Source organism: Gossypium raimondii, chromosome 11, assembly GCF_025698545.1.
Source record: "Gossypium raimondii isolate GPD5lz chromosome 11, ASM2569854v1, whole genome shotgun sequence".
Lineage (NCBI taxonomy): Eukaryota > Viridiplantae > Streptophyta > Magnoliopsida > Malvales > Malvaceae > Gossypium > Gossypium raimondii.
The window spans coordinates 51271058-51415236 of NC_068575.1; the positions used below are offsets into that span (position 1 = coordinate 51271058).

At 33.3% G+C, this 144179-nt stretch overlaps 11 protein-coding genes and 1 pseudogene across 15 annotated transcripts; 6 read left to right on the top strand and 6 right to left on the bottom strand.

The window, feature by feature from the left end:
- The first annotated feature begins 10686 nt into the window (after positions 1 to 10686).
- LOC105803168 (40S ribosomal protein S15-4) lies at positions 10687 to 12480 on the top strand. The gene is made up of 4 exons (XM_012635206.2): positions 10687 to 10854; positions 10997 to 11145; positions 11282 to 11338; positions 12331 to 12480. Exons 1-4 carry the CDS (start codon positions 10852 to 10854, stop codon positions 12389 to 12391), a joined length of 270 nt encoding a protein of 89 aa, XP_012490660.2. The 5' UTR covers positions 10687 to 10851; the 3' UTR covers positions 12392 to 12480.
- Positions 12481 to 26775: 14295 nt separating this feature from the next.
- On the bottom strand, positions 26776 to 28737 carry LOC105803167 (probable WRKY transcription factor 21). 2 transcript variants are annotated; one of them, XM_012635205.2, is made up of 4 exons: positions 28473 to 28737; positions 27422 to 28185; positions 27207 to 27332; positions 26776 to 27118 (listed from the first exon to the last, which is right to left on the bottom strand). In XM_012635205.2, the coding sequence occupies exons 2-4, from the start codon at positions 28162 to 28164 to the stop codon at positions 26977 to 26979; spliced, it is 1011 nt and encodes a 336-aa protein (XP_012490659.1). In that variant the 5' UTR covers positions 28165 to 28185; positions 28473 to 28737; the 3' UTR covers positions 26776 to 26976. The 2 variants fall into 2 exon arrangements, with proteins under 2 accessions (XP_012490659.1, XP_012490658.1); XM_012635204.2 differs by having other exon boundaries at positions 27422 to 28234.
- Positions 28738 to 33576: 4839 nt separating this feature from the next.
- LOC105803166 (signal recognition particle 9 kDa protein) lies at positions 33577 to 36707 on the bottom strand. Its single transcript, XM_012635202.2, has 4 exons — positions 36486 to 36707; positions 36236 to 36304; positions 34266 to 34359; positions 33577 to 33804 (listed from the first exon to the last, which is right to left on the bottom strand). The coding sequence occupies exons 1-4, from the start codon at positions 36555 to 36557 to the stop codon at positions 33731 to 33733; spliced, it is 309 nt and encodes a 102-aa protein (XP_012490656.1). The 5' UTR covers positions 36558 to 36707; the 3' UTR covers positions 33577 to 33730.
- A 1965-nt stretch (positions 36708 to 38672) lies between these two features.
- LOC105803165 (PRA1 family protein E-like) lies at positions 38673 to 39459 on the top strand (annotated as a pseudogene).
- A 327-nt stretch (positions 39460 to 39786) lies between these two features.
- On the bottom strand, positions 39787 to 45761 carry LOC105803164 (E3 ubiquitin protein ligase DRIP2). Of its 2 annotated transcripts, XM_012635199.2 has the most exons (7): positions 45162 to 45760; positions 44325 to 44424; positions 43192 to 43525; positions 42585 to 43027; positions 42431 to 42481; positions 40769 to 40841; positions 39787 to 40294 (listed from the first exon to the last, which is right to left on the bottom strand). In XM_012635199.2, exons 1-7 carry the CDS (start codon positions 45274 to 45276, stop codon positions 40118 to 40120), a joined length of 1293 nt encoding a protein of 430 aa, XP_012490653.1. In that variant the 5' UTR covers positions 45277 to 45760; the 3' UTR covers positions 39787 to 40117. The 2 variants fall into 2 exon arrangements, with proteins under 2 accessions (XP_012490653.1, XP_052480316.1); XM_052624356.1 differs by lacking the exon at positions 44325 to 44424 and having other exon boundaries at positions 45162 to 45761.
- Positions 45762 to 61394: 15633 nt separating this feature from the next.
- On the top strand, positions 61395 to 66254 carry LOC105803158 (probable galacturonosyltransferase 6). Its single transcript, XM_012635191.2, has 9 exons — positions 61395 to 61953; positions 62302 to 62336; positions 62420 to 62461; positions 62560 to 62707; positions 62804 to 62874; positions 63052 to 63281; positions 63451 to 63808; positions 64260 to 64781; positions 65527 to 66254. Exons 1-9 carry the CDS (start codon positions 61842 to 61844, stop codon positions 65800 to 65802), a joined length of 1794 nt encoding a protein of 597 aa, XP_012490645.2. The 5' UTR covers positions 61395 to 61841; the 3' UTR covers positions 65803 to 66254.
- Positions 66255 to 66461: 207 nt separating this feature from the next.
- On the top strand, positions 66462 to 67141 carry LOC105803163 (photosystem II reaction center W protein, chloroplastic). The gene is made up of 2 exons (XM_012635198.2): positions 66462 to 66629; positions 66703 to 67141. Exons 1-2 carry the CDS (start codon positions 66542 to 66544, stop codon positions 67023 to 67025), a joined length of 411 nt encoding a protein of 136 aa, XP_012490652.1. The 5' UTR covers positions 66462 to 66541; the 3' UTR covers positions 67026 to 67141.
- A 1458-nt stretch (positions 67142 to 68599) lies between these two features.
- Positions 68600 to 74146, top strand: LOC105803157 (glutathione reductase, chloroplastic). Its single transcript, XM_012635190.2, has 11 exons — positions 68600 to 69080; positions 69452 to 69677; positions 69786 to 70064; positions 70184 to 70360; positions 70731 to 70784; positions 70891 to 71039; positions 71941 to 72004; positions 72075 to 72245; positions 72325 to 72462; positions 72824 to 72910; positions 73786 to 74146. The coding sequence occupies exons 1-10, from the start codon at positions 68698 to 68700 to the stop codon at positions 72863 to 72865; spliced, it is 1683 nt and encodes a 560-aa protein (XP_012490644.1). The 5' UTR covers positions 68600 to 68697; the 3' UTR covers positions 72866 to 72910; positions 73786 to 74146.
- Positions 74147 to 74189: 43 nt separating this feature from the next.
- On the bottom strand, positions 74190 to 76895 carry LOC105803159 (phospholipase A1-Igamma1, chloroplastic). The gene is made up of 2 exons (XM_012635194.2): positions 75314 to 76895; positions 74190 to 74604 (listed from the first exon to the last, which is right to left on the bottom strand). Exons 1-2 carry the CDS (start codon positions 76570 to 76572, stop codon positions 74361 to 74363), a joined length of 1503 nt encoding a protein of 500 aa, XP_012490648.1. The 5' UTR covers positions 76573 to 76895; the 3' UTR covers positions 74190 to 74360.
- Positions 76896 to 81227: 4332 nt separating this feature from the next.
- Positions 81228 to 86085, top strand: LOC105803160 (putative uridine kinase C227.14). Of its 2 annotated transcripts, none has more exons than XM_012635195.2 (12): positions 81228 to 81548; positions 81692 to 81825; positions 81936 to 81979; positions 82786 to 82863; positions 83405 to 83597; positions 83687 to 83717; positions 83797 to 83855; positions 84068 to 84141; positions 84791 to 84877; positions 85514 to 85575; positions 85691 to 85728; positions 85822 to 86085. In XM_012635195.2, the coding sequence occupies exons 1-12, from the start codon at positions 81494 to 81496 to the stop codon at positions 85915 to 85917; spliced, it is 951 nt and encodes a 316-aa protein (XP_012490649.1). In that variant the 5' UTR covers positions 81228 to 81493; the 3' UTR covers positions 85918 to 86085. The 2 variants fall into 2 exon arrangements, with proteins under 2 accessions (XP_012490649.1, XP_012490650.1); XM_012635196.2 differs by having other exon boundaries at positions 81230 to 81548; positions 85691 to 85719.
- A 900-nt stretch (positions 86086 to 86985) lies between these two features.
- Positions 86986 to 89464, bottom strand: LOC105803161 (auxin-induced protein AUX28). The gene is made up of 5 exons (XM_012635197.2): positions 88909 to 89464; positions 87999 to 88216; positions 87773 to 87911; positions 87515 to 87576; positions 86986 to 87358 (listed from the first exon to the last, which is right to left on the bottom strand). The coding sequence occupies exons 1-5, from the start codon at positions 89157 to 89159 to the stop codon at positions 87321 to 87323; spliced, it is 708 nt and encodes a 235-aa protein (XP_012490651.1). The 5' UTR covers positions 89160 to 89464; the 3' UTR covers positions 86986 to 87320.
- Positions 89465 to 112635: 23171 nt separating this feature from the next.
- Positions 112636 to 117274, bottom strand: LOC105803156 (transcription factor UNE12). Of its 2 annotated transcripts, none has more exons than XM_012635186.2 (7): positions 116641 to 117274; positions 115333 to 115452; positions 114713 to 114778; positions 114038 to 114103; positions 113503 to 113580; positions 113131 to 113398; positions 112636 to 112925 (listed from the first exon to the last, which is right to left on the bottom strand). In XM_012635186.2, exons 1-6 carry the CDS (start codon positions 116989 to 116991, stop codon positions 113165 to 113167), a joined length of 915 nt encoding a protein of 304 aa, XP_012490640.1. In that variant the 5' UTR covers positions 116992 to 117274; the 3' UTR covers positions 112636 to 112925; positions 113131 to 113164. The 2 variants fall into 2 exon arrangements, with proteins under 2 accessions (XP_012490640.1, XP_012490641.1); XM_012635187.2 differs by having other exon boundaries at positions 113131 to 113395; positions 116641 to 117271.
- Between the last annotated feature and the right edge of the window lie 26905 nt (positions 117275 to 144179).

The following is a 144179-nucleotide window of genomic DNA, read 5'->3' on the forward strand; positions in this document are numbered from 1 at the left end:
AAAACACAAAACAGATTTGTTAGAAGTGGTTTTAAAGACAAAAGCTGATACGAGCCAGCTTAGCAAAGACATACAAGCTAGTGAGGATGCCGATTTGATGATTCCCTTGGGTCCAATTACTCGTTCACGGGCAAAGAAACTCAAGGAAGCCCTTTCGGGCCTGGTGAATCAGCATGGAACGAATGCTTGAATGTTACCCAAAATTCAGGCCCAATTCATCTTTTGGTCCAAGAACCTTGAGGGAGTTTAATATGATACCATTATTTATTTATTTATGTTTTTTCCACAGCTCAATTTGGTGTTATTCATTTCTCTTAGTCCATATTTTAATTCTGGATGTTCTTCGATTAGTTATTGGTTATATTAACTACTTTCTTGCATGATAATTATGTCTTAAAACTAGTCATTGAATATGTCTATTTTACTACAGCATTATTGGTATGTTTAATGTGTCCTAATAAGTCGTTTAATGTTTCCTAATAGGTGTCTTAAAGAAGCTGATTAAATACTTCCAGAATATTCAAGAGACAAGCCATGAATGAGATGCATGTAAACAACCTTTGAAGCTGACAAGGGGGCATGAAGGTGTCCATTCGTGAAGGATTAAATACCAAAGGATACATGCACGTTTTTGGGGCAATGGAGAGGATAAATCTTGCATTCATGGAGCCTTAAAGATTCATGCACACCAAGGGGGCTTAATGTGACCGTTCATAAGATGCATGTTTGTCCAAAATGCATGTACGTCCAAGAGGGGGAGTTTAGTGATAAATTTGGCACAAAGAATCTGCCAATGCAATGAACCAAGAGTTTTCTTCAAGGCTAAGTGTTCATGTACTCATCAAAGGACATTTTCGGCCATGCATGAATCCATCACATTCAGGCACCTAATTTAATGTTGTGTGTGAACAGATTTATGTCTAGTGTGACCAATTAGATTCCAAAACTGAATGGTCATTTTGTGTGCCTATATAAGGCTTTGTAATAGGACATTTTGAGGTTAATGAATTTTTATCTAAGTGAGATTATTAAAGAGTTTTCACTCTTCTTTCTTTTACAAATTCGAGTTGACTTATCAACACTGTTTGTGGCGTCAATCCGATTGTTAACTATCCCTTGATATTGCCGGTTCCTAACTCTTTGTTGGTTAGTGGGTCGCAATCCCGAATCGAACTGTCCTCAGCCAATTTCGAATCTAACTCTGCCCAACTTAGTCCAGGTTTCTCATTTCCCTTAGCAACGATCAATTACTTATCGAACACCTTGTCCAGCCAACGGCCTTGTTCGTATCAAAAGCAAATTGTTTTGTGCAAGAATGTTTGAAACAGCAAGAAAAGATTAAAACTCCTAATTTTGATGTGTCTCTTGATGGAACAAGATAAGAGAACATCTCTTTTGAAGCAATTCTAACCTAGATCGAAAATCAATAAAAATCAGCAAGCCAAAACAATAAGAACTAAATTAAAATAAACAAGAAAAGATAAATTAAGGCTAGAAAAAAGAAGATGATGTCCTAAGAAGCCTTGGAAACATTAAGAATCCGCAACTCCTTTCAATGGCTCTAATTCCCCCTCCAAGAAAGAGATTTTGGCAAGAAAAAGATTGAAGATGATTCCCACAACATAAAAGATTGATAAAACATCTTCTAAAAGAAACTCGAGAGCAATTCTTGAAAAAAAAAACTCAAAGAGAATTATTATTAACTTAAAAAAAATCAATTGTGTATGTATAACGGTGGACGACCATGCTACTTATAGACCCCCAAAATAAGTTTTCCTAACTCTGATGGGATAACTAACATGACAACTCATCAAATAAAAAAAACAAAATAATTCTAAATGTGGACTTTTAATGGGGATTCGGCCAAAGGAATTAAATGGGCTCATTGAGCTGAATTCTTACATGATGGTCCACTTATTAAAATAAATTGGACCTAAAGTTTAAATATTTTACAATTTGGGCCTCTTTGATAATTTGACCTAATATTCAATTAAATTACTTTCTAAACTTCAAGATGGGCTTGTAAAAATCTTAATGGGTCATATTTTCAAGAATTTGGTCTTGTGATTTGTTTGTTCTCGAGATTGGCTCTTTCAAGCTTGTACGTGAAATCTAATGTGCATTGGTTGCAAGATTCAGTTTCTTGGACCAAGATTTCTAAGATTCGAAATCTTAATTTTCCTGATTCTTGAAATTGTCTAAAACAGCAAAATTGGACCAAGATTTAGTTCCTTGATTTTCTTGAAAACAAGAAAGTGAATCTTGATTTTTTTTTGGTCGTGTGCGCATCTAGGGCCTTGGTAACGAAGTCTTGGATGGTCCCGTTCAATCTTGCTCGGATTTGCTTGGCCTTCAACCTCGTTATTAGGCCTTGAAGAAATTTGAGCCATCACTTTCATGAGCCTGATTTCGGGCCTTGAGACTCACATCATATGGTAGTGGGGGCAATGATGATGGTTCATAACGTAGATAGCGTAGTTTTTCTAAGTTGGGAGAGTATTTAAGCAAGGTGTAGGCTATGTAGATGATCTTTTTTTTTTTTTGGAAAATAAGGTATTTTTGGCAAAAGAGGGTCAATAGTTGGTCTTCTTTTGCATAATTGCCTTATGGGTAGAGTCCAATATAATCCCATATAAAGGTATGGTTTTTATGTCATCATTTTTTAGGTTGGTGACATTAGAGAGTTAGAAACATTAATGAGAATAGATATCATTTGATAATTTATTCTTAGTGGCGTCGCAATGATGTTTTTTTCACGAGGTATAAAATATTCATGTCTAGGAGGTGTAAAAGGTACTTAAGCTATAGATATAACAATAACATGACATAAAATAATGCTTTATAAATTTTAGGTTTTAATCACAATTTAGCCCTTGAATTATACTTGTTTTCCCACTTTGATACCTAAATATTTTTGTCTTATTTTGATACAAGAACTTTGCACCATTACTCGTTTTGGTACCTAAAGGATAAAAGCTAATGACATTAAAAAAAGTTGGCCAATCAAAATGCACCACATCATCAATGACGTGGTAGGTCGATCGATGATGTGGCAAGTTGACCAAGGTAATTGTTGTTGACTCACTTTGACCATCTGTTGACTGATTAAAAAATTATTAAAATTATTTTAAAATGAAAAAAATTATAAAAATTAGTTAAAATTTTTTAAATTTATTTAAAGAATATAAAAGTTTTAAAAAGTTTTAAAATATTTTAAAATATTTAAGTTTTGTAAAAAAAAAGGTAAGTTTTAAAAAATGTAAAAAATAATGAAAATAATTATTTTTTAAAATGATTAAAATTGCAAAGATTATTTAAAATTTGTGAAAATCATAAGAATTTTAAAAATGTAAAAATTATAGTAGTTTTTCAATTTTCCTTAAAACTATCTTCTAATATACGAATTCAATGCTTGATTTTTAATTCAACATTTAGCTCATTTGTCAAAATTTTCCAAGCATTTTATTAATTCTTACAAATTTTTTATTTAATTTTTACCGATCAATTATTGGTTAACTATCAATGCTGATCAACAACTAATCAACGTGTACTCAATTTGATCAACGTACTATATCATTTAGTTAATATATTATGTTACAATTTTTTAATCTTAAAAGAGAAAAAAAAATGTTTACCTGTCAAAACGAGAAAACATGCATGACTTAAGAGCTAAATTGTGATCCTTAAAAGAGATGAAATGTTGTTTTCATTTCTAGAGTCTATATGCGTAATATGATCACAAGTTTTATCTTTAAACTGACACTCGATTTGCTCCATAATGTTTGTTTCGGGTACCTAAGACCGGCCTATTATCCTAACGTCTTCACACAACACCTAACGTCCTCCCTGGACTCAACGGCAACAAGAAGACAGATAAACAGATATAGGTTTTGAAACAAACAACTGTGAAACAAATAGAAATGTAAATCAAAGATAAAAACTTACAATGAATATTACGATATTATTTCTCCAGAAACTCGTTACACCGGCACCTTTGATACCAAGCGGGGGGAGGGGAGGAAGGGTAGTATAGAGTATGAGCGGAAGGGAATATAGACTCTTTGATTACAAAAGGAAAGTTTACAAAAGAGAAAACTAAAAAGTAAAGTAGTTGGTAATTTACAAGATCCTATACAATTGAGCTTTCCTCCCTATTTATAGAGGAATTCTAAAAATTCTATACAATTGTATTTTGAATCCTGTACAATGTTTCTGATAAGGACTCGGCTTCTTTGTAGATGTGGTTGCTTCCACGTCTTCATCTTTTTGCATGGCTATGGTTGCTTCCATGTGTCATGCTTGCATTTATGACCGCTGTTGTCACTGCTTGTGTCACAGCTGCTTTATGTCATCTCTTACATCATCATTGTTTTAATGATGATTAATACTTGATTAAGACTTTTTGTCTTATTTATTTATCCTTCAAAATGATGGATAGTAGATATGTCTTGATGACAATTTTCCCATGTACTTCTGATTTGTTGCAGAATGTTGGATGGAAAATCTTCAATGTCCATGGCTGCTATCTTTTTTAGCAGATTGATACCATCATCATTTTCTTTAATGAGATATGAATGATATGCTAATATTCTTCTTCCATCAGTTTTGAATTGATAATTTCTTTCTTGAAGAAGATATTTAGCTTTAGCCATTAAATCAAGACCGGCTTGGATTTGATAATAGCTTAAATTATCTTGACACTTGTCAATTGTTTTTGCCAAGTAATCTTTGTCTTCATCTACAGCAGATAGTCGGGGGCTTCCGAGCATTCTGTGGATTTTCCATATTTGATATGGCTGAATTTTTTTTTTCAGAAATACCAATAAGAGTACTTATTTGAATATAGAAATAATAGAAAAGTCATCGTTTTTTACGATGGTTTGTAATAAAGATTTTACTACAGCTGGAAAATCTTTTAAAAGATGAAAAGAAAAATTTTGTACTACTATTTCTCTAACAAAACCCCATTCGATACTTGTTATATCAAATGGTTCATGATCCAGTCTAAATTTTATAGCTGGATATTCTTTGCTTATAAAATTTGTAAAAACATAAGATTGTAGAAAATGTTAGAAAATGATTTTGAAATTGAATTATCTGTTGGTTCTGAGATAGTTTTATTAATTTTGTTGAATATTTCTCTTGGTAAAATTTGTCTAGATTTATTATATAAACAAATTCTAAATATTTTATTTATAATAGGAGTATTTTTCCTTTATAAATAAGATATTGAAAATATCAAGAAGATTGTTTATCTCTTTTTTTCCATAAATTCCATTTGGAATTCATCCCATTCTCTATATAAAATAGATTTTAATAATAAATCTTGACTTCATTTTCTTTAGTTGTTTTTTCAACTAAGAAAGATGAAAATATGATAAGAGCTCTTCGGAAATTAGCTCTTTGATTTGAAATATGGGTTTTCCATATCTCATTTATAAAATCATAAAATTCTGGTGATAAACCAGGATTATAAAAATCTTTAATTTTTGAAAGATCTTTTAAATCTTGAATTTGTTGTTGATTCAACAAATTTTCAGCTCCCTTAATGACTTCAGCATAACTTGTTTGTGATACTGAATTCGGATTTTGGGACCAATTTAATTGACTCACCGTGTTTGGGGTCAATGAAAAAGTATTTCCCATTGGTTGATTTACCATAGGGTAATTTAAAATATTTGTTCCAAGTGGTTGGTTTACCATTGGATAAGACACATAATATCCTTGGTTAGGATAAAATAGTTTTTGTGCAGGTAAAAATCCTTTTTTGGAGTGTGATTCTGCTTTCCCTTTATTGGGTTTTTTGTGAACGGTTGTCCATTCACCAACTATTAGAGGTTGTTTACCTCTATCCATAAGGCCTGCTCAAAAAATCAGCAAATATTAGTAATAAATCACAAATATTAATTTTTTAGTAGTGTAAAATTTTTATTACACACTACTTTATTATCTTTTTCTAGTGGAATTTCCATAAAATCTTCTTTTACTGATAGCCAAATAGAATTTTTGTCTATAGTAAAAGGTAAATATTACATATAAAATATCGATATTGTTATTATTAAAAATCAGCAAACTTGATCTAATATGTGTCCATAGTATTACTATTAGAAAATATAAATTATAAAGCTAAAATATACCAATTTACATAAACAATGTTAAATTTGTAATACCTAAAATATTATGTTTTCCTAATATGCAAGGAGACATAGTATTAGGAAATAATTTTATATGTAAATATTTACCTTTTACTATAGACAAAAATTTATTTGGCTATCAAGAAATAAGATTTTATGGAAATTCCACTAGAAAAGATAATAAAGTAGCGTAATAAAAATTTACACTACTAAAAATTAATATTTGTGATTTATTACTAATATTTGCCGATTTTTGAGCAGACTTATGGATAGAGGTAAACAACTCTAATAGTTGGTGAATGGACAACCGCTCACAAAAACCCAACAAAGGGAAAGCAGTAATCAAACTCCAAAAAGGATTTGTACTCATAAAACCATTTTATCCTAAACAAGGATATTATGTGTCTTATCCAATGGTAAACCAACCACTTGGAACAAATATTTTAAATTACCCTATGGTAAATCAACCAATGGGAAATACTTTTTCATTGACCCCAAACACGGTGAGTCAATTAAATTGGTCCCAAAATCTAAATTCAGTATCACAAACAAGTTATGCTGAAGTCATTAAGGGAGCTGAAAATTTGTTGAATCAACAACAAATTCAAGATTTAAAAGATCTTTCAAAATTAAAGATTTTTATAATCCCGTTTATCACCGTAATTCTATGATTTTATAAATGAGATATGGAAACCCATATTTCAAACCAAAGAACTAATTTCAAGAGTTTTACCAGATTTTCATCTTTCTTAGTTGAAAACAACTAAAGAAAATGAAGTCAAGATTTATTATTAAAATCTATTTTATATAGAGAATGAGATGAATTCCATTAGAATTCATTGATATTAAGGAGATAAACAATCTTCTTGATATTATTCAATATTTTATTCATAAAGGAAAAACAATTCTATTATGAATAAAGTATTTAGAATATGTAATGTATAATAAAGCTAGGAAATTATTACCAGTGAAATATTCACAAAATAAATAAAGAAATTTACAAACAAAGAAATTCAATTTCAAAAGCTTTTTCGAATATTTTCTACAAGCATATGTGTTTCTTGATTATTTAGATAATGAATTTCCTACTTTAAAATACGACTTGATCATGAACCATTTGATATAACCAATATTGAATGGGGTTTTACTAAAGAAATAGTTGTACAAAATCTCTCTTTTCATCTCTTAAAAGATTTTCCAGCCATTGTAAAGTCTATCTTACAAAACATCATAAACAATGATGATTTTATTACTACTTTCATATTGAAATTAGTAGTCTAATTGGTATAGCTGAACAAGAAAAATTTTATCAGCCATATCAAATTTGGATAATTAAAAAGATGGTTGGAACACCCCAATTATCTGCTGTAAATGAAGATAAAAAACATTTGTCAAAAACAATTGATAAATGTTATACTAAATTTGAAGATTATCAAGTCCAAACAGGATTAGATTTATTATCACAAGCCCATTATCTTCTCCATGATGAAATCTACAAACTATGGACGGATGGTAGAAGAATATTGGCATTTCCAAATGGAAACATCCAGGAGGAAAGAAACGAAGAATCTGTGAAGCTGTTAAAAAAGATTACTGAAATGGAGATAGAAGAATTTCCATCTCACATCACAGAAAAAGTCAAATATACATGGGAGACGTGGAACTCACCACCAAGACTCTCATCAGATTCTTTACATTTAGATGAAATTGAAGAAATGAATCTTAATAATATGCAAGAAGGTTGATGTCAACAAAGATAGCAACATGGATTGATGATGCAAGCAAGATGGAAGCAGCCATTAATGCTTGATGAAGACATCTAGATTAAGACAAAAAGTCTTAATCAAGTCTTAATCATCATTAAAACAATGATGATGTAAGAGATGACATAAAACAGCTGTGACACAAGTAGTGACAACAGCGGTCATAAATGCAAGCATGACACATGGAAGCAACCATAGCCATGCAAAATGATGGAGACGTGGAAGCAACCACATCCACAAAGAAGCCGAGAAACACTGTACGGGATTCAAAATACAATTGTATAGAATTTTTAGAATTCCTCTATAAATAGGGAGGAAAGCTCAATTGTATAGCATCTTGTAAATTGATGATTATTTAAGGCGTAATAATCCTATTACGCCTGTATGTAAATTAGACTGAATACCTCCAATAAGTGCTTTTATTGGATTCTCAAATCTTTTGTCTAATAGGACAGCTATTATAGGAATATCATGACCTCTTCTAAATAAAGCTCTTATAGTAATCATGAAAATACCTAAATGAATATATCTAACCTGAGGATATTTCTTTCTAATCCTCTTAATTTTTTCTTTAGTGAAGAGAGGAATTTCTGTTAATCCTCCTCTTGTATCTTTAGCGACGGTGTTACCACTAATTTTTTCTATATGTCTCTGAGTCCATATTTTGAACTTAGAGATCTTATATATTTCTTCTTTAGAAATATGATTTTTATTTATTTTTCTATCATTTCATCGAAAAGTCTTTTCTTCTCCGATTAAATTGCCTAATTTAATATCCTGTTTTTCAAGATTGAATTTCTTCTAATTGATTATTAGAAGCGCTTCCTATATTAAACATAAATATATATTCATCGTTACTATCGAATCATTTACGATATTAACTCATATAAAATTTCTTGAGATTTGTTTCCTTTTGATAACATACTTCTAAATCTTGTTCTTCAAGACTTTTTATCATTTTTCTAGCATTTTTCCCTTTTTAGGACAACTACTAGCTATATGACCTTCTTCATCACAAATAAAACATTTACAAATTTGTTTCTTTGGTTTGGAATTCTTTTCCTAACCACTTTTGATTTTACCATAGAATTTTTATTACACGGTTTCCATTTTCTTAATTTATATTTTTTACATTTTTTATAAGTATTGGGATATATTTGTTTACACCTAAATTCCCATTCATTTTCTAAAATTTTAGAACAATATTTATGACTTAACTTATTTTTGACTTGTTTAGCCGCTTTACTTTGCAAATAATGTAAAGTTATTCTTTCTTTTGCAAAGTTAATTCTATTACCTATAGTATCTATATTTTCTTTTGAAAGCCCTGAGTTTCTACAGTGCTTATCTAAGTAAGATACGTATTTGTTTATACATATCTCATCCCAAGGTGGGGGTAACTTATGGAAGTATTGGTTTTCCAAAACTCTATATTTTCATTTTTAATTTTGATATTCATAAAGGAATTTTTAGAAAATTCTTCTAAATACCTAATATCACATAATTTTATTTTTGAGAGTATGTAACTAGCTACACTATCTTGATCTTTTTATCACAATAACCACAAAATTCTGTTTTTAGAATTGAGGTTAATCCTTTTAAAAGGTCTTTAGGAGATCCTATTTGGTTTAATAAAAGCTCCTTTTGTTCTTTTCCTTTCTCAGACTCTTCTCATCGTCTAAGAAATTGAAGAACAACACCTTGAAAAGTTCCAACAAAATAGTTTAAAAACTTTTCTTTTGACCAATTGTTGTTGTTTACAACAATAGTCATTGATTGTGCCCAATCATCTATAACTTTTTCATAGTCTGATATAGGAGTATTAGTTAAATCTAAATATATTCCTCCTTGGGCAACATTTCTCTTATTTAAATCATCTATTCTTGGTTGAACAGGTTGATTTGACGTTTCACCTGGGTATTCAGGTTTTACATCATTAGTAGCTATGTTTTCAGTTTTATTACCAAAAACCCTAAATTTTTCATTATCAAATTCAAAATCTTTATTAGAAAATCTAAGATAATCATCTGTTTGACTATCTGACTCTATTTTTCTTTTTCTATATGGATCTGGTGGTTCAGTATCCATGGGTTCTGGAACATCTATATTTTCATCTTCAGATGAAGTGGTTTCTTCATCGGAATTATAAGTTGAGACTTTTATATCTTCATCCTGATCTGTTGAAGTTTTTTCTTCATCAGATTGTTTCTTATATAATTCTGTTTTTTCAGAATTACTTGAACTACTACCATCATCATATTTTAACATATAATGATAATTGAACATACTGAAAAGATCTTTATGTTTTTCATAAAGTTCTTCTATTAATTTTAAATATTCAACTCTTTCAAGTTGATCATTACTATTAGTAAATTTTTCTTTCCAATGTTCTATAAGTGTTTTATAGGATTGGAAATCATATTCTTTTTGTTTTTCATCTTTTTTACGTTTTTTATATTTTTTTATAATTTTTTAACATAGATGACGACTCATCAGATGAAGTGTTTTCTTCATCAGATAAAACAAAAATATGATCTTGACCATTACCATAATATAAAGGACCTAAATTTACATCAGACTCGATATTGTTATTATTAAAAACTTGATCTAATTTATTATTAAAATATCTTCTTTTAAGAATCATTGGAGCCGAACAAAGATTGAGCCGTGGGTATTAAAGCCAAACACGATTTTTATTTTCCTAGATTTCATTTGTTGAGCTTCATATGTTTTGTTTGTCGTATGCTCCCAAAAAGTGGTAAAGAGATGATTTCGGTTTGTCGAACCAAATCAACTCGGATCCAAGCCGAGTCACTCGAAAAAAGCCCGTCTCCATTTCGGGTGCCATTATTAATTGTCACAGTAATTTTCAAACCCTAGAAACCGCACACACTCTCTCGCCTGCTCCCCGGCCTTGGGACTTTTTGGTGCTGTTTACTGATTCATATCTTGCCATGGTCTCGCCGTTTTTTTACTCTTACCTTGCTTTACTTTGAATTTTGCTCCGTCCTCCAGATCGTTTCCTTAAAATTTCTCGTGATCCAAACACTTCACTGACGATGTTGTATTTCTGGATTTTTTTGGTTCATCTTTGTTTAGGCGGATGTGGAAGGCGATGTTGCTGCTCCAGGGGTGCCTAAGAAGAGAACGTTTAAGAAGTTCAGTTTCAGAGGTGTCGATCTCGATGCTTTATTAGATATGTCCACTGACGAACTCGTCAAGCTCTTTCCCGCTCGTGCTCGCCGAAGGTTATCTCTCGTTATTATACTATCATGTCTAGTTAATTCTTTTGCTTCTTTAAGCTCGTTTTTATTGCTTTTTCTTATAGAACGTTTTTATAGTTTTTAATTTGTAAATTAAGATAGTTTGTTTATTCTATTTTAGGTTCCAGAGAGGTTTGAAGAGGAAGCCAATGGCTTTGATTAAAAATTGCGCAAGGCTGTGAGTGTTTCATTGCCCATCTTTTTGCCTTTTTGTAGAAATATCTGATTACAGAGAAGGTTTTTTTTTTGTAATTATTTTTACCTTGAGAGTAGAAACGAAAAATATCTAGGATTTTGATGAATTTTTCATAATTTTTTTTCTTTAATATAATGTTGTAGCTGGTTGAGTATGTATGTGCTGTTCATATGCTTCAATAGATATAGGTAAAGGTACTGATGATCATCTACAGTTTTAGAATGCATCTACTGAACTTAGGAAGTTCTGAATTTTGATATCGACTTTGTTGAAATAGCTCAAGTGGGAAACTGGTATTTCTGTATTTAACTCCATATAGGGACACATTACCATAAAAAAAAAAAAAAAACAATGTATTTGCTTTCTCCCTCTAGGATGGCTTTATGGATTTATTTGAATGATAGGGTTCTCTGTCGTACGAGCAATATGGGAAACTGATGATCTCATATTTTAAGTATAATATATGCGCATGTTCACTTGTTTACTGCAGTCATGTATAAATGGTTGATGATAATTCTAATAGACTGTTTAGTCAGTTTGTTTTACTCCTTTTTTTTTATGTTGTTTTTGACCAAAAAGGTTGGTAAACAGTTCGACATTTTTTGCTTGTCTCTGAAAAGTTTGATGGTGGTATGCATTGCGTAAATTAATCAGCTTTTGTGACAGGAGTTGCACTGATCCGGTTTTGTAACATAATTTCTCTTCTCCTTTATGTCAGACCGAACCTACATGAACTGTGTAGAGTTTGACTCCTCTGCCCTTCTTTAGTTATCATCTATAGAATCTTTGTTATTTGAGATCTATGATATGCTGCCTTTGAAGTATATATAGCACTAACTACATTGGGATATTTAACTGATATCTTCTATTTATTACAAATTTCCTTTTAACTATTTTATTCCTTGATGATGATGACCAAAGTAAATGTAGATAAGTCTTTATACTGATAGTGTTATTCTGCTATGTTGAAACAGAAGCGGGAAGCACCACCCGGAGAGAAGCCGGAGCCTGTTAGGACACATCTCCGCAACATGATTATAGTTCCTGAAATGATTGGTAGTATCATTGGTGTTTACAATGGAAAGACCTTCAATCAAGTGGAAATCAAGCCTGAAATGATCAGCCATTACTTGGCTGAATTCTCAATCTCCTATAAGCCTGTCAAGCACAGAAGGCCTGGTATTGGTGCCACCCATTCATCCAGGTTTATTCCTCTCAAGTAAAGGTTTAATGTTTCTTCTCTGTTGGCCTGGTTGAAATGTGATGTTTTTTTGGTTGAATTTTGATCAGTTTATTTAGTGCTGCTTTTTTTCTGAGGAAGAGGGCACACGTTAGGACAAGGCTTAAGAGGGAAAAGTTTTTGATCGTGAAATAGAAATATTTTATTTTATTCCTCCAATAAACATGAATAAGATAAGTATTCGTCACTCTTCAATTTTCAAATGTCAGTTAAAAGTAGGGTTTTCAAAATCAGATTAATGGTTTTTTATTCATTGATTTGTTTGGTTTAATAGAATAAATTATTAGAAAATTCAAAATGAAAATATTTTAAAAATAAAGAGACAGGGTTCGATTGGTGGTTCCATCAATCTCTATTCGGCTCCTTCAATTGATTTGCAAGTCAATTCATCTTTCTTTTTATTTTGGATCTATGTTTTGATTGATTCAATTTGGTTGCGAAAATAATGGTGAGAATTCTTAGCTATGTGCAAAAGTGCAGTGGTGATGGATTTGAGGTGGCAAAGTAAAAATATATTTTAGGAAAATAATTAAATTATACTTTTCTAAAAGGTTAAAATATAAATTTTATTATATTAATTTAACATTACAATTTTAGAAGAGTTAAATTACTTTTCGGGAATTTGTGAGATTTTTCAAATCAATCCCTGAAATCAGAAGAGAAATGTTTCAACACTAAAAAGAAAAGATTGTTCCAGTAAAAGATAATGAATTCAATAATCGGTTTATTAGATTTCAGGTGACTAGTACAATTTCTTCTTCAATAAGTTATAGATTACTGACACAATTTTATAATTTTGACGTGATTTGATCAAATGGTTATAATCTTTTATTTTTCTTTTAACCAAAACGAAGGTTACAGAATTTTATTATAATAAAATTTCACTTTAACATTGTATTAATTTTTAAATTAAAAAAAAATCTATCCTAAATTTACCATTTTTGAAGGCGAAAGGTAAATTTAAAAGTTTATTTTAAAACCAAAAATGGTAGGGAGTATAAAATTCGAGAGGGAAGAGAACAAGTTCCGGGCTTAAAATTTTTGGGCCTAGTCCTCTGCCAAATGGGCCTAAATGACACTGATTTTGATTTCACTTGTTGTTTATAGATGTCAGCCCCAATCACGCATTAACTTTTGGATTTAATATTTAGAATATTGATAATATATATTTTTATTCTATAAGTAATCTTAAAAAATTGATATGTGTCTCTACTTATAGAGTTTAATAACCCCGAAAAGTATTTAATGACACATAAATTATAAAAATTAAGTGGCTCCTTAGTTCAATAATATATGTATGATCTAAATCCAATGAAGGGTATGAAACAAGTGAGGAGTGAAATGAAAACCACCTTAGATTCTATCATATTCATTCACAATGTATTATTAGTAGTAGAAAATTTGGGATTTTCAGGTAGCCTAACAAACAGTAATCAATTACAGTTTGAAAATGAAAAATGTTTGTTTTGTTTTATACCAAAATAAGAGTAGGAAAGTCTACTTGTCAAAGTGCCAATTACCAAACTTTTTTTGTTCTTTTTCGTTATTGTTATGTTGATCATGTAATGTAAAGCTTAACATAGATGCAGCCTTTGTGATTGGATTGGAGATCCCAGTCGAAACCTAACATTTAACTTTTTAACCCATCTTTTACTTATTGCCTAAGCGAAGTTATAGCAATTTTCAGAATTCAACACTAAGTTTGAGAACAAGACTAACTACAAGGATGATAAGATTTCTTGAATCCATCATCATTGCTTGGGAAATAAATTATGTGGAGAACTCCAAAGCACCTGCCGCTGTTACTATTTCAAGGGATTTACTTCATAAATTATAACACCTCTTACTCCAGCGAACTCGAGTAACGAATGTTACATTTAATATTAAATATATATTTACAATTTCAAATACTTTTAATAATAATTTCAAGATTTTATTACACTTTTAGGAACATAACTAGACTATTGATAAAGATTAATTGCACGAGTCTTATTTAATTCGAATAAAAATTTTCAGTTGTAGGTCCATGTCTCGAGGCATTACCATAGCACTGTAGAAATTTAGCTTCGATCTTGTCCTATCTCCAGACAAGTGAGTGCATGTCTCGAGACAAAAGGGCTAATGTATAAAGGCATGGGTTAGTTACCGTAGGTTTTTAGCTTTGAAGTTTGTATGTCTCGAGACACACTTCACATATCTCGAGACTTGAGACAGGAGACCTAAAAGTTCTGTTTTCAAAGACTTCCAAACTATACCATAATCATTCATAATCATTCCAACCATAAAACATAACTCATATACCAAATAATTCCTTATATTTACTCATCAAAACACATCAAACACAAGTGTGGGGAATCAATTAGTTCCTTGTTTAATTACATAAACATTCACCTAGGTACATGACATATAACAGAATAGTGGAGATAACATACTCTTCTCCAAGCTCTTGGGATGTGATGAGACGTGAAGAAATTGATCCTCCACAAAACCTCACTTCACGCCTTTACCTACGCATTAAAAATAATGCAGTAAGCTTGTGAAAGCTTAGTAAGTACAACGAGAATTAAACTTACATTTTCATTAATTAAAGGTAAAAAAATACAAAAATGTTGCAATAAATAAGTTTAGAACTTATTAGCAATAGAATTTCTATACTATATTTAATTTATTATACTTGGATTCACTATCATTCTACTTAATCTCGTCACAATATTCGTAACTTTATTTTATCTTTTACAATTTATTGGATGCTCCATGTAGACTTAAAAGAACATGCAAGATATGCGGAAGTAATATAGAGATGCACCAAAGTGCAGTAATAGAACAGAATAGCACCGAAGTGCAATGTCAGAATAGAATAACACTAAAGTGTTTAATTAGAACAGAGTGGCACCGAAGTGCAATAGCAGAATAAGGAGTGCACTGAATGCTTCCTAAAGGCATGCCATCTATCCTACTAGTTCATATCTTGTCTACATGGGCAAATATAACAGAATCATATTCACCTTTACATTTCAAAATTAAACTTACATACTTTACAACTTAGCCCCTATTGTTTTAAAGCTCAACAATCATTGTCATAGCATTTCAATATCTTTCCATACATCATTAAAAAATGTGTATATATATATGCATATATGCATATCACTTCATTTATACATTCAATCATAATATTTATCTTTTCTATCAACTTTTATATTTTTACAATTTAGCCTTTTCCTCACTATTCTTCATTTCATTATAACAAATCACTTAGTAAATGGAATTAAATAATTAATTCCATCATTCTTAATCAACTTCTTATTTATGTATAGCATAATAGTTAATAATAAAAATCATGTAAACATTTAAACATCTAATTAAACTTACTAATTAAAATTATTTAAGCTAAGAAAAATTCTAGTTATACTTACAACCAAAGACTTGGAATCAAGCTTTCTTCTTCTTCTTCTACTCTTTGGCTATCTCTTTGCCTTTGTCCCCAACTTCTTGTTCATTTCTCTTTTTCTTCATTTCCATATAAAAATATACATGTTTTACTTATCAATATTATAATCAAGTAGCATATCTATGTTCTTTAAATAAAACTAACATGAAATCCATGGAAAAACATATCATACTTACCTTCATTTCTTCTGGTCAAATCCTAATTTTTATTTTCTCTCTCCTCCAAGATAACAATGGATACACTTCTCATGAAACTAAGATAGCTACTAGGCTTCTCTATTGATTTCACTAATTATTCATGAAAAAAATTGGGGCAAGTAAACTTGGAAAGCTTGGAAACTGTGAAAAGGACCTATTTATAAATAATATAAAAATTTTAAAGATGGAGAAAAGAGAGAGGGGCTTGAGAATGGGGGAAAGATGAATGAATATCATCATTTTTCTAAACAATTCTAAAATAAAAATCTAGTAATTTTAATAATTAAAATAATAAATATTGACCAATCATACTTTTATACCAATTTAGTCCTTAATCATTAACATGCATAATTATCTAAATTACATATTACCCACTTAGTCCCTCAACTTCTTCAACAATACCATTCTGAGCCATATTTTCTTTTGGTAAAATTCCACCTCTAGCCCCTCCTATTTTTTCTTTCAACTCAATCTACTCATTCCAACTCTTAATTTCCTTACTCTTGCCCCAATACTTTTCATTCTCTTACAATTTAGTCAATATCCCGAATTTATTTCTCACAATAAACAAGCCTTTTTATTACCATTAGTATCTACCTTCACGTTTAACTAATAATGATAATTTCTATTTTATAACCTTATCAAATTCTAACACATTTCCTCTCGATTTAACATGGTTATTGACTCAGGGGTATTAGGGATGTTACATGAATTATTCCTCCAATTTATTGCACTTTAAAAGTAAGTAGATAGTAGGCTAAATGCTTATATTTGGGAATTTTTTAGGGATCGCTTACATAAGGGTCAAAATTTTCAAAATTGTTATATAAGGGCCTAACCATTACAAAAGTGCTTAAATAAGAGCTTTTCACACATTTCAACCTAGTTTGTAGTAAAAATATGGTGAGCATTAACATATTTAGAAAAAAAACACATAACAGCCGAATCATATATTGCTTGAAAAGAAAATAAAGTAATATTAACATAATTTGAAAAGAAAAAAAAACCCTAACCGTCGCCCTCTCATCCCAAAATTCTTAAAATTTTTCCAACAATCTTAATTTTTTCTTCTATTTGAAAAACAAAATCTGGAATGGCGAATAAAGTAGTCAGCTCTATCTCTGAGACATCTTCTCCTTCCAACTAAAATCAAGTCTAACCCAATTCTGGAAATTCTAGAACATCTGAGAATCTGTTTCTTCTTATCACAAGTCATAAACTCAATGGACAAAACTATCTCTAATGGTTCCAATCTGTCTAAAAGTTCATGTGTGGTAGAGGAAAAGAAGATTACTTGATTCGAGAAGTTCCAATTCCTGAGAAAACTGATTTGAACTGCAAGAATTGAAAGGCCGATAATCATCAAATCATGTCATGTCTCATAAACTCTATGAACGTGGATATTGGTGAAAACTTTCTCCTATATGAAATGACTCAATAAATATGGGAGGCAGTGAAGGAAACTTACTCTAATTTTAGAAATATTTCAAAAATCTTCGCGGTGGAGACAGTTCTTCATGATCACCGTTAAGGAGAATTAATGGTAACTCGATATTTTAATGTTCTAATTCATCATTGGCAACAATTAGATTTGTTTGAGTTTTATAGGAGGAAGTGTCCAGAGGACAATGCTTTATATCGTAAGATAGTGGAGCAAAAAAGAACTTTTAAATTTTTGCTTGGTTTGAATAAAGGTTTAGATGATGTTAAAGGTAGAATAATGGGAACAAAAGCTCTTCCCAGTCTTCGAGAGACATTTTCAAAAGTTGGCCAAAAATAAAGTAGGAAGAAGGTAATGTTAGGCAATCAACCGCCACCTCCAAACCCAAATGGGTCTGTATTTGTTGCTTGTAGCTCAAGGTCTCCAACACTAAAGGATAACTGCTAGCTGAGAAAGGGGCAGCCTTGGTGTGACCATTACTCTAAACCTATTCATATAAGGGAGGCATGTTGAAAGCTACACGAAAAACCATAGATTGGAGGTCAAATAGATCAGCCCAAGATAGTTGTGCAAACGCAACCAATGTCAAGTTGGAACAACAGTGCACAACTGAATCCAGCCTCTTCACCAAGGAACAACTAGATATGTTAAAATTGTTGTTGAGCAACACTTTAACACAACACTCTACCGCTGCACCAGGCATAAGCTTACATACTAAGTCAAGTAAATTACAATTAAATTAAACCGTTGAAATCTTTATATGGGTTGAAGTAATCTCCACAAGCATGGTTTGGTCGATTCTCAAAGTCAGTAAAAGGACATGACTTTATCCAATGCCAAGTTGATCACGCATTATTTGTGAAACATTCCTCAATAGATAAGTTGGTTGTTCATATTGTCTACGTGGATGATATTATTCTAATTGGAAATTATATGGAAGAGATAGCAAGGATCAAATAGGCATTAGCTAAATAATTTAAAGTCAAATATTTTGGTCTTCTTCGATACTTTCTAGGAATGAAAGTGGCTCAATCAAGAAAAGGTATATTTGTTTCACAATTCAAATACAACTTAGAATTACTAAAGGAAATTGGTATGCTTGGTTATAGACCAGCAAACACTCCAATGGACTTAAAAAAAAAACCTCAGGCGTGAAAAAGAAGGAGTTCTAGTGGATAAAGGGAGATACCAATGTCTGGTAGGGAAACTTATCTTTCTCATACTCAGCCATACATTGGTTTTGCAGTGAGCACAGTTAGTCAGTTCATGAACAATACGATGGAGGAACACATGGATGCAGTATACCAGATTCTTAAGTATCAATGTTGTACTTTGATGTAGACTGGGCAGGGAATCATATAGATAGCAAATCAACTACAGATTATTACTCCTTTGTATGGGGAAATCTTGTGACTTGGAGAAGTAAAAAATAGTTTTTTGTTTCCAAGAGCAGTGCTAAATCAGAGTTAAGAGCACTTGTAATTATGATTTGGGAAGGGGTATGGATTAGGCGGGTAATGGCAAAATTGGGTATGGAATTTGGAAAAACTGTGAAGCTCAAATGTGATAACCAAGAAACCATCAATATTGCAAAGGATCCAGTTCATCATGATTGAACTAAGCATGTTACGATTGATAGACACTTCATTGTAGAGAAGATAGAGAATTTTGAAGTAAAAGTAATATATAGAGAATTTTGAAGTAAAGGTAATATACATTCCATCTCGGGAGTAGTGTGTAGATATTTTAACGAAGGCTCTTCAAGGTCTTAACCTTGAAAGATTGTATAACAAGCTGGGCATGTACAACATGTACAACCCAACTTGAGGGGGAGTGTTGCATATTTAGTTCTCAAAGTTAGGAGTTAGTTTCCTATTTTGTAGGTATTAGGAAATCAAGAAACTAATTAGTTTTTATTCTGTTTTAGTATTACTATTTTATAGGAGGTAGTTTCCTTTTTTATTTATGCAGAAATGTATATATATCATGTACCTATTTTGATTTAATATAGAAGATTAATTCATTCAAAATCTTCAGCTCGTAGTAAAAAAACATAGCTTTTTTTGGAAAGTATCTATGTTATGAAAAATACTAACTTGTGCCATAAGTTATGTATTGAGTGTCTGTATATAAAACTCAATAATATCATTTTCACTATTTTGTTTTGTTGTTTCAAGACTTGTTGTATCCTAGAGGCAATATTAAAAGCCTTAAGGATAGTGAATCATGCTTCAAGTTTATTTTTTCCCTTAATTTTTTTCTTGCTCCACAAGTTTATAACATAAATAGGTTGTGTTTAATATGGCATAACTTAAGGCTCTAAGAATAGATGGCTTTCATGCGAAGTTCTATTAATCGTAGTGGGGCATTGTGGGTCATAGTGTTTGTGGCAACGTGTCTCCTCAGGTGAATAGATGGACCCTTACCTTAATAAACCATAGTTGGCTCTACTTGTAAAAGTGACTGGGGTCGAATTTCTATCTTAGTTCTGTCTAATAATTTATGTATTGTTTTCTACAAGATCATCACTAAAACTATGGTTAATCAGTTGGGTTGATTATGTGGAAAATAATTCATCAGTATCAAAGCGAATTTTGTTGCGGGTGTAATATTTTAGATAATATAGTTATTACCAAAGAAATAGCCTACACAATACGAATCATGAAAAGTAAGAATTGTTGGATGGTGATCAAAGTTGACATTGAGAAAGCGTATGATAGGATCTATTCGGACATTTTAGAATACTCTTTATCCAACGTTTGATTTCCAATATTCATCTTTAAAGCAATCATGCATTGTGTGCCCTCTTCGTCTATGTAGGTTCTATGGAATGGGGATGTAATAGACACATTATTTTCATCAAGGGGTTACGACAAGGGGACCTTCTATCCCCCATACCTTTTTTGTTTTGGAGATGGTGTGTTTGGGGCATTTGATTGGTTTGATTGTCAAAAGGTAAGAACGGGCGCCATTAATGTTGTTTAGGAAGGTTGTTTTGTCCCATATTGTCTTTTGTACGATGAATAAATAAATAAAGTTAATTTCACATTTCACTGTTATGTCTTTTGTATTTCTATCTTTTATATTTTGCATGACTAGTGAAATTGTGACAAACAAATATTAACTAATTGATTGCCTAAGTTCAAACTGATGATAAATGACACTATAAGAATGTTTACATTGCGAGAAAGACAACTTACTTCAGTAGATAATTTAAACTAGTTTGTAATCCCGTAAAAGAATCAAAGTGAGCATTTGATTCAAATATTGAGAAGGATTATTATGTCGTTTACAATTCCAATGAAGAGATAGTTAGTCTTGGCTATCGGAGCAGTTGACTCAACGGGTAGAGATATAAATGTATTTATTGAAAGAATGATACATTGGACTGGACCCAGATAAATAATTCTAAATCTGTTTGTGAATTAATGCACTTGTGACGTTCATGGTGTGATTTATCTAAATCCTAAGTTAGTCACTAACCATGCGTATGTAACTCATGTGCTTTAATATAAGTGAAGGCTTATGCTCTAAAGATGATCGAGCTAATAGCCGGTATGTTGTGTACATGAGTTTTGCATGGCATGACTTTCTAGCAGTAGCGGAATTCATAGTTTAATTAAAGAGTTAGCTATATCCTCTCATTGACACTGTATAGATTGATAAATATGGAACGTGACCATGGGTTGCTTGTTCCCGAACGAGCAATTTATCACATTCATTTATTGACTGTGATCATATTAATCATTAAAAAGACACAATGGTGACAATGAGATAAAATAAGATTTTATTGAGTGAATGGATTTAACCCAAAGGAATCAAAGATATCATATGAGGATAACACACACATAACGAGGTCATTGGACAAAATAGTTGGATAAATTACTTTCGTAAAGAGTATACAATAAAGAGTTTTCAATTATGGTACTTCTTGTGGACTCATCATGATTAAGTAATTGTAAATTATCGAAACGATACTTTTGGACATAATTGTAATTACTAAAGCCTAACTGTATATATCCGATTGGTCCATCCGCTAGCTCAACAAAAGCTCGATCAAACTGTATTTGAATCAAAAGAAAATTCTATGACTTTGGAAATAATTTAATTGAGTCGATTTATTCGATGTCGAAGTAAATTGGACGGTTGTAAAAATTATTCAACTAGAGAATTAGATTAAAGAATTTTCTTAAAAATTAATTTGGAAAATCTAAGTGATTTTTAGGAAAATTAATTTTGATCAAGAAAAATTAAATTAATCAAATTAATTAAAATTAATATGAAATTTTTAGAAATTAATTTTCAAGTCAGATAATTGACCCAATAAGTAATTGAACTTGAAAATTAGACCTAAGATCATAAATTGGAACCTAGACTCAAAAATTGGTCGAACTAGGTTTGGTATGTGAAATCGGATTGACGATCCAATTGGTGGCTGGACCAAATCGGTCGGGCCGTCACTGGCCCAAATCAAATCGACAGTAATCAAACCAGCTTTGGGTGCTGACGGCAGCATTTCGGTGGTCGAAAAATTGTCGAGGATGGTGGGTCTTCGGTGGTTGAGCAATGGAAGAATTACACTCCTACTGGGGCTCTGCTAGAGAATTTGATTTCAGATTAACTATTCCAAAAATAATATTATTTTAATAGATTTAATATTAAATTAAATTTAATATTTATATTGTAGATAAATATTCTATTAATTTAATATTAAAGTGATTAAGTTTAATTATAGTTGAACTCTCTAAACTTTCCCTATATGAAAAGAGCCTTAAGTCATTATTTACACGCAGTTGAATTTAAGAGAAAGTTGTAGAGAGAAAATTCTTTGAAGAAATTATTTAAGAAATTTTGTAGAGATATTTTTCTTATTTATAACTTGGCCCAAAAGTTTAGAGAAATTGTAAAATTACCCCACTGGTAATTTTTGTAAAAAAATTTCTGATTCAAAGTGAGCCCACACTTGGTAGACGTAAGCTGAAGGATAGCGAAGAAGACTACTCGGTCAAAGCGTTCATCCTAGACGAATCAAAATGGTACAATTTTGATTAAGTGTTTATTACTTTAGATATCACAACCAAGTTTTTGTTTTGGATTTAAAAAAAAAACTCTTGTTTTTCCTTAAACTTATTTTTCGCTGCGTTTTTCAAATATGCTTTTCCAACATGCCGATGACTTAATTTTGTTCTGCAAGGATGAGTTGAGGTGTGTGCATTAGACTCAAGTGCTCTTTTATAGCAATACACCAGAAGGACTAGCCTTTGAATTGAGTAGGGTGTTAGGTTTCTCTCGAGTAGACGATTTGGGAAAATATCTCTAAATGCCTATTTTTCTTGAGTGAGTGACTAGTCGAACTTTCTAGTTTGTGGTTGATAAGGTGTGCGCCAAGCTAAATGGTTGGGATGCACATTACCTTTTATTAGCAAGCCATATAACGAACCGATGCTTCTTGCCTTTTTGAACTACTTTATGTGTACGAGTCAAGTGTTGGTTATGGTTTGTAAGGAGATTGAAAAGTGCTAGGAACTTTATATGGCATTCTAGTCACTCCTAGAAGAAGTCAGCCTTGGTTAGCTGGCAAAATTACTACCAAACGATAAAGCATGGTGGTTTGGGCTTGTGAAACGCCAAAGATCAAAATACAATTTTCCTTCTTAAGTTGAGCTACAATATTGTTTCCAACACTACGCTTTAAAGGTTTGATTACGTCGTAGTAAATATAAAGTGCATTATGTCCTACTTGAGTCGAGTGAACGTAGTAATTGTTCCTACATATGGAAATCCTTAGTAAGGGTATAACCTACTATTCTTAAAGGTCTTTATTGGGCGATAGACAATGGCCGATTAGTGAATTTTTTGAATCATAGGGGATAATGAGCTTAGGTCCCCTTTAAGAGTATAATGTGGGCTTGATTCCTTTGAAGGATCGTGTCTAATGTGTGACGTGCTTAATGCATGAAGAAAATGGGATTGTGAGTGTTTGAAGTGGTTGTTTCCCTAAGAAATTTTGCAATGTATTGTATTTATTTTGTCGCTTAAGCCAGTGTCTGGTAATGATCAAATAACTTGGAAAAGGACAGAGTGCGAGCAGTTTTTGACAACAAAAACTTTTAAAGGCATGTACAACTCCAATACCTCAAGTACCGGGATGACTAGTTACAAGTCTGACAGATTAAGGCCTCTCAACGAGTCCATACATTCTCCTGGTTGGTGTAGCATAACTGGCTCCTCACAAATGTAGAGTAAGTTCATAGGGGAATGGCTTTTAAAGGTCATCATGCTTATTATGTTGAGCCCACAAAGATTGTTTTGCATGTGTTACGAGGGTGCCACTTTACAGAACTAGTGTGGCACAACATTGTTCCCTAGAGGTTTCTAGGTAGGTTCTTTTGTGGTTCTGTGGACAAGTGGTCTAGGTGGAACCTATAAAGTACAGTTGTCTCGTATGTGCACAATGGTAAATGGGAATTAGATAGCCAACACTGTCTCATATCTCGACAATAGTGATTTGAGAATTTGTTGGTAGCCATCACTTGCGAATTAGGTAAAGGTTAATGTTGATGGTTCATTGTCAGCTCGAATGAACATTGCTCTATTGGTGGTGTGATTCAAAATATAAGTGGAGGCTGAGTTATAGGATTCTCAATGCATGTTGGGGTGTCCACGATTTTTCATATGGAAACAAGAGCTTTGTACGAGGGATTGAAACTAATTTGGGATAGTGGCTTCTGCATTGTTGAAGTAGAAAGTGATAATGTTGTTCTTGTTGAACTAGTTTAAAGCAGTGGTGTTGCCATAAATCTCTTGTTTGTGTTGCGACTGATTTATGAGTTGTGCTGTCGTAGTTGGCATGTTTATTTGAGGTACATTAGGCGAGAGCATAATAAGGTGGTGAATCTTTTGTCTAAGGGCAATTTGTTAGAGCTTAATAGGCTTCATACATTTGATAGACCTCCATCCTCTGTTGTGTCTTTGTTGGTTGTTGATATTAACTGTTATCTCAATTCCATTTGTACGAAGCAGGAGTGCTGAATGTAGCCTTATTTCGGGGATTCCTTTTTTATCGAAAAATATTAATATATACAATATTTTAGATATATATGATAGAGATATTGGATCAGTTTAAAATTTTACATGCATGACAACTACAATTATATAGATAAATTTAATGGTTGGATCACTAAAATATTAATAGTACAAAAATATATAAAATAGTGTAAAGCATAATTTTACACTGGTGTAAGTGAATCTATCAAAATTATATTCATAAATAAATTATGAATATATATTCTTAAGGTAAACTACAAAAATAGTCACTTTTGTTTGCCTCAAATTACATTTTAGTCACTTATGTTTGAAATGTTACGTTTTAGTCACTTACATTATCGTTTTGTTACGAAGTAGTCACCCTGCCATTAAACTCCATTACCTCTCTAACAACAATACTACGTGGCAGTCCAAATGAGTTTTAAATGTCAACTTGGATGTCCAACTAGGATGAAAATAGTTTTTTTATTCAAAATGGAAAAGAAAACTAAAAGAAAAGAGAGGCGAACAGTTTTTCTTTTCCAGTTCAAGGTGTAATTAAATTAAAATTTTTAATTAAATAAATTTATTTAATTAAAAATCTATTCTTGTCGCAGTTGGACATTCAAGTTAGCATTTAAAACCTATTTAGATTGCTACGTAAGATTGCTATTAGAGGTAATGGAGCTTAACGACGGAGTGACTACTTTGTAACAAAATAATAACGTAAATGGCTAAAATGTAACATTTCAAACATAAGTGGCTAAAATGTAATCTAAGACAAACAAAAGTGACTATTTTTATAGTTTACCCATATTGTTATGGTAATAAAACTGAAATTTATTAGTAAGAAAAATTGAAAAAAGCGAGTTGGAATAGTGATAATAGAGAGATGACCAACATGCATGCAAATGTGAGATGAGTTCATGTCCCCACCCTCCTCGCCACCAATACTATTTCAAAGGAGTTTTAAGGGGAGAGGTCAGAAGAAATTCCCAGCGTTTGCTTGGATTGCATGCACTAAGTTGCCGAATCGGAGAGTCTTATCTTAGTTCACATGCCTTGCCTTCCTCAAACTCTGACTCCAATTTGACTTTAATAATTCTTCACGGATAGCATACAAACAACAACATGGATGTTGATTGATTGCTTCACCAAACTCCCATAACATTTCTTCCTTTTTTTATTATAATTGATTGCTTATACTTTAGCACAACCAGTTTCGTACATCTTTGTTAGGTCGTTTTTAAGCCTTAAAAAAGGAATATTTTTAAACTTGTCCTGAGCTCGAAAAGACGAAACATGAACAATACCTTCATTTCAACTATATATATATATATATATACGCCTAAACATAGGGGTAAACACGCCACAATTGGACCATAATCGACTCTTTATCTTTCTGCTCAAATAATACAACTTGGATTTTGCAGCCAGAAACTCTTATGCAAACTCAGTTTATGATAAAATTTTAACATTCAATTAACCTTGGATAAACTTTGTTCATCTGGGTTCAATTTTCATATTCAATTTCTTACTTAACGATCTATGCTCCAATAAGATCTGTAAGTTAGAGAACCCGAAACATAAATAGTAAGACAAAGAATATATATAAAATTCTCAACTCCCAACATTTAAATTTCAGTACATTATTAATTTAAACACTAAAAGCCCAATACTTGATTTTTAAGATCTGTAAGTTAGGGAAGTCAAATATTAAAATACACGACGTCTAATCACTTAATTAGGTTGAGCTCACCTCAAATTAATGATCAAATCAATTTTATTTTTTATTTTTTGAGAACTAAATGTAAATAACCGGAGAGCATAGGTGCCTATTAACACACCCCCAAGGCCCAGTATATCAGTAGGCACAAGATTCCAGCAGAATATATTCTGATTCAAGGCGTGTTACAGACAAAGAGATAGTTGCAACCCCACAACCCCCCCCCCTCTCGTTAGCTCATAAGTCGTAAATAAGTCCAAATTAGTACCCAACACCGATGGCAACACCTTAAGCACTACTCATGGCCTTTGATTCAATTCAACAACTTCATCAACCACTGATTTCCCTTGAATCATCAAACCCTATTTCTTTCAATTTAAACCCCAATTTTTTTCTACAATTTTCTTTTGGTCCAGCACTAGGCAAACAAAACAGGAAAGCAAAATGAAAAAGAAATTGCTCCCATATGTATATCCATGCAAAATATGTAAAGGAACAAGCAAAGGCAACTAGCCAACCAATCTTAGGCAGAGTGAGATTTCCTATGTTGTAGACTGTGATGGTAATCTTGGGTGGTTATGCTCACCTTCATAGGTAACAATAAGCATGGATGGTTCTTCTAAGCACCTCTCCACATGCTTCCTTGCAGGGCAACCTCTTATACTGCTACATTTATAATATCCCCTACACCAGTTATAAACAAATTAGACCAGATTCCACTTACATGCACACATCAAATTAATATATAAAGTCCCAGTCTAATCATGTATACCTAGGGTGAGGAGAGCCCTTGATTGGCTTCTGCCCGTATTTCCTCCATGAATAATCATCTGGAGGAATGTCAGCAAGCTTGTTACTGATAGCAGGCACCTTGATTGACCTCTTCACTCTATGTTTCCTGCCAACAAAGTGAAAAAAAAAAAGAGATCAAATCAGAGGGAAAAGAAGGCATTATGAGAAGTAATATAAAAAAAGAGAGAATCTAACCTCTTTTTTGAACAGTGGCATCTACCACTAGTGCCACATTTGACACTCCCATCTTCTGCCTTACCATAACACTTCTTCTGTTGGGAACTTTGATCTGAAGAACGATGTGCACCAATTAAATGGAAGGCGGCACTCCCACCGCCGCTCAAGTTAGTTACACTTCCATCCATACTCAACGAAGAGAGGAAAGACCTGGTTGATGACATGGTTGGTGTGCAGCTAGAGCTATCGAAATTCAAGTTCATCCCACTACTATTGCTCTTCCTAAACATCATTTCAGCCTGTTGTTTCATTTGGTGTTGTTTTTGGAGGAAATGATAGTGGCCCAACGACGCCTTTTGAGAGAGTTGAAGAGGGTGTTTCCCATTGGAACTCAATTCCAAAGATGGGTTCCCTAAATATAGAGATTTCTTAGCGTGTGAAGTCAGTTCTTGAACCGAGCTTTCATGGCAACCAAGGTGCAGATTCTTGGATGGATAATCTGAGGCTGAGGAATTACAGTGTGGAGTATCCAAAAGGGTGCTCTGAGGAAAAGGGGCTTGCAGTTTCCTTAACTTCCTCACCCTTGCATGTCCCAAACCAGAGTTCAAAAGGGAAACTACTCTTTTGAACCTAAAAACAGCTTCCCCAGTTTCAGCCATTAAATGTCTATAGCTAACCTCATCTTGAGGCTGAGACAAGATACTTAAAACTCTATGAGAGCTCTCTATTGCTGCTTTGTTAGCTTCTTCAACCTCCTCCATAGTACCCCGAAAACAATAGATCTTTAAACAATAAAAAGAAACATCCACAGGATCAACCCAACAGGAATTTCTTCAAAAAAAAAAAAAGAAGAACAAAACTTAGCTCAAAACACCAATTTTTTTTTGTTTTGCTTTTCCAAAACAGAGAAGGCCAATAAGATCAGAGAAAATAAGACCTGTAAAAACTGACCATGAAAAAGGAAGAAAGAAAAGAGAAACCAGACAAGGATCAAAGCAGAAACAGCTCCTACCAATAAGAGAAAAACATAGAGAAAATTACCAAAGAACAGAAAGAAAAAAAAACAGACCTTGTTGGAGTTGATGTTGGTTGTTAAACCCTAGATTATTCTTTCATGTTTGTTTTTATGAGATTGAAAATTGAAAGGTGTGAAAGAGAATACTTTTGTTTTTGCTTAGGAGAGAATTCACAAACGGCCATGACAAAACAAAGCTGCCATCTTGCTTCCCTTGCTACATTTATATTACTACAACTACTATTAATACTTATAAAATAAAATAACTTCTAGTGAGAGAAACTCAACTCAACCAAGAAATTATTCAATAGAGAAAGAGAAATAAATAAAAGAATGGGGGGTGATATGAAAGAGCAGCACAACAGAACAAAAGAGGAGCTGAGGAAATGAAACTACCATCTCTGTCACAGATTTGAAGGTGGGTCCCAAGAAAAGACCTTTGGATTATTCATTTTTCTTTTGCCATTTCTGGCTTTTTATTTTTTAAATGCTTTCTTACCCCTTTTCTTTCATTAAAATATTTAAGTACTTGAGTACTGTTCCTTTTTTTCCTTGAGACTTACCATTTTCATTTCCATTTCCAGCTCCAGTTTTTACTTCTTCCGTAACCAGATGTGATACTGCTTTAACGTTTCTCACTTTGTCTTTTCCCTGTGAATTGCACAGTTCAAGAGTTAGGGACTTTTTCACTTTGCAATTTCTTTTTTCAATATCTATAGTTCATATGCTAATAGTTTTCAAAGTTTTTCTTTTAATCTGCCAAATCCAATGGGTCAAGTAGTAAAGAGATAATTCTTCTTTTTTAATTGTATTCTAAATCTCATAAATAAATAAATAAAAACAACATAAAAAAATTTGTCAATACAAGCTATCAACAAAAAGGAGAAAAATGGTGGATGAGAGAGTCCATTCACCTAGATTAAGAGGAGACCTGATGAAAGGAGAAAGAGAACAAGATGAGGGAGAGCTAGCTGATGAGAAAGGGAAGCCCTTGTACCCTTGTGCACTAGGCTTATACAGTGGGGCATTGTTTGTTTCGTAGTGTCATGTAGTCAACTGTTTGATGACCTGCATGGTTGTACGAGTTAATTCGGTGCCGGTGTCATCCTACCATTGGCGTGGGCTCTTCTATTATTCTTATCTTTAATGTCACATGTAACGGTTATATTAATGTGGCTCCAATAAGGGGTGAACTATGAAGTCGTTGAAGATTCACAAAAAGTTGCTCGCTCAAGGTTGTGTGGAGTATCATGTGTCTGACTCTATTAAAATTATAACAAAGTTATTTCTCAAAATCAAATGGAATTTCTAATTTAACCTAAACTCTTACAAGTTTTTGAAAAATGAGAAAAACAAAAGTGCATGAGGGAAGGAGTTGCATTGTTATTCCAATCATTGGAGAGTGATCTTCTCATTACTAATTTTACTAAAACTTCAAATTTAAATGTGAATATGGTGCAAGTAAGTTGACATTATTCCTCAACTATCACACTGGAAAATGAAAAACATGTACTTAGTAGCAATAAAGTTGATAAAAGCATTAAAGCAGGAGTAATTCACAAAGGAATAAATGCATCCATCCCTATGCTATTTCCACTTTTCTAACCAACTTTTTACTTTTTTTGTCATACTAAATTTAAACCATAAAAGTAAAAGCATAGTTATGGATGTAGGAAATCTTTTTAAGTTTATATTTAATGACTTTTTTTCATATAATTTTTAAAGAAATAAATACGAGAATTTTTAAATTGAGAATTAAAATGATCTTAAACCTATTTATTTTGATCTAATGGCTAAAATCATTTTGGTTTTATTTTAAAAATTTTCACTATAATTACCACCAATGAGTATAACAAATGATAAATTTAGTAATCAACTTATACATTGATCCAATATAATTTATTATAATACGCTCATTTAATAAACTTTTAAACATGATATATGTACGATAATTTAATTCTTATATAAAATATAATTAAAATATTGAATTATTTGACAATTTATATAAATTATGAAAATAATCAAATAATTAAAAATTTCATCTCACAAAAAATTACATGAACAAATATATCAACGTAAAATGAATTATTAACGTGTAAAAATTATATAAATTAAAAATAATATACAACCCAAATACTTTTTTTTCATTATATTGAATCACTATGCCAAATTATATAAAACTATGTTATGACTTAGGACATGATATAAACAGCAAATTACTCTCTAAATAATAATAGAAAATTATATGATAATAATATCTAACTGTATACATCTATATTATAGAATTTATAAATGTAGATATGAATTTATAGAATTATAATGCTTTAAACCTAAAAAAGGAACAAATCTAAAAATTTGTTTTTCCTAATTTTCTAACTATCTTTATTAAACAAAATGATAAAAATTACAAAATACTAATTAATATAATCTAATAACATATTTATCCCTTAAAATAATTTTAATGGCATTCATAAAGTTTGTTTTGAGGGATCAACTCCTCCAAGAGAAGTCTTTGGAAATGCTGACCCAATCCCTCAACAGCGAAAGGTATTGTTCATTGGGGGAGAATTTTGTCTCTCACTCTTTGAAGATCCGTGTATAGTTTACGAAGAGGGACACCACGATTGTTTTCAATGATAGTAATAAATGTGCCAAAAATGAAAATTAAGATATTAATAGTTAATGTCATAATTACCCTTCAAATACAATTATTATTATAATTTTGTTAGTTGTCTCCAAATGAAAGCGTCTTAATTCCAAATTCTTGAATTCTATAACTTTAGGAACAGCTTTTAATTAGGGGTATGGATAGTAAACACCTTGAGAATCAGAATTTTCATCGTCACCGGAGCATCTTTTTCTTTTTGAGGGCTATTGCATGGTGAAATCGTTACTTCTTTTTTAATGCACATTTGGGTATCTTTGGTTGCAAAATATTCTTCTTAAAAGTGTGTGTCTTGTACAACTAACCCAATCTTCATCCAATTCGTGGTCCATTTCTCATTTATTTATTTATGTGTGTATGCAGATTGCAGATAAAAGAAATTGAAGCACCCAAAAATACTATTCTCTTTTTTTAGTTTTACTAAGTGGAGGTTGAATTTGTTGAGGAAAAAGTCCGCCAAGTATTGTTAGTCAGAGTATTAATAGATTTATCAATGAATTTAATTTTGGGTCAAGATATTTATGTTAAATTTTATTTTTTAAGTTGCATCTCTCGAGAAGATAAATAGGTTCTCAAAGGAAAATGTCAAGACAGACTTTGAACCCATGTCCTAGAAAATATTGAGGGATTTGTTAGCCTTTAGCACAAGACAATTTGTATGCTTCTCCCCAAGTGAGTCAGGCCTCCCTCTCAATATGGACTTTAAAAAATTAGCCTTGTTTTGGGATGATAAAAAATTTATCAAAATATCAGTTTTGAAATAAAGCAAAGCAGAGTGAATTTAGAAAAAAAAACAACCCATCCTACCCCAATATAATTACCAAAATACCTTTTATAAAAGAGAACTAGCCTCTTATTGACACCCAATGATCAGCTCAAACTCTATTGATATAATTTCACTTTCTTTTAATTTGTAATAATAAATTTTATATCAACATTTGCTTTAACATAATTACATCTAAAAAATATTAATATTATCATGAAAAAAATTTAAAAATATCATTCTATTTTGATTAAAAATATAAAAAAATTATTGTTTATCAAGTCAGATATAGCTTTGCCGATTGAGTATTAACTCGATTGGCATGATTATTATTCTAATGTAAGAGGACTTGGGTTCAAGTGCGCTGAAACACATTATCCTCTTATTTATGGATTGGGAAAGGGTTATACCTAATTCTAGGTATTGTATCAAAAATAGCAGATATGATTAAAACTTATAATGAGATTGTGAGTCTGATTATTATAATTTAGGAGTTCCAAAACCAGAAGTTCTCCTCCCAAACATACCATCTTCCTATAAAGAAATAAAGCAGCATTTTGTCTCAGCTTATACCCACCAAAAACATCCCCTCCATCTTTCCCTCTTATTGGAGGAATATTTTCTCCATCTTTTTTTCCCCTACTCTACCCCTTGGCGTTTTCAAATAGTTAGTGAGGGAAAGTAAAAAGAGTGTTGTTGGGATTTCACATGCCTTTTTTTAATCGTCACATGGATTTTTTTTTCTAAAGCGAAATAAAGCAAACAAGTGTATTGGGATCTGAGGAGAGCCGAGTAAGAGCTTTTAAGGTGGAGCATGATTAGAGTTTGCCTTTGGTTTTCTTTTTCTTTTCTTTTGCATGGGTTTGTCTTTTGGCCTCTTGGCATTTAAGTTGCTCTTTTTGAATGAACTTCAGCAGTGAAAGGAGACGAGAAACCTTGGGAGAAAAAAGGCTCGTCTGTCCCCCACCCCACCCATTTTTTTAAAAAAAAAAGGCCGACTGTTCCTGCTTTAAAATTAGTACTAGTAGAGACCAAGATTTGATGGGTCATCCAAATATTGTCTGCTTGTTACTGAAAACGTTTGCATGAAAGGTATGGTATGTTTAGGAATGAATTTCATTATACTGTTCTCATTCAATCAACCTCATGCATGCTCCTCCATTATGCGAATTGTGATTATTAAACAACAAACAGTCCCAACGTACGAGTCTCTAAATATGCTTGCAAAGGCCGAAAGAAGAGAGAAGAGACCCACTTCACAACTTAGTGAACGCTGAGTAACTTCATGAACGTCACTTGTGCCTCGTGGTTTATGAGTATGAACTGAGAGTTTGGCAGAGAAGGATAAAACACAAGCGGCATAGATATTGACTACACATTCACACTCGTGTACAGCGAGTACACAGTTGTGTGCCAAGGCTGGATAGCGGAAAAGAAAAAAAGGGGTTTTGGGTTTGGCCCCCTTTTGCAGTGTGTAAACGTTTGGAGGAGGTGTTTCTTAGGGGTTCGTAATTACTCCATGCCACGCTTCAATTAATGAGATGATATCATATGATTCAGATGGAGAATCGTGTAGTATTCAACTTCAAGTGTCTACACCCTGGCGAGATGGTCCACCGCCCACTCTGCTTTTCCACACATGTTTAGCTATGGATTGAGAGCTTAACTCCCACCCACCTCAATAAGACCCATAGTTATACTTGTACACTTGTAGCTTACACTACAAAAGGTGAATCAGAAAATTAGGAATGTTCTTTAAATTTCTTTCAGGAAAATTTTGACAATCCCAGCATTTTCAAATCGTAAGTCACAAAATTCCTCTAAAATTCATCGAGTCCAATCACGTTTGCTCAAAACCATTTATATGTCTACCAGCAAATCAAGCTATTGTTTTCTTCCCCTTCCTTTCTTCACCGGCTGTGCTTCCTGTTCTTTCCCTGTAATTTCTGACATGTCCACTGCATCAGAAGGAAGAACGGTACTAGTTAGTCCACATACAAAACTATGCACTGATAAATGATAAAAGGATACGTAGTGAAATTTCGTTCATAACAGTAATCCATAGGACCACCACGGGATTTCCAGTATCTTATCCGAATTTCTTGATTATGGATTCTCTGTATGTCAAAGATACTCCAAGCCATTTTCTGTACACTTTAAATTTAAGATATTTAAGAGACAACTACTAGCAGGAATATGGACATCCTAGCAAAAAGCCATTGGCTACATAAATTATCATTCCCAAACCTTTCTTCTTCTTCTCCCCCCCCCCCCCTCTTTCTTTATTAGGCTCTTAGAGAGGATTAAGTTTGAATAGCATGCTGCCACTTGATCTTCATCCAATAATTGATGATTTGTGCATGCTATATATTCGACATAGATAAGCTATTCTTATTACAAAGATAAGAAAAAACAATACCATCTGGTCCCCGAGCCATCAAAGTGAAGAATATATTGTTCAGTTTCTCCATCTTCCTTGCGTCCTGTGCTTGATCTGTCTTGAACTTGAGGCACTGATAACATGTCAAATAGTTCATCATGAGCAAACCACGTGGCATATAGCATAAACAAATCGAGATGCCATGCACCTCATTCAAAAGTCTAAAGGTTACAACCTATTAATACTTTACCTAAAAAATTCCAAGGCAAAAGAGACAGTAGAAGATTAAAACAAAAAACGTTAACTAAATACAGGTACACTAGTTACGAATATCATATTTACTGAGATGATATACGACTAGAAAGGCACGAAGAGGGAGACAGAAGCAGAATCGAGATTTAATTGTCATTGTCTGATATTTGCCTATCAAGCTGATTATAGTTATACTACTTTTACAAGTGATCCCTCAATTAACTTGACCCTTTAAAATAATCCAAAAGCTAATAGCTGCAGCCTGCAGGTTCCAATTAGGCTCTTAAACATTCAACTTGAGATATTTGAGCAACCTGGGGTTCTTATCTACTGCATCCTTCACCACAAGTCCATATCTAACCATAGCCATCACAGCACATTGGACCTTAGGACTAAGTTCTAAACCTAAAAACTGAAGACGATTGAGCAGACTTCAATTATGCTCTTGCATCATTTAATCTTGAGATATTCAGGTCAGAATGTACAATTGACCCTTTTCTGCCATCATATCCTCAATCCTCAAATTGTAACTAACCTTTAAAACATACGAAGTTATAAGGATGTATGTTCAGATAACGGATCACCCAATGACACATAGGTCAGATACAACTGGCAGAGTTAAATTTTTATACCTTTATCACCTTTCAATTCATGATTTCAAGTATAGACTAATACATGCAGGTTAAAGAAATCAATTTAACACTCAAACTTATCTGAACACAACTGAGCAATTCAGATTTCACGGAAAGAACGTATAATGTTAAGGATTTTTCAAGATCTCAAAACAAGGAAAGACTCGAGTCACATGGAATATTTCACTCATATAATACAAAATTTCATCAGTAGCGCCAAACTGCATCACTTAAACAGTTAATGCTAACCTCATAGAAACAAATTCCTAAAGATCTTTGAAAGGAACCCTAACCTTGCTCTTCCAGCCAAGAGTTTGAGGAAAACTGACAAACATAGAATATGGCCACTCCCAAAATTCACTCATGCATTATCATTCCTTACGAAATAGTCAAATGTGCAATAATATTTCTCTAATTTGGGGCCAGAAATGGAAAAAAGAATCAGTATCAGTGCTATTTCTTCTGTATAGCCTCGATAACTTGGCTCAAAAAAATATAGGAAAGTAGGAACCTAAGAAGCTATGTTACTCCAGCTCTTCGTTTTTTCTTAAAGTATCTGTCTCTCACACTGTGTCTAACGCATATTCTCCTAATACGTTGAAAAGTTTTTAAAAAATAAAACATACCCACATAGGACACATTCCTGAATCCTGGCACATCCAAGTCCAAGTAACATAACTAAGAAGAAACTTTACCAGGGGGCCGTATGGACAAGGTTCATAAGGCTATTTCAAGAAACCTAGGTCTTCCACTATCTTTGATCAACAGTTTTGCTTTGCCGATTTCTTTTTCCCTCAACAACGTGATCATGCCATCAAATTCCTTACTAAGAAACAATAAAGAAACAGAAAAAAAAAAAAGAAAAAAGAAAAAAAAGAATAGGAAATCATTGCTGCAATTTCAGCAAGAAAGCTAAAAGAGATATAATGTGAAGTACGTTACCCGCATAAAGCATATGAGCAAATTCATTCAAGGAAAACAGATGTTCAGATTCCCACACATTTCCTTAATTAATCCCAAATCTAACCTAATTCTGAGGGAATAAACATCGATTTAACACTTCACCATAACAATGGAATCAATCAAAGCCAACATCATGAACAATTAAGGAAACTCAATTCATACCTCTTTGTTATCAGTAACCTTCAAAACCAATTTGCCATCACAATGTCGGTACTTCATGCAATACCGCGTCTAGGTTCCCCGATCCAAATCCAGAAAAATGAACCCCAAATAGAAAATAGGTAAAAATCATATCTGAAACTTAGAAAATCAAGAACTGTAAACCAGCCCGAAACTTTCCTTATTATATAACAACAATGATGATTCATAGAGAAGGGCATAGAGCAAAAGAGGGAGAGTAAAGTTAACATACAGATTCAGGATCGGCACGGAACAACTGTACAGTTCTCTCGACAAATTCGTCCCACGATGTTATATAAACCATAGCGACGTCAATCCGAGAACAAGCGAATTTCAATGTGCAGATCGTCGTCAGACTCAGAGTTTTTCCTTTAAATGATATTTTTTCCCCTTTTAGCGGGGGGGTCTTGAAATGGCGGATTTTGTGTACTACAAATATTGCGGTTTAACCAATAGAGCTCGCCTCGAGTACACAGAAAACATACAACAGTGTGTGTGGGACCGACTAATATCAGCAAAACGCTGCGGTTTGAATTTATTAACATCCGATAGCCAGAACTAATATTTTTAGAGGTTGCGAACGAGCAGGTTGGAATTCGAAATTTCTCGAGCTTTAAAGCGGAAGACATGTGTCATTCCACTGTTTGTCTGCGTGTCATATTTGTGTTTGGCTACGTCATCTAATTGTTCAAATGTAAAATGATATTAACCATACAGATGCCAAGTTTAGAGATTAATGTAATTTAAAAATTATTTTAAGATGAATTATCAGACTAATCTATATATTAAGCCTGGATACTCAAAATAGTTAATGTGAAAACCATAATAATGGTGGGTAATATCTTCTCTTTTTATTATGTTGGTAATTTTTAATTGCGTCACATAGTTAAACCTTTTTTTATATCAACCTCCCGCTTGAATATTTGTTAAGAATTTATAAATATTAAACATTATTTTCTTGGTGGGGAGATTTAATCTCATTTTTAAAATTTATAATTATTATTCTTCTATAAATGTTTTCATCTTCCACTTAGGTTTTAAATGTTTTATTAAAATAAAACATAAAAATAAGAGTGTATTGTTGTTTTTAAAAAAGTTATCTCCACATGACTAATCGGCAGCAAATACATGATCTTCGCTCACAAGCGCTTCTCAAGTTTCGCTTCCAACCATCCTAATTCACAGTTTTCCATTACCATTTTAAAGATCCACAGAGTAATTGCTTTGGAGCTGTTTTCTATCTGGTAGACGTTTCCTACCACTTAGAATATGAACTTTTTTTTACATTAGTTTCAATCAACCTCCTTTTCACCTAATCAACATCTTGTTTTTATAGAAGTTACATAAAAATCAAATATTTAAAAACCTAGAAGAAGCACGAAGTGAGAAGGAATATCCTACCTACTTAATAATTTTTATATGTTGCTGGAAATGTATCCTGAAACTATCATGATCTTTTTAACAAACACAACATTTCATTTCATTGCAAAATAGAGGAAGTTGGTGAGAGGATCATATCGGCAAATAACAAAGCATCCCTAGAAAGGGGTGGATCATCACACTGACGAGGTCTGCATTGAAGTTGAACATATATGATTGATGTAACAATGTACTGAATTAGCTTACATATTTACTATTTCCTCCTGTCTAGGTATTGAGAGAGTAGCATGGCTGTTGGCAGATACAATGAAGTTGAAGAGGGTTAGCTATCGCGCCTGTTGATAACTATTAAAGTAGAGTTTTTATGTTTTGGGTGAATCAACACCAATCTAAATTTATGAGAATAAAACTAAAATTAAATGAATGGGAATACATTTCTTTTTTATAGTGTTTGGTAGATTAAAATTATGAGTGTGCACAGATAAAATAAAAAGATTTAAAAATTACCTAAATTAAAATTAAGGGTTTTAATGGGTAAATATCACATATTAAAGGGTTATTTATTTATAAAATAAGTATAAAGATTTAAAGGAAATAATGATAAATTTAGTTATTAATGTTTACATTTTTTATCAATTTGACCCTTATTCTTTTTATTTTAGTTAAATTTAGCTATCAACTTTTAAAAAGAGTTGAAATGATTTTTTAACGAGAATACTAGCTAAAATGTTAAATTTTAAGCATGACAGCCCACATGTATTCCATACTAATTTCAATTTTGATTTTTCATTTTTTAATTTTGAATTATTTATCAACGTAATAAATAAGATAAATAATGTCACATTGCTTAAAAGTTAAAGTTTTAGACATCATTTCTTTTAAAGAAAAGTGATTTGGTTATTTTTCTGAAAGTTCAATGACCAACTCAGAAAAAAGATAAGGGCTAAATTGGCAAAATAAATATAAATATTGAGGGTTAGTTTATAATTAGGCCATTTAAAAATAACATAGTAGTTTTTGAGGGATTTTTCTGTGATATATTACCCAAAAGTAAACTTCCTAAATAAAACTACCGTGATCTTAAAAAAATAAAAATTCTCTCGCAATCCCCACCCACAATGGCGTTCTTCGCACGCGCCACCCACTCTGCCTTCACCCGTCGCCCGTGGCGCGAGTTCCTTTCCTTCACATCATTCGCTACCCCCTTGTCATCCGGCGACGCCGCCGCCCGCATGAAGCGAAACCTGAACTACTTCCGCGTTAACTACTCCATGCTAATCCTGGCGGTCCTCTTCCTCGGCCTCCTATGGCACCCAATCTCCATGATTGTCTTCTTGGTCGTATTCGTGGCTTGGTTCTTCCTCTATTTTTCCGAGGCGATCCCTTGTACATTCTCAACCGTCCGATAGACGACCGCCTCGTGCTGGCGATCCTCGGCGTAATTACGATCGTAGCTCTGGTTCTCACCGACGTTTGGTTGAACGTGTTGGTTTCGATTTTGATGGGAGCTTTGATCGTGGGACTACACGGCACACGCTGCGTTGAGGGGAACGGAGGATTTGTACTCGGGTGAAGCGGACGGTAGCGATGTGGGGCTGGTTTCGGTTGTGGGCAGCCCTTCCTAATTAGTCATTTAAAGGTGAACTGATTCTTTGCTATTGTATCAAGCTGCTTTCATTTTGCCTTTGTTAAAAAAATTAATGTGGGTTTAGTTAGGATTTGGCATTTTAAGTAATAAGTTTGGATTTGGTGTCTGTACTACAGCACGCAACTGTATCCATCTGAATTCCTAAACTGGAAGTATGAATCCCTCCAATTTCTCTATATTTTAAAATTATAAATTCTTAATCTTCTAAAATAATAAAAATATACTAACCTCATCACCAAGGAGTAGTAAAGCTAATTACAGATAAATATACATTTCCATATCTATTGAAATATTTTATTTTCAAAAGTTTATTGAGTTATGTTGACTTATTTTACCGATATGGTTTAGGTTTCAAGTTAATTCTATTATAAAAAATGTTTTAAAATTGGCTTAAAAGGAATAAATAAGTGAATATTAGAGAGTAAATGAAAAGAAAAGTGAAACAATTTGTAAATACGAGCACTAATCTATATTAATTTATACTAGTTGGTAAGATAGTTACAAATTGAAGCAAAAATAAAAACCATCAATCTTACTTTATTTTAATTTGGGCAATACAATGGGTAATTACATAATTCCAACTATACTTTTAATTGATCAACCCATTTTATAATTTTCTTTCAGACATTGAAAAAGAAGACCTACCGAGTATACTGTGAAATCAAGAATTGGTATAAAGAACAACAACTCACCCAACATATGCCATCACAGAATACATGCCGCATCAAAATGTCCTACTCTATTTGCCCCATCAAGATTCCAATAATGACTCATACATATCATCTATGTTTGCATTTAAGATTATTGACGTGGTGGGAAAAGAATGAAACAACGCTTTATTGTTGCCCTGACACTTTTCGAGCGTATGCCAATACCATTACAAAATCCTTTGCACAAGAACCCACAGATGCAGCTACACGTTGTGATGTCGATGCTGTTTGTAGCCACAAATCCACTAAATTATACAACTGCAGTGTGGGAAGCACAGGTTGTCCCATGCATTTGATTTCAACCTGCCAATATAAGTATACACATTATACATACCAAAATGTAAATATAGATGATACAACCACTTTCTTCTCACATTTAGTTGGAAACTTGAGAAACTCCCACATCTCAACTTTTAAATGATTCCTAGTTTCTGAGATAAAGAACCTTAACCACAACAAATGACTAAAGTAATTCTGGTGGTTGAATGAGGAAATTTGTTCAGGTAGTGAGAGGAATGTTGGACTAGTTTGACGCGCATATATGGGTATGCCATATGCATGCTCTCAACAAAGTGAAGAATAAGGCTTGCAATTATTCTTTTCTAACCATGTTTCGAAATATTCATGCATAAGAAAAAAAAAAAAGCAGTTTATCATATTCTAGAAATGCCTCGTTGAAGGAAGTAGACATTGAAAACCCAAAAGAAGCTAAAATCATTTTGGCCAAATTTCTTCTTAGTGTATCATCAGAGAACATTCAAGGATAGATTGACTTACCTCAGCTTCATCGGTAAGGTCCAATTTCTTCATCAGGTATTTTTGAATAAAAGAAACAGGCATATTTCCATCCCTGACACAGTAACAAATAAACAAATATGAAGCATTCTACAGTTTCAAAAAATCAGAAAGTTAAAAACTTTTAGGGTTTTGTAGCAAAACTTTATTGAAAAACAGTTTAACCAAAATGGTTACAGAAGATGGGGCCGTATCTAAAGTGACACTGACAGGTAACTATCATTCAGTTCAAAACTCTAAGTGAAAAACGCAGGCATCATCCCACAGACCACACGACCTAAATTAAATATGTATGAAAACAACATAATTCATTTCACAAAACACACAGGTTGTTCAGGGCCTAACTGTTCATCATGTCGCTTTTTTCAGTTTTCAAATTTATATTGAGTAGTTTCCAAGCATGACCACAAAAGATATACTCAGCTTGCAGTCTTGTCGTAATTGCTTTCGGATTCCAATAAGGAATCTAATGTAAAGTTAGTCGATGATAAGTCCTCACTCCTTACAAAATAAGGAACTTATATAAGTAAATGAAAACCAGGATCAAAGTGCCCCTTTTAATCACATGATCTGCTCGACACTAATTTGACCATTACAATGTCTGGAACGCAAGCCTAAATGATTTAAGTTAAAGTAGAAAATGAGCGAAAATAACCAAGTCATAAAATGATTTCACCAAGTAAAAGCACCTTTAAAGAGAGCTTAAAAGAGGGGGAGAAAATTACCCATAATCCGTGGATAGAAGTCGGATTAACAATAGAACTAGAGAGACCATTTTCATATAAAACAATCTAAAACAAAAGTAATTTTTATCCAACTATTACTCGTCTTACCACACTTTTATGTGCATTTTGTGTTTTTATCATAGGCTTACCAGATCCTTATATAACCACCCACACCCTGGCCAAATGCTTTCTAGACAAGTTGATGAACATTAACATTACCAAAGGTTGATAAGAAAATGCTGTCTAAAAGGTAACACTCGACTACTAATAATGGTTGTTGCTCTCACCAGTGCTTTATTTCTATCTATACTCTAATGTCTAGCCTTCTTATTCATGACTCTTGGTTATAAGCATCAGTTGTCGTAAATACTTGGAGATACTCAGCGTATGAGGTCCATTAGTTAAATCCATGTTGTAAACAAGGCAGGACAGTTATAAGTCATCCAGTAAGCATTTCCATGCATAATTGGTGGAAGTAATTCAAGCCCATGATCTACTCGGTTGCCCATGAGTTCAGTAGCTACCATGGCCCTAGTTCTAGAAGTGAAACTTAGTCTGTACAAGTTACGGAGAAAGACTACCAAGATATGTATCGTTGCCTTCACCAGTATCTTTCTGGTCTCACAGTCCAGAATAACTCATAACTCTAAATTGTCTATCACCTTATAGACTTCAGCATATAATATTTATTGAATCCCATTAGCAGTCTAGATTGGTAACAACCCACATGTCTGTTCTCTTTTCCATCACCAAGCCAAAATAACAGGAGATTATGGTACAAAAAACAGGACAGTTAACTGGTAAGAATCATGGTGCTAATAAGCAACAGATCAAATTTACGATCTTCAGACAAAAGGAAGAAGAATATATGTAGCAAGCTATTGCAAGACTCATGAAGGAATCGGCTAAAGGAACTTACTTTATCCTTAGGTAATTCGCAGGAATCTGAGGGAGGGGAGCACCTCCTTCCCTGAAAGCATTGAAATTTTAATCAGTTTATGACCAAGAAAAATAATCTTAAGACAACTCCCTTTTCACTACATTAAAGTTTGAAGGTCAAAATAAATTCTTACTGGTCCTCAGAGGCCACCAATGAGAACCAAACAGGACCAATTCTTCTTCCATGCTTTGGGTCATATGCATCTAGCACAGCTTGTGGAGAAAGGACAGAATCCCCAAATCCAGAAGCCCTTTTTCGCCGGATCCTGCGTAACTTTTTTGGAGTTACAGTTTCTGAAGTTGCAGGACCAGTAATATTCTTTTCATCCTCAATTTTTGTTTTGCATTTGTCTTCCTTATTTTTGCTTTTGCACATCTGAGCTTCAATGTTGGGGACATGGGTAGGTTCTAATTTAGGATCAGAACCTTGTGAACTAGACTTGAAGGACTTGGTTCTGTTTGCAACCTCCACCAAACAATTCAAAGGTTTCCAGAGATCCAATTTCCCATCCCATGATTCATCACCATTCTTGGCGTCTTTATTCAAGTGTTGGCTAGGTTCAGCAGAAGAAATACACTGTTTTTCAATTTTATAAAGACAACAGATATTATCAGTATAATCCAAAACATTAATTCATTTCAGGTAAATAAGTGTTTGAGAAAAAGAGAACTACTAAACAATATTGGACCTTGTGAGAGAAAAAGTCATCACATACTAAAAATATGCAGGCTTCAATTTACCTGTCTTTTATTTTGAGTGAATTTATTTAGCGTTTCAGGTGAGCTTGCACTCTCCTGGTGTTCCTCCATAGAGTCATCCTCTCTTTTAAGAGGCCTCTCCACTGAAAAACTGGAACCTCGCAAAGCATTGGCCTTTCTGGCAACAGCTTTTGTTCTCCTTCCAGTCAAAGCAGCTTGTGTTGATACTTTTGGGGCATTAACCACCAATGAAGAGAGTGACCTCTCTTTTCTTCTGGTAGGCATTGTAACCAGGGGCAGAACTTCAGGTGCCTTTACTTTTCTTCTTCTAAAAGGGAAAATTTTGGACCTCACATCTTGCAAATTATGGTCTGGTCTGATTTCCAAAAGCAAAGAAGAATCTCAGTACACATTGATTTCTCCCAATTTTTGATCAAACAACATAAAGCATGTGCAGATACTCAACAAAGAAATATACAAAATAATTATTAAGGAAAGCCAGAAGGTGTGTGCAATTTTTCCCAATTGAACAGATTTCACCATGATTTCCGCATGGAGATTCACAATCCTATTAAAGCAATGAGTTCTTACAATTGCATAATACTGATAGATTCTGCTTAGACATTTCGCTTGAAATTGGCTAAGTTACATACACTCAACTCTATTAGATAAGGGAAGACAAATAAACCTCAGGAGATGGAAGAGAGACTAAGCAATATTGGTTGCTAGTAAAGATATTCATGTTTTTCTATCTTCTTTGAAAAATTGGTAAGCATGGACTCCAATAAGATGCATTGTAATTTCTGCTCTTTCCACTTCAAAGTTTTCATTCAATGCCTTACATTTGAAATTTATGGAATCAATTAAAAGATGAACGGCATGTAGGAGATGCCACTTTCAAACCTCTAAAGGATGGAATGAGTTCCTAATTAGTACAGATTAATGATCCTAAGGAATACATAGGATATCAGTAAACGCCACCAATAACCACTTGAAACAGGTACTCAAGTAGAAATCTTTTGGAGCATTGACAAGACTAAAACTAGAATGACTACTTTATATGTAAAAAAAAAAAAAATTGTCACGAAGAAAGCAATTAAAATATAACTTACTAGTGATGACTATATGAGGCAGAGAGAAGGTGGTAGAGAAGAAGAATATATAATGAAGGATACCTTAATTTCTCCAGAGGAACACAACCCAAATCAATGTTGCATATCGGACAACACTCTAGTTCTTCGTCTTCTATCTTAACGTATATGCACTTTCTGCAAACTACATAAATTGAAAAGGGTAATCTATCGTAAGTTTATAATTATTAATTCAACAGACTTACAAGGCACTGAAATAAAGATCACATAAATCAATCGTAGGGAAGATCTTAGCGGAAACAAGTTGAGAAAGTGAAGGCAACTAAAACAATTGAAACTCTTATGTAACTCGTAAAAGAGTTTTGGTTCTATTATAATTCATAATTGAAAATTCATATTACAGTTTGAATCGTGTTATGGCCTTGAAAATCAAATAAGGAAAGCTCTAAACTTTGGAGAACACTGTTAAATTTGAAGTACAGTATATGATAGTAAGAAGCCGCGGAAAATAAAAACTGGGAGCTATAAATTTTAAACAAACGGATTAACATTGGAATAAACAGAAGTCACGAATGAATACATTGAAAATCCAGTTTCCCAATGACCGAACTGTATCGCCAACAAATATGTACGCATTAGTTTAATACCAAGGTATTCTCGCAAAATGCCTTAGCACCAACTGGTAAGAAGCAGAGAGATAGGAAACAAAGCAGCAATAGAACTGAGCATTCAGCGAACAAGTCAAGAGAGAGGGAAAGAAACGAAATCAAGAAAAAAAACCCAGATAAGAAAGCGGGAAAAACAAGAGCAACCCAGATCAGAAGAGGAGCAAAACTGAAAATTTCCAAGAATTGAGAACAAATGACCTAACAATGAAGGAAATTTAGAAAGGGAAACAAGAAAAGGAGAGAGAAATCTTACACGTGTGAAGGCATTCAGATATGGTGGTGGCATCTCTAAGAAGCTTATTGCAAAGAGGACAAGTCATGCATGCCGCAATTGTTTCTCTCCTCACTTTGACGACCTGATTCGCCATCTGCCCTTCTCCTTCTCAGTTTGAATCTGAATAAACCCCTCGTGTCACTGCATGTCAAGGAAAAGCAAAAAGCAAAGGAAACTTTACGTGCATATCTTCATGAAAAGCGGCATCAGAACCCATGATAGAAATACTGAGGGATTATAAACAGAGAGGTGAATGGGAAAGGTAAGAGATATAGAGAGGAGATGGGGAATGTTTTTGATCTGCAACGATGGAAATGGAGAAGGATGATATTGAGATTGAAGAAAAAGGGAAAGATTGAGGGATGAGAGAAGGTGATTTTTTGACGTGGAAGAATAAGGGAGGAGTAGGATTGCTGGAAGGCAAGGCCAAAGCCTGATCTGAATCTAGCAACACAACAAACGGAAATACAAAGAAAAGACCAAGGAGGGCGTCGTAGGAAGGAGGACGAACCTAGAGTCTCTCTCTCTCTCTCTCTCTCTCTCTCTCTCTCTCTTGTTTATTTATTTATAGATTTATAATCTTTCTTTTGGTTTTTTTTTTTCTTTTCAGATTTATAAATTCTAATACTGATAATAATATAGTTGGAGTTGATACCTTGTAATTTCTGGATGAATTATAATATTATTAAAATATAACTTTAAGACGGATTTTAAAAAATTGGGTGCGAAAGAAAATAATAAGACATTAATATTTATACAAAGTAAAATAAAATAGATGAAATATTGATTTGAAAAAATCAAAACAATTATATAAATTTTTTTATTGTAGTCCCAGTTGATAGTGTAATAGTATCATCGAATTTTTCTTGTATTATAATTTATTTATATCATTCAGTAATTTAAAATTTTAAAACAAGTGCTCGGCTCCAACAATTAGGATTTGGAATTTTGAGTTGGGGGGCAGGTGCCACGAAGGAAGGGGAATTAAGATAAGAGGGCTGCGACTTCCCTAACCCTATCTTTAGGCAGGCTCTTACACTACTACGTCGTTTCAATTTGGCCCGTTTTATTTTTCAAGAGTTGGATCCAACTTATTACCACATAATCATACATTTTTTTTATTTTTTTATTTTTAATATCATTTATGTCCATTTGAAATTTGTGATTATCCCTTGTATTCATATTATCATCAAAATTTGAATTTAGGTCTCTCTTTCATATTTTTGTCTTTTTAGATTCACAATGCCATAATCAAATATTTATTATATCAAATGCCAGAAAGCAAACAAAGGGAAGAAAGCATCTACACTATAATGAACAAGAAAAAAAAAAGAGATGGTAGGTAGGCATGCTACATTGGCCTGGGTGTTGGTTGGTCAACTTAGCAAACAAGCACGCACATAACGGGGACGGTACGAGGCAAAGCTACCTGGGAATTGACGGATATAAAACAGAGAGGGCTGGAAGTGTTTATTCTGTTCACACTTAAAACAACACATGGATAAGGCAAAGACTGATCTGTGTCGGTGTTGCAATGCACTCTCATATAGATGTTGTTAGAATTTCGTTGGAGTTAAAGAAAGGCGTTGCCAAGTAATTTTACTGAAATTTCGAAAATTCACCCAAATTTAATACATGCAATTTCCTTTTCGAAATTTTATTCAAAGGGTGATTCAAATTTTAATAATAATAAAAACAAATAAGTATATGTGTTTTCATTTCAAAAATTCGAGTTGAACCGCAATCCCCTTAGAAGCAGAAGACGAAATGGTAAAACAAAATTTTTGGGCAGGATAAATGAATGCTTAATTATTTAATAAGCAGGCTACAGTGTTTGATGATCAGAAATAGTAACTATAGTATATGTCATTGAAGTTGGGAAAGAAAAAGAAATGATTAATGATGATAGCGAGCGGAGAAGTAATTGATGGATGGCGTGCTCCTCACCTAATTACAATAACACTAGGCCTTGACCTTCCTAATTCCTCTACAACAGTTTTGAAGTGGCCTACCAGATGATGAGCATGAAACAAAACACATCAAAGGAAAACAAACAAACATATTAATAATATGCATGTGTTAATAGTTCTCAACTACTTTGCCACCTAGCTACTATATATATGACGGCATAATGATGTATATTTTGCCAGAGCAAAAATCTCATCCATTCAAATATATGGCTTAAACTTAAATTATGAAACAAACAATGCATAGAGAAATCCTGCCAAAATCTCGACGGTATCAAATATAAGCACCCAAAAACGTTCCAATCAAAAATTAGTGGTACCATTTTCTTCCCCACTGTTCATATCACTTGGGACCCGACGGGTGTTCTCCTTGGCCTTAACATGATAGATTATTTGAGGCAATCACCTTTTAAGTTACGCAACATTAATTGGGATTATCATCAAATAGTTCATAAACTAAGACACAACTCACCTCTGAAGCCAAAACCTGCCTCAATCCAAATAAATACTGCAACACTAATTAGCCAAATTAGAACGGAGTTATACCATCTCCAAGTTGATTAAAAAATTCAAATCCTATGGATTACCTCGTCTGCAATTATTATAGCTTTACTGTGTAGCAATCAACTCATTAGAGTCTATATAATGAGATCTGCTTGAGGAACATCTAACTCGAAACCATGGAAAATGGAAAAGATCTAAAATCAAAGTTACCTCCAGTGACTTTTTTCTCTGCCTAAAATGGTGGAAGGATAGGACAACACTGAATCGAGAATATAAAGATATCTAGCATTGCATTGACATATAATATAGCCAACCTTTTTGACTATTGTAATCCGGCTTGTTGCCACCGTCGTTTTCTTCTTCAGCGAAGCAAATTGCATTTCCACCACCGGAACCAAATACAGCTCTCGAGGCTCGAGCCTCCGAGTATAGCAAAAATGGAAATTTTATTGAGTTTGGAAGAGAGAAGAGGGAGTGTTAGGGTTTGTGAAGGAGAGAGGTGGAGCAGAGGGTAGGAAAATTAGGGACATATTTTGGTGCATGGATCGGAGTTGGGGTTGGCTGATCTGATAGTGGAAATGTAAATGTTTCAGTATTGAAGAGAGAAAATAGAAATCCATAGAGGGTAAACAGAAAATGTAACGAAACTTATTTTTGCTCTCAACATTTGGCGCCTGCTCTATCGGTCTTTTGAGATTATTGTAAATTTAACATTTATTTATATCTACTATAGATTGAAACAATTCTGGTGCTCAGTCGTCGAAGCTAAATTACGGATGCTGTTTGATGGCATCTTGATAGCGTGGAATAAGTGAACTCGAAGAATCATAGTAGAGAGTGATAATTTGAAAGTGATCTGAGAGTCAAATCGATGGTTTTGGACTCACACTGTTGAGACACAACAATGAAAAGTCTAATTTCAGCATAGATACCGAAATGCAAACCTCACGACCGATTTTATACGCAAATATGGTTTCAGCATTAACCATGAATTGAAGCAACTCAGCCAACCGCAGGATGAAATTGAGAGAGGTGATCGACTTAAAAATGTTTTATTGTAATCATCCTACCTGCCTAATTTGTTCTAAAAAATCATCCCAAGATTTTTGATACATTGACACTTGTATAAGATTTGGTTAGAATTTCAGTATAGATCGGGATGGTCAAAATGCCATACCTTAACATTCACTATAAATTTGTTATCTTGCTTGCCTGTCCACTAAAATGACAGAATTGACCCAACTCTGCTAAAAAAAAAAGAAAAAAAGAAAACCATTTAAATGTACATGTGGCCAAAAGCTGGGGTGATAGTGGATAACCATTCCATTCTATGGTATAGTTAAGGTTAACAATGGTTTTTTCTTTTCCTATTGAATATAATTTAATTGCAGTTAGCCTTCCATTAAGTTGTTGTCTTTGGATTCGTTGTGTTCTTGGGATGAATCTTCAAGACTTCCTTTGTTCTAATTTTTGGCGTATCATTACCCGTTTGTTTAATATATGATTACCTTTGCTTCCCCTTATGGTGCTTTTTTTTTTCATTTTCTTTGATTTGTGATAGCTTCATCTAAAGTTTAAGTGTTGTGGATTAAGGTTTTGTTTGATAAGATAAATGTTAGAGTTGTGTAATCCGGATCATTGTTAAAGAAATATAATAGTAAAATAAAGGGATTTGTGTAGAACTTAAGGACAAGGATTATGCGGCACTATAAAACTACATTTCTTCGCCTTGACATTGATTAGAATAAGGTTTTTCAACTTTTAAATAGATGTAGTCGAAACTCCTATTGTATCATTCAGTTTTCAACATTGTGGTTTTTTCCGAAAGAATTTTTACGTAAAATCTGTGTGTTTTGTTTTGCGATCGTTCTAGATATTACCATTATCGACGTTTATTGTAACAATAAATTCATTTAAAGTTTAAAAAATGAAAAAAGAAAAATATTTTTTATTGGTCTGCTTTGTAAAAAAAATAAAGTAATTTGATTCCGTTTATTTGGAATAGTTGAAAATAAATTGTATAATTTAAATTATTGATTCCTCTATTAAAATGTTCTTTATACCAGATTCAAATATAACTAAAACTACACACACTTGCCTTATGAACTACTATTATCAATTTGTTTGAACAAATGAAACTTGCTTTCCTAGTTACTCAAGAAAGTGATTCATGACTCTCATTAGGCCAAAACAAGTTTTGTATCATCTCCCTTAAAGTGTGTATGTGCTCGATTTAAGCTTCTAGTTAATAGGAATATGCTTCTCTTTGATTATTTTTCCTATCAATTTGTCTTTTGCCCAAATGACACACAAGGAGACTCCTAGATGGGTAGCCATCTCTAGAGTGAAGCAAGTTAGCAACAATTTAAGAACCATTCTGTTATCATGGTGGAAATTCCCATTGACGATGCACCATGATTTAAACTACGATATTTTGATTAGGAGGACTCAAGAGGTCAGAGGTGAGTTTGTTTCTCATGCTCCAACCAAGAAAAAATATTATGAGTTAGTTGTCATTTCTCTTGGTGGTACAAGCACTTCATTATATTCTTGTAGCCTAGGTCACTCTCATATCAAGTTTGTCATTTTGGTATTACTTATTAGCTTTGAAGTTGCTCTAATCATTGTTATGGGATTCTAATTGACACCCTTGAATAAGAGTTTGTGTAACACCCTTTACGCGACCCAATCATCGGATCTAAGCTACAGGATGTTACATTCGTTGCCGAAGCAACTATAATAAATTCTAATACACTTCAAACATTACAGCATGCTTACTTGTAAAAAAACACATTTCAATATGACATACAATCATTTCCGGGTCTTATATGATATTGTGAAAACTCTTTTACTAACTTGAGGTTAGTTAAGGGCTTAATTGAAAATTTTTCAAATTTACGAGATGGCGTCGCGACATTACCAGTCAATGAGTTACGTCGCGACTTCAGAAATCTTTACATCGTAACACCACTCACTGTCGATCTATGTCGCAACAATGCCCTTGTTTTGACAAAAATCACATTAATACTTATTTAATGCTTCCTACTGAACATTTTTTACATCCATATCAACCTTTCAAATTCAATCAACACCAACCTCAACCAGTTTATCAATGCACAACATCATGTCAAATCAAATTTATAATACTTTTACACTTATTGATTACATGAAACTTAATCATTCCAAGTCATGCTCCAACATTAACATACCAAAATACCACATTTTGCAAATTATGACATATAAGGCTTAAATAAGCTTGAAATCATAAGTTCAAATGCATTTAGCATGATCAAGACTAAGAATCAATTCCAATACCTTAGCTCCATGCCCAATTTGCCTTTATCTATTGTAGTCTTAACTTATAAGATACCCTTGAACTTCGTTTTGAATTTTGGATGACAATTTCTACTCAACATAAACTCAAATTTGTTGAAGTTGATGTAAAGCTAAGAGAAGAAGCATAATAAGTCAAGAATTGGCAAGATTTTCTATTAACTTTGAAGAACTAGTTGTCATTAGTCCAAGGTAAATGAGAAATTGAGATGCTTCTTTGGTTCAATTTAAGTTCATGCACTTTCCCTTCCTATTCATATTTACTAATCATTAGTGAGAAGATGATTTGTCATGCATAAAAAGATAAGGTGAAAGAGGATCACATTGTCTTAAGCCTCTTCAAGAATAAAAACTACTTCAAAAGACCCCATTCAACAGAATTTGGTAGCCACAGAAAAAACACACATCAGAATTAAATCAACGTAAGTAACTTCAATGCTACACGTGTAACACCCCTTACCCGTATCCGTCGCCGGAATAGGATACGAGGTATTACCAGATTTTACTGATTTTTTTTAAACTCAATATAACCCCTTTATTAATATCTAATCCTCCATGTTAATTTTAAACCGAGACCAAGCCAACACAACAAATCCATTTCAACATATTTTCAAGATAGATTTATTGTATTCATAAGATAATCTCATCACATGCCAAAACCAAAATTTGTTAGCCATACCAATGGCTAACCATACATTTATTCCACATTAACATCTACTTTACTAGCTTATACATGCCATTGATTTCCAAAATAAGTTTCTTTATGTACCGAGATCTTGACGTTGATAGTGTGATGCTTCTCCGACCAAATCCGACCTCCGAGCTCTTAACACTACAAAACAGGGGAAAAAGAAACAGGATAAGCACTTTGTGCTTAGTAAGCTCATGTAACAAGAATTATACTTACCTAATATTTTCCATACAATGTAATAAACATTCATACACCCATTCCATACATTATTCCCCTATCATGCATAAACTCAACATTCAAAATAGTCCAATAATTTCCATGTATCAATAATTTATACCATGATTGATGAGCTCATCAATTCCATGATTTCCATTTCCTTGTTATTTTTCCATATTTATCCCGTTGAACTACTTGGAATTTCGATGGATTTTCAGAGGTACACTTTAGTGTACTAATCCGGGTCCGTCAATTCTTATTCATGTGCGCACATTTCCATTTCAAAGAGCACACTCCCGCGAACCTCATCCTTACAATGGATTACCGGTCGAGCTAAATCCTATAATATAAACTCATAGAGTATTGTCGGGATTACCACCCAAAGCTAAATCCCAACGACAATTACCTAATGAGCTTGGATCCAATTACTACCCAAGCTAAATTCAGACCTAATTCGGATTATCCGTCCGGCTAAATCCATTTTCCACATATTCTTCGGGAGGGTTATATCAGAATAGGATCACCCGTCCGGGCTAGATCCTTTTTACCGTCAATTCTTTTTCAAATATCCATCGAATTTTCCTTTCATTCAACCGGGATTTATTTTCTCTTTTCATCAAGAATATCAATAATTCATCAATTATCATACAATAAACATCTAAATCATATTCACATCAAGAAAAATATATTTCAAGCATTTAAGAATATAATTCGAGTTACACGAACTTACCTCGACACTTGTTCGTAACCAAAAATCTACTAATCCCGAACTTTTTCTTTTCCTCGATCTTGCTTCGTATTTGAATTTTCTGGATCTAAATAAATAAATTTAATCATTAATCTAATACTTTTCATGTTCATATGTAACATTCTCTATAATTCCATTATTATTTATAGTGCATTCAAAGCTGTCTCACTGAGTCACAGTCACTAAATTATTTATATCTTGAGCTACGGAACTCCAAATTAAGATCCGCTAATTTTTTCTGAAACTAGACTCACATATCTTATTATAATAAAATTTTCAGAATTTTTGGTTTAGCCAATAAGTACAGTTTATTCTTTAAAGTTTCCCCTGTTTCACTGTTCGACAGTTCCGACCTCTCTTCACAAAAAATTAATTATCTCATAGTACAGAATTCGGATGATGTTTCCATTTGTTTCTTCTGAAAATATACTCATTAAGGATTCTAACCATATAAATTATAACTCATAATCATTTTTGTACAATTTTTAATGAATTTTCAAAGTCAGAATAGGGGAACCCGAATTCATTCTGACCTTGTCTCACAAAATCTATTATATCTCATGATTAACAATTCCATTGCTTACATCGTTTCTTTTATAAGAAACTAGACTCAATAAGCTTTAATTTCATATTTTATTCATCCTCTAATTCGATCTCTACAATTTTTTGTGATTTTTCAAAGTTAGAGTACTGCTGCTGTCCAAAATTGTTTTAGTATATGATGTTAATTACCATTTTTCCCTAAACTTTCAATAAATGATAATTTCATCCCTGCTCAATTAACCTCTCAATTGAGCTGATTTTTTTCAATTAACACTTTATCCCATCACTTTAGACTACTTTATAACCTTTGTAAATCAGAATTTCAGCACTAGACTTTGATTCCAAACATTTTCACAATTAGGTCCTCCAAATCAATTTCTATTGAAATTACCTAATAAAATTATCTCACAAACAAATTAAAGCTTCAATTTAATCCTATTTCATCATAAAATTCCAGCACATATTCATAGCAACTTTCAAATTCATTCACAAAATCAAAAACTAATGAATTTAGTAATAGGACCTAGTTGTAAAAGTCTTAGAAACACAAAAATTACAAGAAAAAGGCAAGAATTAACTCACTTGGGGAAAAAATTATGAAAAAACAGCTTGAAGAAACCCTTAGGACGTTTTTGGCTGATGGGAATGCAGAAAATATGAAGAGAATTCTAGATATTCCAGTTTAGTCCTAACTTTTAAAGTAATTTTTGCAATATTCCAATTTTACCCTTAATTCTTCAATTCTCTTGATTTTTCTCAGCGTATGCCGCCCAAAATATCCCCTTTTGGGGTTATTTTCAATTTATGTCCTTTCTCATTTAACAATTGAGCTATTTAATCCTTCTAGTAACTTTTACACCTTTTCAATTTAGTCCTTTTTACGTAATTGACTATCCAAACATTAAAATTTTCTAACGAAATTTTTATACCATATTACTAATATTTCATAATTATTTATAAAATTATTTTTGACTCGGTTTTACTAGATCAGAGTCTCGATACCTTATTTTTACTCAATTTCTTCAATAATTTCTTTTTCTAACTAGCCACTAAATCGGTAAAATTTTTCTATCGATATTTTCATACGATTTTCCTATCATATCAATATTCATTCAAAAATATTAAAATAAATTTATCTTTAAATCGGATTTGTGGTTACGAAACCACTATTTCGATAACTTTGAATTTGGGCCATTACAACTCTCCCCCCTTTTAAGGATTTTCGTCCTCGAAAATCTTACCAGTAAAGAGGTTCGGGTATTGTTTCCTCATTGCCTCCTCCGGTTCCCATGTCGCTTCCTCTATCCCGTGCTTTTGCCATAATACTTTCACCAAATTTATGTTTTTATTTCTAAGCTCCTTTGTTTCCCGTGCCAATATCTTGACCGGTTCTTCATTGTAAGTCATATCCGGCTAAAGCTCCACTTCTGTCGGAGAAATAACATGTGAAGGATCTGATCGATACCGTCGTAGCATAGACACATGAAAAACATTATGAATTCTATCGAGTTCCGGTGGTAACGCCAATCGATAAGCAACCGGTCCAATTCTTTCTATGATTTTATATGGCCCGATAAATCTTGGACTCAATTTACCCTTTCTACCGAACCGGAGAACTTTCTTTCAAGGAGACACTTTTAAGAATACCTTATCACCCACCTGAAATTCAATCTCTTTTCGTTTAAGATCAGCATATGACTTCTGACGATCGGAAGCTGCTTTTAGAATATCTCGAATCACCTTGACTTTTTCTTCTGTTTCTCGGATCAAATCAACCCCATGCATCTTCTTTTCACTAAGCTCTGTCCAATATAATGGTGTTCTACATTTTCTACCATACAAAGCTTCATACGGAGCCATTTTAATACTGGACTGATAACTGTTATTATAAGCAAATTCAATCAAAGGTAGACACTTCTCTCAATTACCTTCAAACTCTAATATACAACATCGGAGCATATCTTCCAGTACCTGAATTACACGCTCAGATTGGCCATCTGTCTGAGGATGAAATGCAGTGCTGAAATACAACTGAGTACCCAATGCTTCTTGCAATTTGTCCCAGAAACGAGATGTAAATCGAGGATCTCTATCTGATATAATAGAGATTGGCACTCCATGTAGCCTGACAATCTCAGATATATACAGTTCAACCAATTTATCTAGAGAATAATACATACGTACCGGAATAAAATGTGCTGATTTTGTTAATCGATCAACGATCACCCAAATGGCATATTTCTTTTTTAGTGACAATGGTAATCCTGACACAAAATCCATAGTAATTCTTTCTCATTTCCATTCCGGTATAGTAATTGGCTGGAGCAATCCCGAAGGTACCTGATGTTCAGCTTTGACCTGTTGACATATCAAACATCTTGATACAAACTCAGAAATATCACGTTTCATACCAGGCCACCAGTACATCTTCTTCAAATCATTATACATTTTATTACCTCCCGGATGTACGGACATAAAACCACCGTGCCTCCGTAAAATCTTCAGATAAGCTCAATTCTTCGGTACACATACTCTGCTTCTGAATAATAAACAACCATCAGTCTCAATCTGAAATTCTGAATCATTACCTGACTCACATTGTACCCGTTTAGCCTGTAGCTTCTTATCATTTTTTCTGAGCTTCATATATTTGTTGTAGAAATGTCGGTTTAACTCTCAACTCAGCTACGACTGAACCATCATCAACCAAAGACAATCGGGCATTCATTGCTCGTAAAGCAAATAGAGATTTTCGACTCAGAGCATCAGCTACAACATTAGCCTTACCCGGATGGTAATCAATAACCAAATCATAGACTTTTATCAGTTCAAGCCACCTACATTGTCTCAAATTCAGATATTTCTGTGTCATCAGATATTTCAGACTTTTATGATCAGTATAAATATGACATTTCTCACCATACAAGTAATGCCGCCATATTTTTAATGCAAATACAATAGCAGCTAATTCAAGATCATGTACCGGGTAATTTCTTTCATGTGTCTTAAGTTGTCTCGAAGCATAAGCTATAAATTTACCTTCTTGCATCAAGACACAACCTAAACCATTTAATGATGCATCACTGTAAACAATAAATTCCTTACCCGGTTCAAGTTGTACCAATACAGGTGCTTTCGTCAACAAATCCTTCAATCAATCGAAACTCTGCTGGCATTTATCAGTCCACTCGAATTTAACATCTTTCTGTAATAAACGGGTCATCAGAGAAGCTATCATAGAGAACCATTGTACAAATCTCCGATAATAACCAGCTAAACCCAAGAAACTTCTAACTTCAGATACATTTTTCGGTAGACTCCAATTGACAATAGCTGCTATTTTACTCGGATCTACCCTGATGCCTTCCGCGGATACAATATGTCCGAGAAAACCCACTTCTCGAAGCCAAAATTCACATTTACTGAATTTAGCATATAGCTTCTTTTCTCGCAGAATTTGTAACACAATTCTCAAATGTTCTGCATGCTCATTTTCGTCTCGAGAATAGACCAAGATATCATCAATAAAAACTACCACAAACCTGTCTAAGTACGGTCTGAATATCCGATTCATCAAGTCCATAAATATTGCAGGTGCATTAGTCAGCCCAAACGGCATAACAAGAAACTCATAATGCCTATACCTGGTTCTAAAAGCTGTCTTCGGTACATCTGACTCATTTACCCGTAACTGATAGTAGCCCGATCGGAGATCAATCTTTGAAAATACAGTGGCACCCTTCAACTGGTCAAACAGATCATCAATTTGAGGCAATGGGTACTTATTCTTTATAGTGATTTTGTTGAGCTGTCGGTAATCAATACACAATCTTAAGGACCCGTCCTTCTTTTTCACAAATAGGACCGGAGCACCCCAAGGTGAATGACTTGGTCGAACAAAACCCCTGTCAACAAGTTCTTGCAACTGTGTCTTTAACTCTTTTAATTCTGCAGGAGCCATACGATACGGAGCTATGGAGATTGGAGTAGTTCTCGGAATCAGATCTATAGAAAATTCCACTTCTCTTTCTGGTGGCAACCCCGGTAATTATTCTGGAAACACATCAAAAAATTCATATACAACTGGCACTGCCTGGATCTTTGACTCAGATACTTTAGTATCTAACACATATGCCAAATAAGCATCACACCCTTTTCTGATACACCTCTGAGCTGTCAGCACTGAAATCACATTAGATAATTCCTCTGTCCGATCAGATTTAACCCGAAGTAATTCTCAATTCTGACACTTCAACATAATATATTTCTGTCTACAGTTTACTACTGCATCATACTGAGTTAGCCAGTCCATACCCAGTATCACATCGAACTCATCAAAAGGAAGTAACATCAAGTTAGCCGAAAAACAAATACCTTTTACCATCAGTGGACAATTTTTACAAACTTTATCCACCATCACAAACTGGCCCAGGGGGTTCGAGACTTTAACCACAAATTCAGTAGGTTCAACAGATAAATTTTTAACAAATACTAATTTTGTGCATATGTATGAATGTGTAGAACCAGGATCAATCAATACAGTAATATCAGTATCAAGTAAAGAAAATGTACCAGTAATAACATCGGGTGCTGAAGCATCTTCTCTAGCACGGATGGTATATGTCCTAGCAGGTGCTCGTGCCTCTGGCTTGCATGCAGTATCTCTCGTAGCTCCTCGGCTACCACCGACATCACCAGATGGTCGAGGTGGTATACCCCTCGAAACTGGATTACTAGGCTTCGATGTTTGTTCAACTTCTTTTTCACCCCTTTCTGGACAATTTCTGAGGAAATGGTCGAAAGAACCACATCGGTAACAAACCCCACTCTTTAATCGGCATTCACCAAAATGAGTTTTATTACAATACTGGCATCTCGGCTTAGGGGTACCAACACTGCCAAAACTGGTCACTGATGGAGTTGAAGGTCTTGGATTAGTGCGTTGAAAACCTCTCTCTCTACCCGAATACCTAGTGGCTGAGGTAGAACGATCCTGGTATTTCTTTAATTTCTTTGAAGCAAAAAATTGGGATTTTTCCATCGATTTTTTACTGAAAACCCGAGCTTCTCTTTGAGCTTGTTTCTTTTCTTTGCTCAGTTCTTCTGCTTTATAAGCTCGCTCTGTAAGGGTAGCAAACTCTCGGATTTCAAGAATTCCATTCAGTAGCTTAATCTCTTCATTCAACCCTTCTTCAAATCGTTTGCACATCTCGGCTTCTGATTTTACCCATTATCGAGCATATTTGCTCAATTGGACAAATTCTCTTTCATACTCAGATACCGATCTGTTGCCCTGATTCAGCTCAAGAAATTCTTTTCTCTTCTGATCAAGGAACCTCTGACTGATATATTTCTTTCTGAACTCGGTCTGAAAGAATTCCCATGTGATTTCTTCTTTTGAAACAACTGAAACTTTAGTATTCCACCAGTGGTAAGTTGTATCTTTTATTAATGATACTGCACATTTCAGACACTCTTCTGGTGTGCAAGATAATTCCTCCAAAACCTGAATAGTATTCTCTAACCAAAACTCAGCCCGTTCGGGATCATCATCAACTGCAGTTTTGAATTCTTCTGCCCCATATTTTCTGATTTTATCAACCGGAGCTTTCCCTTTTCTGATAGATTCAATACCTGTACCCTGTGGAATCTCAGGAACCGGTGGAGGAGGGGGGAGGAGCTTGAGCTTGCTGCACTACAGGGTTAGTTCTTATATATTGAGCAAACCATTCATTCATCATTTGATAGAAGGCCATTTTAGCCTCTTCACATTGGTCCCTTGTCTCGGACCTTCTACTACTAGTAGCTTCAACTTCTCTATGTTTTGAAGCCGGAGCATGACTCCCGGCTTCCTCGGGTTGAGCTCGGTCGGCAGACATTTACTATAAGAAAATCACATTTCAAACGGTCAGGAGATATCACACTATCAATAATAATTTAAATGGCATGTATAGCTAATCTCATATTTGCTACGTCGGCCCGAGAATCGGCTAAACCGTAGCACTGATACCAATAAATGTAACACCCCTTACCCGTATCCGTCGCCGGAATAGGATACGAGGTATTACCAGATTTTACTATTTTTTTTAAACTCAATATAACTCCTTTATAAATATCTAATCCTCCCTGCAAATTTTAAACCGAGACCAAACCAACACAACCAATCCATTTCAACATATTTTCAAGATAGATTTATTGTATTCATAAGATAATCTCATCACATGCCAAAACCAAAATTTGTTAGCCATACCAATGGCTAACCATACATTCATTCCACATTAACATCTACTTTATTAGCTTATACATGCCATTGATTTCCAAAATAAGTTTCTTTATGTACCGAGATCTTGACGTTGATAGTGTGATGCTTCTCCGACCAAATCCAACCTCCGAGCTCTTAACACTACAAAACAGGGGAAAAAGAAACAGGATAAGCATTTTGTGCTTAGTAAGTTCGTGTAACTCGAATTATATTATTAAATGCTTGAAATATATTTTTCTTGATGTGAATATGATTTAGATGTTTATTATATGATAATTGATGAATTATTGATATTCTTGATGAAAAGAGAAAATAAATCCCAATTGAATGAAAGGAAAATTTGATGGATCTCTGAAAAGGAATTGACGGTAAAAAGGATCTAGCCCGGACGGGTGATCCTATTCTGATATAGCCCTCCCGAAGAATATGTGGAAAATGGATTTAGCCCGGACGGGTAATCCGAATTAGGGTCTGAATTTATCCTAGACTGGTAATTCAGATCCAAGCTCATTAGGGTAATTGTCGTTGCAGGGGATTTAGCCTGGACTGGTAATCCCGCTGTAAGGATAAGGTTCGCTGGAGTGTGCTCTCTGAAATGGAAATGTGCGCACATGAATAAGAATTGACGGACCCGGATTAGTACACTAAAGTGTACCTCTGAAAATCCATTAAAATTCCAAGTAGTTCAACCGGATAAATATGGAAAAATAACAAGGAAATGGAAATCATGGAATTGATGAGCTCATCAATCATGGTATAAATTATTGATACATGGAAATTATTGGACTAATTTGAATGTTGAGTTTGTGCATGATAGGGGAATAATGTATGGAATGAGTGTATGAATGTTTATTACATTGTATGGAAAATATTAGGTAAGTATAATTCTTGTTACATGAGGTTACTAAGCACAAAGTGCTTATCCTGTTTCTTTTTCCCTTGTTTTGTAGTGTTAAGAGCTCGGAGGTCGGATTTGGTCGGAGAAGCGTCACACTATCAACGTCAAGATCTCGGTACATAAAGAAACTTATTTTGGAAATCAATGGCATGTATAAGCTAGTAAAGTAGATGTTAATGTGGAATGAATGTATGGTTAGCCATTGGTATGGCTAACAAATTTTGGTTTTGGCATGTGATGAGATTATCTTATGAATACACTAAATCTATCTTGAAAATATGTTGAAATGGATTGGTTGTGTTGGCTTGGTCTCGGTTTAAAATTTGCAGGGAGGATTAGATATTTATAAAGGGGTTATATTGAGTTTTAAAAAAAATTAATAAAATCTGGTAATACCTCGTATCCTATTCCGGCGACGGATACGAGTAAAGGGTGTTACAACACGGTTATAAAATTGCATGCAAAAAATTCCAACTCAATTTATTATAGGCTTTGTTCATATTGGATGTATAGCCTCTACATTGCCTTTACCCATTGTCTTCCTTTTAATTTGCTGACCAACTCTGATCCTAAGATGATATTGTGATGGTTTTGTTTCCTTTATTTTAATTGCTTCATTTTAGTGTTTCATAATAATTTAAACTTTTTTATTTATTATTTATTTCTTATTAATTTAATTAATTAGATATATTAATAATCAACTTAGTTTAAGATAAAGAATAAATAAATAAAATTAAATCTTTATATAACACTCTACTAAAATTAGTTTAAAAAAAAAGAATTCTACTAAAATTAATCAAGTTGTTGGCCAATATCTTGGCAATAAATTTATACACAGCATACGCTGGTGGACGATAATTACTCACCTCTTCGGAACTTTTTCCTCTTGGGGATAAGGACTAAAAAAGTCTTATCCAACATCGTACCCATATAGAGGAAATTTAGCCATGAATCTATCAGCTGTGTTCTAACTGCCTCTCAATTCTGTTTAAACATAAATACAATTATAGAGCAACATATCTTTGTTTTACCTTTTATTTATTATTAGTAACTGTAAATTCCTAGTGGTCTAGTAATGGAGTAAGAAACTTGCAGGCTTTCCCGCAGACACGAGTCCACAAAATCGCGAGGGATAGCTGTACCTAACAAATAAGACATCATCCTACGCATAGGATTCGAGTACATACTTACTTTCCACCAAAATCAACGGCCAACACCCCATTCCTTCAATCAATCACAGTCTCAGTCCCGAAAACGTGAACTAAGCTCCAAAGCTACATACACTCCTCCCTCTGAAACAGCCGCAAACCACCCAAAAAATGAACCAAAAATCCTAATTTTTATTTCTTCTTTAACTCCTGTTTCTTGTTACGAAGCATCGAATCCTTGCCGATTTGAATCTATGTATTGTGTTTTTCTCGAGAACGATTAAGAGTGGGCAAGCAAATACCACTTTCTTTTTCTTTTGCGAGTTTCGTCCTTTTTTTTTGTCGGTTGATGAAGAAGTGTCACCGATGGCAGAGGATTCTCATCCTCTCTTTGCTATCTTTCTCTGTATTCGCTCCAATCGTGTTGGTCTCTCAGAGACTTAAAACCCTCACTTCCTTTGGTAATTTTTTTTTTCCAAATCTCTAGATTATTGTGCTCAACTGTTTGTAGTGAAAATTCGAATTATTTTACCGTCAATGGAGTAGTTGATCAGACAAGAAAGCCAAATGAGCATTACTTAGCAGTTTTTTTTTTTTTTTTGTATTTTAGGTTACAGAAAGATTTGTATAAATATCAAGCTAAGTTGAATTGCCGAATCGAATGTACTTCATTCAAAAAAAAAAAAAAGGACAACTTTTATATTTTAAGTTTTGGTCTGTCGTGATTTGGTTTCTTTCTTTTTTTTCTTTAAAAAAATCAGATGTTGATTGATCTTGTTTTGTTTGCATTTGTGATACTGTAACGGCAGGCGGGAAGGAATTTGCGGAGGACTTGCCTAGTGTTGTATGGATCTCTCTTCCTTGGATCTGTTGTGTTTTATTTTTGGGGGATAAATTTCTAATGGGCTTCTGCTTTATTTGATGCAGAATTATATGCGAGATGTTTTAAGACTAAATTCCATTGAACAGGTAGCTTTAAGATTTATGGATTTATTTTATTTTTCTTTGACCATTTTATCTTCAAGTGTTTTTGACAGTTTATCGGATGTTTGTTCGTTTGTTAATAGGAAGCTGCTGAAGGACTAAAAGGTCCAAAACTAGTTGTTTTCAACGACAAAGATATTAGTTCTGTAGTTAGACGCAGTTCTTATGAAGATCGTGATTCAGATCAATTCAGGAATGCACAAGATGATTCTAAATTATTAGAAGCAAACGGTTAGTATTACGTGGGAGCATGTAGTGTCTTTTGTCATTGAATTTTAGCTTATTGAGTTGATTGCGACTCTGAGGTGCTACACTTTCTAATTTTAGAAACCAATGGGAATGGAAAAGACGAGCATCAAATTCAGCAGACTATCATACAGATGAACTCTAGAGAAAAGGTGTGTATGAATCTGAAATATTTTGAGATGCTACATATTTGAATGTAAGTTTAGACTATTGATGGTTGCAGTGATGGGGTATGGAATTGTTGTTTTCCAGAATGGTCAGAGCAATAGTGAGTCAAGTTAGTTTGTTATTTTTGTAACATATAGTTGCCACTAACTTATTTGCTGCAGGGGCAATTCAATCAAGAAAAAGGTAGAGATGATCAGCGTTTGCAGTCTCCATTCAATGTTGTGGATGAGAAGGTAAAGCAAATGAGAGATCAGCTCATTACAGCAAAAGCATACCTAAGTTTTGAACCACCAGGTAGTAACTCTCGCTTGATGAAAGAGTTACGAGCTCGAATCAGAGAGTTGGAACGAGTCGTTGGTGAAGTCAGCAGGGATTCAGATTTGCCCATGAGGTAAAGAACCGGACACTACATATATATATTTCTGCTTTTGATAATAATTTTACCAAAGCATTTTTTATTCAATAATGAACTTGAATTCTCGACTACTCTTAAGTAAATAAGTTAGATTTGGGTTGAACTGCTTCCACGAAATATAATTGAAGGGCAGTTAAATTTTCAGTGCTTCACAGAAAATGAGATCTATGGAGCTTTCTTTGGCTAAAGCAAGTCGTGTATTCCCTGACTGCTCTGCGATGGCTACAAAACTTCGTGCCATGGCTTATAATGCTGAAGAACAGGTTCAGGTAATGAGGAATCAAGAGTCACATCTCCTCCAACTTGCTGGAAGGACTACCCCTAAAGGCTTTCACTGCCTCTCTATGCGGCTAACAGCTGAATATTTTTTGCTTCGACCTGAGGAAAGGCAGTTCCCTAACCAACAAAATGTGAATGATCCTGACCTTTATCACTATGCAGTATTGTCAGACAATGTTCTGGCTGCTTCTGTCGTTGTTAACTCCACAATTTCCTCTGCTAAGGTAAACTGCTTTCATCCATTTTACATTCTTTGTTGTTCTTAAATTTCAATCTCAGCTTATGTTATGATGTTAAACACTCTTTTGCTTATTGAAAGTGTTTGTCATTACAAAGAATCACATAACAAAATTGTGTATTAGTTCTTGTATGGGTTCTCTATGGTTTTACATTCCTGGACAATAATTTATGCACTTGTTATTCATAATGATAAAATGGCTCGAATTTCTGTGGCTTAAGCTTTCCAAAGTTGCCATGGTGTTCATTTACCGTTGCTTCTTTACCATAAGCTTACCCCTATACTGCCATCAGATAAATTCCTCTTCAATAAGATAATACTCCTGCTATTTTTCTTTATTTATTTTGATGAGTTACATGCAGTCAGTTCAGGATTGAACCTACGATTTTACCTGTTAGTGGATATAATATCCCTGATAATTAATATTGGTTATGCAGGAGCCTGAGAAAATTGTTTTTCATGTGATGGCCGATTCTCTCAATCTCCCAGCAATTTCAATGTGGTTTTTATTAAATCCTCCTGGCAAAGCTACAATTCATGTTCAGAGCATAGAAAATTTTGATTGGTTATCCACCAAGTATAATTCGACATTGAATGAACAGAAGTCCTATGATCCAAGATATTCTTCTGCACTTAACCATCTTCGGTTCTATCTGCCTGACATCTTTCCAGCCCTGAATAAGATTGTGCTTTTCGATCATGATGTGGTAGTGCAAAGAGATTTAACTGAAATTTGGAGCATTGACATGAAAGGGAAAGTAAATGGTGCAGTGGAGACCTGTCTGGAAAGTGAAGCCTCATTTCGTTCGATACGAATGTTTATGAACTTTTCAGACCCATTTTTGGCAAGGAGGTTTAATGCAAATGTTTGCACATGGGCATTTGGTATGAATTTATTTGATCTACATGAATGGAGAAGGAAAAACTTAACCATGCTCTATCGAAATTACTTGCAACTGGTATGGGATTATAATTTCTTTGTATTTGTATTTGTATTTGCTTTTTGCCAACATTCTATGCTTGTGAATTTGTTTTGATTCTATAGATCTCTGAAGCCTGCACATTAATTCCTTGAAAAGCTGGTTAATGTTATCAGGTGCTTTAGGTTATCTTTGTCAAGCGGAAGTGCTTTAAATTTTCCCTAAAGTCGATCAGTCTAAATTTCAATATAGATTTTCCTGCCCTTTGTCCTTTATTCCCCGCACCTTTAGGGGGGAGGGGGGGGGTTTCTCTGTCTAAAGCACTAGCTCTGTGTTAGCGTGACCTGTGAATGATATATGCAAACCAACATCTGTACCAGTTTATTAGACTTTTCCAACCCTAAAAATCCATAGCAGCGTTTAGGTATATTCATACTAGCTAGTGATTTCTATTTGAAGTGTTTTGCAGACTATATATCTCCTCCTAAAATGATCTATGGCACATTATTTTCTTCCTGTTCTTTTTTGTCAATTCAAAGTTCTGGAAATAATTTTTTATGAATGTGAAACTTGTACCCTTTAAATCATGAGTTTTATACCAATTGTTTGCTTCCAGAGATGTCCATATAAATCAATTAATTGACATCATCGCATTTTCTTTCAAATGCTGTTTTGTTCTGGTCCGAGGAATCTATCAAAATTCTGATTCAAAAAGCTTACCATCTTGTGTTCTAGTCTGAGGTTTATGAACTATTGCATGCTGTTCGTCTTGTGTTTTTGACAGGGGCTTAAGAGGTCATTGTGGAAGGGAGGAAGCTTGCCCATAGGTTGGATTACCTTCTACAACCAGACTGTGGCTTTAGAAAAGAGATGGCATACCCTTGGGCTAGGTTATAACTCAGATGTTCCACCTGGTGATATCGAGAATGCAGCAGTTATACACTACGATGGAGTCATGAAACCCTGGTTGGAAACAGGAATCGCTAAATACAAGGGCTATTGGAGCAAACATTTGCTGCATGACCACCCTTACTTACAACAGTGCAATATCCACGAGTGATTGAAGTTGACATTATATAAGTGGAATTCTTTGATTCATACCATTACCAGTTGCATCTCTCGGAAACTGCCCCTATTCAACTGATTCAACACTTTCGTGTAATTTTCCAAATCGAGATTTCCCTTTAGGTCCCGGCTATAATCTCTCTTTTAGGGGATAAAGTCTATTTATGGGAAATATAACCAAAAGGACACAAGTTTCTGCAGAGATGGTTGCTGCATTGCAAGTATTCATTTGTACATTACTGATATCACATTTCCACTAGGTTGAATTTCTTAGATTCTTGGAATGTTAGAGGAGCATATATGAACTTTTATTATGGGATGCCATTGTTGCTAGAATTTTCAATTTCAGCTACGGGATGCCGGTAGGTTCCGAGGATGTATCTTTTATACGAATTCATTATTTTATTAACAGATCAAAAGATTATGTATCTTCCTTTACTTTTTTAATGTTGTTTCTCTCATGCCCATAATTGTTTTTTCCTTTTCTTTTCTGATAATGATACTCTTTAGAAAACCAAGTGAATAATTTTTTGTCAGCAAAACGAAAATAAAAGGTCAAAAATATCTTTGTAAATAAAACGAAGGGTAACATTGACTCTGTATGCGGGCGTATGGTTGACACGTGGATGAAAATGGTTGGGTTTATGTGGATAAAAGTGATAGCCATTGGAAATCAAACTGCCCCTGAGTATTAAGACCTTATTTGTTCTCTCTTTCTCCCAACTGAAAGGAAAATGGCAACCATATCTACTACCACCTTCACCTCATCAATCACCCCTGCACTCAAGCCATCAGCAAGGGTTGCATCCCCAGTTGCCATTGGTAAGTATATATAAAATTAAAAGATTATTTGCATTTTCAGTTTTTCATCTCAGCTGCAAATTTTTGTTTCCAGGGTTTCCTGCAATTGCAAAGAAGGGGAAAGTGATGTGCTCCATGGAGAAGAAGGGTTCAGGGGAGGAGAATGGGTCAACCATGGGCATGAGAGCATCATTATTGGCAGCAGCAGCAGCAGCCTGTGCAGCAACGGTGTCAAGCCCCTCAGCCATGGGTCTGGTGGACGAGAGAATGTCCACAGAAGGGACCGGACTTCCCTTTGGTTTGAGCAACAACCTTCTTGGGTGGATACTGTTTGGTGTATTCGGCTTGATTTGGGCACTTTATTTTGTTTACACTTCCTCCCTTGACGAGGATGATGATTCTGGATTGTCGCTCTAAGCCAACCTTTTATTATTATTATTATTATCATTTTGGTGTATGTTGTTCATTGCAATTTGAAAATATCATGTTGAAAGGGAATAGGTAGAAAAATCAAAAGAGTTTGGCTTTCCTAATTTCTGTCTTGCATTGCCCACTAAGTATTATATACATTCTTTTTTTTCATCTGGTCGATATAGGAGAGAATAAGAGGCTCAATCAATGGCATGTTTCATCCATTGGTGCTTTTGCTTTTTAGCTACCAATAGGCTGAGGCAATAGAAAGAAGATTTGGATTCTCTTCCTATAAATTAATAGAATGGAATGGAATCTCTGTCTCTTCGAATGGTGCCTCAATTCTAGTTCCACTGTTGCACCGCATTTTGGTTTTTCTTTTTCCTTCCCCACCGAATATTAATCTTTAATTTATGTCTTAAAATCAACCCCATGCATGTACAAATTGGTTCATTTTGATTCCAAGTATCGGAGGTTGCTGAAAATCAACATTGTTGTTGATATGACCCAGAGCAGCTATTAATTCATCAAATCCAACAAGTGAAGCTTTTTATATAGGTTGGAGATGTTTACAGTTTCCTAAAATCGCACCACAAAGTATCATCTCATTTTACTATCTGGTCTAAAATTTTGGAAGTCAAATTTTTATATTTTTTTACATATTTTGAAATATAGTCTCTAATTATATTTTTATTTTTAGAAATTTAATCCCTTTACTCTTTGGATTTAAAGAATTTAAATGAAAATGTTACTCAATGGGTAGTTATGTAACAAAAAAATTGACATTTGTATTTGACTTGGATTTAACATAGAACTTTAATCAATATTTCAATCAAAATATATTTCACCAACTAATGCCATTAAACAAGTTGAAATACTAAATTATGTCAACATTTAAAGTATAGAGATTAAATTTCAAATTTGAGCATAGTATAAGGACTAAAATTAAAATTGATCATTGTTGTATAATTTCAAAAAGTAAAAAGATTATGTATCTGGCCATCTATACATCAACATTTTGATCATAATAAAGCATTTAGACTAAAATGTCATTAGTAACAAATTATGTAAAAAATTTCAAATTTCAACATAATATAAGAATTAAAACTAAAATTTGACCATTATTATATGGTCTAAAAAAGATATGTATTTAAACACATGTATGTGAACATGAGATATGTAAAGGTTGAGTATTAAATTATATAAAAAAATAAATTTAAAATTTGAGGAGTAAAATTGAAATTAGACCATTTTGATAAAATGTAAAATGAGCTGTGGAGCTAGAAATATGAGAAAGGTTGCAATAACGGCAGCAGAGGGGGTGGCAATGCTGCCAACTGCTGGAAATATGAGAAAGCTTTGGTGTTTGTTTTTGTGCTGCATATTTACAACTTTTGGCCTCAAGATTTTTAAAAAACAATTTTAATATTAATTATTTGTTATAGAAAAAAAGAGCCCACAAATTAAGAAAATAATATTATTATTAGTAATAGTGAGGGAATATATAGAAAGAAAAAATCAAAAGCCGCAGGCCACACGTGCAATTGCAAAGAGACCATCTCCACCAGTAGATATTTGATAGGCACTGACCTCACCCCCCCACCCACCATCATATCCGCCATTCCAATATTTGCTCTCAAACCCCAACACTCCTTTCACCAAACGAAACATAAAACATATGGCCACCACGTCTTTTACTGCTCCTAAACTCTCTTCCCCAACTTTCCAAACCCTTTGCAGAAATCTTCCCCTTTCCCTCCCTATCCCCAAGACCCTTTCTTCTTTTTCTTTCCATCTTTCTCCCTTCCTCTCTCGCTTCCACCTCCACCACCACCACCCCACCCCTCGGTTCCACCCCCGCCGCCTCTTTGCCGTTCGTGCCGAATCCGAGAATGGCGCTGAGCCGCTTCGCCACTACGATTTCGACCTCTTTACTATAGGCGCCGGTAGTGGTGGTGTTCGTGCTTCCCGTTTCGCTGCCAATTTTGGTGCTTCTGTTGCTGTTTGTGAGCTTCCGTTTTCGACTATTTCTTCTGAGACCACCGGCGGCGTTGGCGGGACGTAAGTCTCCAGATATAAATATATATATTTTTATTGAAATATGTATATCTGTAATTTATCAATCTGTGTGTAAAGATGTTTTTTTTTTCAAGTTAGAATTTTTGTAGTTTATTGCACACTGAATTGTATAAACCGGGATTGCGTGTGTTTCTTCAATTTTGCCTTTTGGGTTCTGAGGCTTTTTCCTTTCCTTTTTTTTACTCGAAGTTCTAAGTTATGGTTAACTTGCTTGACCAAAGCTTTTGCGAACCCAAAGGCTAAAGTGAATTCAACAAAGCCTACATAAATTGATTTTCACCAGTATAGCAAGTACTGTTTTTTGTCTGTGTTTACTTCAAGTTGTAACAAAAACAATGCGAGTATGATTGCAGATGCGTTCTTAGAGGATGTGTACCAAAGAAACTAATGGTTTACGCATCAAAATATTCTCATGAATTTGATGAGAGTAATGGTTTTGGATGGAAATATGACACGGAACCAAAGCATGATTGGAGCACCCTGATGGCTAATAAAAATGCCGAGTTACAGCGTCTTACGGGTATTTACAAGAACATTCTCAACAAAGCGGGTGTCACATTAATCGAAGGCCGTGGAAAGGTAGATGATCAATCCTCTCTCCACATAGTCTCCTTATGATATGTTTAAATGCGTTTGTGTTTTTAATGGTTGTTGATTGTGAATCCATTTTGATGAAATATCATGCAGATTGTGGATCCACACACTGTTGATGTAGATGGAAAGCTTTACACTGCAAGGCATATACTGATTTCAGTTGGTGGACGTCCATTTATTCCTGATATTCCAGGAAGTGAGTATGCAATAGATTCTGATGCGGCCCTTGATTTGCCCTCAAAACCAGAGAAAGTTGCTATAGTAGGTGGGGGATATATAGCTTTGGAATTTGCTGGCATTTTCAATGGACTGACAAGTGAGGTTCATGTATTTATACGTCAGAAGAAAGTTTTACGAGGGTTCGATGAAGAGGTGAAGAATTCTGCAACTGATAACTGCTTTACTTTTTATTATCTTGTTATAGTAATTTGCATGATACTTGTTTTAGAAATTATGTTATTGTTGGTAAAAGAATGTGCTCTACTTTATAGATCAGGGATTTTGTTGGAGAACAAATGGCTCTACGGGGAATTCAATTTCATACAGAGGAGTCACCTCAGGCAATTGTTAAGTCAGCTGATGGTTCACTGTCCCTGAAGACCAACAAAGGAACAACTGAAGGCTTTTCACATATAATGTTTGCAACTGGTCGGAGGCCTAATACAAAGGTTTGGAATAAATTGTGACTCAATTCTCTTTGGTAAATAGCTTTTTGGTAACAAAATGCCATCAAAAGGCTACCAAACCAAACATGATTGAATTTACTAGTATTCCACCACAAAAACAGGATATAAAAAAGAAAAAGAGAAAGGAGAAACTTTGAAAGTTCTGTATTGTAACTGCCATCTTCAAATGTAATCAAACTTCCTGCTTTTCGTGATTCCCTTCTCATTGTGACTTAAGGAACTAGGACGCTTTTTTTTTATGTAGAGGATGTTGATTCTCTCCTTTGTAGTTGCAACTTCAGTTTTTTATGTAAATTAAAATATAGTAGGCGAAATTTGTATTGCTTTAACATTAACTCATACTACATTGCAGAACTTAGGGTTGGAGTCTGTAGGGGTGAAAATTAACAAGAACGGAGCAATAGAGGTAATGCACTTCTCACCTCGGAGTTTATTGTGCTTCATTTCTCTATTTTCTTTTCTGGTACTATCTCGTTTAATTTGTATATGGTCATGCCTTATTGTTTCTTTAGGTTGATGAATACTCGCGTACTACAGTACCTTCCATTTGGGCTGTAGGGGATGTCACAGATAGAATAAATTTGACACCTGTTGCTTTGATGGAAGGAGCAGCATTAGCAAAAACACTGTTTCAGAATGAACCAACGAAACCTGATTATAGGTAATCTACTCACTAGAGCTTCATTGGTTGAACAAGTTTAAAGGATTAGGTGAAATTGGAAAGGGCTTATGGCTCTTTTTTTGCCTCCAGTACATATTGGTTGAGGCAGTTTATCCACCTTCCTGCTGGAAAACAATTTCTAGTTCCAAATTACCATCTAGCTATTTCCACTGTACTCTTAGATGGATGCTATGTGCCATATTATGGTTTAAAATATGTCCCAAGTTTCATTATTTTACTTTTCATTATTTTCTTTTCAACGAACTTCTTCCAGGACTCTGTCTTCCTTATCTCACTTGTTGTTCATGCACACATTTTAGGCTTCTTTTTCTAATTTTTTGATGTTCCTTTTCCAAAACTTTTAAATTCCACCCAATTATATGATAACTCTGTCTCCCCACTCCACATGTTCTATCCTCTTTTGTACTGCTGGTTTATTTGGTTACTTGTTGATGATTGGGGGGGGGGGGGGAGTTGGATTGGGAGTGCTTTAAAGGATTGAATATTGGGTTTGAGATATCTTCCAAAAAAATCACGAGAAATAAGAATGGAAATAATAAATAGTATAACCTTAACTCCGTGCCATGTGGTATTCATTTATTGGTGCCTCGGAAATGCCCAAGTAAAGATATAGTGAAGGAAGCCCATATTCCACATTTGCTTGTTGTCGAGTGACACTTATTAGTGATTAATATTTGATCCATGGATGTATACTTGCAAGTAATATGGTGAGTCATATTCAAATAAAATAATGCATTTTGACTTAATGACCATCCTGCGGACAATTTATACAGTGTCTTCTTTGTCGTTGATTTGTTGTTTTGGTGATTTTGGGTACAAAGTGGATTTCATTTTGTATTCAATTGCTTTTTGACTTTTCTTCCTATGCATTTTGGTATAGGGCTGTACCCTCGGCCGTCTTTTCCCAGCCACCTATTGGACAAGTTGGTCTTACTGAAGAACAGGTTAGGAACTATTTGACTTATATGCAACAGCTGAAAGTGATATTTACTCAAATATTTTAGAATTTTACAGGCTATAAAAGAATATGGTGATATCGATGTCTACACAGCAAACTTCAGGCCGTTGAAGGCCACTCTTTCAGGGCTTCCTGATCGGATATTCATGAAACTTATAGTCTGTGCAAAGACAAACAAAGTTATTGGTTTGCACATGTGTGGAGAAGATTCAGCTGAAATTGCGCAGGTTCAAGCCTTTACCTAAGTTGGTGCTTTCCATCTCCAGGCTTGTGGTTTCTTTTTCTGATGTGTGCAGTTGTTTCCAGGGATTTGCAGTTGCTGTCAAAGCTGGCTTGACTAAAGTAGACTTTGATGCCACCGTGGGTATTCATCCAACATCAGCTGAGGAGTTTGTCACAATGAGGACTCCTACTAGGAAAATACGACAGAGCTCCGAGTCTCAGGTTTATCATAGTTTTTCAGTCTTATGCATTGATACTTGCAGTCTAATATGTTTAATTTTCTCTAATCTTATAACTGAAAATCACTGGAGTTAATAATGATTACTGGGTACTTGGCAATGCCTTTACAAGAGATTATTTTTCAACAATGGTTGCCTAATTTCCTTGCAGATACTGACCAAGTTAAAAATATCCTGATAACTGATTGATTTCCACGCTGCTGTCTTCCCTATTTTGCTTTTGAGTTTATATTTTTGCAATTCCGTGTGTTGATGCATTTTGATTACTTACTAATAATCTATTTTCATTAATGCTATGAATAATGTTATTCCTAATTGTCATTACACCTTTTAATGTCACACAGGGAAACATGGGTCATGAGGCAAAAACTGCAGCAGGGGTTTAGCTAGAGTAATTGAATAGGTCGCGTTTTGTTGGAGTTCCTTTCAAGGTGCAAACAATTGATCTGCTGTCCTTATGAATTGTGCAAAATGATTGATTGCTTTGAATTCTAGTTATTCCTCTCTAACTTGAGGCAAATATGAAAAGGACTAAGAATATTAACAACCGTAGATGATTACTGAGGTCTTTGCTGGATATGTTGACTCTTTCTTGGGGATTCATAGGAGAAATTGTTTTATTAGCTTCTTAGAGACAATGTTTGGTTGTGATGCTAAATATTTTCTGCGTATGCAAAAGAAGCTTGACCATTTAAATTAGTTGGCAAACGTAAAATCAAGTTACTGTCCTGTTATTGTTTTAAGCACAGTTCTTGCCCTATTCCCTCTCTGGGTTTTTACCTCTTAAGTCAACCCTTCATGTTGTTAAATCATCTTGAGCAATTTGGCTGATTGAGCTACTGGTGGTTGTCTATTTTGTGTATATAGTCTATGGATCTTTGATTTTAGCTCGTGATGAATGATATTATCACATGGATCAAAGATGTCCTTTGGGTGAAACTGATGAACTGCAAGCTTCAAAATGTGACTTTTGATAGCAGTGATTTTGCTTTGAAATTGTTGTGTGACATAGTAATACTCTTTTGTTTTCTTTGATATTATTTAGATTCTTTATATGCAATTTGAGAACCATGTTGAACAACCCTCAATTATTTATATTTGTACATAGGTTGGATGGAGAACAATACTAATATACAAGAATGAAAGAGAGATTCTGTTTTGTTTCATGAAAGATGGCATTGACATTTAAGCCCTCTCCCTTGTTTGAGTTTGACCTATGCTTTTTGCTAGATTTTAGAAGTACGATAAACAGCATTTGATCTCTGATCTTGGTACTAATACAAAAGATATTCTTTGGCAATGACAGGTTGATGCTGATTGTAACCTCCATTACGATGCAAACAAGCTGGTTGGTGGAAAAAATCGTTCTGACACGAAGTTTCCCCTTTGCATCCGAGTCAAACATGCATGCCATGCCATACATCATAATTCCAACTTCTTACACATCATGGTAGTAAGAAAGTAAAATTATTTGCATCTTCTTCGATCAGTTCACATTTTACTGTAAAAAATGCTGTTAGATCGATCACATGTAAACTATAGCCGTTGCCTATATTTGGTCCAAAATGTTTTTGGATCATTGATGTTAAAATAAACAGTGTTAATTTGTTGCTTAACTGACAAAATCTTTAGTTTCCAATAAGAATGAATGCTCCGGAGTTAATTAACTAGTTTTCTATTTGTTTCCTATTCCTGACCTGTGTATGGGTGTGAACACAAAAGACAACAACACTGTCCAATTTCCAAAACCGGATCTCTGTTTGTTCCTACATAAATTATGTCGGTACAAAAGTGGTGAGCCAAATGGCAAACCTCCAATTCTATCGGCAAAAAATTGCCCCTTTTTTTCTCTTTTTAATTAGAAGATTTTATTTTATTTTTCTAATGATGAGATGCCAAGCCTAATTGCTTGAGATATCGGTGTGTATCTTCAGGGTGGTCGTCGAGTTTCGGCCGTTCAGGCTGCATCCAACGCCCATCCTCGTTCCTTACCATCCCCTTGTTCTCATATTGCCTCCAATATGGTGGAACCAAATAATGATCTTTCAAAAAGTCAGAGGCCTTGTTCACCAAAGCAGGGTCCCTTCCACTTGCCAGCACAAATCTATGGCCTTTTCCATGGTACCTGCAAACCAATTAAGCATTAAATTGAAGCAGCTAATGTTTAATAAAAATTAATGGTCTTAATTAATTTTAGTCCTTTCTGCTTATGTTTTATTACGAGTGAAGAAAACCTGTTAAAATCATTCACATTGGTAGTTTATCTTTCAGGTCAGGTATATTATTCAAATCAGAAACAAATTAATTATATTGGGTCAAAGAGATGGCTTAAGAACTAAAAAGGCATCTGAATTCTTGAAGTATATAAAAAAAAAGGGTTGGTTCTGTAGACTATCGTCCAAGCTTATTATATAATAATACTACCATCACTGATAGATATTTGTGTGATTATTTATTGCAAATGTGGTCCCAGTCAATTTAAGGTTGGGATTATAAGATAATAGTCTAGTGCTTAAAATACTGAGCATACGATGCTTGCAGCACAATTATTCATTATGAAATGGGAACTCAATTCAATCATAGTTTAGGGGAAAACGGCTCCTGCAGGTAATAAAAGCTTAAAACGGAATTCATTTCAATTATAGTTACTGTGAAAACGAGGGGTGCACTCAATTTCTAGATGAGTTTGTTGTTTTGTTTTCAAATCCTGGAAAATGACCAATAACTTGTTAGGTGACGAGGTTAAAAGAAAACCTAAAAGCGTAAAACCTGCAGTGCAGGACCACTAAGTAACACGTGCATATTCAACTATGGCTTAAGCATAAGAAACTAACCCGTCAAGTAAATGCAAAAGAGCTTCCAAATTATGTGCGCAACTGAGGTCGCCCGTCTCTTTTAGAAATGGCGAGTTTTTATGATCCAAAGACAGTTCAACTCCGACATGAGAGAAACTCCAGGGCAACCTCTCAGCCATCTTCATCAACAATGGCGACACGTTTTCGTTGAAGAACAATCCTGGGGATTTAGGGACTATGTCATGCACATTCACCACCCTCAACACTTTAACTCCCAGCACTTCCATCCGTTCCTTGAACCTCACGTTACCTACCCTAGGACCCGAAAAGGAGAACACGCTCACTGGCACAGCTCTGCTATCTTGCAGCACATTTAGACCCGTTTCCACAATATCATATGCGCTGAGAATTGCCAAGGCACTGCCTAAACTGTGACCAGTTATTGTTAAGCTTAGCTCTTCAAGCTGGTAGATTTCGAGTAACCTTTTCACTTCGGTTAAAATTTGTTCCCTCGCTGAGAACTTGCAGAAGCGGCAATTCACATCTTTGTCGGTGTAGAGATCGAGGAAGCCTGATTCTACTTTTACTGTTGAATCGGGGCATGGGATTTTGTTCGAAGAAATGGGTTTGAGGAAATCCATTAAATCCGCAATCCACTCCGGGCGGGTCACGGTTCCCCTCCAAGCGACGATGATGTCGCGACGGCCTAAGCGTTTGGATATTTCGTCGTTGGAAACAGCGACGTAGCCTATCCAATTCGCACTCTTGCTCCACACTTTGGGCCACCGAGATTTCTTGAAGAAATTGGGAAGGTTAATGTTGGATGTTGCGAAGATGTACCTGGAGACCGCGTAACCATGGTCCGCCATGGCTAGGGAGTCAAAGAACTGACGGGGCGTGAACCTGCAACTTCCACAGTATTTGGAAAATGGGTCGTAATCGAAAGCATCGTAACAGGCTTGTGCCATCTCGCCATATCGAATCAGCTCCGACCGTAGAAGATGGTCCATTGGATCTAACATCCCAACCCAGTCATCCACGCCATGGATTTCTCTCCATACATCCGCCACTCGTCTTTCTTCTCGTGTTTCCTTGTCGAGTTCGTCGATGGAAGAGGACAAGGAGCCGCTTGTTTTAGACGAAACCCTAGGCACCCTAAGCGACCTTGTGGCAAATCCCATACTTGTAGCACGTTGAAGCTGAGGTTCCCGGCCTGAAAACGACACCGGACGGCATTTTTCAGACGGAAAAACCTGATGAGTAATGGAAAGAAAGGTTTTGGATAGAGAAATGGCCATTGAAAGTAGCAAGCTTTGGATGAAACGGGGGAGGTTTTAATATGTAGGATAGAGGTGAACTTTAACTATTTTGGTGAATGGTGTTGGTGAACTTTAACTAGTTTTAGGTTTCAAGAAAGTTCTGGGCATCATCAAGTTTCATGGAAATAAAGATATCATGTGATACCTTCAACCATTTCTATATTTGTATATTCTTTGAGAAAGGACGGAACTCCCTTTCAGGAAAATTTTTCATTTAGTCAAGGACGGAACCCCCTTCCAGGAACCGCCCCAACGCGTAAATCTTCGTACGGGAATTGGCCTCATCCATGACAATTAAACTTCAAAGTTTGTTTTAGGTTTAAAGCAGTTAATGAACATCAGTTTTTTAAATAAAAAAAATTAAAATATTTTCAAATGATTTAATTTAATTTTTAATTGAATTAAATTCGTGACACAATCCAACGCCATCTTAATCAGAAATAATTTAAGTTCAAATCCCACTTGTTTAACTGAGTTTACCTTTAATATTATTTTTAAGCAAACAGTCTTTAAATAAATCTAATTTTAATTTTATTTTTAAGTAATTGAAGCATGATAAGAAGTCAAAGTGAACCACAATTATTACTAAGTACAAAACCTCACTTGCTTCCACAATTTTCTAACTAACTTCTAATCCAATTAATTCTTAATTATAATTTCTTGGGGTTTTTTTTTAATTATGTAAAGTATGTTTCTAATAAATATATTACTTTCGACAATATTAAAGCAATAAATTTGACAATTCCTAGAGGTTAGTTCAAGGAATTCCAAACTTTGCTTCACAAAACGATATGACATTTTCAATTTTTAAATATATTTTTTTTAAATTACTCAATCTTCTTTTGTATGCAATTGTGAAAAACAGTGAAATCAAACATCACGGTGGCAGTGACGGAGTCAAAAAATTATTTTTAGAGAGTCGGAATTAATAGCACCACTTTTTACGATAGTGAAAACACAATTTCACCATCTTGATAATCTATATCTTTATAATTTTTAAAGGATTAAATCAAATTTTTATTATTATGGGGCCAATGTGTAATTTTATCATTACTAATTTAAAATTTTATAAATCATAAAGGGCCTAAATGAAAAATTTTACATTTTAAGGGGTCCCTACTAACCCCTGGCTCCGCCAGTGCACGATGGTTTGTTTATTCGTGTGAATATTATTTATGTTAAATATTAGGGCTATGTTGTAATTCTTATTTTACAAAAACTTATTAAATATATAAAAATACTTAAGACATATATTAAAATTTGGTTTAAAATATTAAAATCTTATACCAAACAGCACGAGTTAGTATGCACCAATACAGGTAGTATTAATTGAAAGGGATTGAAATGCACAAAAATTTTGACTAGAAAAGGACTTAAATTATTTGATATCGCTTGCCCCCTATGTTTTACCCTTGTCACCTACATAATAGATTTATTAGTTTTGATTGATAATGTTTAATAATTAGTTAATGATCAAATATTTTCAAAATATTCTAAGAAACTTGTAGCATTTCAAAGATTTATAAAATATTCAAAAACATATTTTAAATGTGAATAACAAAAAATGTTTTTTAAGTCATAATTAATTGTTTTTAGTGCAATTGAAGTAAGATAGATGCTCACCATTAATTTTAGTTACATAAAAGGTTGGAAGTTATAGAAATAAGATCAATTTTACTTTACGTATTGGGCTACCATATTTTAATAAATTGACAATCTAATCCCGAGTGGCCAATCATGCCACAACAAAACCAAATTTTTATACGGAAATTTACCCATCCAAGAACCATTATCAAAACTAAGAGCACAACTTGATTCTAACAGATCCCAAGGGCTCACCGGGTACAGATATTATGTGGCCCAATCCAGGCCAAGTCCAATTCTTGCAGACTCAGCAATTCTTTGCCTATATTAACTACAAATTAAAGTGAGAAGATTTGAATAAAAAAGGTTCAAAAAGTGAACTTGAAAAAGAAAATAAGACCTGCTTTTTAAATGGGCCGAGCCTCAAGTAAAATTTTTAGTCTTGCCCGAATCAACTATATAATTACGATATGTACCATCAAACATGACATAGAGAATTACAATATAATTAAACTTTGTCATTAAAACACATCTAAAGAATTACAATTTTTTGTAATTATAACAAAGTATAATTATTACTCTAATAATTAAATTTTTATTCAATTACTCCCTACAGTACAAATATACTCTAAATTTTATATACAAATTCTACCTACCATTAAGGATTCTAGAATAAGGCTAATACAATCAATGAGTAGTGTTTTTTTTTTTTTTTTTCTGGGTGCTTCTAGTGTCACGGGCCGCAGTTCAAAGCCCGTGACCATCGCACCAAATGCATCCAATGGGGGTCTATTGCTTAGATGGGAATCATTTGGCCTACGAGAACTGGCCCGATTCAAAGAGATATTTGAGAAGCCTGTCAGATTGAAGCCTAGTTGGCCCGATAGCGAAGAGATGGTAACTTAGGCTAATATGGTAACTAATCTTAGAAGATAGAGGGAATCATATCTTGTAAAGATTAGATTAGATTTGATAAGACTTATCTTGTAAATCCCTAAAATTAAGGGATATGGTTAAATCTCATCCGTCGATGTAAATATATCTTGACCGTCGGTTTTGGGGGAGCTCAACTATAAATAGAGAGCCTCCCCCTCATTTGTACTCACTCCTGAATTGTTTCATTATTCTTTGTGAATAAGAATTGAGAGCATTTACTCAAACACTTTGCGAGCGCTCCTTTTGTTGTTCTTTTGTAGCTTCTTTTGGCACAATCGCTTTCGCTATACAAATTGGTGCCTTGGAGGAGTTCTAAAGAATCCTCACTTTTGGGCGTAAAGGCTGACTTAGGCGAGTTTGGAGCAAACAGATCGCCTAAGGCTGCACGGTTTGCGAGACGAAAGGTCTAGCCCCGTGACATTAGCCCGTACTTATAAAATAGATTATGTATAAGCTAACTATAGATATATGTAAACAAGTACATAAAGAGTAATATAAATATAGATGTATATAACTTCTTGCAAGTTGCAGTATATACACATTATTAAATTTAACGCAACTATATATCACTATAAAATTTATAATCACTTTTAAATATCACCAACACCTTTTTCTTTTCCTTGTTTAAAATTTAAAGTCACTTTAATAAAAAATTTAATATAAAATTAAGATATTAAACAAAAAAAAGAGTAAATCTCATAGCTGGAAAGAAAATCTAAAACAAACTTTTTACCCATTTTATCCAAAATTTTTTATTTTTACCAATTAACTATATTTTTCAATTTTCATCTATTCTAACCAATCTAATATTCTTTCCACTCCAACAATATACTAAATAACTAAGCGTACATAATGACTTGGACTTAATTGTCAAAGATCGATAATGATAGGACGATTATGAGGAAAATAAGATTCAACGTGGTTGATGCATATAATAAACCAACTGTGATTTATATTTTATTAAAATTTTAAATTATTTTAATGACAAAAACATAACCTCAAGCCTCAAGCCATTAAATCGGAATTAAAAAATGTAGATGTAAGGTTGTGGAAAAAAGGCAATTGGAGAGGTTTCACACAAGGTTGTTTACATGCAGAGAGCTTTGGCGAGTGTCACTATTTAGTTTGTATGATGATGAGTTAGGATAGTGTAGCTGTACGGTACTATTCTTGTCATTGGGGATTAAGCAAGCCAAGTGGAACGAGGTAAAGCCTATAACAATCCCTATCCCTCTGAAATTTCTCTTACTCAGTTTTTTCTTTTATCCTTTTGCAGGCAATCGTATAAAGTGTTCATGTAAATGTTGATGAGGTCGCTGGTGAGAAGTACTCATGACACAGATTTGAAATGTCACGCGCATGTACTACGAAAGGAGTGTGCCATTTAGACTTTTAATACCAACATTAATTTTATTGCAACCGACACATGTGACTACTTAATTCGCTGAATCTTTAGGAAACATTGTTAAAAAGTTTATAAAAACGATAATGGTGTTTGGAAAAATTTTACTTCCTTTTTCAAAGCTTTTTTTATATTAATTTGTGGTTTTGGATTTTTAGATTTATTTTGATAAAATAATTTTATTTTATGATTTTTAATCAGGTATGTTAATTTTTTGGCTCTTTAACTTTATAAAAAATTTATTTTAACTTTCCATTTAAATTTTCTCATCTTTTAATCATTAAATTTATATTAATTGTCAAATCACTTTTAAATGAATAGAAAATGTGCGCATAAAGCTAGCTAGCTTTAGTTAAAAGTCAAAAAATATCATGTCTCAATCACTTAATGAACTAATGTGTTACGTCAGTAGTTTATTAGTGAATTAACGAAAATTTTAACAGAATGGCCAATTTTAACAAATATCTTAAATAGTGTAATTAAATTGACAAAAAATTTAAATTAATAAAAATATGAATGCGCTATTTTAGAGTAACTAAATTATAATTTATTTTAAATATTTCTAAAAAGTAATAATTTTATATAATATTTTATTTCTTTTTACTATTTTAAATATGAAATATTTATTTTTATATATAAAAATAAAATTAATTATAAATTAAATAAAGAAAAGATTTTGATTCCATTAGTTTTTTTAATTTAAGCCGTCCAAACATATTGGTTGGGATCGGTTTTTGCAAGCAAACCTACTCGGTCTGACAACTGAAGTGAACAAAAGACAACGCAGGCAACAGCAGAACTTCCTCCGAAATACCACGTGTTTTGTTCTCCTCAACTGTTTCCATTGGGGTCACCCCCATTCAAATTAAGTTTCAATTTGCATTTGATTTCAGATTCCTTTCCCATCGATCTTTTCTAGGCTTTGAATTCTAAACCCTAACATCTCTCACTCTCCATCTTTGCTTTGGGGTTCCGTCTATGGAGATTTCTTCAATTTCCACTACTACACTACACTACTTCTGTCCCTCAACAGGTTTTCCTCTCCTTTTCTCTTTGTTTTATACTTTTTACAATTTCGACGATCCTTTTACATCTTAGAATTTGCTCCGATCATTTTGCCCTTTTATTGTTTTAAATTATTCTCCATATTTATCGAGTACGTTTATTATTATCCAGAGTCTTTGCTGTTCAAGAGAGTTAAGCTTCCTTCATGGGATCAACATCTGGTGTCTATTTCTTTGAATTCAAGAACTGAACAGCGTTTATTAGCTCGGCCATATTCTCTTGCTCACAAGGGGAACTCGGTGAAGGTTAAATTCTTACTGAAAGCTTCATTTTAAAAAAAGAAAATTTATTCCCATTCCTTCTTCCAATGTAATGTCTTATGGTTTCAATTTGAGCTTAATGTTCTCTTTTGCAGGTTAAATGTAGTCAAAAGAGAGAAATTCCGGTTTTAGAGGCCAGGTATTGTATCTTTAGACGTTTGAAAAAATATATGAACATGCGGGAATCATTACGTAATATTCTTATTCCATTTGTTTATGGCATCTGTCGGTGCAACACAACGAAGCTATAGCACTCTGCTGTATCGTTAATATATGTTATTGTTTGGGATTAAAATGTCTTTCTTCAATATTTGGTTATATTAGACTTGGCTAGCATAACCCGCAGTCTATTGCTCTTTCTTTGGTGCTTTTGTCACGTTTAAAGTAGAAGCATGTACAGACACAGTTGCCAAATCAAATTTTCTATGGGTGCTCAAGCCACATGTTATTCTTCATTGCTTATTTTACGTCGGTTTTGGTGGAATCTCTCTAACAAGAATTTTGTCTTATTGAATAAGTTTAGTGTGCTACACTCGGGGTATCTGAACCATTATGATGAATTTAGAAATTATTTAGTTCTTTTCATCTCATCCAAATGCGGATAGGTGTGAAAGTTTTGTTACTTTAACTTGGAAGTGAGGGTATGTGCTGGGAACAAATATATATTTTTTCAAATTTTTCATATATTTTGAGGGTGAGATGTCAAGACCCATGTTTGCCGTGTATGTGTTGTACATGTTACTTTAAGGAAATGAAGAGCTGGAGAACCTCAGTGAAAGTGTTTTGCTAATATGTTACTGAATTTACACGTCCTCTTATTGTTGGTTATAGAGCAAAATATGGTCGTATGCTATCTGGTCTTTGAATAGTTTTACTTGTTTGCTTGTTCTTTTTATCCTTTATTTCTTTCCATATTTATGATAAATTTGCTTCTTTCCTTTGAAGTTCTATGGACGAGGTTTTTGATATTTTGGCTGAACGTATTCTTCCTACATCATCAGTAGCATCAAATCCTAATACAAAGTAAGTTCCACTTTCTTGAATCTAGGAATATTTATGCTTTCTTATCCTAAATTACTGGTCATTGCTGTTTGTTGATTTGGCCTATATTAAAGTAGAAGGATCTTGCATTCCTGTTATAATGTGTTTAAAAATCTATTACTTATCAAAATGAAGTAAAGATAATACCAATTACAGTATGGACTCCTAGTCTATTCTTTTTGTGGCAAAAATTGCATATATATTTTACCATTTAGAAAAATTTAGGCAGAGAGGTAGTTTCTCAAAGTAGTTCAGATACTATAGATTACACTTTTTCACTTGTAAAATTTCTTTCGGGGCTGTACATGCACACGTTTCATGCTTTTATGACCCTTCCATATGATACTCCTACCTTGCAAGACAGAGTTTCCACAAATGGTTCGTAACCCTAATTTAAAAGTGTTTAACCGAATGTTGGGTTGGCATTCCTGTGACAAGTGCTGTTTCTTTTCTCCTTATCTCAGTTCTCTACAACCTTTTCTGTATCTCTTCTTATAAAATCTAAAACTTGGAGGTCATGCAGGCATATTGTCGGTTTAGCTGGGCCTCCTGGTTCTGGGAAAAGCACTCTAGCTTCTGAAGTTACACAGCGCATAAACAAGTTCTGGTTCCAAGGGGCTTGTACGTCTGATCCTCAAGTTGTGCCTCCAGATGTGGCTATAGTTGTTCCGATGGATGGATTCCATCTATATCGTTCCCAACTAGATGCAATGGAGGTTAAGCTTCCTCTGTTTATAACTTTCAAGTGTAATAGTTGAATTTTTCTTGGAAGTTTGTGATTCTAACTATAGTAACTTCATTTTAGAATCCAGAAGAAGCACATGCAAGAAGGGGAGGTTAGCTTTTCTGTTTAATATTTCTCCAGACTCCTGTTTGTTAGAAAGTAAATCGATGATCCTTCGATTGATGAATCAGCTCCTTGGACTTTTGACCCTGTGCTACTGCTTAATTGCCTCAAGAGTCTAAGGAAACAGGTTGGTAGCTATTGTCCTTTAACGAAAACGAACATTTGATTTGGCTTGAAATGGAGGCATATATATAGTTATTTTTTAGGCTTTTTTTTTTCTTTCAAATCCAGATGTATGAATTGTTGGAGATTTAGATAATTAGAGATACATGTAGATGGAGATTTTCTTTTAAGCTTGCAACAATTGTGATTTTATTCTAATAAGAATAAATGTCTCAGGGTTCTGTTTATGCACCATCATTTGCCCATGGTATTGGAGATCCTATTGAAGATGATATCTTTGTGAGCCTTCAGTAAGTTACCCACGCCATTTATTCTATTCAAATCGGCAACTCCTTAATGTTGGATAAAGTGATACAGAGTAAAATTATGATTTTAGAGTTGAATGTAGCTGGCTGCGAACTTTTATCTAATATTGTATGCTTTCTATCAACTTCTGCAAATGTTATATCCTACCTTGTAATTTTTTCTTCTTGGTTTGGAAATGTGTATAAGAACACATGTTTGTTTTTATGTTAGTTATTTCTTTTCTTGTTTGTTTGTTTGGTGAGAATTTTTGGGATACTAAATTGTATAATTAGATGAGAAGTGAGATTAATCATCTGACTAGACCTGTGGCCTTTTTTGGATAAAAACAGTAATTGGAGATTGGAGAAAAGATGGAAATATACTGCTAAACAAAATGACTATTGCAGGCTGAGTTGACACAAAATGGCATACTCGGATAATATATGTGGAGAATGGAGTATATCCTGAGATCACTTTTCTCAATGAAAGTTGATCTTTGTATTTGGCTGTTTTGCTCACTTCGATTATCTTTCATGTAGGAACAGGGAATGGCTTAATTTCCAAATGTAGTAACAGGCATGTAGATAGTCAATAGGTTGAGTTTTTAGTTGGTGGTTGGTGAATAATTAGAACATTTTTTTTCCCTTTTTGCAGGCATAAAGTGGTCATAGTAGAAGGAAATTATCTATTGTCTGATGAAGGGGTTTGGAGGGAGGTATCATCTATATTTGATGAGAAGTGGTAAGCATTGTCCTCTACCTACTTTATAGTTTATTCTTTTTGATGGATAAGCCATGAATGACTCAGAAAGCAAGAAGGGAGGATGAAGGTGACGGTTCCAGATGAGAGAAAACTAGGAAAAGAGGTCTACTTGTTTTTATTTCAAAACCTCTAATATATCTATAAAGGGACGAGCCAACACTAACAATTAGAGTTGAGAAAGTGTCTAGCCTACACTAGCAATTATCCTAGTCAGCAGCTCTCTCACCAACCCAATGGCAATTACATCAACATGAACAGAAAGAAGCTAATGCATTAACTAACACCTAACAGATTAAACATATGTTTATTACCTTAGTACTTTTTAATGTTGACTGCCTTCAATTTGGTTTTCATATATATGTTAAATTTTATTACATTTTTTGGTTCCCTTGTCTATATACCTCAAATACGGTTCAGATCTCAAAGATCAACCTTGGCTTGGGAACTAGTTTAACAATCTGTGTTCTATTTTTTCCGTTTTCTGATAAAAAACCAAAGAGAAGTAGCTTCATGCTTAACATGCATGCTTGCTATTTTCATAAAACATAATATACTACATTTCTGTGGTTGGGACAAGCATATGAAAAGAATTCTGTTGATCTTCTTCTGTGCAAGGTTCATTGATGTTGACCTTGACACGGCAATGCAACGGGTTCTAAAAAGGCATATATCAACAGGTAAAAGGTCCTTTTGCTTAAAATTTAAGCAGGCATCTCTGATATGTAGTTATATAAGAAGAATTAAAGATTATGAGTTTAAGAGTTCTGATTTTGTTTCCCTGTTCTATAACAGGAAAGCCCCCTGATGTTGCTCAATGGCGGGTAAGTGAGGTGAAAAAGTTGTTGTAAATGAGATTAGAATTGTAGGTAATGTTTATTATAGTTTTGTTTCTAATCCTTTTACCTATTTTCTGTATTATGCAGATAGACTACAATGACCGACCCAATGCGGAATTTATAATGAAATCAAAGAAAAATGCTGACTTGGTGATCAAGTCTATTGACTTCTTCCAAAGATAATTAAACCTGATGAAATATTACATTTTGAGTAATGGGAGATGAGGGGAAAATGTATGATTTGAGTTGGAAAGATGGCTTCAATAATAGTGTCTTGGGACAGTGTTGGAAATTAAAATTTTATGTACTTTCACTGTTGTTTCGGTTTAATGAAAACGACTTGACTGACTATATGACAATTGCCGACCAGGGATCGTGGTTAACCATTTTGCTTTATTTATTATTTCTAATTTCCGGCATTAATGTATGACAAAACGAAACCTCGTTATGGAGGTTTTCTCATGTTGATACTAATTTATGTAGAAAATAAATGGTCATTTGACAGTATGTCTTATTATATCCAATTCCAGAACTATCTAAAAGGAATAATTATATATAAATTTGTTAATTAAAAGAAATATTATGCGGCTCTTCCCAAGGATTCCCGATGGAGTTGGAATTTTGTTAATAACTTTTACATCAATGGAAATGCATGGAATTCAGCAGATGTGTCAGATCCAAGATACTAAAAGAGAGAGAAAGGGTAGTTGATCCAACTTGTCAATTACATAAGCTCATATATATATATATAATATTAGAGAGAGAGAGAAAAGGGCATGCAGCAACAGCCGTGACAACGGCCAAATTGAGACCCCATGCATGCATTGAACCAACATAAGGGACCACCACTTCACTTCCTCCCAAGACTTAAGCCCTGACTCACACACCGTCAAATGCTTTACAAAGTCCCTCTCCAATTTACCCATAGCTTCGTTTTCGCGTAAAACATTCCCCCCCTTCCCTGTGCTACTAACTTGATTTTCCCACTTGTGTTGTTAAATCCAGCTAAACAATAAACGTCAAAAACTACTTCTTGCATTGGGTGGGAAAGACAGCAATCTTTTTCATCTTCATCATATATATATCAGCTGAGCTGACCTTAAGAAATGGACATGAATAAAGTAAGTAAATGGCCATATGGTGTTGTCCCCTTCCCACTACCAAATTAAACCCTATTGGATACCCTTCCTTTTTAGCGAGTTCCTCCCAATTTTAATTTCTCAACCCTACCCTCAATCAACAGTAGGAAAGTAAATAATAAAAAAATCAACAGATTTTTTTTCAATAACGAAAAGCAGATACATTATTTATAACAACTGTGCTAATATTCATTTATTTTCTAACAAGCAAGTCATGATTAATAGTAACAACTAAACATAACAAAGTGTTTTCCGGATCCACCACATACACTAACATCCATTATTGTTTTTGTCCGTAACAAATACTTCTTTTAAGTTTAACACCAAATCACTCTCATATAACAATAATAATATAATAGTAACAAAGTCAACCTGCTCAATATCCATCTGCTGCTGGCTTTGCTTTCATCATGGTAATTTTGGCAGCCTTATTGCCAGCTATCACCTTCAGCTTCTATTCTTGCATTTCTCCATAGCTCTTGGTGCTGAAATCAATATACATGTCCATTTGGTTATAACTCTTTAATTAACTGAGGAAGGTTCTTTATTATATAACAAATACACAAAACTAGGAGAAGGGTGTTTATTTAAACTACAATAGTTTTCTTCTATCTCTATGAAGTGCTCAAGAAAATACTAACCTAGCCCAATTGCTTCGGTTCCTTTCATGATGCGCAACCTCTTACATGATTCAATAAACATCCTGATTCAAAGGGAAAAAAGTAATGTTAAATAGATTTTAAAAGGCAATGATGAAAGATTGTCTGTAACATCTATTTTTTGTGAATTACATACGGTCATTAAAAGAGTTTTTTTGATTGGGGAAAAATGATTGAAAATTAAGTAAAAGCAAAGCAGTAAGAGTGGTTGAAGAGATGATTAGGTAGAGAGAAGCATACTCCCAAGGGACATCACCAACAAGCATCCAATCACCATCTTTGTCTTCATAGGTTGGAACATAATCAGAGCCATTAAGCAGATCCATTAGCTTACTCTCATTCATGAAATCCTTCAATAACCCTTGGCTTCCACAATTTCCTTCATATTTATGTAAACCAACAACAAGTAATTAATACAAAGCATATATACATGAAAAATAAAACAAGGTTAAAATGATATATGTACCAATAGTGAAAGAACTGAACATTTTAGCAAGAGCATCGGAGAGTTGTTGGTAAGTTTTGTACATCCTCAGGTCCACTTTCCGGAGATAGGGTGCGCCGTCCATGCTAACCTTCACAAAGGCGGCCTTCTCACCACTGTCCTCGCTGGCGCTGCTCTTTTGGGTGGCTAACATGTTCTTTCGGAATGACCGGACCGGTGGCCATCCCACAACTTGAGCCCTATATATAATAATATATATTAAATATGCATGATTTTTAATTAATTAAACTGTTTATAATCACTATTCAGTTTCAAAATTGGGGCTAGGAAAATAGTGAGGGCAAATTTTATTTCTGTGATGAGTAATTAATGAAAAATTAAGATAAACCTTAATATATTGGTCACCTTCTCTACGTGTATATTTTGAATGAAATTAAACTTTGGTTTTGAGTTTATATATATATCATCAATAATATTAGATGGAGGTGTAATCCTCTGTGTTTGTTATATATATCATTTGTATATAAATTATAAGATTGGAGGTTTAATATGGATCTGCATGCTTTCAGCATTCAACTCTAAATAGTTTGCAAGAAATAGAAGCTAGCTAGAAATGAAGAGTTGTTTTGCTCAGCAAAAGTTGAATGTACTGCTAGTGGAATTCCATATTTCTATTCAATACATACTATTCCATGAGAACTCCACCACACCTCATCATTTCAAAATGAAAAAATAAAATGTCTAACTTCACAATGAAACTATACACATAACTAATTAAAAAAGTTACAGTGGGGGAAAACACTCTTTTGTTTCTCTCTATGTAAGCATGCAATAACCCTAATCATCCTAAAAGTATATTTCCCAGGAAATACAAACTACAAAGCAAAAGCCAAACAACACTATTTCATTTGCAGAAAAAGGAAGAACATACTTGGCAGGTGGAGGCTTAGCAGGATCAAGGTGAGAAGGGACAATATTTTTGTCCTTGTCATCAGTTGGAGAGGTGGAAATTAGGTTAAGCTTCAAATCAACAGTGTGGGAGAAGTCTCTCTTCCTTACAACCTCACCATCACCAGGCAACCCTAGCCTCAGCTCTGTCTCTTCATACCCCATTTTCTCCTTCTCCTTACCTCCCACTTCATCTCCTCCTCCTTTCATCCCCATCTTCACCCCTACTTCCATACCTTCTTTCTCTATTTCTTTTTTGTAGTTTCTGTGTACCTAGGCTTTGGCTTTTGTGGCTTTTGAATTGGCTTTGTGGCTTTGAATTAAAGGAAAAAAAAGGGTTGGGGGGGGGTTATATTGTAGAGAGTATTACAAGGAATAAAGTAAAAGAGTAAGAGGCTAAGAGCGACGATGGCGGAAGAGGAGAGTGTCGGGCTTTCCAGTGTGTATTAATATACGGAGCGGTGGATTGTCGGTTTCTACTTTTTCCTAAACCCAACTCCCATATCACACGTGTCAATGCCTCTCACCTGGATTCTCCTCACTTGCTGTTCCGTTAGCTCATAGCATACAAAATTTCACCAAGTAAAATCAAAAGGTTGTTTTATACCCTTATTCTCTTAAGCTAACTAATTAGTTCCCTAATTTGTAATATTTAGGGTTAGTTATGAGAAAAAAAGGAATCATATTGAAATGGAGTCTTACATACACGAATATGAGATCTGCTGTAGCAATTAAAACTTAAAAAAAGGTGTTGAATAGAAACATGGGCATGAAAGGTTTTGTTAGGCAGACTCGTGCGTGCTTTAATTTAGACTGCCTTGGAAAAGGCAAAAACAAACACCCGCAATTAATAATTTGACAGCCTACTATCAACTGGATTCTTACTATATATGGCAAAGGCATGCACGCCATTTCCTTTCCATCCCTATTCTTAATGTATCTGAATTTTTATTAAGAAATTTAATCGGTAGTAGCATCCTTTTTCAAACACTTGTTAAGAAATTCAATGTAAAAACACAAACATCAAATGCATAATAAAAAGGGGAATTTTCAAATAAAAATACGTAATTATTGGATTCATTTTAATTTAGATATGAGTAAACTTTCAAATAAACATTATTCTCAGTGATTGGTTGGAAAAGTGGGACCCGAGTGTAAGAAAAAGCATGTGATTAGATTCAGTGGAGGGGGAAATGTAAAAGGGACCCAGAAAGTGGCCATGTGAAGTTGTTAGCTTATGCTTGTGTTGTGTGTCGCCTATGTCTCTAACCCGATCCCATGTGCGCCGGTGCAGGGTATCCCCACTTCCCTGTTTTCCTCTATAACTTGTTCTAATTATTTTTCCCACTCACCCCTTGTTGAGTTGAGTACGTAAATATTAATTCGAACTCTCCCTAAACATTAACCTAACATGAGAGTCCAAATTAAAAAGAATGTGTGAAATTTTGGCATTTCTCATTCTTTTTTAAACTGTAACATCATGATGCTCACTGAGATTTATAAAAATGAAAAATTTTATAGGTCAAATGAAATGAATATAGAGGGTGGAGTTAGAAACAAACCCAAACAGCTGAAAATGGTAACAAAATCAATACATGCAAGATTCTTGTTGCATGTTATCATATTCCTTTCATTCCCTTATTTTCTTCACAATTCAAATCTATTTACTTTAACTGTTTTATTTCTTACAGTAATAAGAGGCATATATATATTTTTTGTACGTACGAACGTAAGCATATAAAATTGACTGTACGCTGTCGGGTCCTTGGAGCAAGGCCTAAACTCATGTTTAAGACTGAGTAAGTTATAAAATTTATTGAACATTGGAGTCATACTAATATTATTCATGAATGGTCGTTTTCGTTCTTGTTTATAAGTCCAAGTTATGGGGAGCAGCACAATTAAGGCCTCTACAAAGATTGAATGCTGAAATTTGTGGCAATGCTTCTGTCCAACCACTCCAATCCCTATTGGTGAAAAGATCTGCAACATTTTATCTACCTTTCTTTCTTTAAACCTTACCACAATCCTACAATTATTTAATCTTGATGGGTTCTATATCCATCTATACTAGTTTTTTTTTTATTAAATTAATGTCACGAATCAATTGAATATCACTTCCGTTGAAACAAATATTATTATAAGAATATTTATGTATTTTAATAATTTATATAAAATCTTAAAAATAATCTACTTACAAATAAATTATTAAGGTTTAAACTATACCTCAACCATTATTCCAAGACTCTTCTTTCAATTTTAAACATAAAATGGTAAATATATTTGTTTTCAAAAAAAAAAATCTCACTCGCATAATGGGTGTGATATGATCTACTTTTACTATAAAACTCTTGACCAAACGAATGCTACGAGTTAACTAAACACCAACTCCAATAATAATTATATAAAATTTTTAGTCCATATTTTAAGTTAGACTCAAGCTTTAAAAATTGGTTTAGATGCCTTGCATGACATAACCTGACCTAGCCCACGAACTAATTATAATGATGTGTTTGTCTTTTCATATCATATCATATATATATATATATATATATATATAAAGTAAGGAACATGAGTATTTTAAGGAACTTTAAATTCTAGGTTAATTCTTTGTGTTCCAAATTACTTTTTAATTATCATTTTATAATTTTTTATCTTTAATTAATAATTAATAATTTATCCTAATTTTATCCTTAATAAGTAATTTAATATTATTTTAATCATATATACCTTAATCAATAATTTTATCCTCAATTTTATACTTCTTTAATATACCTTAATAAATATATCTATTTTTTATCTTTAATTAATGATTTTATATATTTTAATGATATATATGTGTACAGTTTAATACATCATATATATATATATAATATAACAAGGTACTTAGACTATATATGCGATAAGTGATGCATTTGTGTTTTTTATTTGATTTTATTGTTTTTAAAGATAATTTTAATAGTTAGATCTAATCTTAATTTTAAAATTATATTTTAATTTAAAATTAAAAAATATCTTTCTTTTGCTTATTTAAAATATAAACATAAAATGCATAATTATGTTATATCAATAATTATGTTAGTAATTTGTGAGAATTGGATCAAATCAACATTTTATGTGTAAAATTGTACAAAAAATTACACATTAGACTAAAGTTTATGTAACACCCCTATCCCGTCTTCGCCACCGAATTAGGGTTACGAAGTATTACTATACAATCAGGTAAAATTTATCAATATAACATTAAAATAAATGACATTCAAAACATATCAATCATAAGCATTTTGTCTAAATCAAGCCTTCGAGGCCCTAAAAATAGCTTTGAAGCAATCCGAGACTAATTTGAAACAAAACAGAATGTCTAAGAAAAAGTTGTAAAAATTGGAAAACAAGGGTCACACGGCCGTGTGAAAACACCCTAGGCCGTGTAACATTCGAACTAGGGACACACGGTCGTGTCTCAGCCTGTGTCCTCACCTATGTAACTCACTGAGTTGCCCTACACACCCGTATGCCAGCCGTGTGCTAGGCCGTGTAACACACTGACTTGAAACACTAAGAAACTCATAAATGATACACGGCCGTGTCGCCAGGCCGTGTGCACCAAATTTGACCTAAAAATCATGCCATTTCAAGATCAAACCATTCCTACTCCACTACTTTAGTTATGCACACATTCAATAGATCTAGGCACTACTCCAACATACCTAAATATACCAAAATAATCAATCTATATCATCCAACCAATATGTCATTCAAAGGCACCACATTTATATACTAAACATTTAATCTAAAAAATGCTCAAAAGAGCTCTTTTACATGACATTAAGCAAATAAATATTTCACTATGATTAAAAACACTTCTTTCAACAACTAAACATCAAGGTGTTCATCTATGTAATATATAAGTATACTTGTTTCATCCATACAAAACATACCCTAAGCAAAACACACATCTCATTAATAAACTACACCTATCAACATTTCAAAATCACATATTTATCTATATATATATATATATATGCCACTACCCTAGGAGATACAAAAACTACCAACTTTGATGGATAGTGTGAGCCGGTTGATTGATCCTTCCAAAACGTCAGCAACGATTATCTACAAGACAATCCACTAGAACCGATAAGCTTACATAACTTAGTAAGGACATAGTATAACATTTAATTTAAATACAATTAGACATAGTTCACATACTATTTGATTCTGGGTTACCAAAGTATAAACAGAGGCACACATGTGCATTTAGGGGTACCGAAATACAAACAGGGGCATGTATGTGCATTTAGGGGTACTGAAGTACAAACAAGGACACGCATATGCATCCAAGCAATAATTATCTATAAACATATTAACTAAAGAACAATAATATAAGATTACAAGTCGAAATTTATTTACGTATTGAAATACTATGTACTTATCTACTATTTAATTCCGATCAACACGCAGGGACTAATCCGCTATTTATCCTTTTCCTCGGTTATTGTCTTTTTTTTATCCAAAATTTGATATGCAAGAACTTTTGATGGTCGAACCTTAAGCTTTATCTATGGTATTTCTACTCTTCAATTTCTGGTGGTTCTTCCTTTAGGAAGATAATAGTATTTTTATTTTATTTTTACTTATGTTTTATTTAACAAATTACAACTTTATCCTTTAAATTATCATGCATTCTAATGAATTCAAAGTCCAAAGGCGTCCATCTACTTTTACTATGGTCTAATTACCATATGAGTCCTCCCTCATTTAATAATTAAACTATTTAATCATCTTAATACTATAATTGTAACAACCTGATTTTTAGTGGTGTCGGAAACAGTGGTTCGAGACCACCAAATCTGACGAGTAAGCTCGTAAATTTTATTATTTAGTATTTACGAGTCAAATGTGATTTTAGAAAGATTTTTTTCATTATTAATTTGTGTTTTATAAGGATTGATTAGGTCAAGTGGTTTAGAAAATGAGGTATCGAGACCTCGTTTCTATAAACGGAGCCGTAAATATTTTTATAAATATTTACGGTGTGTCACTAAGGTTGTATTAAAGTTTCGTTAGAAAATTTTAACGTTTTGATAGTTAATTTTAACGAGCTTCTGTTTAACCCATATGAGTTTCCATTCAGCTCTATTGAGCTTTTGTTCAGCCTTCGGGCTTCTGATAACAATGTACTCTTATCCGTAAGTCGTTCTCCGATTTGGTAAGATTAGGTAAGTGACTTATGTAATTGAAATTGAAAGATTTATTATTATTATTGATATTGATTTGAAATAAGTATGTTCATCGATTAAAGTTGTGATTGACAGGGAGATTGCATGAATATTTTGCTTGTTGATTTGTTATATTAGGTTCGGTAAGATTTATGTTTAACCTAACGAACTTATTAAGCTTAATTAAGCTTACTTGTGTTGTTTAATGTCCTTGTAGATTATCGTGAGGTCGGGAGATCGGATAAACACATCAAGCAACACTATCCAACTTGTTCTGGTAGTTTTTGCAACGTACATTATGGTTTATATGGCATGTATAGGGTTGAAATGGTTTGATCAAAGTTGGTTGTGTATATAATATTAATTACATTTTGTTTATTTTCTTACAATCAACTTATATACAAATGTAGGTAGTTTATCATGCTTGATATGAGTTTGGTATGGTTAAATGAATGATAGTTTATAGGCATGTTGGTGATTGAAATAGTATAGTATAATTAGCATAAATATGTGCATATGTGTTTTGATCAATATGGTAAATTTTAAATGCTATGATATATGAAACAATATGACATGTTTAGAGCTTGAGTTGAGTGTATTGAAGGTCTTGTTATGGCCTATGAGTATGAAATTTGAAGTGTTTAGGTTGAAATAAAAAATGGGTGAGAAATGTGGCCTTAAAATGACCTATTTTCGTCCACACGGGCAAAGACACGGGTGTGTGTCTCAGCCGTGTGTGACACATGACCTAGCACATGGGTGTGTGGTCTAGCCGTGTGTCCCCTGCATATTTAAAATTGAAAAACATAATGTTCAGGTATTTTCACATGGCCTAGCACACGGGCGTGTGGCTTGGCCGTGTGACCCCTGCACCTTAATTTCACAAGTTAGTATGTTCACACGGCCTAGCACATGGACGTGTGGCTTGGCCGTGTGACCCAAGTCAGAGAGCTACACGACCATGGTCACGTGCTGGGCCACGGCCTTGTGCCCCATTTCGAATGCCTACACGGCCTAAGACACGGGCGTGTCTCTTAGCCATGTGAGCCACATGACCTAGCCACACGGACGTGTGTCTCCTACACCAAAGAAAATTTTAAAATTTTAAGAAAAATTCTTTGAGTTTTCGGTTTAGTCTCGATTCATTTCTAACGTATATTTTAGGCCCCGAGGGCTCATATAAGGGAAATATGAGTAATTATGATTAGTTTCTAATATGTATGTTAAGTGATATGAATATTCATATTTGATCTGAAAAGTTCGGTAATACTCTATAACCCTGTTCTGGCGACGAATTAGGGTTAGGAGTGTTACAATAATTAACAAGTTTTACACCTTTTACAACTTAGTCCTTTTTCCTTAATTAGTTATCTAAACATTAAAATTTATTAACCAAATTTTAATACTACTCTTATGACTCCATAAATATTCTATAAATAATATTTACGAGTCAATACGATGGAAATTTGTGGTCCCGAAACCGCTATTCTGTCACCACTGAAAAACGGGCTGTTACAGTTTATGTATAATTTTGAGATTTATCTCTTTTCAAAATAGTGATATGAGTTATTTGGATGAGTTAGGTTGGGTCGAGCCCAAGGCAGGACCTAGATTTTTTTAAAATTCAGGTTTCGACCCAGTTCATAGACTGATCTATTTATCAAATGTTTAGTAAATAAGTTACTTTTTTAAATATAAACTTCTCACTAGAGTTTTTTTTTTTTTTTCACTTTTCAAAACCATTTTATTTATGAAATGTTGAAAAATTTGTAAAAAATAACTTAACACATATATATATATATATATATATATATATATAACATATTTTAATAAATGCACACAATCAATTTGTGCGGTGCACGAGTTTTTGAAGTTTTATTATAATTAGAATTAAAATATTTTAGAATTTTTAAGTATTAATACGAATACACTTATACGGTTATTGTACAAATTTAAAAGGAATAAAATATATATATTCTACGTTATTATTTTTAATGAAAATAGCTTTATTAATTGTGTTAAATATAGTAAAATTTCTGTTTTAATAGATTTTGAGAAAATTTTCATTTTTGAATTTGTTTTGCAATTTAATTTTTTAAAATAAAATATTTTTGACTAATAAATAAAAGCTGATTTTATTGTAATTCACGTAAAATGAATTTTGTATTGTAATTATGATCATTATATGATTTTTTTTATAATTGTGATTCATTATATGGATTTTATTAAACTAGATTTCATTATATGAATTTTATATTAACATTTATGCAAGTAATATACTTAGAATATTACAAATTCGTATAATGAAATTTATTACTTGTAATTTTAATAACAAAAATTTTAGGCACAATTGAATTGTATAAACCATAAATACACTTAACATTGTATAGTCATATGAAACAAATTACTGTACCTCCCTTTCAAAGTAAAAATTTTCTCCTCTTTGTTTTGAAATCCTAGCCGCCCAAGGAATGTACCACTTTCATTTTTACCTTCTTCGGCACAAATAATGGCACCGGAATGTAGCTTTCCTTCCTCTTTCACCTTATTGGGATAAGTACGCTAAAAGAACCCGAAAATCCCAAGATCTCCAAACAATATACTAAGAAATGTTGCTTTGATTAACCAGCTCTGCCATCTAATGAAGTCGATTTCAAACTATGTTTCACTTTTCTCTTTTATTGGTATTTTTTTTATTCTTAGTTTGCTCTTTACATGTTCAATTTTGTTTGGAGGTTAGGGTACAGGTCTTGAATGGTTTTTTATACAATTTCGATTAGGTTTATTGTTTGACGTTTGAGGGGGGTTTATTGCTGAATGGTTAGAAGTTGAAATAGTGGGATTGGTTTAGTGGTGCAAATGCCATTGAAGGATTTATGCAGTTTGATGTTATTGTGAAGAGAATATGTTAGAATCGGGAGATGGGTAACAAAGGTGGAACATATAATGGTATCAACTAGGTAGAGGTAGTGAGTGGATGATGGGTCGACTTAATGGATGAAAGTTAATGATTGAGGTGTTTTGGTGACTACACTATAGAGAGTGGTTTGATGATGTGTAGTGTTGATGGTGCACAAAGATTTGACGATGGGTTAGTTAAGAGCAATTTACAATTTTCTTTTTTTGAAAATTTTAGTTGCTAACCCCTCATTATTTACTTTAGTACGGATATTGTTTTATTCCAGAATTTGAGAGCAGTTGGCAAGAGACTTAGCAATCTTGCAATCGATGTGTAGCTGGGCAAGGCGTACTACTACATTGATGTCACCGGGGCTGACTAACAAGATTTCCACTTGCCCTAAACAATTAAAGGGACCAAATCATAAAACATAAAAATTATAGGTATTTTTGTAATTTTTCTTTTTTTCTTTTTTTGCATTTTTTTGTAACATTTGATTTTTTTTATAAGTTTATAAGATATAGTAACATGTTTATAAATTTAAATATATAAATTCAAAATTATATGCATTTAACATTAATGGGATAAAATCCAAATGTTTATTCAATATTAAAATAAAATGAAAATGATCTATCAAAAGGACCATCACCCCAGGTTTGATAAGTTTCAATCCATTAAATTTATTAATTTCATTTTAATTCCTATTAAATAAAAACCTTTTATAAACATTTTGTTACTATTTTATAAAATATTATTCCTCATATTAAAATTTAATTTTCCAAAAAATTGTAATACAATATATTTCATAACTAAAATGGTTTTTAACAAAGTATTTTATTATTTTATAAAATAATATTTTAATTGATACACACAACCAAACCCTTGCACTATACAAATATGCAAATTAGTTTTTACATAAAATGTTTAAATAAAATAAATAAAACCACAACTTAAAATACACCAAATATATCAAACTATTCATCATAATTCAGTTCGGTTCTCAACAAAAGAATAAACCTTGTTCTTGTTTTTATGCCTTTTAAGTATCATTTGATAAAGTTTAAAAGTTTTTTATATATCTATATACATATTTCTAAGAAAATAATGTTCCAAGTAAAGAAAATAATTAATAAATTTAATATGATATTTTTAAAGCATATATAACATTTTAAAGTTATTTCTACTATTTTAAATACAAATTATTTATTTTACATCATTAGTAAATAAATTTAATTAAAAATATTTAATTCGAATAATCGAGATTTATAAACATATATTTTATAAATCGTCCAAATATATTTCTTGCACAATCGTAATTGAAATATGTATCAGACAACTTAGGGAAAAAATAAATTTACTTATCTATTTTATGTTTGAATATTATATTTAAAATTGTTGAATATGGAATCCATATCTAACCTATTTGAGAACAAAGTAAAAAGTGATTTTATTAATTATTTAAATTTTAAATAAATGAAGTCACTTGGATGTCAATTAAAATCTATACTCCATATGCCCTAAAAATGTTGTTAAAATTTTGAACTTCCTGGTCTACATGTTTAATCCACAATTAATTTAAGATTGGTATTTGTTAGGATTTGGGAATCACCAGCCCAAATGACCCAATAGGATCCGAATATTCAAACAACTATTTTCTCTAATCTCCAACACTGATCATCAGATTGACTTGAATCTAAGGTATGTTCTTCTATTCGTCGATGGTATTGATCCACCACACTGATTATCGAATTATTACTTAGAGCTATCTAGTGTAGATTTTTTTTAAAAACTAATAACCTAGTGACTCAAACAAAAACTTTTAAATAATGTAGTGACTTAAATTAAAATTTTTTAATAATTTAGTGAGCAAAACGAAAAATTGGCTGACTGTTAGAACCTAAATTTAATTATCATAAGCATTTTAATATTAAGAAAAAGATGTCTTAGCTTTAGGTTGCCAAAATGGAGGTACTGAAAGTGAAAAGTACAAGTTTGGGGCCAATAATGGACGGACGTCTTCTTACAATGTTTTAAGTGTCTGAGACATCATCCAACCACCGAATTTAAATGGATCTTCCATTTAAATTTAAAGACCTTTACCCGACTCTGATATGTTGTGAAGCATCGTTTTCTAGCAACACGTGGGGGCCTACAGTCAGCATCAACAATAAAGCCACCACACGTGTGCTGAGATAATATGATAGTGATAGTTGGATTTGAAATCGTAGCAGTAACACCTCACACCAACATCAACATCTCATTGCTAATCTACCTTCTTTTTAAAAAATAATGATTATCCTTCTTTACTCTAATTTCAAATGATTTTCATTAAATTTCTTGATTTGAAAATATTCAAACAAGATAGGATGTGGGAATTAATTTTGTTTTTGTAGACACGAATGGTAGACGGTGGGGTCTAGTCTAAACTCATGCCATCCTAGTACCAATCTTTCAACGGCAAATTCAATTTGAAATTGATAGAAAATGGTCCCTCCAATTTCATACGGCCACATCAATTTGTTGTAATGATAAAAAGATAATTTAAGTGTTGCGAGGTGTTGCCATTTCACATATGATTTTCCCATTAGCAAATGAATTTTAAGATACATCTTATTCCATCTCAAACCATGATAATCAAAATAGATGGTTAGAGGAAAATTTGATCGACTTGCTTTGTTGGATAAAGCTTATACTTATCCTTTAGCCTCTATCTTAAGTGACTTGTGTGATGATATTATCGTGGTTATCGACCTTTATTTTGGGATAAGTTTTGGAGGTTATTTATCAAATATTATTATGTTGTTAAAGGGGTGGTTATCTCTACTTGGATTGACCGATTAAGCTTTCATATTGAGCTTATAAATAGGCAGTTGGTTTACATATAAAGATACATTCGTTAAGGATGTCACAGGTCGCGGATCAAAGCCCGTGATGAATGCACATAGATCGTTTTATGGAGGTCAACTAATTAAATAGGCTCATTTGACTTATTTGAACTAACTCGATTCATTTAAATCCCTTAGGACTATTATTTTGTAGATAGACTTTAATCTTGATCATCTACGTAATTTAAATTGTACTGTTGGATCTGGAGGGGCTCAACTATAAACAAAGGCCTTCCCCCCTCATTTGTAATCATTCCATTCAGAGTTATTAAATAAGCTTTAAGAGCATTTACTTAAACACTTGGTGTGCTTAGCTTTCTTGTGGTCTTTCTGTTCGTCGGATGCTTCTTTGTTTAAGAGTTTGCTTCCATTTTATTTTGGTGCTTTAGAGAATTTCATTTGTGAATTCTCATTATCAAGAGTAAGGTTGACTTAGGCAGGTTTGAAGCAAAAAAATCGCCTAAGGCCGCGCGGTTTGCCAAACCTAAGTTCTGGCCTCGTGATAGTTGGTATCCAAGCCAAGGTTAGAAAGCATCGGTTGAAATGAAGAAAGGAGTAGAAGAGCAGATTGAGCCTAGGGAGACCCGTGGGGGTAGAAAAGCTAGTAGATCAAAAGATATGCTGTCAAATTTAGATGGTAGGGTTATCAAACTCAAGGGCTTCATAGGTGATGTGAAGGAGACCTTCGAGAAAGTTGAGGGATGCACCACAGAGTTAGAATCAAGACAAGATCAGGTCAAGGGAGAAGTGATTGGGGCCCTTAGTGTTAATGTGGATACGATGCAATGGGTCTTTATTACCATTGTGGGTGAGCAGACTGAAAAGAATGATGCTTTCGAGGCTATGGTGATAGCCTTGAATGAACAAATTACGGAGCTTAAGGGGGAGCTTGCTATTTGCAAAGTTGCTTTGGGTAATGAGGTGTTGGCTGTGACATCCAAGCCTAAGGCGAAAGAGTTTAATAGGATTAGGCCTACAAAAGATATGGGAAACTTCTTATGGGGAATGAAACAATACTTTAGTGCCAAAGGCACTATGGATTATGCTACTTAGGTAAATATTGTTACTATGTATTTTACTGATGTTGCTTTGTTATGGTGGCATTGTAGGACTACAAATGAAAAACGAGGTAGAGCTACAATTGGGATTTGGGAGGAGTTCCAGAGTGAATTTAAGGGGCAGTCTTACCCAGAATATGCTAAGGAAGAAGCTCGGGTTAAGTTGAGTCAACTTACACAACAAAACACAGTTCGAGAGTATTTTTGAGAGTTCACTAAGTTGTTACTCTAAATCTTTAATTTGCATGAGAAAGAGGCATTCTATTGGTTCAAAGATGGGTTCAAGCCTTGGGTGAAGCAAGTGTAACGTCGACTAGGGGTCAAAGAGCTTACCAAAACCATGGTCGAGGCAAAGTCCTTTATCGAGATTGGTCCAATGAAAGACAAGTTCGAGTCTTCCAAACCTAAAAAGACAAGCAATGGTAGGGTAGACCATGAGGAAGAACATGATAAAAATGACAATGGTGACAATAGTAAGAATAGTGGTAATGGAAAAATATAAAATGGGAAGAGGAAACCCAACAACCATTTGAGGGGAAAAGAGAATGAAAAGAAGCCAATATAGTGCTTCTTATTTTGTTCTACATAGGATGTGAGACTGTCTAGTGCGATCCAAGATATTCGTGATTAATAAAGAAGAGAAACTGAAGCCTGGTGAGGAAAAGTATTGAGGCTTGGATTAATGATGCTCAATTCCACAAAAGTGAAGAGAGATCGCAAGTAGAATGGTTTGGTGTTTGTGGACATCGACATCGCAGGCTGAAGGAAACGTGCTCTTGTTGATACAAAGGCATCTGATTTGTTCATATAATAGGAAATCGTGGGTAAACTTGCTCTCTCAGTTAGGAAGTCGACTAAGAAGATCAAGTCTGTTAATTCCAAAGAGGTTCTAACTATGAGAGTAGCACAAAGAGTTGAGCTACAGATTAGTTAGTGAAAAGGCAATGAAGACTTTGAAGTAATTCACTTAGATGATTATGATTTTGTTCTTTGCTTGAATTTCTTTGACAAGATTAATGCTCTGTTGGTTCTTTTTGTTGATTGCATATGTATCTTGGGTACTCGTCAACGACAATATAGAAAGGTGGAACTAATGTATTGTCGGCAATCCAACTACCTGAGGATGTTCATTGTGGAAAGAACATTAACTTGGTAGATTAGAGTGCTAAGGAGACCCTTTTGAAAATGCTAGAGGTGCAGAAAATTGATATGAAGCTTGTTGAGTTATTAGTAGGGCTACCACCTTTGAGAGAGGTGGGTTGTGTATCAGAATTTTTGGGAAAAGTCGTGATGCAAATTGGGTAGTTAAAATGAGTAAATCCGAAGAGCGAGGTACATCTCAAACAATATCCTAGTGTTTTACATTATGACTTACCATTGGCTTGAAAAAGACATAGGGGCCCTTTCAAAGTACTAAAGCGGGTAAGTCGATGGGCTTATAAACTAGAGCAGCAATACTCAAGGTTAACTTGATGTTTAATGTGGGTGTGTTGAAGCCTATTTGTGAGGATCAAGGGGATCCTAATTGAGGCGAGTTACAATGGGGGCAAGTAAGAGCGATGGCTTCTTACGATCGAGATGTATAAAAGAGAGGAACAATAAGAGTTAGACGATGGTAGAGGCATAAGTTGAGGCAAAGGTTCACTGCTTGATAGATAGACTAGTTAGGAATTACCCGAGGTATTGAGGCATTTCCGAGACGAGTGAAACCTGTGTCATTCCGAGGACGCAATGAGGGTGTCACGAGAATGGGTGGGAGAGAATGTCACAAGTTACAGATTAAAGCCCGTGGCGAATGGACACAAAACGTCCTATGTAGGTTAACTAATTCAGTGAAGCTTATTTAACCCACTTGAACTGCCCCGATTCATGGAACATATGAAGAAACTCATCTACTTGAAGACTTAGTGGCCTAGTGAAACATTCCAATAAAACTGAAGTTACCATGGTGAATATTGTAAATCCTAAGGGATAAGATTGTATGGAGTTTAAATATCTTAAACTATATCATTAGATCTAGGGAGCTTAACTATAAAGAGAAGCTTTTCCCCTAATTTGCAAACATTTCATTCAGGGTTATTAAATATACCTTGACAACATTTACTCAAATATTTGGTGTGCTTAGTTTTCTTGTGGATATTTTGTTTGATTGTTGCTTTGTCATTTGAAAGTTTGCTTTTGCTTTATTTTGGTGTCTTAGAGAATTTTCTTTGTGAATTCTCATTTTCGAGAGTAAATTTGACTTAGGCGAATTTGAAGCAAAGAAATCATCTAAGGGAGTGTTGTGATGATTTGTTGTTCTTTCTATGTTTTCTTTACTTGTACTGTAATGGCTTAAATTTAAGGTTATCGGAACAGTGGTTTCGTAACCACAAATCCGATTTAAAGAGAAATTTATTTTAATATTTTTTCATGAATATTGATATGATAAGAAAATTGTATGAAAATATCGATAGAAAAATTTTACCAATTTAGTGGTTAGTTAGAAAAAGAAATTATTGAAGAAATTGGGTTAAAACAAGGTATCGAGACATCGATCTCGTAAAACCGAGTCGAAAATATTTTTATAAATATTTATGAAATGTTAGTAATGTGGTATTAAAATTTCGTTGGAAAATTTTAATGTTTGGGTAGTCAATTAAATGAAAAGGACTAAATTGGAAAAGGTGTAAAAGTGGATGGGATGATTAAATAGCTTAAGTGTCTAATGAGAAAGGATTTAAAGGCAATTAGACCCAAAATTTATTTGGGCTGGACGGCAAGGGCATGAAATTAGCAAGAAAATGCCTTGGAGTATTGCATAATTAACTAAATAAAATTAGGACTAATGTAGAAATATCAAGATTTCTTGTGATTTCTCTTCATTTTCATTAGCCAAAATGCCATAGGAGGGGTTCTTTAAGCTGGTATTTCATAATTTTTGCACCAAGGGAGTTAATCCTTGCCTTTTTCTTGTAATTTTTGTGTTTTTAAGACTTCTACAACTAGGTTCTACTATTAAATTCATTAGTTTTTTATTTCATGGATGAAATTGAAAGTCACCATGGTTGAGTGCTGTAATTTTATGATGAAATAGCATGAAATTGAAGCTTTAATTTGTTTATGAGATGATTTTATTAGGTAATTTCAATAGAAATTGATTTTTAGGACCTAATTGTGAAAAAGTTGGAATTAAAGTTTAGTGCTGAAATTATGATTCCCAAAGGTTATAAAGTAGTTTGAAGTAATAGAATAAAGTGTTAATTGAGAAAATCAGCTCAATTGAGAGGTTAATTGAGTAGGGACGAAATTATCATTTATTAAAAGCTTAAGGGGAAAATGGTAATAAACATCTTACAATAAAACAGTTTTGGACAGCAACATTAGGCTAACTTTGAAAAATCACCATAAATTTTGGAAATTGAATTAGAAGATGAAAAAATATAGAATTAAAGCTTATTAAGTCTAGTTTCTCATAGAAGAAACAATGTAAGTAATGGAATTGTAAATCATGAGATATAATAAATTTTGTGAGACAAGGTCGAATGAATTCGGGTTCTTACATTCGAATTTGGAAAATCATTAAAAATTGGATAAAATTAATTAGGGGTTAAAATTTACATTTTTCAATTATCAATGAGTCTATTTTCAATATAAACAAACAGAAACATCATCTAAATTTTTTACTAAGAGATAAATAATTTTTAGAAAAGAAAGTTCGAAGCTGTCAGACAGCAGAATAGGGGTAAGTTTGAAGATTTTACTGTACTTATTGGTTGAACCAAAAATTCTAAAAATTTATGGTAGAAATTTATTTGAGTCTAGTTTCAGAAACATCAAACAATTTTTAATTTGGAATTCTGTAGCTTGAAATATAAATAATTTAGTGACTACGACTCAAGTAGATAGCTTTGAGTGAACTATAAAGAATAGTGGAATTATAAAGAATGTTACATATGAACATGAAATGTATTAAATTGATGATGAAATTTATTTATTTAGATCCAAAAAAGTCAAATACGAAGCTAGATCGAGGAAAGGAAAAAGTTCGAGATTAGTAGATTTTTGTATACGAACAAGTATCGAGGTAAGTTCGTGTAACCTGAATTATATTCTTAAATGCTTGAAATGTATGTTATTGATGTGAATATGATTTACATGTTCATTGTATGAAAATTGATGAGATATTAATATATTTGATAAAAAAGGAAGAAACCCTGGTTGAATGAAAGGAAAATTTTATGGATCTTTAAAAAGGAATTGATGGTAAAAAAAGATCTAGCCCGGACGGGTGATCCTATCTTGATATAGCCCTTCCGAAGAATATGTGTAAAACAGATTTATCCCAGACGGGTAATCTGAATTAGGGTCTGAATTTAGCCTGGACTGGTAATTCAGATCCAAGCTCATTAGAGTAAATTGTCGTCGCAAGGGATTTAGTCTGGACTGGTAATCCCGACAATACTCTATAAGTTTATATTACTGAGGATTTAGCCTGGAATGGTAATCTCGCTGTAAGGATGAGGTTCGTGGGAGTGTGCTCTCTGAAATGGAAATGTGCGCATATGAATATGAATTGACGGACCCGGAATAGTACGCTAAAAGTGTACCTCTGAAAATCCATCGAAATTCTGAAAAATTCAACAGGATAAATATGATAAATAATAAGGGTAATAGAAGACATGGAATTAATGAGCTCATCAATCATTAATCTTTGTATTGAACTCATATGATGCTATTTGACTAATTTTTTGATTGAGTTTTTGTGTGATAGGTAAATGGTAAATTGAATGGATGTATGAATATTTATTGTATTGTATTGAAAATATTAGGTAAGTATAATTCTTGTTACATGAGCTTACTAAGCACAACGTGCTTATCCTGTTTCTTTTTTTTCCCTGATTTGTAGTATTAAGAGCTCAGAGGTCGAATTCGGTCGAAGACACATTACACTATCAATGTAACATTTTGGTATATCAAGAAACTTTATTTTGGAATCAATGGCGTGTATAAGTTGATAAAGTAAATGTTACTGTGAAATGAATGTAAAGTTAGCCATTGGTATGGCTATCAAATCCTGGTTTTGGTATGTGATGAAGTTATCTTGTGGATATGCGTAAATCTATCTTGAAAATATGTTGAATTGGATTGGTTGATTTGGTTTGATATTGGTGTATGTTTTGGGCTTCGGAGGCTCATCTAAGGGACGTCATAATATGTTTCAATAAAAGAATAGTATTTAACTCGTAATAACGGAAAAATTAATTTGAAAAACTCCGGTAATGCCTCGTACCCAATTCCGACAACAAATATAGGTAGGGGGTGTTAAATGTACTCTAGCACTTATTTCATAAGCATTATTTGTGAGAGTTTAAACTGTTTGTAAGTGAGGTTTTGCCTAAATACTTGTAACAAGTGGGGGTAGCTATTAGGATTGCAATTGCTTCTTTTGTAAGGCATATTAGGTTTTAGCCAATTGGTGGTTGGATTGACTATTGACTAAATCATTTATTGAGCAAAAACTTTGCAGAGTAGGATTTTTTCCGAACCATGTTAACAAACGTTTTGTGTTTATCTCTCTTTATTTACATTGTTTTCATTTCTGTTTATTCTCTTGTCCAAGCTTGTGTCTGAACAACCTGTTTATACAACAGTTTGAACAAGTTGCAAGCTGACCAGTTTATTTTTGGGTGTCAAATTATAATTTTGTCTCTCGTTTATATTAAATATTAAATATTAAATATAAAATATGCATATGATTTGTATATTCAAATTAAAATTTACAAACAATTTATATTAATTACTTAAAAATATTTAAAATGATATTTTATATATCATAATATTAATAAAGAGTTGCCATAAATTATTTTATTATATTTGTAATATAAATTAAATTGAATGTTTTAATATCAAAATAATAAAAACATGACATAATAATAATAGCAGTAGTAATAATGATGAGACATAAAATAATAATTTTCTTACATTTGAGTCCATTATAATTGTATTATAATTTAAGTTTATATATTTCATGTATCGTAATATTAACAAATTTGAGGTTATATATTTAATAGATTTCATATATAATAATATTAATTACTTTATAAATTATATTTTAATAGTTTTATTATAATTTCAATTTATACATTTCATATATTATAATATTAACGAATTTAATCTATACCTATCATAAAGATGTTGACTGAGTTAGGCGTCATAAGTTAACCGAGTACCGATTTAATTGGGAAAAAACATATGGGTTAACTACACAAACAGTTCCTAAACTTTGTTTAAAATTACATTTTAGTCACCCAACTTTCAAAAGTTACTTAATAGTCACTAATATTATTAAATTGTTATATTTTTGTCACTCGATTGTTAACTTCATTAAAAAATATTGTTGCATATTAATTCAAAGGGTTAATAGCTAATTTGTTTACTGAGCTACAATTAATAAATTGATAAGTGCTAAAAGTAACATGTTTTAATCTCATTCTTTATGCATTGTTGGGTGATTAATCAATGTTAATTGTAAATTTTATGCTCCTAATCCTTTAAATTCATGTTTTTATACTTAGGAGAGTATTTGGAAGCAAAAGAAGCAAAAAACAAGTGAAAAACGAAAAATTGGAGCAAGTTACAAGAGCCATACGAGCTGGACTATTCCATACAACTGAGTAAGCCACACGGGCTGCCACACGACCATGTGGTAGGCCGTGTCAATTTCACAAATTTGGACTCTGAACTACAGATAATCACAATTTTTAAGTTTTTCGGGCATTCTAAGACGTATATATGTAAAAAAAATAAGAAGATAAGAGTGAGCCATCATAGAATACTCAAGAAAACAACTCGAAAAACACCATTGAAGCCGATTCTAAAGTAGATTTCCATCAAGATTGAAGATTCATTTTTGGTTTCTTTGGAGATTGTTATGAATTTCTTTGTTTCTTGTGATTATAATGTATTTTGGATGTTTTTATTTGCTAGCATGAACTAATTTTCTAAATATCTAAAGGAGATGAACCCTATGATAAATTTTGTCTATCGATTTTTATTTTACGCAATAAATACCAAGATCTTGTTCTCAATTATATGTGCTTAATTCTTAGTTTAATATTTCTAAACTACTGATCCATGTTTGATGTGCTTAAATTAGAGGATGAATAGACCCTGTTTAAGAGTAAATCTAGCGTAATTGAGTGGAGTTGCATGCAATTTTAGAAATAGGGCGACATAAATCTGTCGGATTAGAGTCAAATCTAATAGAGGAATCTATAGATCAAGTTAATGTGATAATAGAGGTCTTAATTAGAAAGAAACTTCAATTAATTAACCTAGAGTCAGTTGCTCTTATTCTTCAAGAGAGATATTAGCATAATTTAGGATTTCTACGGATCAAGATACTAAGTGAAGAAATTGCGTAATTTAGATTGATAGTGAATGAAGTCTAAGTGAATCCTTTCCTAGGTTTTGTTTCACTTCTTGGTTATTTACTCGATTATTTTCCTGATTTGTTTTTTGTCGTGTTTGTTAGTTAATTAAATTAGTTAATTTTAGTTTTAATTGATCACTCGAATTTATCGGTTAAATAACAGAAAGACAATATAATTATTAGTACTTTTAATATTCGTGGGAACGATATATTTGCTCACCGTAGCTATACAATTAATTGATAGATGCACTTGTTTTAGTAAGACTTTTAGTTGGTTTCGTCGACATCAAAAATCATTTTGATATTTTCAAATTTTATTGACAATAATTGTAAAAATACTTTAAAATAAATTAAAAATCATATAAAAATAAGTTGCAAAAGAGAAACCCAAGAATTTTGCAGCTAAGTTTTCCATATCTTTTCAAAAATCATAGTATTTGAACTTTCAAAAAAAATAGTAGTAAATACCCAATCGCTTTTATCTTGCTCATTCTTTTCATTAATTGCTTTATTTTTTACGCTCTTTTCATTTTCATATTTTTGTTTGTTTTTTTTTTTTTGTCTTTTCTTCTCTGAAACTTTTTTGTATCATTTTTTTAAACTCTAGCTACTAGTTTGATGCGATTTTTTAGTAACTTTCAGTTTTTGAATTTCGGGAAGGTTGGAGCCAATGCCGATCTACAAGAAAAAAGAGAAAAAAAAAAGGCAAAGAAAGATAAAAATAAAGAGAGGGTAAAACAACAAAGTAAATAAAAAAAAAACAAGTAGAATCAAAGTAAATGGGTATTTAATATTTTTTTAAGTTTAAAGACACTAATTTTTTATGAGATTTGATATAGAAAATTAGCTGCAAAATTCTTGGTTTTCCTTGTTGCAATTGATTTTTATATGATTTTTTATTTTAAGACTTTTTAATTTTTTTTACGATTATTGTTAAGAAAATTTTTAAAATATCAAAATAATTTTAAAGCAATAGCTTAAAGGCCAAATTAGCTTTCATTTACCCTCAATTGAAGCGTGTCCAAAAAATAATTTTCCTTTTACCCTCAATTGACAGATTAGTGGATGCTTCGACGGGTCATAAGTTTATGAGCTTCATGGATGCATTCTCGGGATATAACTAGATTTCTATGGCTCCGGAGGATCAGGATAAGATTACTTTTGTTACAGATGAGGGTTTGTTCTGTTACTGGGTTATGCCTTTTGGGTTAAAGAATGCAGGAGCAACATATCAGAGACTGGTTAATAATATTTTTAAGGAGCAAATTGGTCACAGTATTGAGGTTTATGTGGATGATATGTTAGTGAATAGTACTACTTTAAAAAGGCACATTAAAGATTTGTCTAAAGCTTTCACTGTCCTGCGAACCTATAATATGAAGTTAAATCCAGAGAAGTGTGCTTTTGGAGTAAAAGCAGGTAAGTTTGGGACTTCATGGTTTCAAAAAGAGGTATAGAGGTAAACCCTGAGAAGATTAAAGCTATAATAGACATGCCTCCCCCGAAAACTATTAAAGACATTCAGCGCCTAATAGAGATCGGGTGGTCATACTGAACAGGTTCGTGTCCAGAATGGTATATACATGTACCTTTCTTCAAGGCATTGAGGACTTCCTTCAGTTGGACAGAGGAATGCCAGGTTGCTTTTGAACGACTTAAGTTGTATCTAAGGGCGAAGCCAGGAAAATAATTTAGGAGAGGCTGAAATTAAATTGTCTATATCTTTATAATTTTTAAAGGATTAATTAATCAATTTTTTATCATTTTTAGGGGGCAAAGTGTAATTTTACCTTTACTAATTTAAATTTTTACACAATTTAAAGGGGCTAAATGAAAATATTTCCATTTTAGGGGGGCCAAGGCCCTTGTCAGCCCCCCTAAATTCGCCTCTAGTTGTATCAGACGTCTCCTCGATTGCTAATGTTGCCACGAGTGGACGTGGACGCGATGTCCTGACACGTACCCTGACATCGCGCTGACGTGGACGCAATTTCGCGAAAAATGGCCCATTCCGGTAAATAATAAAAAAATCGGCCCATTTCGGTAAATTTTGAAAAAAAATAGCTTTTTTTGATAAATTGCCCTACAAAAGAATACAATTACCCATTTCCATCAACCAAATTCACTTGGCCACTTGGCCCCATTCTTTTCACATGACCTGTTTTCAGTTTTTACACGTAATAATTAAAACTAATTTTGATCCCTTCTAAGACTAAGATACAAGTACAACCGTAGTTTGCTTTTAATTTTATATTTGTTTCAAATTCAGAATTATTTTAAAAACAATAAAGATGTTAATTTATATCGTTAATTATAGAGTCGCTCATCTCAGCAGTTGCTTATGCTCCACACTTGTCTCCCCCTTTGTCCTCTACACTTCGGACATGTGAACTCAATGCTGCCCTAGTCGTTTTCGTTGCTGTCTCCTCCAAGCCACGAGTCTCTATCCACGTGTCCCTTGGAGGGAGGTTCTGGGAATCGAGATGATTAGTCATTGAGGAACCACGTACCTGATATAATAAGTATTTATATATTTTTAATAACATTACTGGTATAGGAAGCAAGCCCAGGTCAAATATTAACTTAACCTACTGTCATGTAGGCTCAACCAAATCATCCTGCGGCCCAAAAAGATTTTAGTACTTCTCACTCTGACTCTACTTTGTAAGGAAAAAAAAGTGAGAAAAGAAAATAAGAGATGATTGTTTTTCATTTTAATGAATAAAATTAATCTTTTCAAATTAGAGTGATGAGAGGAAAAAAAAGACTTCTTAGATCTCTCTTAATTTGAAAATTGATCAAATCAGTCCCTTTAAAAGAACCATATCAATTTAATCATTGTCAATTTTGAAAGTGAGTAATCGAGGACAATTAATTACAATGTTAATGTTTTTCGTCAATAGTACATTTACTTTTGGTATCAAATTTAACCCTCAAAGTTTACACATTCTAACAATTTGGTCTTGATTTAATAAATTTAGCACACAATATTTACATATTCTATCAATTCGGTCCAAATTTAACTTAATATTTACACATTCTACCAACATTTATACATAATATGTAAACATCAAGGGCTAAATTTGTTATTATACTTATTAAAATTGTGTACAATTGGCGAAAAATATTAACGCAGTGATTAATTGTCCTTAGTTGCTTGTTTTTGAAATTGACAAATTAAATTGCTCCAATTTTTTTCGAGAGGGACCAATTTGCGCAATATTAAAATTGAGAAAGACTCGAAAGGTGATTTTACCAATAATTTGTTAGCGTGACAAGTTTGCTGATTCTCCTCTGTTTTCAGCAGGGATGTTGGGTAAATGCTACTATGGTCATGGTTGCAGATTACTGCAATCCAGTCAAATGGATCTGCTCCCCAAAATGAATATTGTTGTTTTAGTCTCTCTTTTTAACGGTAAAACTAATGGGTAAAATAGTTTCATTTTTAAAAAAATTATTAGAATCTTGATTTAATCCTCTTAAAAATCATTAAGATATAAATCAATATTTTCGCCCAAAAAATTCTGGCTTCTCCCTGCTAGGAAAATTCCCCTTTCAATTTGCCATATTCTCCAAATTAGCGTTTCATTTTCGACAACTCGGAGATGTACGTTACTAATTCACGAGTTGTTGAGATGCGAAGAAAGGGAGAGCCAGCGGGTTAGCAACTGAGTGGAAAAATCGTGTTTGAGTCAATCGCATAGCGATGCCATTAACGCATGTTTTGTAGAAGTCAAATTTTGATGTGCCAACGCTGCCTAAAATAATGCAAAACCTTAGCATGGCCATGCATTTTTCTCGTTAAAAATTTCAAGCTGAACCGATCCTTTTTTCCCCCTTCAGCTGGCATTTCCATGCAATTTCAACAAGATGATTCAAGTTCCCTTGTACCAGAAGATGAGGAAGGAACTTGATAACGTGAAAATTAACTAATGTCAGAGAAGATGTTACGAGTTAGGGTAGGTAACCGACCTGCTGTTGGAAGGAAACACAAATATCTAAAAATAGAGATCCTAATTAAGACAGCCAAAACAACCCACCCATCATCTCTTTTTTCCTTCCTTCGGTCCAATGATTTAACATAGAATCCAGCAATAACCCACACGATTTGTTTTTTAGAAAGATAAAGCAAGTCAAATTACTTTACCCACGCTTCCTTTATCACAAAGTAACCACTATCAAATTCAAGCATCAAGTGGACGGCTCCCCGCATTCAATGTAAAAGCAGACTAGGGTTTTCTGAAACGTGAACCAATCCATCTATTTTATTCAATCAGCATTTTATAAAATCAGCCAACCATTATCCCTTCTTCTACTTTAGCCCTTCCCTGTGAAATTACACTGTTACTTACACTAACACTATCAATATTGTAATATTTTATTGTTATAATATGTAAATATACTCATCTCATCCATCTCCTTTTGCGGGTCCCACATCCCACCAAACCCAAAAATCCATGCCCCATCACTACACAAGAAAAGTGCTTCCGTCTTTGTCCACAGTCTCCCCCACCATATGATACACCTACAAAAGAAAACCAAAAGCATATAAGGTGAGCTTTAAAAATTCTTTTCCCTTCAATTCCATCAAAACCCTGTTTTATGAGCAAAGCCCAAATAATAAATAATAATAAAGCAAAGAGTTATGGAATCTGACTTTGATAGCGGCCCCCCGACAACTTACTTTCCCATGGGGGACCGAGGAATAAGATCAACTATGGGATGCGTACCGTTTTCTTTTCCTCTTTTTCTCATGTGAGGTGTCTATGAAGGAGGATTTGTTTCCGGCTTAACAACAGAGGAGGTATCCGGAGATTGCGTGTGGTAAATTGCAGTGGCCAGTGAAATTGGCATGACGCAAAGAGCCTTTGATTGAAGGAATTGCATGGCAGCTCCGACATCTTCTTCCATCAGCTTAGCTACTTGTCTCTCTGTGCCATCATTTGACCATTTCTCCCAGGCTGGTTGGCTTCTTCCTCCCTCGCCACTTTCATCCTGCTGATGCAAAGAGGAATGCTCAATTGCCTTAACTGAAATGTATACCAAATGCAGATAACAATATCCTAAGTGACATATACATGAATCATTACTATATTTATTACCTCAACTGACGATAGTGGGAGGTCCGTTACGAGTGGTGCCACTGCACCAGCTGCGCCCAACCTACTCATGCTCAAGACCTGTTAAATAAATAATCACATTAGCTCATTCCTCTTTATTTCCTTCAAATGATTGCAATTTACCAGCTCCTAAGAAAACATTATAGACCCTAAAACACTAAATGGGAGAATCCCTCTACCAGAAATGATTTTATGCATCATCACCCTTTGAACTAGTAAATTTTCTGATATAATAGCATGAACCAACTTTTTACTATAATTCATATTCCAAAGCCATAAAAGAGTTAAGTTGAACTTCTACAAGTCTATGTTATTTTAGCAGTATTTCGGTAAAAAAAGAAAGAATAAACAGATGCAAATCAACGTATGTTGAGAATAACTTCTAAAATTAGAATGCACATTCATGCAATAAGAACCACAGACTGATCCCATAAAGCAAGCAGCTCTATTATATGCTGTAAAGCAAAAATCAGAATAAGAAGTATGAAATCAAACAGGTAAACAGAGTTATAGATACCTTAACTTGGAGCCTCAGGAACTTCACATAATCTACAATTTCATCAAGCATTGCTGCTCTATCAGTCTACAAAAAGAAACATATGTCACTACTAATAGCAGTAAGATGCGTTGTGCATAGTTTAACTTTCTAATGGTTTACCTCCCAAGACACACAAATCTACCATAAGGTCACCCATGTCTCAAAGTGATCCCTATAACAATAATCAACTTAGGTAGGTTATACAACAGTAGTTGACGGTAAAGTTATTTAGTTACTAGCTCTGGAATTAGGACATCAATCCATTCAACATCTGTAGACACTGACTTTAACAAACAATAGAGGTAGCTTTAAATGAGTGGGAAAACCCTCAAAAAGTAATAAAGTTTAAAAAGTTTAAAAGCTTTAACGTCACAAGTTTAGTTAAAACTATTGCACAGTTATATGACAAGATGAAGCACATAAGATTGTGACAGACAGCATCAATAGATTACAGTTCTCTACTGTGCATGCTCCTTACTAATATTAATTTAAAAATAAACCAGTTAATCTTAAAAACATTTTTCTTGCCAACCTAGTTAACAGCACTACCTTCATTTGATGATAAGAATTCCAATATAAGAAAAAAGTAATCAGAGAATATTGCCTAAAAACAAACTGGAAATACACATCATTTCTCAAGTAAAAGGAACTGACCTTGTTAACACTAGGAACAAGTTCCTGCAATGCCCGGATTCTTTCGGCAATTCTCTCCCTGCGCAACTGTACCAAAGGAGAAAGTTGAAAAGTTCAATATGTTTAGTCATAGATGCAGCATTTGTTGAGCAGGTTCACTTTTGCAGTTTTCACAACACGAGTGGCAATGAACTGCAACTTCACCAACTGCTAGCATAAAACCTGATTTATATATGGGATTTTATATATCTTCCTTATTTCTCTATAGTCTATAGGACTTTTCACCGATAGAAGTTATCGGTAATCTTTTTCTTTCCATTGCCGAAATACACATACTCAAAGAAAAATTCTCTTAAAATATAATTCTTTTCAGTGAGATTACTTCTACATTGCATATCAACCAAACAACAGAAATGGTATTTAAAAATGCAAATTCATTTAAACACCTTATCTGACCAAATAACTCACTATTTAAAACACACAATATAGCAATTGTTGCTTTTGAATATTTTCTCAGATAAGGAACTCACTTAGTCATGTCTTTCGTTTCAAGGACAGAAACATTCAGCTGAATTACCGCCCTTTAATATATTATGTCACTCCCATGTTTACTGTGATTATTTATAAACACTCAAGCTTACCCGCTCAGCAATGCTATGTGGATCTGTGGCCTGTCCTCGTCTAGCCCTCACCCTCGGACGCATTGCTGGTGGATGTGGTCCAGCAGCAACAGTAGCTGGCACTGGTTGTCCATGGAAAACCTGGAAAGTTATAAAAGTCGTATCACCAATTATAGAATTTATGGAAGAAGGTACAACTAACATCAACACCATCTCTCCTCTCGTCAAGGTAAGAAAAAAAAGGGTAAATGAAGAAATATCATTAAAGCACATAATCGATTGAGGAGACAACAATCTTATTGTTATTTAAAAATAAATATCTGGATTCTAAGCATGCAGCTGTGGAAAAATGAACAAAAATCTTGACGGATAGCTCCCGATGATAAAATGTCTTGACCGTGACTGATACTTTAAATCTATTTTAATAAGAAAAAGGAAACTCAGATCCCCCTTTCTTCTGTAATAATTTTAACTTCTCCACTTTTTCCAACATAACAAGACTGTTCCGAAATTCGACAACTTCCACAGGTAACTTAACTCTTATTAGATGTTGACATATTTTGGCAACTAGGGACATGAAACCTACCAAAGGAAAATATTCTAAATTCAATTGAAAAAGTATAACTTTAATGCAAATTAAGGAAGCAACGACAGTCAACCAGTCACTTATACGGCCTTTGGTGCAACTCAAAGGAGAGATATTACAAAATTTTCTGTCCCTAGCTTGAAAGTTTCAAGTTTCAACCATGTGTTCTCTACTCCTAGAAAATTAAAACTTCCTTTTTACTCTTGTTTATTTCCTTGTGCAGGTTTGCCGCTAATCAGCAGTTGATTCAGACTCATGCTTGATTGAATAATTGAATAATGATCAACTGCCAATTAGATTATGTCTCTTAACCTTCATGTATTCTTTCCTTTGTCAATTACCAAAACATGGCATCTCACCACAGTAACTCCCAACCCACCCTGCTCCAAATATTTGTCATTCTTTCTCTTGTCTTCTCTGCTATTAGACACAAACACACATGACATAACAACATGATAATAATAAAATCAAACAGACAAATTCGCTGTCACCCACAGTTGACAATAAAAAGAAAAAATAATAATGTAACAAGGACAATAAAACATGCTTTAGTTAGTGGGAAAAAGAGAAATAAAGAAATTTATCAAATATTAGATAGCTCCTTACTTAAGTTTCTAAAACGAAATTACTATTTAAAATAAGTATTTTTATCCTTTTAGGGAACCAAACAAACACACTGACACAAGGGCAAATTATTAAATGAAAAATACAAAGAATTCATAGATTACTATTTTTTTTCTTACGTTTTTAACAGAAAAAGCTCTGCCATCAACGACCTCGTTGCGGAAGCGCTTGCTGCTACCGGATGCTTCCTCGGGCTTCAAAAACCCACCTTTTCCTTGCTCCAAGCTCAATCCCAATGGAAAAACCTGTCCGTGAAACGCACCGCCTCCACCGCCGCCTATAGCGCCGATGTGTCCGGTGCCACCGCCGGAGCTGAGCTGCAGAAGCATTGGCGCTCCAGCCGTCGTGGCGTTTCCAGACAATCTACCGTCGGGCCCCGCTAAGCCAGTCTCAGTAGGCGCAAAGTGGGAGAGTCCGAGGATTTGCTCGAGGAAATCATCAGCGGGGGACTCGTTGGGGTTATTAGCCATGGATTGAAGTGAGTCGAAGTGGCGAGTTAAGGCTACCAAAGAGCATCTACATGCAAAAAGGAAATGGCTAAAGAGAATCGAACCAAACAAAAAAAGATCAACTTTTCTTTTAGGGAAAAAAAGAAGAAGTCTTTTTCTTTTCCTTTCGTTTAATCTTTCTCTGTCCCTGAGGAGACTGAGAAGGGGAAAGTTCAGAGTTTTAGCTTAGCTTGAACTTTCCTTTTTCTGAAAGAGAAACGGGAAGTGAGAGAAAGAAAAACAAAGGAATGAAAAAGGGTGTGGAGTTTTTTGTTCTAGCATTTCGTAATCATGCACCCGCCCTCACATGATATTATTTTCAATAAAATCTAAAATATTCATCTTTATTTTAATGAGGTGCCAGATCATCATTTGACTTATCATTGTCACAAATGTAATGCTTTTTTTTTGTAAGAAAGGGAAAAAAGAAAAGTAAAAGTACAAAAATTTACGCTGATCAACAAAATGGTGTTGCCAATAAGTCCCAAGCTTGACAAGGTTTTATGAATTTATTTAGTCTAACTTTGTATTTTTTGGGGGTAATTATGACAATAGCAATAGTAAGATATAACTGTAAACCTATTGGCTAGTTAGTTAGGTATACTATGTGGATATGTCCAGTTTATTTGGGTTTTCATGGTTGCCACTCGACGAGCAAAACGTAAGAGTTAAAAAGAAAGGGAATGCCTGTAAGGTATCCTGGAGAACGTTGTTACTTGATGTAGGATTTAGATTTCATGCCGTATGGGTTCAATTTTCCAGTGGACCGTAAGTTGTCCACAAAGCAGTTTCTCACATTTGTGTTGCGGACAAAATAAATGAAAGCTCCTGACTTTGTCTCTTTGGATTTTCAACATAATTCATCTAGCTAGGAGGAGTTGGCTTTGGAGTCTGGGTCGCCCTGCATAGAATGTAGCCATACACAAAGGCGAAGAGTTTACTCCTATTATTGCAAAAGCGCCTCTAGAACGTAGATGGTTCGTAGATGTAGGTGAGATGCCAGAGATAGTCAGGGGAGGGTGATCGTTGCTGTAGCTCCGTGATATGCAAGGTAGATCCTAGTGATATTGATTAGATCCCTTGCCGGTGGTAGTGTCAATTGAATTGGGAGGGTGGTTAAAGTAGGATCATGTATTGTTGATGGCAAAAACTTGTGCAGGGAAGGACTGTCATGGGGTTTGGTTGTTGATTATCATGGTATACTTGGTTTTTGTGTTTCCAAATTTGCCACAGGATGAGTATCCAAGCATTATACATAGATTGTTGATTGATTTCTGATGCTTGGTATTGCTTGATCCAGTGACTGATCCACTCCCTGATATCAGAGAAGCTGAGTTGGCTCATTCAAATAGACCATAAAGAACCAAACCATATAGCTTTGGCGAAAGGGCAGGTGCGAAAGAGGTGATCTAGATTTTCTTCGCCCTGATTACAGAGCAATCATTGCATATGTGCAATAATATGCCGAGGATAAAGGTGGAAACGAAGTGGAAGACGGTCATGGCAAAGTTTCCCAAGGAAAATAAGTAGTTTTGCGGGTAGCCGTATTTTCCAAAGGGTTTTCCATTTAACATTGTGAGAGCTTGTCGAAGTGTCCACTTGATATTGGTTGGAAAGGAGTTTATAAGCTTCGCTTTACTAATAATTTCCACACATAACAATATTGTCCAGTGGTTAAAGCAAACCCTCAATATATGAGTTCGTGCTCCTATGTTTCCCCCATTTGATCACGGGTGTGTTGTTGATTCCATTAATGTGTGTACATCTTTAATATCAGAAACAAATGTGGCAGATTTGAATAAAGCGTTGGTCCATTTTTATGAATGGATACTCTGTCTCCTTTCCAGATTTGAATATCGAGAGCCCAGAGGCATATGTCCCGTCCTTTGAGCATGCTTTTCCTTGTCCAAGAGTCAGTGGATTGCGGCTGCACAGAAAGGAAATCATGATTTCTGCAATATTTCGTAAGTAGAATGAATTGAGCTAAAGAGTGGGAAATAGTGAGGATCCGCCACGCCTGTTTACAAAGAAGTACGTCATTTGCGAGTTTAGTTTTATGAATCTCGAGCCTCCCTTGGGATGTGTGTAGAATAGATCCTATTGGAAAATATATACATCACAAATCTAATAAAATTAATTACATGTTATTATTTATTATCACAAATAGGTTAGCCCAAATTAAAATTGATGTAATTTGGTTCATGTTTATTAAGCTTTAATTATTAAATAAAATATGAGTCAAATTTATGTAGATACTTTAGTAACTATTTTTAATTAATGATGAGCTGATTAGAAATCATGGTCAATGTGCAAATGTTATATATTAAGTTTATAGTCCCCAAATTACATATAAGATAACTTTTCTAAAATCTCATCCTTAGAAAATAATGAACAATTTTTATCTGAATTTCAAGGAATCGATGGATTCAGGTACGCTTCCGCATCTAGTTCTTATTCATGATTTATTCTTGATGATTTTACATGATAGATCTTGTATGATTAAGTTTTGTATCAAGGTTTTAACGATTCTAACAAGTGACATCCAAGCCTCGTCATGTCGAATCATTACGAATTGATTAAGTTTTTTTTTTTCTTTTTTGAATGATTGATTTAAGAAATTTCATGGGTTTAATATTTCATATATATATTGTTGTTTGAAGGTTTATATTAATTTTCTTTTGTAATATTACTTACCGAATGACCAAATTTAGTACAACAATTTAGTTTAAAATTCATTGTTGCGTTTCAATTTTATTTGCAAATCCTGTGTTTCAATTTCTATTTTAAAATCCTTTATGGCATTTAGTTAAAAAAAGTTGACAGTACAGATATTGATTCATATATATATGTTTCGTTTATATATAAATATATAATATATGCATGTTTTGGTTGATTCAAGGTATGTGATGCATGTTATTTTGGAAAATTATATAAATATAAATATATATATATGATTATTTTTAATTTGATTGAAAGATGAGATTAAGATAAATATTTTGAAATAAATAAATTCATATTTTGGCTTTGAGTGTCTAATATTTTAAATAAATTAGTTGAAACAAAATGCTCCCAAGGTGATCTCTTTTATGTAGATTAGTTTATTTAAAATACCAAGATGGTTATATGTTTTTGTGATTCATGCGTTTATTAATTGACCCAAATGTAAGTTAATATTTGGTAAAATTTCAACGACATTTGTAATGATAAATGTGTGACACTTGTAAGGTATTTTATGTGAGCAATAAGTTAGTCCAAAGATTGATTAATTGTTTGACATAATTTATTGTCAATGTTTGATTGCTACAATAAGAGTATCACTTATTGTTAATATTATTATCCAAAGACTTGATATTAATGTTGTATTTGGTATCTTGAGATGAGATCAACCATTATCGTGAATTTATTGCTTACTTATGAATATTGATGTGAGCTTGTTTTATTTATTTTTGTTTTATATTAAGTTAATCCATCTTCTGCTACCACAATATCTGCTAATAAAAATTCTATATCCATGCTTAGTGGGAATAATTTTAAGGAATGAAAAAGACACTTATTTATAGTGCTTGGCTGTATGGACATAAACCTTACACTAAGGGAAAAACAACCCGCAGAAAGCACCACTAATGTTAAAAAGGATTTTGAGAGGTGTGATTATTCAAATCGCATGAGTCTAATGATCATGAAACACATCATTCTAGAAGCCTTTAGGGGCACAAAATCTGAAAAGATTACTCAGGTCAAGGGTTTTCTTGACAAAATTGAGAAACGTATTGCTAAAAACGATAAGGTTAAAATAACATCACTTCTGACTTCTTTGATGTCTATGAAGTATAATGGTCAAAGAAACGTGAGAGAGTACATTATGGAGATGTCATATATTGTTTCAAGACATAAGGCACTGAAGATCGAACTTTCTGAGGAATTACTTGTTCTTAAGGTTTTGGTATCGCTTCTTGCACAGTTCAATCAATTTATAATTAGTCATAACTGTTAAAAGAAGAAATGAATTCTAAATGAGCTCATTTCCTGTTGTGTGCAAGAGGAAGAAAGGTTAAAGCATGATAAGTTTGAAAGTACTTGTAACATGCCAATTATGCCCAGCCCACTAAACGAAAAATAATAAACAAAACCAAAATAAATAAAAATAGTCCAGTCCTATTACAAAAAAAAGAGTCCCAAATGGCCCAAAAAAAAACCCTAATGGCCTAATGGCTCGTTAGCCTAAACTTTTCAATAGAAAACCCTAGCCCCTTTTGTGCCGCACCCTAGCCTAACGCTGCCGCCGCTCCTAGGCCTTTCATCTCTGCCACCGTCATCGCCAACCATCCCCTGCAAAAAAAAAAAGAGAAAAAGGACAGAAGAAGAAGAAGAAGCAACACACGCAAGAAACAGTACAAAACAGTAGAAAAAATAAAAAAATAAATATGTAAAATCGACTATAAAAAGCCTAAAAAACATATTGTAATGGTGGTTTTTAAAAAAAAAAAGAGAAATCGAACGTAAAAAAGACAAAAAGATATACAAAAAAAAAGAAAAATAGAATACAAAAAAAGTAAAGAGTTAAAAGAATGTAGTTTTTTTTTAAAATTTCGTCTGAAATAAAAAATATAAAAAGTAAAAAAGGCTCGATTTTTACCTGCGGCGCTCTGTCTCCGGCCGTCGTAGGGGCCATCTCCTCTTTTCTTTTTACAAAAATAAAAAAAAATCAAGAAACTGAAAGGTTTCATCTTTTTATTTTTATTTTTAAACTTTGGATCGTTTTTTTTTTGGATTTTGACCCTCGATCCATGCTTTACACAAAAAAGGGTTTTAAAAAGTATTCTTGGGAAATTTTTCGGCCAGCAGAGACGGTGATCACCATTGCCGGCGACTAGCGGTCACAATGGCCCGATGGCCGAATTTGGGGCGGTGCCCAGAGAGAGAACAGAGAGAAGGAAGCTTTTTTTGCTTTTCTAAAAAAACGAAGGAAATGATTTTTTCTTAAAATTTTTGCTTTTATAGCTTTACAAAACGGCGTCGTTTTGGGTTTCATTTCTAGATGCCAAAACGGCGTCGTTTTAGAATCCAACCCGCCAACCCGACCCTAGCAAGGGTCCGCATGTTTTTAATAGAGGTCTAATTGCCGCCCCAGTCCTTCCACTTTTTCTTTGTTTTTCAATCTGGTCCTATTTCCTTTATTTTTTTCTTTTTAGATTGCACCGTTAATTTCAAATCTCTTTCAATTTGGTCCTCAGATTGTTGACTCTCTAGGGAAGGACACGTGCCCAGGAGCTTTGGGACAATTTCTCATTTAGTCCCTGCTTATTTTAGCGTGTTTCATTTTGGTCCCCTATTCTATTTTTTATTTTTACAATTTACGCCCCTAAATTTCATTTAAATTTTGATCTAATCCTTATTTATTTATTTCATTACAATTTAGCCCCTTGATTATTTATTTTATTCCGATTTATCCTTTTAATTTCATTTAAGTTACGATTTAATCCTTATTTTTCACCCTTTTGTAAAATGTTTCCTTTTATTTTTATTTACATATTTATTTATTATTCCTTTGATTTTATTCATTTACTTACTTATTTACTTATTTATTTATATATTATTCATTCATTTACTTATTTATTTTAATTCCTTTATTCATTTATATGTTATTCCTTCATTTTTAATATTTAAAATTTTCTTTATTTTCTTTTATCGAGTATTTATTTCTTTTTCTTTTTTCTTCTTTGTGCATTTATTATAATTATTACCATTTTATTATCTCTTTGTCTAGTTATTTATTACTTCTTTATTTTTATACTTACTTAAAAATTAAATTGCTTACATTTTATTTTATTTATTTGCACATTTGTTGTTTGTTATTTTTGTTATCATTATTATTATGATTATTATTTTATTATGCATATTAATATTACAATTTATTATTATTATTATACTTTCATATTTTTTATGCGTATTATTATTATGCCATTATTACTACAAATTGATGTTGCATTGTCATTCATTAGCACGACATTTTTATTTTCCGTATACCATCATTCTATTTTTTATGTACTTCCATTTGATTTTATTATTGCTACAATCATGTTATGGACCGTGTTCAAATACATTTACCCATTTCTATCCTATGCTCGAATAAACTAAATACACATTATTTTAAATGTGACGTTTGTCTTTACATGATGCATAAAAAAGGATTTTTTTTTTAAATCAAGGCAATGTTTATTATTTTGGAATTAGAAAAGTCGTGTTCTTAACTTACGGAATATGACTTCTTTATAAAACTGAGATAGTCGAATATCTATTTTAAAATAAATAAATAAAAAAGATTTTGGTGTTTGTTCTCGTTTTCGAGGATTTAAGACATTGTGTCCTAACTTACGAGATATGATCATTTCCTCTAAATTAACTTGAAATAAGCCCTCTTCATAAAAATTACTTTAGTTAGGTAATGTCTTAATACAAAAAGGGATCGTGTTTTAAACTCTTTTCAAATTTTCAATTCTCGACATTAAGACATCAATTAATCAACTAGGTACCAATTTTGGGCATCACGAGGGTGTTAATCCTTCCTCGTGCGTAACTGACTCCCGAACCCATTTCCTAGATTTTGTAGACCAAAAATCACTGTTTTAGTAAATTAAACCTTTTATTAAAATGATCAATTAAGAGGTGATCCGATCACACCTTATAAAAAAGATTGGTGGTGACTCTATTTTCATTTTTTTATAAAAATTCAATTTCAAAAAAAAGGTTTCGACAGTGCTCATTTGGCCAATTTTTCAAAAGACAAGGACAAGAAAAAAATTCAGAATGAAGCTGCTAAGGGTCCAACTCAAAAGAAACAACAAGAAGTTACAGAGAGTTGTTTCTTTTGTAACAAGTCTGGGCACGTGAAGAAAGAATGTGCCAAATATTATGCCTAGCGTGCAAAGAAAGGTATAATTCTTAATTTGGTCTGTTCTGAGGTGAATTTAGCTTCAGTACCTAGAAACACTTGGTGGATAGATTGTGGTGCTACTACTCACATAAATGTTTCTATACATGGTTGCCTGAGTTACCGAAAGCCAAGTGATAGTGAAAGATACATCTTTGTGGGCGATGGAAAATCGGTAGAAGTGGAAGCAATTAGGAATTTTAGGTTGTTATTAAGAATTGATTTTTATTTGGATTTAAAAGACAATTTTATTGTATTGTCGTTTAGACGAAATTTACTTTCTGTTTCTTCATTGGACAAATTTGGATATTATTGTTCATTCGAAAACAATCAATTTAGCTTGTCTTTAAATTTGAATGTTGTTGGAACTAGTTATTTAAATACTTATACAACCTTTATTTGCTAGAAACAGTTGCATCCTATAATGAAACATTGCATGTAGAATCATGTGGTATTAAATGCAAATTAAACAAGGAAAATTTAGCACCATTATGGCATAAGCGCTTAGGTTATGGTAGAGTTGAATACCTTGTGTTTGGTGGTATTTAAAGTCCTTTGACTTCACGGGCTTTGATGCCTATGTCGATTGCATTAAGGGAAAATAGACTAAAACCAAAAGATTGGGTGTCAACAGATCTTCAGACGTCTTAGAATTAATTTATACTGATATTTGTGCATCATTCCCTATGGCATCTTGGAATGGTCAACAATATTTCATAACATTCATAGACGATTACTCACGTTATGGGTACCTATATCTCATTCATGAAAAATCTCAGTCTCTAGATGTGTTCAAAGCTTATAAAGGTGAAGTTGAGAATCAACTCAACAAAAAGATTTAAAATGTTAGATCTAATCGTGGCGGTGAGTACTACGGTAGATATGATGGCTCAAATGAACAATGTCCAGGACTATTTGCAAAATTCCTAGAGGAATGCGGTATTTCCCCATAGTACACTATGTCAGGATCACCCAGTATGAATGGTGTAGCTAAAAGATGAAATAGGACTCTTAAGGATATGGTAAGGAGCATGATTGCGTATTCTACCTTACCTGAGTCCCTCTAGGGAGAAGCATTAAAGACAACAACTTACATTCTGAATAGAGTACCCACTAAAGCAAATGAAAAAACACCTTATGAGCTTTAGACAAGTCAAAAGCCTAGTCTAAAGAACTTTCACATTTTGGAATGTCCAGCTGAGGCAAGGCTTTATAGGCCACATGAAAAGAAATTAGACTCCAAAAAAGTGAGAAACTACTTTATTGGTTATTCTAAGCGATCTAAGGGCTATAAGTTTTATGATCTCACAATTAAGAATATTTTTGAGACGGGAACTGCAACATTTTTTGAGGATGTTGAGTTTAGAGAGAGAAATAAGGCTAGAGACATTACTTTTGAGGAGGAATTAGATTCTAACTTAGTTCCTACTATCACTTTTGACGATGTTCAGGTTTTCATACCTATCATTGACCAAAAAGTGAATCCAAAACCTCAACAAGACAATGTTGAACAATTTCCTATTCAAGATGAGGTAATTTTTCCAAAAAAACAAACTCAACAACCTCAAGAAAAAGTGCCATTAAGGAGGTCCACATGAGAAAGGAGAAATAATATTCCAGATGATTATGTTGTATTTCTCCAAGAATATGAAGGTATGCTTGATAATGATAAGCTTCTTTGGAAACAAAAATCCTGAAGTGATTGGTTGTCACTCAATGCCAAAACACTAAGTACTTTCATTGTTTAGCTAATACAAGGCGAAGATTATTTCATATTAAAGCCTTGAAGTTAGAGGATGGGTCGTGGTGTTATGATGAATATAGGCTAAAATACGAAGCTGTTTCGTTTTATAAGAGATTGTATATTGTTGATGTACCTAGTTCAGGTAGTTTCTCTGTTAAAAATATGTTTCCTACTGTTGAGCCTTCTTTAATAGAAGCTCTTGGTCGAAGTTTGTCTGCTCAAGAAGTTTAAAATGCATTATTTGGTATGGCGTCGCTTAAAGCTCCGGGGGTTGATGGCTTACATGCTCAGTTCTATCAATTGCAGTGGAATGTGGTCAATGAATCTCTGGTTTCTTTGGTTAGGAAAGTCTTTGAAGGCTGTAATCTAGAGGGTTTCTTTAACAAGACTTTACTTGTTCTTATTCCTAAAGTGACTGCCTAAAGTCTATTACATAGTTTTAACCCATAAGTTTATGCTGTATGCCATACAATATCTTCTTTAAGGTAATTGTGAATTGTCTCAAACCTATCATGCTGGTCTTTATTTACATATGGTAGTAGCGATCTATATGAAGAAAGCATATGATCGGTTAAGATGGGATTTCATCAAAGACACACTTGAAGATATTCAACTACCCAATTATATTATTCGCATAATAATGCATTGCATTTTGGTGTCATCAATGCAAGGCTATTTTACTTAAATAACCCAAAAAAATAATTAATTACATAAATGACCCTAATTCAAAGACAATTACCTAAATAACCCAAAATGAAAAATAAAATTGGGTTATGGGGACTAGATGGCCAGCACCACTATTTATTCTGTTAAAAAAATATTTTTTGAGGTTTTGAACACTAGATGGCTGGCACCTATATATTTAAAAAAAATATTTTTGGGTGTTGGCACACTGATGGCCGACACCCCTTTATCTAATTAAAATTTTTTTTTTTTGGGTTTTAGGTGCCGGCCAACAAAGACCCAAACTCACCCAACAAAGAGATGGGAATATTGCAACATTAACCCCTCATTGTTTTCCCATCTTTTTTATTTCTCATGTTTAATTATATATTTTATATTTTAAAATAATATTGAACTACTTATCATGTTTGTTAATTATTATTGCATCACTCACATTATTATTTAATTTAAAATCAATTTAAATTTAATATGCACAATTAAATTCGATTTTCTTTTATAAAATTGGAACATGCTTTAATTATTTTCATCTTTTATAATAATTCAAATAAATATTGCTAAATTATTTTTCTTTTATTTTAAAAATAACATGTAATATATTTATAAAAAACTTACCTTCTAGATTAAATTAATTTATAAAATTAAATTTTAAAATATAAATATAACGTGTAAAAATAACGTAATTAATTTTTAAAATTTAATTTTATAAATTAATTTAATTTATAGGTAAGTTTCTTTTATAAATATATTTTAAAATAATTGTGCATATTAAATTTAAATTAATTTTTAAATTTAATAATGTGAGTGATGCAATAATAATTAACAACATGATCAGTAGTCCAATATTATTTTAAAATATAAAATATGTAATCAAACTTGGGAAATAAAAAATATGAGAAAACAATGAGGGGTTAGTGTTGGAATATTCCCATCCCCTTTTGTTGGGTGAGTTTGGGCCTTTGTTGGCCGGCACCTAACACCCTAAAAAATTAATTTTTTAATCAGATAAAGGGGTGTCGGCCATCAGTGTGCCAACACCCCAAAAATAAAGTTTTTGAAAAAAAAAATACACGGATGTGGGCCATCTAGTGTTTAAAACCTCAAAATTTATTTTTTTTAATAGAAAAAATAGTGGTGTCGGCCATCTAGTCTCCATAACCCAATTTTACTGTTCAGTGATTGTTTTTGAATCATGGTCATTTACATAATTAATTATTTTTTTGAGTTATTTAGGTAAAATAACCTCAATGCAAATATTGTGGAATGGAGGTTTTACGGATGATTTTACCAACGAGGGGTGTAATGTAGGGTGACCTGATCTCACCATATATTTTTGTTCTGGCAATCGAGAAGCTTGACCATGCGATAAAGTTGGCGATGTCGAATCGAAAGTGGAAGCCTATAAATTTGGGAAGAGAGGGACCGTCTCTCTCATCTATTTTTTGTCGATGACCTGATGTTGTTTGGGGAAGCAAGTTAGGAGAATTTTGTAACTATGAATTATATTCTTGAGCAATTTTTTGCTTACTCAGGCCATAAAATGAACTCTAAAATATCAAAAATCAGCTTCTCGGTTAATACAGAGGCTGCGATTAAGAGAATGCTTGTTAATGTCTTAAGATTTTAGAAGGTGGAAGACTTGGGCACTTACTTAGAAGTATCGATGTTTCACAAAAGAGCCACTAAGAGCACGTTTCAGTTTGTTATTGATAAAGTTCAGAGGAAAACAAATGGTTTTAATGCCAAGTTATTGTCGTAGGTAGGAAGAATGACATTGGCAAAATCGGTGTTGTTAGTTATACCGGGTTATTTCATGCAGTCAACAATGATTCCTATAGGTGTTTGTGATAAAATCGATTAGATTGTTCGGTATTTTGTTTGGGGTTTAACAAATAGTGGAAAGAAGATGGCATTGGTCAAGTGGGATATTTGTTGTCAACCTATGAAGATGGGGAGCTTTGGTTTGAGGAGGTTGGTGCCTCAAAGTACCTCGTTTTTTTATGAAACTAGCCTATCAGATCGAGAAAAAGCCAGATACGCTATGGGTCAGAGTTCTGCGCAGTAAGTATAAGATGTTGGATGTATGCCCTCTCTTGGTAAATAGATCTAATGTTCTTATGTATTACGCTCAATATCCAATGTTTGGGATCAGTTTAGAAAGAATTTGTATTGGAGCTTAGGGAATGGCAGATCAGTTAGTTTCATTCAGGATGTTTGGATTGTTGACTTGGGGCCTCTACATGAACATCTATATTCTAAAGTAGTTATTTTGGCACATCTTAAAGTGGCTGATTTCGTGGATCCAGATGGATGTTGGAAGTGGTCAAAGTTGAGACATTACTTTAGTAGTGAGATTTTGGATTATATTGTTGTATGCCACCCACCTAATGATACTTTGGGCAATGATACACGCTTATGGAGGCCGAATGTTAATGGTAGGTTCTCAATTAAAGCTGCTTATAAAAGTATTGTGCAGTTTGATGTCTCCCATGTTAACACTAGGTGGAAGGAAATTTGGAATAATGCCTTACCTCCAAGAATTAAACACTTCCTATGGTTAGTGATGCACCGAAGACTTCTTACTAATTGTAAAAAGGTTAGGAGAAGGTTGACTAATGAAGCAGGATGTTTAATCTGTGGAGGCTCTCAAGAAACTGTCTTACATGCATTACGAGACTGTTGGTTTGCGACTGAAGCCTGGATGAAGATAATTTTAGCTGATTGTGTCTTTATATTTTTTGAGTTGGATTTGACCGAATGGGTGAGTGCCAATCTTTGAGGGGAATTTGGGATTGGATCTGGTGGAGTTGAGTATCGAGTTATCTTTGCGGTTTTGTGTTGGATGTTGTGGAAAAATAGTAATAAGTATATTTTCCAACAGGTGATTGGCAAAGTGGAAGATATGGTCAGAAGCACTGAGTGTTTCGCCGTCAATGTTTGCGAAACAAATCTCAAGGGTAGTAAATCTAGAGACTCCCGAGCTGTGATGGCTAGATGGTGCTCACCCAATCATGGATGGATCAAAGTCAACATGGATGGAGCAGCCAATAAAAATGGAAATTGGTCGAAAGCTGGGATGTATTATGGGATTTATCTAGGAATAGGATTAAAGGGTTTAGAAGATTTGTTGGGAGGGGCTTGGCTGTGAATTCAAAGCTGTAGGCGATTTTACATAGATTAGAAATAGTTTGACTTAGAGGCTACACTAAGGTGATTATAGAAACCGATTGCATGATAGCTGTGGATATAATTAAGGAATACTTGGGGAGTACACCCTCAATGGCTCTTGTCAAGAAAATCAAGGAAGTGTCTTGATTGTTCTCGACAGTGAAGTTCCAATTCGTGAATAAGGAAGGAAATATGATGGCTAATTAGTTAGCTAGATCATGTTGCTCTGATGATGTTAATTTAGTCAATATTAATGTTCCCCATTCCATTCTATGTTAGGAGACTACTTTTAGAAGATAAAATAGGTGATCCTCATGAAATAATAATTTGATCCAAGGTAATGTTATGCCTTCTCTTATCTATAAAAAAAAAAAAGAGAGAGAGACTTGGAGGTGAGAATAAAATATGAGCATTACGAATTTCCAGTTTATCCAATACCACCACGTTTTAAGCAAATAGTCCATCATCCATTTTAACCGTACCAAACCGGACACTACGTAAGTATTTGCAGACATCCATCTCCATTTTCACAGGAGATATTCTTTCGAAAATACAGTCTGAATTTAGTATAAGGTCATACAATTCTATTTATTACTATTCAGATTTAGCATTAATTTTATCTGTATTAACTCCATCTTCATTATATGCGGTATAGTCCAAAATTCTTCTTCTCTCATCCTATAAAACATCAAAGAGTACATTACAGAGAGGCTTAAAGCCCAAAGTAATAGAACAGTAAGCACAAGGCCTAATAAGCCCAGCCCAAGCCTAAGGGGAGTAAACCCTAGACATCTCAAACACTCCAGCCACCGCCGCTGCCTGAAACAGGGGAGGAAAGACTGTGATCGGAGAAGCCAAGCAAACATGGCTGAAATACCCAGGACCAGCAGTACCACCGCCGAGGTTGCCGTCGACACAGCGGAGCCATGGCCACCGACTGAGCTTTTGTCCAAATCCTTCGAACGGGCATCAGCTTCCGGACAGCGAGGTTCCGGGGCAGCTTGATCGGCCTTTTCATGCACGAGCCATCGAGGCCGCCACTCGTCAACGGTGCTCCACCCTGAACGGAGGTCTTGCTAGATCGTTCAAAACAGACGCCGAGCAGACATGATAAGGTCCACCGGCGGGAAAAAAGCAGAACACCACCCATCACTGGCGAAAGAAACTCGTCACAAGAAAAAGGCCAACACTCGTAGTCAGAGATGTGAGCGGCGCCCGCCCGTCGGCCGAGCTGCGCTCACGGGGGGACCGAAACGGCAAAAGAAAAGACGAGAAAACAGAAAAAAGGTGTCGGCGTTTTTTGAATGGAACTGGATGGTTTTATACATGTCCTAAAACAACCAATTCGCAACAATGAATTGAATTGGCTAACATCAACATCCAACAGCTTGGCTTTCTCCATTCCACATGATTGGCAAGCAAGACAAGGTGTTAAGAGTAACCATTCTCACAACTTTTGCATAATGAACATCATTTATCCAACTAACAAGGCATAAAGTCGTACGAAGTATGACGGGAGCCATTCACAATTTCCTGAAAAAGAATATCTTAAATCGTAACATACAACCAATGGAGGATGCAACTCAAATAGTAATTCTATAGTTGTGTCTGCATCGGCAGAGGATTGCACAAGCCTAAATAGTACCCAAACGATTGCTTCTATTGAGCAACAAATGATGAATCAACAAAATTTCCATAATAGTTGAGAGATGAAAATGGAAATTTTAAATGATCTGTGCTTGTAAGATTTCATAGCCCTCATCAGCTACAGTGTATTAAACAGATAGACATTGGCAGAAAATAATTGACATTTTATGACAAACTAACTTCAATTTTGGCTAATCAACAGGACGCATCTTCAGTTTCTTAGACCCTGGTCTCTCAAAGTCAAAATTCAGAAAAAAAGAATCAATCAGTGAAGGATATAGAAGCTGGCGGTGCCCACTTTGATAGTAATGAGTTCCCACTTGAGAAAGAAAATAAAAAACCTAGACACCTGAAAGTTCATGAGGCAAAATTAATCTAACAACAAAGACCGGCATCCTTCCTGGTTGCTCTATCAACTCCACATGTCAAAATCTTTTAAAGGAGTTATGAAAAATTGTATAGATCTCTATTCAAAACATGATATCTATAACTACAATAAAAATCAAACAAATTAACATGTTTTAAAATATTGATATAAAACAATAAAATAAAATTATTTATTTAGTAGTATGGAGTCTATAAATAATATACTTTTCTTAAGATATTGGAAAGTAGGAGGTGACTCGTCAAGTTGTAGAGCAAAATCTTTAGAATGGGACCCATGCTATTTATCTTCCAACTACATACTTTATTCTGTAAATACAAATAAATTACATGATTTTTTTAAAATTTTTATTCACTTCTATCATATGATTTTACATGCAATATAAATTCTCTATTAAAAACTCTGCTTTAAAACATTTCCTTTATAAAATAGACGGCGGGATTTCGTCTTCAACATCTAAATATATCCATGTTTCAATTATATAATATACACCTTATAATTAATATTTAATTTAACAAAATAACTAAATTCAAATATAATAAAATTTATATATGACTCTCTCTTTTTTTCCTCCTACCAATCTTTTCTTTCTTCACAAATCATGATAGATGAGTGATGGCACCCGTCGTTGTTGAAACTCCACTAGTCACCAACAGCTTCTTTTGAAAAGTAGGTAGCTCTTCGTCAGCTTATTACTCTGTTTCTATTTCAAAAATATTTTAGAATAATAAATGATTTCACTAGTCGATTTGGACACGTGTTGTCTTAAGTTTTATAAGTTTTTTTTTCATTGTTTAATAAGTCATCAATTTTAGAAAATTTTCTCTACTCTTATCTAGAGGTGTTCATGGGAGCCCGGCCCGACGGACCGCCCGAAATATGGGAGGGTTCGGGTAAAAATATAGGCCCAAAATATGAGTTTGGGCAAAAAACAAGGCCCGTTTAGAAAATGGGCCAAGCCTCGATAACTACTTTTTTGGCCTGAGCCCGGCCCAGCCCGGCTCGAATATAATATATATTTTTATTTTTTAATTTTAAAATACTTTTTTTATTTTTAAAATAAATTTTTGGTGTTTATTAAAAAATGGGCCGGGTCGGGCCAGGACAAAATTTCAGGCAGGGCCTAGGACGCGGGCCGAAACTTTTTTCTGGGCCCAGCCCAAACCCGGCCCAGCTCGGCACATGAACACCTCTACTCTTATCGCACATTTTTTAGTCTTGTTTATGCATGAAGTCTTACCTTTGCAAGTAATTTTAGGATGGTTTTGTAGTTGTCCTTTCTAGTTTGGTAGATGCTTGGTTCTTTTGTCGATTTTTGCCCATCACTTTGGAGGGTTGAGTTCTTTATTATATTAAGTGCTTAAAATCACTCTAAATATGTCGTGCTTGAGTTTTGATAGAGCCAATTGCTAATGTGCTTTAATGTTCTATTGATGTTGAGGCTGAAGCCTTTATTGTATTAATGGAGCTTGTCCTTTACCGTTTTTTATGGGTATTTATTTTTTTTTCTCGAATTATATGATCCCATTCATGAAATGAATTAATAAATTTTCTTTAAAAAGTTAAAATTTTAATTTATACTTAAGTCTTATTTGACAAATAATTGAAAAAATAATTAAAAATTAAAAATTTCGCTAATTTAATATTTTACATACATTTGATAATTTAAAAGAAAATCAACCCCATAAATTTTTTTCATAAGAAGAGACACTTATAATTTAATAAAGAATTTTTGTCAAGAAAAAGAAATATTTTATAACAAATTTGATTTTTTATAAATAAGATGAAATGTTTAAAAATAAGAATAAAATTTTCATTATTTAAAATTTATTCCTACCAAACAATATAATTAATTTTATTCTTACCAAATAATCTAATTATAATCAATACTTAATTTTAAATAATATATCAAATAAAATTATAATTTGAATGTAGTACTTAAATTTTCAACACTTACTTTTTCCTCACTTAATTTTTCAGTTTATGAAACAACACATTGGTTATAACATATTTTAATATTATTTATTAAATTAAGCATCTTCAAAACTTATTTTTTAGAATATGTTTTTTAAGAATATCTTGATACTTGTAGGTGTCAAGCTTGGGGAGGATGTCAATAACACTAAGTTTTTTGTGCCTTGTCAGAATTATGGTAATTATTACGAAATGATTAAAACATCTCAACATTGGTGGGAATTTGTGCCATTAGATTTGTTGACCACGTCTCATATTGGACCAATCATCTTCAAGATAGGCCACCAATTGTATTGATTGATGATGATAATATTGTGACTTTTTATATTTATATGAAATGGTTTACCAATATGTGTATTCATTGGGATATCAACATGCTCCAATGCTTCAGATTAAATGTCCAATTTCACAACATCGGAGGAGGAACACAAAAGCACTGGCCAACCTGTCGCAATAGGTCAAGACAGAGGAGGGAGAAATCTACGATTGCGTTGTTGTATAGTTGTACTTATCGACAAAGTTGTTAGATCTAGGGCAAAAAGGTCTGTAACTGAGGCATACGTGCTCTTGCAAAAGTTACTTTGACTATTGTACCTGTCGAACATGATGGGGCATTTGACTTTTAAGACACAAAGGTTGATCCTAAATTTTCCAAATCATGGATGAAGATTCAATGCACCAATTATACACTAACAAGGAATGATATTATTTTTATTCTGTCATATTACTTTAACCATATAATTTGATGTATTTATGTTACGGATTCAATTGTATTTAATTCATATAAAATTTTCATTCATTTTATTTCAGTTTTAGTATTTATGGTGATAAAACATTGGAGAAACAATGAGACACAAAGATTTATTACGACATGTATATTATAGTATGATCAAGAAAAGATTCACCCTAACGATTGATTCGAGCGACTAATATAAACATCTATATATGTTTTGTATGTCGTCTATGTCCCTATGGTTAAAAAGGTTTGTGCGTAAGTGTGCAAAAACCCAAAGCCCATTTCTTTGGTCCCTGACATTTGACTCCTTGGTGACATTTTCTGGTCAAAATAGTCATATGAACCCATCAAATGCAGTAACCTATGGCCTATTTAACTGAGTCACTAGGTATCATTTTTCTCGAAAACAGGCAACTTTGGTAAAAGTGCTCCAATGGTTGAACAAACCCGTTGAAATTTTCTAACTCAATAGAAAGCATTAACCCATTCCCCTAAATCATAGAAAGTGTGAGTTTGCGGTGTTAAGTAATGGTACATTATAGTTAGTATTTTTTTTTCACTCAACTACTTTTTCAAAGCACTAACAATCCTTAATCTTTCCCTTAAACATGTAAACACTAACCTTTGTAATGAATGCAAAATGAATGTGTCTGTGTAAGATATTTGTAGGGTTTAGGGTTGATGAGGTAACCTAAGAATACTAAACTCAACATCCAATTGGTGTCGTAGTCCCTGTAGTCAATTGTCTTCTCAAAAAGTAATACCATCAATAATCTCTAGAAAATGAGTACTTGACATACAACTTTATTGAACTAGACACATATGAGTTATGAGTTCAAGAAAAAACTTAGGGTTTAAGAATCTCTATTAAAGTTTCGAGGAAAGTAACAAGTAACACACTGAACTCGACATTAGTGGCTATTAAGTTCAATAAAAAATAAAGTTGTGACCCATGATTTGGAATATCGTTTAATAATATTCGTCTACAATTTGTATCAGGTTTTATTTATTTTCTTGATAGATTCCTTCTTTACTGATACCGAAATAAATTTTCGAAGTAGATGGTATGCACAATGTATACCTATTTGTTTTGATTAGTCTTGGAGTCAATGTCACGGTGTTGGTAAAATAAAAATTATTATACAATTTACAGAAATGGGTTATTACTTTGTCTACAATTTATTTTGGATGTTACTTTGTCAAAGTTGATTCATTTGTACAATTTCTGTTTGACCGAGTTAAATATTTCCAACCACCATCAGACCTTTTAGTTTCATCAATAATTGTGATCAACATCCATAATTTTTTTATACTTGATGCATGCAATGTGATGTTGATGTTTCATATAAACCTTAAACCACCAAATTTTTGTTAAGTTTTGATTTATATTTTAACCTATGTACTGTTATATAGAAACCTTAAACCTTAAAATTAACCTTTATATCTTTTATTGTTATGGTTTAGAGCTAGAACTTTATGAAATTTCAACAAATTTATATATAATTTCTATCTTTGTTTACAAATTAACTTATGAAATTGCCAGTGTAGGATATTTATAAGTTAAACATTAATCTCAGTGACATCGACGTAGTTGATGCGTTCGACAACCTAGTGGATGATAGTTTTGTGTTAGATTTCACCATTGTGAATCTTGGATCAATGCATCACTGTCCCTCAATTTATCTTTCATACATAATTCACATTATATACTAAATAATTTGCATATAATTCACATTATTACTAATAAGCCTAAGTACATGCTAAAGTAAGGTCCAAAATTTATATACTAAAGAGCTTGAACTTGAAGCTTGAAGAGTGATGTGATCCAAACTGAAACAGAAGTCTTCGAATCTTTACTACTTTTGTCTTTCACCTACACGTTTAAAACAAACGTGTTAAGCTACGTGAATAGCTTAGTAAGTACCTAATTGAATTCAATAGCTTACCAATTCATTTATTTAAGCATATTTTAAATCTTTTTAAATTAAAACAAATTAATAAACCATTTATACTATGAACTAACATAATTTTACTTATTTCATACAACCTACTATTAAACTTACCAAGTATTTAGCTAATTTCATTATTTATTTATATTATTTGGTCCTATTGTAACAACCTGCTTTTAGTGAAATTGGAACAATGGTTTCGGGACCACAAATTCGAGACTAGAAGAAAATTTATTTTAATGTTATTTAATGGTCTACCATATGATAAGAATATCGTATAAAATTTCGTTAAGAAAATTTTACCGATTACATGTTTAATTGATAAAGGACCAAATTGCATAAAATGCAAAATTAAATAAAGAGGAGTTAGTAGACCATTAAGAGGAGTTAGTAGATAAGTATGATGATTCATCCATAGAAAATTAAATAAAGAAAAGGACTAAATTGGAAAGATGAAATAATAAAAGATGGGATTTTAATTAAATAAGAGTTATCATCATTTTATATCATCTTTTCCAAATAAAAATCCATGGAAACCCTAGATATGGGTATTGAGTTCTAGCAAGCTTATTTTGCTCAATTGGGTATGTATTCTTGTCTCGTTTTAATGATTTTTATGTTTTCAAGATCGTAATAGCTTAATCTAGCTATCTAGGGATTAATTTGTAAAGTTATCAAAGTATTAAAGTTTTTCCATGGATGAATATATATGAATTATGAAGTTTTATGATAGAAAATGAAAGGTTGTTGATAGATAAACAACTTTTGTAAAGTGAATTTTAATGAAATTGTGATTTAGGGACTAAATCGTAAAGATGGAAAATTCATGGAAAACTGCTAAATTTTATGAAATACATGGGTTGTTATTGTTACATGTAAAAATCAGCTAGGCTTGGAATAAGGATTAAATTGCATGAATTTCATTTTCTAAGCCTAAGGATGAAATCATAATTAATTAAAAGTATATGGGCAAAATGATAATTTTACCTAAGATGTGAATTGGATTGAATTGAATATGGATTGTATTAAATTGAGTTAAATTTACTCGTATAGATCTGGATAGACCAAATACGGAGTTTGATCGTGGAAAAGAAAAGTGTCAGATTAGTAGATTTTGCATAAACAAACACTTGTCGAGGTAAGTTCGTGTAACTAAATTGTATATTTATATGTTTAAATTAAATGTTGTGTATGTGAATTGTGTAATTGTCATGCATGAAAACCAAACACTTATCCGACAATGTCCGACAGATATTAAGTCTCGTTCGAATAAAAGAAATTCTATGGATACAGGGTTTCTGAATTGGTTGTGGTCCTGCATGTGTTGCGGACACACCACAGCTCGAAAGAGCATCCCATTATTAGCTCTCATGAGCTTCCCGTTATATGGTTCTTGAGAACTTCCCATTAATAGCTCTTCGGAGCATCCCGATTGGTTATGATCCTACATGTGTTGTGGACACACCGCAGCTCTTATGAGCATCCCGATATATGGCTCTTATGAGCATACCGATATATGGCTCTTCGGAGCTTCCCAACTAAAGGCTCTTTAATGAGTTTCCCGACTAATGGCTCTTCAGAGCTTCGTGATATTGGCTCCCTTGAACTTTTCGATTACGGCTTTTATGAGCTTCCCGTTATACAGCTCAAATGAGCTTCTTATTACATGGCTTACATGAGCTTCTTGTTATATGGCTCGAAAGAGAGCTTCTCGTTAAAGTGCTCGTATGTGCATTCCCGAATATGAATTGACGAATTACAGATTTGTAGAGCTTTTGTGTACTACCCATGTGTCCATCGATATTTTTAATGATTCAACGGGAAAAATCCTAACATGAGAAAACTATGTGTTCAAAATGAATCATTTCCCGTATAACCTTTAAATACATGGAGTTGATATAGGTGAATACAAGATGTGGGAAATTTAATAACATGGAAATTTGATACTTGATGAGCTCATTCATGTTTCTTGAGATTCATACGAAATACATGACTGGCTTGTTTGATGAGGATATGTGTTTAGGCTATTGGCTAAATTGTTTTGGAAGTATTTTGTATGCTTACCTTAAATGTAAATGAATGGTAAGTAATTTCCTGTTATACGAACTTATTAAGCTTAAAAGATTACTCTGTTTTATTCCCCCTGTCTTATAGTATTTGGAAGCTCGTTGGATTAGAAGCTTGACGGAGATCACTCACACTATCCATCAACTTATTTCGATAAAAATAGTAAATTAATTTGATTATAGTGACATGTATAGGTTAATTAGCTAATGTTGGCTTATAACTATTTTGTTGTAACTAGCCATTGGAATGACTTATAATGGTTCTATTTTGATATATATATAAGTAAATTTATCATGTTAGAAGCATGAAATTGATTATGCATTTATGCATTTGGTACCTAGATAAATATGAGTATTAGGATGTCATAATAATAAATTATAATTTGAGGTGCTTAAGAGCACATTGGTTGTATGTGGTAATATGTATGTTTAAGACATGATTTTAGCATGTTTTGAGTGCTTTGATATGGTTTGTAAATGTGAAAATTTGTTGTGATAGGTTGATGCCAAAATTGCATGAGAAATATGGCTTAAAAATGGCCTTATTTCGTCCACATGGGTAGAGACATGAGCGTGTGTCTCAGCCGTGTGTGTCACAGCCGTGTGTTACATATGGCCTAACACATGGGCGTGTGTTTTGGCCGTGTGTCCCCTGCATCTTTAAAATTTCAAAACAAAATGCTCAAAATTTCTTACACGGTCTGACACACGGGCGTATGGCTTGGTCGTGTGACCCTTGCACTTATTTAATGCAAGTTATTAAGTTCACACGGCCTAGCACATGCGCTTATGACTTTGTCATGTGACCTAAGTCAGAGAGTTACACGGGTATGGACACAGGCTGGGACATGGCTGTGTGCCCTATTTCGAATGCCCACACGACCTGAGACATGTGACCACACGGACGTGTGTCTCCTGCATCTTGGAAAAATTTTGACATTTTGCGAAATTTTTTTTAAGTACCTAGTTTAGTCCTGACTTGTGTCTAATGCATATTTTGGGCCTCGTGGGCTCATATAAGGGACAATATGATTAAATATGATTTATTTCTATTAAAAATGTTAAATGATATGAAATATTTGTATTTGATCTGTAAATTTCGGTAACGCTCTGTAACCCTATTCCGACGACGGATATGGGTTAGAGGTGTTACACCTATAATTTCTTAGATTGTCATTTTCATGTCATATATCATTTTTATTGTTTATAGACCATGAACATTATCTTACATAATTCATGTATTTCGCTTTTCAATTTTACAAACCATTAAACTAAATTCATTAGTCTATTCTTTCATATAATCATACAACTTCTTACATTTTCACTTACTTTATGGCTTACCATATCATATAACTTTTCATTTATGTATCACTTGTAACTTATATACTTTACAGATCATAATCAGAATACCGGTAAGAGAACTCCTAAAATCCTTAGCCAAAACAGAACTCTCGGCTTCTAATGAAACTCTGAAAACATAACTCTAGTATCCAATATGTACACCATGTTTGGAAGAACATAAACATGAATATATCGTAAAAAAAAAACTCTAATATCCATTTCACCCACTCTAACCCTTATTTCACCAACCTTTTTCCCAAATGAACCTCCAGCCTCTCACCACACCATAACCATATCATGTATCATTTCATTTATTCATTTAAGTTCCTTGACATTTAACTTCACATATAATTATACACTAACTTTTCAATTTCCTTTTAGTGCTTGTATATGTAAACATTTCATTTTAATTTCACATGTATTTTCTTTTCTCTCTTACATTATTAACTTATTTTTCTATTTTCGTATTCGTCATTAAATTCATTATACATATTCAAATACCAAAGTATGTCTTATTCCATAAAAAACTATTCACTTTCATTCTTACTAACGATAAATTTTGGCGTTCATAACTTACTTCTATTTACACATAATTATTACAATAATTTAACTTATTCACATAACTTCTAAACTTCTTTCATCATAGTATACTTTCAAATTAATATATTACTTAGTTATTTCATACTAAATTTAAATACTCAAACATCTAAATTAAGGTAAGCAAACATAAATTCAAGTACTTACCTATTTCTTCACTAGAAATTAGCATTTCTCTCACTTTCCCAAGCTTTCCCTTCACTTTCATCTTCATTTAAGTGGTCTCCATGACTGAAAATATTTCCATAGCACTTTAGGATATGAAATTAAACTATGGTTTTAAGAAAAAAACTCAAGAAAAATGCATGGGAATTTTTTTTTCTTTCTCTCTCTTTTCCTTTTGCCTTTTCTTTTTTTTTTCTCCCTTTCTTTTTTTCCCTTTTATTTTTTCTTCCCCAAGCTACTGCCATTCAACCTTCCAATTATGTATAAAATTCTACACCTATTTTATTTCTTTCAATTTCATCCTTATTTTATCAAGCAATCACATTTCAATATATTTCATGCTTCTTTACCATTAATTTTCTCTCTTCTTTACACCTCAGTTCATGTAAATTTTAATCTCATCCTTATGTCTCCAAAAGTCTATTAATAATGGTAAAATTGTATCTAGGCCCCTCTCACAAAATGGGAAAATTACACTTTAGTCCTTGTGCTTTTCCACTTTATTCAATTTAGTTCATATTTCAATTTTCCAACTTCACATATCAATATATATTCATGCCATATTCATAAAAATATTTCTTAAATTTTGCCCTTTCTTAAAATGGTAAATTGCACATTTAATCCTCTAACTTTCAAAATTTCTCAATTTGATCCTTATCAAATTTCATTATTCATACTTTCTCTCACAATACTTAATTCACCTTTAAAATACTTATCCTTTCTCAAATACCAAAATTTTAGGGTATTACATCTTAAGTTGCTTTCCTATTACCTACATAGTTAAAATTTGATATATTATGTTTTTAAGTATGAATTTATATGCCTTGGACTTATTTTAACATGTTAAATTTGTAGGAGTACCTTCGGTTCAAAGCCTAACATGTTAAGGAACATTTAGAAGCATGGTTGCATGACTTGGGATGTTATTTTTCAACATTTCTAGGCTTAAGTCTTGAAACAAAACAAACTTGTCTTGAGATAGGTTGAAGAAAATTGAATGAAAGATGTATATTTGGTGCATGTCTCGAGACATGTAAGTCAATAGCTATAATTTGGTTCTAGATGTTTGTAGTCTCTAGGCAAGGACTCCATGTCTTAAGATATAATGCCTTATTTTGATATTTTAACACAATTATCGAGACCTAGCTCCTTGTGTGACTACCTAGTGACTTCGTAATAGGACCCGCTTGAGCTTAGTTTTTATGTATAGTGACTTATAAACATCTCAATTGTTTTATATCATATTTATAGTTCAACTTTATATGGAATCTTATTTTATGAATGGTTGTTTGAGTCACTCTTGTGACAAATGTGGCTCTTTATATCCATTCATTTTCTAGATTTGGTGTATGGTATTAAACATGGAATGCGTCATTTCACCAGTCTACTAGTTTTATTTAACCCTACAACTTTTCTCATATATCTTTGTTTTATATCCAATGCCCAACTCTATACTTGCCGCACTATTTCATCAACATTTTAATTTTTTTTATTAAACACAACCTCGTATCTATTTTTCTATAAGAACAACTAACCCAAAAACAAGTTTCCCAATCAACATCAATAAACTAATATTTTAAAATATTCAGAAGATTTGTAAGGAGTTATACCTCAAGTGATGAATAAAAAAGTTACTTCGCATAGATGCAACTATGATTTTTCCCGCACTACTTTTGCCACACCACAATCTCCTAGAACATCTAAACGATCTTCCATGCAATTACGACAAACATTGCAACTAGGATCAACACCCATTAATCTATGAATTTCTTAGTAATATGTTATGGCAACTACCGAAGGAAATGGTAAATGCATCGGGGACTTTGTGTATTCCAAATCACTTTCTAGTTGTAACACAAAAGAGACTTATAAACATTTGATATAGAAAACAAACTAGTTTCGTTCCGCAACCAACTGAAGGAATCAATACCAACTTGACTATGAGGTGGTGGTGTCACATCAATAGAAAGAAGCTTTTTATACAAGCATCTATGTCCACAACTCTAAAATCCTTGTAATGCTCCTTCAAAAGTCCAAAGTCTGATAATCAATAGTTAATCCAAAACTTTATTTTTGCACCATTTCTAACAATAGAAGAGATGTTGTCCTTCAAAGTTGGCTAAATTCTATATAAATGAGAAATTTTGTCTATCAATCTAGTCCAAACATCCCTCTCCCATTTTATATTTATTCTGCAACATGGACACTAGAAGCTCATTCCTTTGTTAAAATGATAAAGCCAAAATTAATCATAAAAGCTTCATTATGTTCCTTAAGCGGCATTAATCTAGTATTGAATTTGAATGAAATATTTTATATCAAAATGAATTATTGCAAAATTCACCATCTAAGTTTTATAACTGACTCAATCAACTTATTAGCAACGGTTTTGATTGTGAATTGTTTGCTACATAAGTGTTGAATTTGAATGAAATCCTTTATATCAAAATGAATTATTGCAAAATTCACCATATAAGTTTTATAATGACTCAATCAACTTATTAGCAACGGTTTTGATTGTGAATTGTTTGCTACATAAGTGTTGAATTTGAATGAAATCCTTTATATCAAAATGAATTATTGCAAAATTTACCATATAAGTTTTATAACTGATGCACTCTATATTTATAACTAAAAATTTTAATGGAAGTAGGTAAAACTTACAAAAAAAAAAAACTACCATTTTAAGTCCGAAATTTGTCTTTTTTGGAGGTATATTTATAAATTAAAGTGCTTTCCACTCTTGCAAAGAATATCAAGTGCATGTGTCATTTGAAATTAATTATTGTTAAGTATGACTCTATTTCAGTCAAATTTGAGAGATAATTTTCTAGTTAAACTGTGTTTATTTATTTCAATCAAACTCTGATTAGTTTAGATTATTTTATTATTTGACCTATGAATTTAGCCTATAAATATACTCTTTTACAACCTTAGAAAATACACCCATTAGAGATTAGAACTCATAATACATTTAGAGAATATTGTGTTTAAGTTTTGAGAGTTCTTTGTTTTCGGAGTTTAGTTTTTATTCCATCTTTTGTACTCTTTGGCCGTGATTTTTTTATCCTGTTTAGAGGAGTTTTTTCGCGTTAAATTTGTGTGTTCAATTTCTCAATTTCTTCTGCTATTTTTTACTTGTTGCTTAAGTAGGTCAATCCCCAACAATTACTTTAAATAATTTTAACTAGTTATAATGTTCTTAGTGTTATTTTGCCAAATAAAAGTTGTTTCATAATTATCAACATATTTATAATAAATATAATATATTTCCATCAATTTATAGTAAATAAATCTGTTAAGAGATTTTCATTGGAAAATTAGTGAAGTTATTGATGTTAAAGGCAACCTTGGAGGTGAGATCATGATGCCATAAGAGCATTTGGAATGATTTAGTTCATGGTTTTTTTTTTTTATGTTTTCTTTTCATTTTAATGTCTGGATTAATGATTTCTTTTCTGTTATATGAAAGACCTATATATATTTGGGGCTTTAAATATTGATGTGACAATCTTGATTTATTTTTATTTTTTCCCTTTGATGAATCTTGGTTGAATTTTTTGAAAGATAATCGATGATTTAGATTAAGTTTGGTTGTGTAGGCAACATTTTTACAGCGCATGATAATGATGATGGTGATGATGTTTGCAACATTAGAAGTTAGCGTTGAACTAATAATTAGGAATGAAAATAATTGGCATAGTGAAATTTAGAAGGAAAAGAAGAAACGACAACAACAGGAAGATTCATGGGTTCCAGTCCATCCAAGATACCCATCAACTTTTC

What these genes read in the sequence shown, in the direction of transcription:
- LOC105803168 (XM_012635206.2), top strand. An exon ending in CCCGCTCGTGCTCGCCGAAG is followed by an intron (nt 11,146 to 11,281) that starts GTTATCTCTCGT and finishes ATTCTATTTTAG; the next exon opens with GTTCCAGAGAGGTTTGAAGA. An exon ending in ATTAAAAATTGCGCAAGGCT is followed by an intron (nt 11,339 to 12,330) that starts GTGAGTGTTTCA and finishes ATGTTGAAACAG; the next exon opens with AAGCGGGAAGCACCACCCGG.
- LOC105803167 (XM_012635205.2), bottom strand. Translation starts at nt 28,164, where the DNA reads ATGGAGGAGGTTGAAGAAGCTAACAAAGCAGCAATAGAGAGCTCTCAT. An exon ending in TGCCACTGTTCAAAAAAGAG is followed by an intron (nt 27,333 to 27,421) that starts GTTAGATTCTCT and finishes CTTTGTTGGCAG; the next exon opens with GAAACATAGAGTGAAGAGGT. An exon ending in AAGGGCTCTCCTCACCCTAG is followed by an intron (nt 27,119 to 27,206) that starts GTATACATGATT and finishes TAACTGGTGTAG; the next exon opens with GGGATATTATAAATGTAGCA.
- LOC105803166 (XM_012635202.2), bottom strand. Translation starts at nt 36,557, where the DNA reads ATGGTTTATATAACATCGTGGGACGAATTTGTCGAGAGAACTGTACAG. An exon ending in TCCGTGCCGATCCTGAATCT is followed by an intron (nt 36,305 to 36,485) that starts GTATGTTAACTT and finishes CGGGGAACCTAG; the next exon opens with ACGCGGTATTGCATGAAGTA. An exon ending in GATGGCTCGGGGACCAGATG is followed by an intron (nt 33,805 to 34,265) that starts GTATTGTTTTTT and finishes CTTCTGATGCAG; the next exon opens with TGGACATGTCAGAAATTACA.
- LOC105803164 (XM_012635199.2), bottom strand. Translation starts at nt 45,276, where the DNA reads ATGGCGAATCAGGTCGTCAAAGTGAGGAGAGAAACAATTGCGGCATGC. An exon ending in TCACTCAAAATAAAAGACAG is followed by an intron (nt 43,028 to 43,191) that starts GTAAATTGAAGC and finishes ATTGAAAAACAG; the next exon opens with TGTATTTCTTCTGCTGAACC. An exon ending in TTGGTGGCCTCTGAGGACCA is followed by an intron (nt 42,482 to 42,584) that starts GTAAGAATTTAT and finishes CAATGCTTTCAG; the next exon opens with GGAAGGAGGTGCTCCCCTCC.
- LOC105803158 (XM_012635191.2), top strand. Translation starts at nt 61,842, where the DNA reads ATGAAGAAGTGTCACCGATGGCAGAGGATTCTCATCCTCTCTTTGCTA. An exon ending in CGGAGGACTTGCCTAGTGTT is followed by an intron (nt 62,337 to 62,419) that starts GTATGGATCTCT and finishes TATTTGATGCAG; the next exon opens with AATTATATGCGAGATGTTTT. An exon ending in CCACAATTTCCTCTGCTAAG is followed by an intron (nt 63,809 to 64,259) that starts GTAAACTGCTTT and finishes TTGGTTATGCAG; the next exon opens with GAGCCTGAGAAAATTGTTTT.
- LOC105803163 (XM_012635198.2), top strand. Translation starts at nt 66,542, where the DNA reads ATGGCAACCATATCTACTACCACCTTCACCTCATCAATCACCCCTGCA. An exon ending in TGCATCCCCAGTTGCCATTG is followed by an intron (nt 66,630 to 66,702) that starts GTAAGTATATAT and finishes TTTTGTTTCCAG; the next exon opens with GGTTTCCTGCAATTGCAAAG.
- LOC105803157 (XM_012635190.2), top strand. Translation starts at nt 68,698, where the DNA reads ATGGCCACCACGTCTTTTACTGCTCCTAAACTCTCTTCCCCAACTTTC. An exon ending in TAATCGAAGGCCGTGGAAAG is followed by an intron (nt 69,678 to 69,785) that starts GTAGATGATCAA and finishes AATATCATGCAG; the next exon opens with ATTGTGGATCCACACACTGT. An exon ending in ATTCAGCTGAAATTGCGCAG is followed by an intron (nt 72,246 to 72,324) that starts GTTCAAGCCTTT and finishes AGTTGTTTCCAG; the next exon opens with GGATTTGCAGTTGCTGTCAA.
- LOC105803159 (XM_012635194.2), bottom strand. Translation starts at nt 76,572, where the DNA reads ATGGCCATTTCTCTATCCAAAACCTTTCTTTCCATTACTCATCAGGTT. An exon ending in CTTTTGCATTTACTTGACGG is followed by an intron (nt 74,605 to 75,313) that starts GTTAGTTTCTTA and finishes ATTGGTTTGCAG; the next exon opens with GTACCATGGAAAAGGCCATA.
- LOC105803160 (XM_012635195.2), top strand. Translation starts at nt 81,494, where the DNA reads ATGGAGATTTCTTCAATTTCCACTACTACACTACACTACTTCTGTCCC. An exon ending in CTACTTCTGTCCCTCAACAG is followed by an intron (nt 81,549 to 81,691) that starts GTTTTCCTCTCC and finishes ATTATTATCCAG; the next exon opens with AGTCTTTGCTGTTCAAGAGA. An exon ending in CCCAACTAGATGCAATGGAG is followed by an intron (nt 83,598 to 83,686) that starts GTTAAGCTTCCT and finishes ACTTCATTTTAG; the next exon opens with AATCCAGAAGAAGCACATGC.
- LOC105803161 (XM_012635197.2), bottom strand. Translation starts at nt 89,159, where the DNA reads ATGGAAGTAGGGGTGAAGATGGGGATGAAAGGAGGAGGAGATGAAGTG. An exon ending in GTTCAGTTCTTTCACTATTG is followed by an intron (nt 87,912 to 87,998) that starts GTACATATATCA and finishes ATAAATATGAAG; the next exon opens with GAAATTGTGGAAGCCAAGGG. An exon ending in GTTGGTGATGTCCCTTGGGA is followed by an intron (nt 87,577 to 87,772) that starts GTATGCTTCTCT and finishes CCTTTGAATCAG; the next exon opens with GATGTTTATTGAATCATGTA.
- LOC105803156 (XM_012635186.2), bottom strand. Translation starts at nt 116,991, where the DNA reads ATGGCTAATAACCCCAACGAGTCCCCCGCTGATGATTTCCTCGAGCAA. An exon ending in TTGTTCCTAGTGTTAACAAG is followed by an intron (nt 114,104 to 114,712) that starts GTCAGTTCCTTT and finishes TTCTTTTTGTAG; the next exon opens with ACTGATAGAGCAGCAATGCT. An exon ending in TCCTGAGGCTCCAAGTTAAG is followed by an intron (nt 113,581 to 114,037) that starts GTATCTATAACT and finishes TTTATTTAACAG; the next exon opens with GTCTTGAGCATGAGTAGGTT.